Here is a 117,056-nt window from a genome sequence, read left to right as displayed (position 1 = left end):
GCAATCCAGGTGCAGCTCTGGGGACTTGTCAACCCCACAACTGTGTGTACCCTATGGCCCATTTTTCTTTGTATACACCCCAATAAACATTCAGAGGAATAATTTTTAGCCGTTGAAAGGAACAAAGCTCTAAAGACCCTACTAAAATGTGGGTAAGTTGTGGGAGGACATCGGGCTCAGTGACAGAAGCCTCACAAGTGACTATTTTTATGAAATGTCCCCAGTAATTAAAGCCACAGAGGCAGAAAACAGAGTGGCCATCCCTGGGGTTGGGGAAATGGGTATGACTGTCTGGTGGCTACAAGTTTGACTTGGCAAGATGGATACCAGCACTGTCTAAGAGGCGGGAGGCTGCGTGGCACGGTGATGGTCCCAGACCCGTCAATGCTAGAATCCCACAATCTGTGAAAAGAAACACAGCATCATGTGAACTTTTAGTTTGTCCCTATGGATGCAACGACAGGTTCTCTTTTATTTTGTGACAGGATCATATGTGAACTTTTAGTTTGTCCCTATGGATACAACGACAGGTTCTCTTTTATTTTGTTGACAGGATCTTATGTGAACTTTTAGTTTGTCCCTATGGATACAGTGACAGGTTCTCTTTTATTTTGTGACAGGATCTTGCTGGGTATCCCAGATTAGCCTCCTGCCTCGGTCTCCCAAGTGTCGGGATTCCAGGCGTGCACCACCCCACTCAACTCAGCCTAGTATTTTTATTTTTATTTTTTTCTTTCTTTCTTTTTTTTTTTAAGATTTATTTATTTATTATGTACACAGTGTTCAGCCTCCATGTATACCTGCAGGCCAGAAGAGGGCACCAGATCTCATTATAGATGGTTGTGAGCCACCATGTGGTTGCTGGGAATTGAACTCAGGACCTCTGGAAGAGCAGTCAGTGCTCTTAACCTCTGAGCCATCTCTCCAGCCCCAGCCTAGTATTTTTAAGGAGCGTTTATCTATGTCTGATGTCATTGGAAGCAAACAAGAAATGTAAAACAATACTATTTAAGGGCTAGGAATGTAGCCCACTACTAGAAAATTTGTTTACTATGCACAGACTCCATCTCCAGGACCAAAGAAATTAATCAATAAATTGACTTGGGAGATAACCGTCAATAAAGTGCTTGTCGTGTAAACCTGGGTTTGAGCCTCTATAAAAAAGCTGGGTGTGGTAAAGGGCTGTAATCTCAGCAGCACCAGTGAGGTGGGGAGGTAGAGGTAGGTGGATTCTTGGGGCTCATTAGATAGCCAGCCTTGCTTAGTCAGTGAGCCCCAGGTCCCAGTGAGGACTGGGGAGACAGCTCAGATGGTAAAAATGCCTGCTGTACTAGAATAAAGGACTGAGTTTGGATCCCGAGTAACCACATAAAAGCTTGGCATGACACACATCTGTGACCCCATGTTGGGGTGGGGAGGAACACAGGATCCTGGAGCTGCATCAGCCTAGCCAATCAGTGGAGCACCTTGTCCTGTGAAAGACCGTGCCTCAAAATAGGGTGGGTCAGGCATTGGAAGCACACGCCTTCAATCCCCGGCATTCAGGAGGCAGAGGCAGGTGGATTTCTGTGACTCTGAGGCCAGCCTGGTCTACAAAGTGAGTTCCAGGACAGCCAGAGCTATACAGTGAAATCCTGTCTCGAAAAACCAAGGCAGGGGAATGAAATAGAATGTGCATAGTGGCATACACTTTTAATCTCAGCATTGGGAGGCAGAAGTTGAATGTGTGTGTTCAAGGCCAGCCTGGTCTACATAGTGAATTCCAGGACAGCCCAGAGCTAATAGTCTCTGTCTCAAAAACAAACTAAAAACCCACATGGAGAATGAGAAAGACACCCTCTGACCTCCACACGCACATATATACACACACATACACACACACAATTTAGGGACTAATTGGGGCACTCAGAAACTATATAGCCCAGAGAGGAAAGGGAGTCTTCCAGCCTTGGTCTTCCTTGTTTAGGAGGAATACAGGACAGTGTCCTGCCATCTCCCAGAAGAAATATCCCAGGACCAAAAGCCAAGCTCTGTGACACAGACACACAGAGGGATGGCCATATACATGGGAGCAGAGGCAACTGCAGGCTGAGAGTGGGCTTGAAGCAACCTGCCCTGTGGCACCTCGTCTAAGACATCTGCCCCCCAGATAAAGTGAATTCCTCTGAGAGCCAACCAGTGTGTGGAGCTGTTACACAACAACCCAGGTAGATGATCCAAGAGTCCAAGGCCCAGGTCGGCTCTTGGATGCCAAAATCTTCCAGGAACATAGGCTAGTGGGTCCCCTAAGAACTATCCTTTTCCCAGGGATCTGTCATCTTACACCGTTCTTGTTTGCTTTTACTTTAGAAGAATAGTTATTACACAGAAACTACAAGAGGGGAGTGGGTGGTCAATAAGTAGAGCAGCCTGAGACGGGGCTCACTATGTCACTCTGGCAGGCATGGAACTTGTCATCCCCCTGCCTCAGCCTCCAGACTGTAGGTATGCTCCACCAGGCTTCGCTCTATAAGTCCCACTTTTCAACATCAAAGTACGTAAGTAGAGCCATACAAGCATAGTAAGCCCAGTGCTCAAGGGCTGAGACAGGAGGATGGCACACGTTCAAGGCTAGCCTGAGTCATATAAACAGCTAGACCCTGTTTCAAAACTAATGAACAATTAGTTATAAATAATCCAGAACATCCGGGTGCATGCCTTTAATTCTAGATCTCAGGAAGCAAAGGATCTCTGTGAGTCTGAGGCCAGCCTAGTCTATAGAGCACGTTCCAGAACAGCCAGGGCTACACTGAGAAGTCTTGTCTCAAAAAAAAAACAAAAAGAAAACACACACACACACAAACCACACACACACACACACACACACACCCCTGCAAGAACTAACCCCTTCTTCCTTCCCTCCCTGAAATGTCCTTCCTTTTCCTGTGTAGTGCTGGGGTATGTGAGGTTCCATTCTTTTGAAGAAGAAGGGCTTCCTTGGCCTCTCAGGGTGATTCAGAGAAGCCCATGCCAACAGAAATGTTACTGAAACTACATAGGTCATTTAAAATCCTTCACAGCCCTTCAAAAAAAAGTACAAAGGAGCAGGTGAATTTATTTTGATAATACATCTTGGCTGGGCAGTGGTGGCAAATGTCTTTAATCCCAGAAATCAGGAGGAAAGGACAGGAGGATCTCTGTGAGTTCGAAGCCAGCCTGGTCTACAGAGTGAGTTCCAGGACAGCCAGGGCTACTAAGAGAAACCCTGTCTCGAAAAATCAGTACATACATATATACATTTTGGTTTAACCAACGAAACCACAGTTACCATTTAACCAACAGTCCACATAAGCAAAGTACTAAAAAGACTGAATTCACATTCTTTTTATCATTATTTATATTTATTTATTTGTATGTGTGTGTGTGTATACTCACACATGGCATACACGTAGAGGTCAGAGGACAACTAGTGTGAGCCAGTTCTCTCCCCCTACCAGTTGAACTTAGTCCAACTTGGGAACAGGCACCCCACTGAACCATCTCACTGGTATTATGATTATTTGCACTGTGTCTGAACCCAGGGTTGGTTGGCCACACTGAAGGTGCTCAGAGGCCACATGTGGCTCAAACTGTCATCCTAGACAGGAAGATTTAGACTTCAAAACCTCTGCCACCATCAGAGATAAACAATCCATGGAGCCAGATGTGGTATTGGGAGCACTTGGGAGACAAAGATAGGATCGGGAATTCAAGGCCAGACCCTGTCGATAAATAAAAAAGGAAATAAGTAAGAGAGGTGAGGAGGAGAGACTGCCACACTGGTGTTCTGTCCCTTGTTGTCAGAGGGGCACCAACTGCGGCTCTGCATTGCTCTGTCCAGTACAAAAAGGGATCCAAGGGTATCAGTGCACAGACCCAGCCAAGGCAGCAGGGCTCCGCCTGCAGCCAAAACCAATGGAGTGCTAGCATCCTCATGCAGCTCCAGGAACCAACTAGCCACGAGTCTTGCCTTGTCCTGAGCCTTACCATCAGGGAAGCTCCATGGGGAGATGATTTTTACCATGTGACTCCAGACCAATCCTCAGCTGCACATGAGGGCCTCTGGTAAAAGTCTCAGCAGAAGTTCTTGGCATAGCATAAGGTAGATTTCTCTTGCAAAGATATTTTGATACAATACTTGAACAATGCTAGTTAGTATGGTATCAAAAAATGCCATCTTGAGAAACTCAGAGTGAGGAGTTAGGGGAAATGGGACTCTTTACTACAGGATCCCCAAGGCTGAATGGGCTGTGGGTACTGTGGATCCTAAAGAGGGGTGTGAGGGAGCTGGAGAGATGGCTCAGTAGTTAAAAGCGATGGTTACTCTTTCAGAGGAACCAGGTTCAATTCCTAGTACCACAAGGAAGCTCACAACTGTCTGTAACTTTATTTCCAGGGGATCCAAGACCTTTATACAAGCAAAACACCAATGCACATAAAATAAAAAATAATAATAATAAAAAGAGAAGTCGTGGAACCTTCCCAAAGAACTTCTTTATCTTGTAGATCAATGACGGGGTTGCTATCTACACATGTACCTTAAAGATAGGGTGGTTCTATACTCTGTATATGCACCTTAAAGATGCTGTGGCTCTACCCTCTGGACCTGAACTTTAAGATGCTGTGGCTCTACCCTCTGGACCTGAACTTTAAGATGCTGTGGCTCTACCCTCTGTACCTGAACTTTAAGATACTGTGGCTCCACCCTGGTTCCCGACCACTCTCCTGGTTGGTGTTTTCATGTTCTACCTGGCAGCTTTAGGATAAAAGATCCCTAGAGTGTGCTCCTATATAAGGTGCTGGCCTCTGAGGCCTGTGTGTGGATGGTTTGGCCATAAACATAGAACCGGCGCTCTGTCTAGAGCACGGTAAGCACCCAGAAACAGCATGGCCACTTTGCCCTCACAGTGGATTTTAGGAGCATCCCTGAGCAGTCAAGCCCAGCATATATAGTCACTGGTCATCATCCTCACGGTGAGATGGTGACACCGGGCTTCCAGTGGCCAGGCGTGTGTGCTGCTGGGCTTTTATGTGCACAGGCCACCCAGGGTGTAGCACAAAGTACATGATTTGATGCCTTCACACAACTTTGACCTCATGGTTGTTTTTGGATCCCACTGCTTGTGAGGTTCAATCTCTACAGCACCATGTAATTTCTATGACTCTACATTTAACACTGTATTGTGTTTCTGATGAGAGTCCTCTGCGGGGGGAGACAAGCAGTAGACATGACTTCTACTGGAGTTGGGATTAAGAAACAAGCCTGACCTAAGCTACTTCTTTACTCCCCACCAACTCAGTCTTCTTAATCTGGGAAAGGGAAGGGGAGAAAAAGGTCACCGACCTTAGCTACAGCAGACTAGGTAGAAGGGATGATACGGAACAAGGTCCTTTACCTTATCTTAACAGCACTGCTACTGGCTCCTGTAAGGTTGAGGGTTGAATCTCCGGCCTCAGCTCTTAGAATTCCATCATCTTCCATGATGCCACTGTGCTCAACTCAGGGAACATTTATGCAGTGCCTGCTGTCTTCAGCAAGCCCACAACCCTCAGGGGATCCATAAATAGAGACTTCCCTCAGAGAGGGCTGCTGAGGGGCGCGGGGGGGGGGGGGGGAGTTTGCAGGGTGTGCAACACCAGAACCTAACTAAAGTGAGGAAGGCTGGAAGGAGCCCTCAATAGCTGGTCAATTTGAAGGTGGTTTTCTGCCGCCCTCTGCTGGCAATGCTCCTCTACTGCTCCTCTGGCCAGCAGGATGTCCTCCAGATGGTATTTGTGCCCATCCCAAGATACTATTATTCATGCTGCAAACAAGGGAACTGAAGCTCAAAGAGGTGTGCGGTTCATTCAAGTTTACTCACTAGAGCCAGGGCCAAGCGACTCCCAGATCCATGAGAGAGGTCATCTCCCGTAGAAAGAATGTAAGGAATCCATCTAGCCAAGTTGCCCATCACAATCACTCCAAAAGCAGAAATGGATGCTCAGAGAGAAAGAGGGGTTTGGCAGGCCACTTTTCCAGGATCTCTGGCCACAGTCAGTTTGGCACCCGACCAAACTCCCTTCCCTGCCCAGACTCCCGGGGAGTTCACCCATGCAATGCAAATCACCACCCATGTTTCAGATTCACGTGCTGTGTTATGTCATGTTGCTGTGGGAACTACAGAAGAAGTTGCAGCTCAATCTCTGTACAAAGGCCTCATCTAAGGTGGGTTCTACATTTGATCCAGAAAGCACACCATTTGCTGAGATGCCCAAGCTGCCTCTGGGGCAGGCCAAACTAAAAAGCCTCCAGGTCCTGCCTTGTTTGATAATATCCCGTGACAAATAGCCTTTGATGAACCTACAGAGCCACATCCCAGGATCCCTTTCCTTGCCATACAGAAGCCTTACCCAGACTGTCCCTTCAACCCTAAGAGCTCCTGCCCCTGCTTTGACGAGTGCCTCACACAGCTCCATGTCTGCAGCTTTCTAATGTCCACACCCCCTCCAGGACAGAGGGCCGGCCTATCTGTCCAATCCCAGTCTGCCATGTCTGGAGTACAGCAGGGGCCGGCATCACCTTTGCGTGTGTGCTGTGTACTGGAAAGAGGTCCCCTACTCTTCTCAGGGACCCCACACAGCTGAGAGATCTTCCTGCTCTATTTGTGGTCCTGGGTTAGTGTGATGTCAACATCCGTCTCGTGCTTTCTACTTCATCCCTGTTACTGGCTCTGTAATCTAAGGCTGCCCGAGACATAGCACAGGCCAAGCCTATCGCAAGATTCTGGAGACATGAATGTGCACCCATAAGCCCAACCAGGAGGCTACCAGCAGTGCAGTTAACATGAACCATACCTGGAAGGAATCAGGGAGTGGCCTACTGTGGATTCTGAGTCCTTGTTACCTACAGAGATGGTTCCAGAAGCCTTCAAGGAAGGAGGTCCAGGACAGGCTGTGATAACCAGCTGTTTTCACAGGTGAGGAAATACAATTGTCTAATACCCTTGACCCTCTGGCTTCTAGAATCTTTTTTTTTTAAACTATTCTTCTTGGCTGATGAGAAGCCAAGGACAATGGCACTAGGTTTCGATCCTAATACATGAACTGGCTTTGTGGGAGCGTAGCCTGTTTGGATGCTCACCTTCCTGGACCTAGATAGAAGTGGGAGGACCTTGGTCTTCATGTAGAGCAGGGAATTTGGACTGCTCTTCAGTATCGAGAGGGAGGGGGAGTGGACTAGGGGGTGGGGATAGGGGGAGGGGAGCGGGGGGAGGGGGCAATATGTGGGAGGAGGGGGAGGGAAATGGGAAACGGGGAGCAGTTGGAAATTTTAAGTAAAAAAGAATAAAAAAAAACAAACAAAAAAAAACTATTCTTCTTTTAATATTTTTCTTAGATTTATTTATTTTATGTATGAGTACTGTGTCTGCATGTACACCTGTAGGCCAGAAGAGGGCATCAGATCTCATTATAGATGCTTGTGGTCTCAAGGTGATGGGGGGGGGGGGATAGAATGAACTCAAGACCTCTGGAAGAGCTGCCAGTGCTCTTAACTGCTAAGTCAACTCTCCAGCCCCCGTGGCTTCTAGAATCTTGCGGTACAGTTGGACATAACAACTACCCAACAATTGCTCAAGCTATTTTATCTACGTTCTACCAGACAGGTGGGCACCCAAAGTGTATCCTTTCCTACGGCGAAGAAAGATGCGGGCCCCATTCTCAGCAACCAAGAATAGGAATGCAGTGGCTAGGGTTTCTTTGGTTGGCACCTTCTGTTCACAGGTCCGCCCTCATTCACGTGCCCAGTGAGTACCCAGAGTGCCTAAGACACTATGGATGGAAAGCAGGGCTGCCGAGGCACGACTGTCTGGGTTTGGAGCCTCATTTACGTGCTAGCCCTGTACTATGGGCACGCGAAAAAGCGAAGCTGGCCTGAAGCTCCTTTCATGCTGCCCACCATTGCCCACAGGGGCCGGGCCTTAACCTTCAAGAAAGAATCTCTCCTCACATTGGGTGCATGGTAGCCGTGGTAGCCCAGATGGCACAATGGTAGCAGCCTGTACATTATAGGGCCTGGGAGCAAATGGCATACAGCTCTAAATCACAGCTGTCTCTGCTTCCCCATCATCCTCAGCCATATTTCCTTTTTGTCCAGGAAGCCCTCCCGGTCAGCTCTTTCTATCCGTGGCCCTCGCATGCTTTTGGCTGGGACTTTTCAGGGAGCCCTGGATCCTGAATAGTGACCCTTTCTCCTCTCCAGGTTCTGTGCCCATTCTATGGGTCGGTCAGGGACTGAGCACAGTGCCACACGGAGCAGGCACAGACCACCAAGCACATCTGATGCTGGAGCTACATCCAGGAGGTGCGCAGGACAGAGGCTGGAGGACAGGAGCTACCCTCTCTTCACCTCTTCCTCTAGCATGCCTCAGAGGCTTGCCCCGGCTCCTCACTGTCAGATAGGAGCCAGCAATGCATGGCCTTCTCAAGGAGTCTATAAGCTCTAGACTAGGGATGGCAAGTACACACCATTTAGGCCAGCACTCCCCTGGACTTTTATATTTCCTAGTTACATGAAAGAAAAAAAAACATAATTTTTAATAGAGGTTTATTCAGTTCAACATACTCAGAACACTGCTGTTTCAACATGCAATAAACACTCAGCAATGAATCACTGTGAATTCTTACTTAGCTGTCTAGCGTCTCTTATGTTTAGAGCCCAGCCCAGAGTGAACCAGCTACATGTAATCATCCAGAGGCCACCACACCAGACAGTATAGCTACTGGGAGAGGCTGACTGGGTGGAGGTACAGAGACTACAACATCACCATCTGTTGGTCATAGGGACAGAAGGGCAGGGAAATTCTGACATGGCCTCCATGCATAAAAGTCCTGTGTGCTCTGCAGTGCAACACAGGCTATAACAATTCTTATCGGATGCTGGCTTCATGGGACTGCAGGGAGCTGGAGACACTGGGCCAAACTTCTAACTAGATGAAGAGTCCCCAGGCAAAGGTATCCATGGTGACGGTGGGAGCACCCCTAGGCACAGGAGTCACCACTTGCCCCGCCTGCCCCAGGCAGTCCCAGTTTGGGCCTGTTGCACCAGCATATACATTAGAAGTAGTCTATTCCAGTCCTCAGCCTGCCCACTGGCTCTCCCGATGCCCAGGGAGGTTACAGTCACCAAAGCAGGACATGTGGGTACAGACAGGGTCTTAAACTATGTCACTAAGTCTGTGTCACTCAGAGGCCAGACTCACTTGGGCTGCAGGACAGCAGCCTAACTACAGACAAATGAGTCCCGTCTTTACCTTAGGACAGGAAGAAGTTAGAACCCAGCTGCCTCTCTAACATCCTTACTTTTGGGAAACTGGGGGTGAACCCTTTGTGTTTTGTTATTTATTATTGGTTTTCTCGAGACAAGACCTTTCTATGATGTAGTTCTAGCCATCCTGGGGCTGGGGGTTGCTGCTTATCCCTAGGGGCCTAGGGCTAAGTTTACCACGTATTCTCCTGTGTTGAAAGAGGCTGGGAACTTGGCTCTCGAAAGACAAATGTTAGCTTTACAAAGTGACCCACACTGCCACGTCAGACAGGCTGAAACTGGCTCTCTGAGCTCGCGGCTCTGCTTGCGTGGCTGAGTGCAGGCCAGCTGCACCACACGCCCTCCTCCTCCTGGGTCCGCCAACACCAGGCGACCTAGCAGACGCACCACCTTCGTGCCCTCTGGAATACAGGTGAGGGGGCCGGGCCTGGTCACTTCCCAGATGACATCACCCACCTTTTCCAGACAGCCTCTGCACCGACAGACGCAAGCCTGACCTGCAGATGTCCCTGGTCTAAGAGGTCCAGCGCCCCACTGGCGTGAGGGAGGTTAGAAGACCGTGGCGTCAGGCTCGGGCTCCTCTCCTCTGGTAGAGACCCGCGGGCGGCATGAGCGCTTCGGACAGCTCCTGGCAAAGACGTAGCCGGGAGAACTGCACCCCGCAGGCTGCAGGTGAAAGCTGTAACCAAGCAACGGATGCGGCCCCGCGCACGCGCTAGTACAACCCCTAGAAGAAGACAGCCCAGCCAAGCGAACGAGCAGGGTGGCGCAGGCGCAGTCACCCCGCCGGCGTCTGGGTTGGGGGGGATCCAACGGAAAAGTGGGGAGGAAGAAGGGGAGATCGGTAGGACCCATTGAGGCTTTGGACTCAGTGGAGTTGCTGGCTTCGGTCTTTCAAGACTGTTTCTCCCTGGGGGTTTCAATTGAAGAACCCTGTCTCGTCAAACCCAGAAACAGGAAGGCTGCGGGACAGAACTGGCGTAACCAGGGCGACGTCGGGAGGCGGGGCCCGCGCTCTGGACCCGGCAGGTGGGTGAGGGGCGTGGCCACGGGGGTGGAGCTGTAAAGGACTGACGCGAAGGGGCGGGGCCTATGGGGTGGGACGAAGAGATGAGGCGGCGAAAGACTGGAGGAGAACGAGGGGCGGAGTCGAAAAGGGCTCGATGAAAAGAGGGCGCTAGAGGGAAGGGGTGGGGGGCCATGGGGCGGGACAAAAGGATGAAGGGGCAAAAAAAAAAAAAAAAAAAAAAAAAAGGGACGAGAGAAGGTACGGAGCCAAAAGGGGGCGTGGCGAGATCGCAGCGCAGACGGACCAGTTCGGAGCAAGGCCAAGGGGGCAGGACTGTGGGGGCGGGGCAAGGGCTGGTGAGGCAGCGAAAGACTGGACGAAGGCGAGAGGCGGGGCGATCCAGGGGCGTGGCGCGCGCTGACGTAGCCGTCGGACACGTCGGCGGCGGCGGCGACCGGAGCCGGATGTGCCAAGATGGCTGCGGCTGCTGCTGGGTACGCGCAAGTTCCCCCTACTGCGGCCGCTGTCTCCGGCTGGGTTTCAGTCCGCGGCGCCTGAGAGGCCAGCCGTAGCTGCGCGGGTGAGGGCCAAGCGTGTGGATCCCGGCGGAGGCCCGTGGGCGGGCGAGGCTGTGGAGGCCGGGTAGGCGCTGTGAGCACCGGGCCTAGCCCGGAGTGGCGAGCGCATCTCAAGAGACGCCGCCAGATCTGGAGAGAACGGCAGTACCGGGTCGCCTGGTGCTGAGACACCGGGAAGGCCACGGGCCGTGTCGCTTTGGTGGGTTGTCCCGGGGGCCCGCGATTGCCGGGCCCGACGGGAGGCCGGTGCCGGGTCTAGGTTGCGGGAACTGGTTGGCCACTGGGGAAGGTGTTAGCCTGGCCAGACCGTGACGTCTCAGAAGAAACCTGCAACTTGTTTAAAACGAAGGAAGGGGCAGGAAATTGTCGAGCGTGACTTTTGCTGGTTTCTGAAGATTTTTGATTCTCGTTGGCTCGAAGGCTTCCTCTGCAGAGCTGGTGATGAGACACATTTTCATATGAACCAGAGAGTAGGAGCATTTATTTGTAATCCCTTGGCCGGCAGAGCAGGATGTCGCAAGGGAGGTCGTGGATTGTTTTCTATCAAGTGTACAAGAATGTCGGCATGACTGTGGAGCGTCCAGACACTAAGTCCTGCAGAATCAACTCTGGCTGCTTTGATGATACACATTTTTAAGTGGCTTGTAGAATGGTTGTGCACCGAGATTTCCTTTCAAATGTGTTAACTCTAGGCATCTTCCATCCTGACTATGGCTGTAAGAAACAGCCGACTCGCAGGTTACTGTCCCTGCGGGTCCTTTTGCAAGTTGCAGCACAGTGCAGCCTCCTTGCACTTTTTCTCCACGTACCCTTTCTTAGGGTCTCATTGCTCGAGTCTTGGAGATAAGAAGCAAAGTAGGGATTGGTTCCTCTTCTTGTGTATACTCCTGGTGACATTTATCTGAGTGAATCTCCAAATTGCCCTTGAATTTGTTTTTGTGAGGTGCCGTGCAGAGTTTGAAATTCCGTCCTGATTTAGTAACCTTTTCTGAATGTCACTGTGTCCTCCTGTGTCTTCCTCACTTAGTGTATAGCCCTTCCTCTTCTGTGGATGCCTCCTTCAACATTGAAAGGGTTCAGGTTCAGATTCTGAGTTAGAAGAGAAGTGTTTATCATGTCTATCTGTTAAATGTATCACTAGCTGTCACCATGGGGGAACTTGTTGACATAGTGGAACTCACAAATGTGGGTGCCTCTGGCTTACAGTTTACAGTTTAAGTCAGTGACAGTGAGAGGAAGGGATGTGTTTTAAATACCTCAGTTACACACAGTCAGACTTTAAATGTCTTGTGTAAATATTATGTAGATAGGAAGCAGCTGAGCTGCGGAACTGGGTTTATGAATAATGCATCTGAAATCAGTAGGTCTCTCTGAAGCAAGGGCTTTTTTGAAAAGTACATAACTGGCTGAACACAATAAAAGTGTCTATAATTCTGAGTTAAATAATAGACAGTTCATCATGTTTCTGTTTGTAAGTAAACAAAAGTAAAAGAATAATGTTCCCTGTCTGTGGTAGCACACACCTTTAATACCAGCTCTCGGGAGGCAGAGACAGGCAGATCTCTGTGAGTTTGAAGCCAGTCTGGTCTACAAAATGAGTTCCAGTATAGGCAGAGCTACAAAGAGAAACCCTGTCTCGACACACACACACCCTTGCCCCATTAATAATGTTCAAGTCACGAGATTATTCTACCTGAAACAAGCATATTGTGAAAAGCTCTGGGCTTGGGAGCTGGGGGTTTTCTTTGTAGATGATAGTGTTAGCTCATAAAACAGCTCTTGGTCTATTACTATTGAGAAAATAACCTCAAGTTTCTACAAACAAGAGTATAAATTTAGGCAATTTAGATTATAGTAGTCACCTATAGGGACTTTAAAGAAGAATCTATGGGTAGAATCTTGTTAAAAGTAAATTTAAAAGAAACTTATTCTCTCATTCTGTAGATGTAGAAACTAGTTGCAGAGAGAGATAATTGCCCTCAGCTGCTCAGGGTATACCCAACCTATTGATAACCTGATGCATCAGCCCTGTACAATGTATTGTATTTTAGTTTAGTTTTTGTTTGTTTTTAATTGTTTGGGGTGTTTGAATTCTTGAGATGAAGGAAGCCTCTGTTGCCTTTTACTCTTGCCAACCAGGTTTTGGGAGGAACATGGAAGAAGTCTTCGTGTCCAGACTGGGTCTAGATCCAGATAAACGGGTGGAGTAGCAGCTCTCTTCTCCTTTTGGTTAGTGTAAAGGGAAACAGCAATGTTCTTTGCTACTTAAAACAAGTTAGAGCCTAACGAACTCCTGCATTGCTTCTAATTGAAGTTCCACTGTAGTCCATGTCATGGTTCTAGTCAGGATAGGGTTCTTTGTTGACATAGGAAGGAGTATATGTGGGCAGTAATGGAACTGAGTTAATAGATTAATAGAACATTTAGATAGGGATTGACGATTTTTTGTAAATGACTTTACTTAAAATACATCAGTTTTTTTTTTTAAATCTGAGTATCAGAAAGATGTTCAAGGACAAAGTGTACATCTGTGAATTAAACTGCCTTTACTTTATTTTTCTGTGGATTAGCTAAACAAACTTTTTCTTGAGGATGGTGCCAGGAAAAAGTTCTGACACAAGGAAAGGGGGTTTCAAGCTGCCATACTTGAGTTGTGCCTTGCTCAAAAACAAAAATCACTAGTGAGAATTTTGCCTCCCCCTCCCGCCCCTTTTTTTGAGGTTTGTTGAGATCTGCCTGTTGGAAATATTAGTCCAGTAAAGCTTCAATAAATTTTCTTGGGATTTTTAGTCTCTGCCTTGTTACAACTTCAGTGGTCAAAAGCAACTTTGTTTCGCTTGTTTGAGAGGACAACCCCAGGCATTTCATTTGGTGCAATAAACATCCTTAGTAACTTTCTAACTGCGTTTTAGGAAGTATAAACTCTTCTTTTAAAATGAACATTCCAAAAAGCATGGTATGCATGTTTCTTTCTTAGTAATGGAGTTGACTCTTTCTGGATGTGGTAGTTGTGGCTTTGAGAAGGGTCAAGGACTAAGGAACATCTGGTAGTGTGTCAGACTAACAATAAGGTTGTTTCTTGTCCCTGACGATGTGGGGTGGGGATGGAAGAAGTGGAGTCCTTGGTAGTTAAATGATTGAACTCACATTTAGGCTTTTTATTTTCATAGCTTTATTGATTGCATCTAGGACTGGGATCTCTAGGTTTTATATTCCTCTTCTGTTTTCTTTTTTAGCACAAATTAAAGAAAAACTCGACCTGCCTCCTATAAGCAGCATCTCCTTGTGTGAAAGACTCCAGCATGCAGCCACCACCTCAGGCAGTCCCATCTGGTGTGACTGGACCACCCCCAGCTGGGAATCCTAGGAGCATGTTCTGGGCCAACAGCCCTTACAGGAGGCCAGCCAGTATTAATGCACCAGTGGCTCCCATAACACGCCCATTACAGCCAGTAACGGATCCGTTTGCTTTTAATAGACAGATTCTTCAAAACACACCACTAGGCAATTCCTCCAAAAGCAACCTGCCCAGTTTGCCTGGCCCAGCCCCCTCTGCTTTTTCTCAGTGGCCTGGTTTGCCTGTGCCTCCCACAAATGCTGGGGATAGCGCCCCAGGACTTCATGAACCTCTCTCACAGCCCAGAGCAGATACCAGTCCATTTCCCCCTGCGTCTGCCCCTTCTTCGCTGCCTGGGCCGGAGATGAACCGGAGTGCTGAAGTTGGTTCCAGCTCAGGACCTGGAGTACAGATGCTGTCACATCCACCTCACTACATTCCAGGAGTGGGTCCTGAGCAGCCTCATGGGGGACATCCGAATGACAGTGGTTCTGGACCCGACCAACCCATGAATAGGCACACCCCATATGATGGTGCTGTGGCCCAAGCAGCATCTCCTTTCTTCCCTCAGCCACAGATGCCAGGTCAGTGGGGGCCAGTCCAGGGAGGTCCTCAGCCCTCCTATCAGCATCAATCACCCTGCCCAGAGGGACCTGTTCAAAACGTGGTTACCAACTTGCCCCATTTCTCCTCTCCATCTAGTCTATATCAGGGGCCTAGCCATGAGCCCCATGTTCCACTGATGTCTACTCCAGCATCCTTGGCCAGTGGCGAAGGAAATGAGGTAGTTCACTCATGGAGTAGCTTTCCCCCTAAAAATACTTTTGAACAGAACTCCAGAGTTGGAAATATGTGGGCAAGCCCAGAGTTCAGGCAGAATCCAGGAGCAAGTAAAGGGCATGTGCTCGACCCTACCCATGTGACTCCCTTCACTCAGGGAACTAGCCCTCCTGAGAACCAGGCGCACCGTCCCTCAGAGGCTTCAACTAACCATGCCCAGCAAGACGCAGCCTCTGGAGCTCTCTCAATGTTTTTTCAAGGGGAGGAGACAGAAAATGAGGAGAATCTCTCCTCTGAAAAGGCAGACCTTGATGACAGATTGGACTTGGATGACTTCTCTTCTACCCTCAGATTAGGCCATCAACCACCACCTGCACATGGACCTGGCAGTGTCTACCAGGCTTTTCCCAAAGGCCCTGGCAGCGAGGCTGCTCAAGAAGGAGATGTACAACCTTATTTTTCTCAGTCTCTGGGCATCCGGCATGACAGACAAACCACTATGACCCCCTCTAGTGATACATGGGGTGATACTTCAGGGGCTGGGACCCACTGTGCTAGTGGGCCACAGTGTGAGAATGTTGAGAACTTAGAATTTGTTCAGAATCAAGAAGTTTTGCCACGTGAAACCCTGAATGTGGATCCCTCTTCCCTGAGTGATCAGTTTCGACATGGGTCCCTTCCTGGGCCAGCTGTCTCCAGGCCTGTTACTGTGGGCCTCCCCAAAGGCGGGGGGCCTAATCTCGAGGCCCCTGACATACCACTGCATCCTACACGACCTGACAGTGTGTCATCCAGCTACAGCAGCCACAGCCATAGCCACAGAAGTCCTCCAGGATCAGCCAGACCCCAAGAATTGGTAGGCACATTCATTCAGCAAGAAGTTGGAAAACTTGAAGATGATACTTCAGGGAGTTTTTTTAAGCAAATTGATTCTTCTCCTGTTGGAGGTGAGACCGATGAGGTTACTGGGAGCCAAAATTACTGTAGCAGCCTGTCCCAGCCCTCAACCCCAAGCCCTCCAAAACCCACAGGAGTGTTCCAGACAAGTGCAAATAGTTCTTTTGAACCGGTAAAGTCCCACTTGGTTGGAGTGAAACCAGTTGAAGCAGATCGTGCCAACATGGTAGCTGAAGTGAGAGGGACCCAGGACCGCCAGAAGAAGCATAGGGCAGCTGCTGTATCATCTGATGCCACCCCAGGGAACCTAGAACAGCCACCAGATAACATGGAGACACTGTGTGCACCTCAGGCCTGCCCTCTGCTTCTTAGCACCACTGGAGAAGCTGGACACCTGGTTTCGCACACAGCAGGTCCACCCTTGGATGCCGTTCGCCCAGTGCCTGAGAAGAGGCCCTTGGCCAGGGCCCAGGGGCCTGTGAAGTGTGAGAGTCCAGCAACAACTCTGTGGGCACAAAATGAGCTGCCAGATTTTGGTGGCAATGTCCTTTTAGCCCCTGCTGCCCCTGCACTTTATGTCCCTGTAAAACCAAAACCTTCAGAAGTTATTCATCATCCAGAAAAGGGAATGTCTGGACAACAGTCCCGGAAACCAGGATCTATGCCACCCTTGCAGAACCAAGACCCTCCTGGTGCTTCTGAAAACCTTGAGAACCCTCCCAAGGTGGGAGAAGAGGAGGCCCTTCCATTGCAGGCAAGTTCTGGTTATGCAAGTTTGCTGTCCTCGCCGCCCACTGAATCTTTGCACAATCAACCTGTCCTGATTGCCCAGCCTGATCAAAGCTATAATTTGGCTCAGCCCATTAATTTTTCTGTGTCCTTACTGAATCCTAATGAGAAGAATCAATCCTGGGGAGATCCTGTGGTGGGGGAGAAATCCATAGTGAGCAGCAATCGGGCTCTCAGTGGTGATCCTGAAGAACATGCTGCTTTGTCTGGAGTTCCAACCAGTGCTGCCATTGGCTTATCTTTGCCTAACAATGTCCCTCGAGGTTCTGGGTCTTCAGAAATGATTGCTAGCCAGCCTGCCAGTTTGTTGGTTCAGCGGCTATCCCCTCCAGTTGCAAAGAACTCATTTCCTAAAAGTCAGAATCCTAATGCAGAGAAGGGTCCTCCTGAGTTTAATAGCCCTGCTGGAAGTACAAGTGTGATGCTAGTGCCACCTGCAAACAGCACCTTGGTACCTAATAGTAATAAGGCAAACCACTCCAGTAATCAGGAAGAAGCTGTTGGTGCCCTAGACTTCACATTAAATAGAACTTTGGAAAATCCTGTGAGAGTATATAGCCCATCTCATTCAGATGGCCCAGCTTCTCGGCAGTCTTTTGCTAATCATCCCAGACAATCTGGGCCTGGACTGCATAACCAGGATCATTTCTACCAGCAGGTAACAAAAGATGCCCAGGACCAGTATAGCCTAGAAAAAGCCCAGAAAGAGCTGGTGCCTCCTCAGCCACAGAATTCTCCCCCACAAGTGCCCCAAGCAGCATGTCCAGAGCCTCCAAATCCAGAAAGCCCACCCACACAAGGACAGTCTGAAAGCTTGACCCAGCCACCAGCAAGTGCAGCTCCAGTCAACATGGGCCAGCAGGTGCCACCTCAGCCACCACAGTCCTCCAGTGCGTCGGTTACATCTACCAGCGCCAGCCAGGCAGCTGTGCGGTCAGATCAGCCGTGGCTACACCCACCACCTCCCAATGCTTTTGGTCCAGCACCTCAAGACTTGGCATCCTACTACTATTATAGGCCTCTGTATGATGCCTACCAGTCTCAGTACCCTTCACCATACCCATCAGATCCTGGAACGGCCTCCCTATACTACCAGGTAAGAACAGTAACATTTAACCATCTTTTTCTCCTCACTCTATCCCCTTTTCCTCCTCTTGTGCTGTTTTTCTCAAGAGTGGCCCATCTTCAGACCCATGTGGTGCCTTGGCCACTAGTGAAGATCTTCTTTCAGAGGGTCCTCAGATGTAGTATGTTGGGTTGCTTGGAATACCAGTGTGGTTTTTGTGTAATCCAATATCTCATTGACAAAAAGAGTGCCATTCATGGCTTGCTACAGTTTCAGAGAATTGCTTTCCCCTTTAGGGAAAAGACTTTGTTAGATTGTATGTTTTATTTTGTTGTTGTTGTTGTACTTTGAGACATTGTTTCACTCACTGTCTTGGCTAAGTTAGCTGTGAATTTAAAATCCTTCTGCTTCAGTATGCCTGGCTTCCCGCCACCCCCCCCCCCTTTGGTTTTTGGAGACAGGGTTTCTCTGTAGCTTTGGAGCCTATCCTGGAACTTGCTCTGTAGACCAGGCTGGCCTCGAACTCACAGAGATCCACCTGCCTCTGCCTCCCAAGTGCTAGGATTAAAGGTGTGCGCCACCATCACCCGGCTTATGCCTGGCTTTTGTATGTGGTGGTTTTGTTTTTGTTTTTGACATGCCTCTTTTAGTCCTATCTAGTCTCATATGTAACTAAGGATGACCTTGAAATTTTGAAGTCCTTATCCTGCCTCCACCTCCTGAATGCTGGAATTACCAGTGTGTGCCACTACATTCAACTCTTTTATGTTTTTTAAAACATGTATTTGTGTGTATGTGTATTTGTATTTGCGTGTGGATATACACATACCACATTACACATAAGATCAGAAGACAACTTTCAGGAGTTAGTTTTCTTCTTCCACTATGTGGGTTCTAGGGATCAAACTCAGGTCAGCCAATTTGCTGGTACCTTTCATACGGTTTTAACAACATAATCAACTCCTGAAACCAATGATGGGAGTAACTTTAGGAGTCTTTTATATCCTTCCTTGAGAATAAAATCGTTGAGAGAAAACGTTAGATTATCCGTGTGCAATAATGAAAAGAGTTTGAGGGATCCTAAACATCTCTGGTACATAGCAGTGACTCTGTAGAATGGGAGCAGAGCAGGAGGTTCCTTGAATTCCTTCCTGCCTCCTTCTGCAGTGGGGCAAGCTTACAGCTGCTGCTTAGGTTCTGCTTAATCCTGCAGTCATTTAAAATGGTGTTGTCTGTGAACACACTTGATCACTGTTAGCTTTTTCTTACCTCTGACTCAGACTCCTCATTACTCAAGGTAGGTGGATTGTGTTACTGAAAGGTGCAAGACCCAAGTCCTCCAGTGTTTGGGGCCAGGTGGTGTTGAATTCTGTGTGTATGGTCTGAGAACAGTTGGCACTGCACTGTACAGGAAGATGGGTCAGAAAGAACTGTAGGAACAGGGTTGTAGCAGCTAAGCCAGAAGCTGCCACTGGCTTATACCTTCTTGTCAGCCTGGTGTGCCATCAGGTATACATGTGTAAACAGTTACATATGTGCCCTAAAGACTACTAAATTCTAGATTCTAGAAGGAGGAGCTGTAACTATTTCTGTATGAGGGAGTTCAGCTTTGTGGCCTGACCTTGGGCTGCAGAGTAGGTGGAACCACAGATAGGTTGCAGGCTCCTTGGGAACCCCAATCTTCACAGCTCTTCTGTGCATCCATGTCCCCTTATTGCTGTGGTCCTCAGTAGTCAGAAGAACCATTTCCCATGATGTCATGTTACTTGTCAGCTGATGGCAGAGCTAAGGTTTTTGCACATGGAGGATGAGCTCTGATTCATGACCCTATCACCTCATCTCTTTTCAGACCTCCACATGTCCTATGGGGCCTTTTTTCAGAGATAGGGCAGGGGCCATGGTTTTTGTTATAATGGGGCTGAAATTCTTATCAGAATAAGGTATGGTAGTTCTTGCCTGTAATTCTGAGACTGGAAAGGCTGATAAAGGTGACTTCCACAAGTTTGAGGCCAGTGTAATTTCAGAACAGCTTAGGCTAAGTATGAGACTCTGTCACAAAACAAAACAAAACAAAACAAAACAAAACAAAACAATGAGATCTCTTGTGAGGCTTTAAAAACCGATAGTTTTAGGGTTCATTCATGTGGACCTCTGGTCCTATTGTTTTACTGAGGTAGTGACTGATGCACATGTATGCTGTTCAGCTCATACTGACTCCATGTTTAAGACTATAGGAGAGCCGGGCTGTGGTGGCACACGCCTTTAATCCCAGCACTTGGGAGGCAGAGGCAGGCGGATCTCTGTGAGTTCGAGACCAGCCTGGTCTACAGAGCTAGTTCCAGGACAGGCTCCAAAGCTACAGAGAAACCCTGTCTCAAAAAACCAAAAAAAAAAAAAAAAAAAGACTATAGGAGAAAGATTGCCCTGGGCCTTAGGGAGAGTCTACTGGCTGCCTGTTGATGTAGATTGCACTGTAGACTTTGTTTTCATGAGAGAATCCTACCCACCATACTGCTCTTGGACAGTGGGCATCTGGAGCACCTAGAGCTAGTTCTGACCATTCGGTGTCTGCTCTTCATTGAGTCTAACAATCCCCAAAACTTCTCTCCACAGGATATCTATGCCCTGTATGAGCCTCGATACAGACCCTATGACAGCTCAGCATCTGCTTATGCCGAAAACCATCGCTATTCGGAGCCTGAGCGGCCCAGCTCCCGAGCAAGTCACTATTCCGACCAGCTCATTCCCAGGTGGGAGCTGCGTCCCATGCGGCTGCTTACTCTCATGCTCAGTTGTTTGTATTGCTGGCTGTGATGGTAACTTAGTGATTAGAATAATTCCTTATCTGTGGAGAATTCTACAAACCCATTTAGTCAGCATGAGCAAACAGGAACTAAGCACACTGCCACATGCAGCCCTAGCAGAGCTGTTAGCATTTGTTCCCCAACCCCTAGCTAGGTTAGACCCTATGCAAGACCATAAAGAAGTAGATGCTAGTAGATGGGTAGTTGTTCCTGTCATAGGCACACCTGGTTCTTTTGGCAATTTGATGGTGCATGGTTAGAGCTCTTAGACTGCAAAGTCTTGAGAACATTGATCACAATGATGGCATAGTCCATAAATTCATCAATATAGGGACTAAAAATACGGGGCCTGTTCTCTAATATAGGAACTACGAGCTGTGTTCTGTGCCTGACTCTGCCTACTTTGCTAGAAGCTCTTCCCCACCACCCCCACCCCCTGTCCCCACCACTGCCTGAGCTTGCTGAAGCTCTTCCCCATCACCCCCACCCCCTGCCCCCACCACTGCCTGAGTTTGCTGAAGCTGATCCTCCCCACCCCCACCCTCTGCCCCCATCACTGCCTGAGCTTGCATATCTCCTATACTGGTTATCCATGCCTCTCTTTTGTAGTCATAGAGAAGAGATTTGAAAAGAACTCTGGCCTTATGCCCTCTGAGTAAGTCTGTGAGCCAGGTCAAAGTTCCATTTGCATTCTCCATTGCCCAGGCCTGCTTTTGATCTTGTGTCCACTCCAGACCATTGCACAAAATAATGAAGTGTGGGCCTTGGCCACTGTGGACTCTGGTACCTCAGTTCTGCAGTTGTCCTGGTTAGTCAAGTCCTAGAGTAGGTGCTCATGGAACTGCCTTTGCTACAAAGGATGTGTCACTCTTTTGCTTAGTAGCTCCCAACTGCTGGGGTTAAATGTGCCCTTGCTTTCAGGATTTTCTGTGGACAAGTTCTTGGAGGTATTTTGTGACTTGTCTGAAGACAGACTGCTTTGCATGTGAACCTTTGTCCATTTAGCTAGCCCTAGTGTACCTCCCTCAAAAGGTGCACTCTAAACTGTGTGCATACATGCATAGCTGAACATTCTGGGTCTTTATGAAACATAGCAATTCTGAAGCTTAGGTGAATTATGGGGTATTGCCTGATAGGTGTAAGGTTCTGTGTTTGATCCCTAATATACTTGAGCAAATGTACATGTATGCATGTATGAACACACACATACACATATGAGAGCAGGGGCAGAGATAGAGAGAAAGACAGACACATGATTGTGAGAAAATTCTTGGGATCTTAGATGGGAAGTAGCATTTGGATTCATACAGCTCAGCTTTCTGATTCAGCATCTGTGAGAAGACAGGAGGCATGTGGATCTGTTTGCTGGAGTGCAGAAGGAAGAGAGCACGGGGCCAGAGCCAGAGTATGTCTTCCCACTGTGTCACTTTGCTTTCCACATGTCTGCCTGCAGTTTCATTTAAGAATTAACTTCCAGTGCTGGGCAGTGGTGGCACATGCCTTTAATCTCACTCAACATTTGGGAGGTAGAGGTTCTCTGAGTTTGAGAACAGCTTGGTCTACAGAGCAAGTTTCAAGACAGCCAAGACTGTACAGAAAAACCCTCTCGGGGGTAAAAAAAAAAAAAGAATTAACTTCCAAGAGTGACTGACTGTATGCCACAGAGCCTCAGACTAGGTCAAGTTCCTACCATTGTGATTTGTCATTATGACTGCAGCTTTGCCTTCAGCTCAGCTTTTGGGGTCCTTGAGTGTCTTCAGCCCTCATTTGTCTCATCCTGCAGAAGAGTCTGTTCTCTTGTCTCCTCTGTTTGTATGTGTGAACACTCAGTATTGATGTGATACTCAGTGTTAGGGAGATAAGGGAACTGTTGGACCTGCTTGAGGGGGAGCACATTTCTCATGTTTGTGACTGTTCTTCCTGAACTGTATGTAGGTAAGTTGTTGAGAGCAGTTGAGGTATTGGCATGCTCTTGATCTTGCTTTATATCAAAATGTTTTTCTAGAGCCACTGCCATTAAGATGAAAGTCTAGAGTGGCCAACCTGAATGAAACTTTTTTTCTTAAATATTTCTTATTGTTTATTTACTTTATTTTATGTGCCCTGGTGTGAAGGTGTCAGATCCCCTGGAACTGGATCTTAAGACAGTTGTGAGCTGCCATGTGGGTACTGGGAATGGAACCCCGGTCCTCTGGAAGAGCAGTCTGTGCTCTTAACTGCTGAGCCATCTCTCCAGCCCCACCTGAATGAAACTTTAAGGACATTCTGGTGATATTTCTGTGGCTGGGCAGCTGGTTGAGCAATTCTTATGCTAACCAAACAGCCAAATTCAGCTGAGCAATGTTTAGTGCTTTTGAGAATCCTAAGAGTTCCAGAAGCACTTACATCTCCATAACGAGTTGGGGGTCATGGGTCAGTCTATTGGGCATAGAAGAGGCTAACTTCTTGCTGATCTACTGGCGCTGGCCCACCTCACAGATCTGTTCCTGCAAGGCCACACTGAACGCACATAGCTAGTGATCCTCCCTAAAGGCTGCTAAAATTGTCATTTCTCACAGCTGTAATCCCATTACTGTGGAGGCATGGGCAGGAGGATTGTCATGAGTTTAAAGCCAGCCTAAGCTACACAGTGAGACCTTGTCTCAAAAACAAAAACAAAAAAGAGTGAGAGAGAGAAAGAAAACAGTAGGAATTTTAGATTGGTTTTGGGCTTAGTGTTTCTTGATGCTGCACAGTATGACATAAAAACTTGTTAGGATGCAGCACTTAAACACAAGGGGAATCAATTCTTTTGCTGACCATGGTCCAGCAGTCATTTTGATGAGCTCAACTTCAGGTAGGTACGTACTGGGGAATTCCATAGTCTTGTCTGTTTTTCTTGTGGTCTGTACGTTTTCCACAACTGAGTGATTTTATGAATGTCTGTATGTGGGTTGGCTAATTTCTCACTACTTTAAGAAACAGAGACTGTATTTAACAGCTTTTTTGTTTGTTTGTTTTTCCAGGCAAGGGTATCCTGAAGGATACTATAATTCTAAAAGTGGATGGAGCAGTCAGAGTGATTACTATGCAAATTATTACTCCGGCCAATATGATTATGGAGGTATGTTTAGAAATTGTAGCCATTACCAGGGGATTGTCCAACCACTTCCTGTGATCATACAGCCATGTACAAGTCATGGTCTGGCAGGTGAATCAAGATCACTTTTTCTCTCACTGGCCTGTGTTTTTATCCCAAGAACCAAAGTAATTGAGAACGCTTAGCATCTGAGAAATATCATTTTTGATAACTTTATTGAAAAGTCACATTATACCCACACCACGGTGTCTGTTGTATTGTCATGAAGAATAGTGACTAGTTCTGCAACTTCCTAGTCCACTTGTGACTGCTCAAGTGTGAACTAATGAGGCTGTGGTGGAATGCGAGACTGGCTCCCCAATCACACTGCCACACTTGAATGCTCAGAAGTCAAATGAAGCTGATGCGTGCTCCTTGGTGACAGGTGTAGCCCACCCACTGTGGCAGTTCCAGTTACTTTGCAAACCTCCATACTTCCTTTCTACAAAACATATCCTGGGAAAAAGTATGAGTTCCCTTAGCAGCCCTGTTGTATGCTATTGTACCATAAGGCCTTGCAGTCTTCTCAAGGGGTGCTTCTCAAGGGGCTCTTTGCCATATGCCTCTAAAATGCTATCTTAATATTTCTTTTCAGAGTTAGGTTTTAATGAAATCATTTCTTTTTTTTTTTTTTTTGGTTTTTCGAGACAGGGTTTCTCTGTGGTTTTGGAGCCTGTCCTGGAATCTTTTTCTTTCTTTTTCTTTTTTTTTTCCAAGACAGGGTTTCTCAGGCTGGAGAGATGGCTCAGTGGTTAGGAGCATTGCCTGCTCTTCCTAAGGTCCTGAGTTCAATTCCCAGCAACCACATGGTGGCTCACAACCATCTGTAATGAGGTCTGGTGCCCTCTTCTGGCCTGCAGGCATACACACAGACAGGACATTGTATACATAATAAATAAATAAATAAATAAATAAATAAATAAATAAATAAATAAATATTAAAAAAGAAAAAAAAAAAAGACAGGGTTTCTCTGTGGCTTTGGAGTCTGTCCTGGAACTAGCTCTTGTAGACCAGGCTGGCCTTGAACTCACAGAGATCTGCCTGCCTCTGCCTCCTGAGTGCTGGGATTAAAGGCGTGTGCCACCTGCTGAAATTTTTTCTTAAAATATCCTGAAACAAACAGGATGGTCAGCTGTTAAGAGCACTGGATGCTCTTGTAGAGGACCTGAGTTCACCTTAAGTACCCACGACATCTGTAACTTCAGTTCCAACCTCACACAGAGATATACACAGGCAAAACACAAGTACACATAGAAAGAAAGAAATCATATATATGTGTGTGTGTGTGTATGTATATATATATATATTTTTTTAATCACGTTAGGAAGATAATTAGTATAATTTGTAGTTGAGATTAAATTAACTATTAAAAAATATTATCAACACTGGGACTGTACCTATGGTACCTAGTTATACACCTGACTGTTCTTGAAGCCTTAAGTTTGATCCCTCACATGGCAAAACAAACTAAAAAAGTGAAGAATATAGAATTTAATATAGAACTCTTGTAGTGGCTTTCCTTTTTTTCATCCAGATATATGTACTGAGAGAACAGCCAGTGACTACCACATCATGAGCAGCAGGCAGCTCCCGGAGCTTTCTCTAGGCCATGCCTGTCCTTTACTCCTGAGCTGTCCGGACGCCTGCTCCAGGGAGCTGGGTGTCTTCAGTGTGTCACTGCCACACTCATCCGTTCATCCTTCACTTACAGACCCAGGCCGCTGGGATCGTTACTATGGGTCTCGCTTCAGGGACCCTCGCACCTGGGACCGGAGATACTGGTATGACTCCGAACATGACCCATACAGGAAGGAAAACTATGCTTACAGTGACAGGTTGGTGAACTGCACATGTGTGAAGGAAGTTGGAGGGTCTTTGTCTTTGGAAGTAATCTGCTATAGTTCTGGGGCTTCTGGGAAGTAATCTCTTAGTGTCTGAAAGAGGTGTTGGTCACCCCTCCCTGTGCCCACCTCCAGCCTATGGGAGAAGAACTGGCTCAAATGTGTTTCTTCCCAGTGACTTTGGGAGGATCTTAACTCTGCCTCCTTTCTACAGTGTCTCTCCTCCACCCTGCCCATAACCCAGGAAAGGAACCACCCTCAAGTTGCACCTGCAGTGTGTTCTCTGAGATCACCTGCATCTGAACCTAGGATTTGGTTTCTGCATGGTTAGGTTTAACTAACATTCTTCAGGATGAAGACAGCCTCAGGATAGAGGGGCAAAGGGAGGGCAGTGAGCACTGAGGGCTAATTGCAGCTTTAGGAGGTTCCTAGGCAGTTATGTGGTGTTCCATAATTGCTCTTCCAATTCCCTGCCTTTGTCCCCTGTTTACTCTAGGCCTGAGAAATGTGATGATCACTGGAGGTACGACCCTCGCTTCACGGGAAGCTTTGATGATGACACTGAGCTCCCCAGGGACCCCTATGGAGAAGAAGTGGATAGGCGCAGCATCCACAGCGAGCACTCAGCACGGAGCCTGCGCAGCACACACAGCCTGCCCAGCCGCCGAAGCAGCCTCAGCTCCCACTCACACCAGGTGAGCTTGGCAGGCTTGGCTGGGGAAGAGCAGGTGTTAAGTCTTGGCCGCAATTTTGTCTCTGCCTGCTTCTAAAAGTGTACCCACAATCTTTCTGACATTCATGGAAACTCACTTTCTCTGCTTGATTTCTTTCTCAAGAGTCAGATTTACAGAAGCCACAATGTGACTGGCGGTTCCTTTGAGGCCCCTCATGCCCCGGGCTCATTTCATAGTGATTATGCCTATGGCACCTATACCAGCAATTTCACCGGTGCCCATGGTTTTCCAGAGTACAGCTACCCTGCAGATACCTCCTGGCCTGCTGTGGAGCAAGGTGCGTCTCGGCAGTTCAGATTGAAGCCATCAGGTTGGGAGAGAACAAGGGAGTCCAATCAGCTCTTCTTTACACGCTGTGCCCACTGTCTCCAGTGTCAGGGTTTGTTGGTACAGGCCAGTGCTGGCCCTTGGGTTGACATTTGGCTCAGGGTCTGAGAGCTATTTACATCCACATATGCATTGTTAATGTGGAACTTTGAGTCCAGTCAAGCCTTGGGTGGCTCTTCTCTGTGTTCCCACACCGGCTATGTGGGTAAGCACTCTTGGAACGCCCAGCTTCCCTTTAGAGACTCTTGTTCTGATTTGTGTCAGTATCCCATTTTGACTCACTCCTGAAAGGTGTAGCTTTAGAAGGAGTTGCTGAGAGCTCTCCTAACTGAAGCACCAGTCAGTGAGAAACTGTTTTTGTGTGTGAGTTGCTCACTTCTTTTGCTCTTGAGTGCCCAGTGATAGCCACTCTGAAGCTTAGCTGGGAGTCTGGTTCAGAAGCTATTAGACATGACCAAATAGCTCACTGTTTTGTTTTGTTTTGTTTTTTGTCGCCCCCCCCCCCCCATTTATTCAAATTCAGTTCCATCAAGACCCACCTCTCCTGAGAAGTTTACGGTGCCTCATGTCTGTGCCAGGTTTTGTCCTGGTGGTCAGCTCCTTAAAGTGATTCCCAACCTGCCTTCAGAAGGACAGCCTGCACTAGTGGAGATCCACAGTTTAGAGGTAAGCTTGAACCCGTGGTGCTCTCTGCCCCCCACAGCCTTGGAAAGCCTGCTTTCCTGGGAAACTCTGGCTTATAGGGCTTTCTTTCTACTTAGAGGCTGGCTCTTCTAGAAGTCAGTACTTAAGCAGGTGTTATGGTTGTTAGGTACGGGTTGCTTGTGTGTGCTCTTCTGCCTTTTGTGTTTTGAGAGGTTTTTTTTTTTAGTAATGGAAAAGACTGGGTACACACTTACTCTATAGCCTCAGAAGCCTTCTCTTGATACATCTGTCAAGACCAAAATAGGTTTTTGCTGTTTAAAAATTGAAAATCTTCATTGTAGTTCCCACTCATATAATTGTAGCAATCACCTTTACCCTCTGCATGGAGGGATGAGTGTGGTCCCAGGATTGGCTTGTGGCTCAGTCTGCTGGTGGTTCTGACTGTACCTGTGAGCCACTTTGTCCCTCTCATTGCAGACGCTGCTGCAGCACACACCTGAGCAGGAAGAGATGCGCTCCTTCCCAGGACCTCTTGGAAAGTAAGGTTCCCTTTGGCACTGTCTCTTGATGTCTGCCCTAATAGCAGCTGCTGAGTTTGACTCACAGTTTTGTGACCACCATTCACTGAATGTTCATTCTTTCTCAGAGATGATACCCACAAAGTAGATGTTATTAACTTTGCACAGAACAAAGCAACAAGATGTTTGCAGAATGAGAGTTTAATTGACAAAGAATCTGCAAGTCTTCTTTGGAATTTCATTATTCTGTTATGCAGACAAAATGGGGTATGTTCCCTTTTACTTTTGAATGTTCTCTCTGTTTGCCTTTAGTCTTGAAATCTGTTTCCTATTCCTGTCCTGAGCTGTGGGCAGTGTCAAGCCTGCCATGCCCTGCTTCCCTTGGGAAGCATGTCATGGCAGCAACCTGGGAAAGTAGGAGGGAAGGGAGGTGTAAGAGTTGTGATGAGCTGACACCTCAGCCTTTATGGGAGTCTGTCCCTGTCTTCATGAAGAATCAGGCTTCCTTCCTGAGGTCTAATATGTGCTACCTATGCAGACCTGGCCAGGCTCTGACAGCATGGGAATTTCTTGTCATCTGGCTAGAAACCCTGTTTCTAATACAATCTTATGCTGCTTTCCATCCGTCCCCACTGGCCCTGTAGACCGTGGTGGGAACAGACATTGCAGAGCTTTTGTTACGAGACCACAGAACAGTATGGCTTCCTGGGAAGTCACCCAATGAGGCAAACTTGATAGATTTCACTAATGAGGCCGTGGAACAAGTGGAAGAGGAGGAGTCAGGGGAGGCCCAGCTCTCGTTTCTCACAGACAGTCAGACAGCAACCACCAGCGTGCTGGAGAAGGAGACTGAGCGGTTCCGAGAGCTCTTGCTGTACGGCCGGAAGAAGGTAGGCAACCCTGCAGATGTTTCTTATAGTCTGTCTGTTGGCCCAGGGAAAAGACCAACTTTCTCCAGGAAGCAGCTGCTGTTTAGGGATGATATCTGACCCTTTGCCTGGCATCTCTGAAGGTATCAGTAGTGTTTTCTCTGAGAAGGACCCATTTAGATCAGCTCAGTTTACAGTCATTTGGAGAGCATGCATGCCCGTCTGTGTGCAGAGTCCTGGGATGAAGTCTTCTTACAGACTGAAACTTCAGGCCAGTCATGTGTATTTTTGTTAAGACAGGGTTCTACATACCTGAAGCTGATAGTGTGCACAAGAGTGTTGAAAGTAGCCGGGCGGTGGTGGCACACACCTTTAATTCCAGCACTCAGGAGGCAGAAGCAGGTGGATCTCTGTGAGTTTGAGGCCAGCCTGGTCTACAGAGTGAGTTCCAGGACAGCCAGGACTACACACAGAGAAACCCTGTCATGAAAAACCAAAAAGTTAAAAAAAAAAAAAAAAAGTGCGTAAAGTGTGCACATTGGGGCAGAGGATTCTCTGAGAGTGGAGGTGCTTCATACTGGCTCGGGTAGAGGTCTCTGTCCGGACATCTAATAGGCCCAGGGTTCTCTGCCCTTCACACTATGATTCACTTAGGAGGTCATGGCTTTAGTCTGCTTTGGATCTGAGAACTGACCCAGGAACATGTGCATTGGTAAACATATACTCTCAAAAATACTACAACTTACAAAGTTTTTTATCTTTAAAATAAGATCTTTTTGGCCCAGGGAAGCATCAAACTCATGATCCTCCTGCCCCAGCCTCTGAAGTTCTGTGATTTCAGGTGTGTGCCACCACACCTGACTAGAAAGCTTATTTTTTGTAACAGTCTCACTATGTTACTCAGGCAGGCCTTGAACTTCTGGGCTCAAATGGTGGTCGTCTCTGTTTCCTGGGGAGCTGAGACTATAAGTGTGTGCCCCCGTGCTTAGGAAAAACTCATATGTAGTCCTTGGGATTTTAATGTGGATGTTTCACAGCTGGTGGAAATCATAGACCCCATTGACTTTTGTGAATATTTACTTCTATTGCTAAAGTTTTGCCTCCTAGCCAAAAGTGCTCAGTTGTACCACAGATTATTTGGGGTGAAGGGAGATTATGTTGAGGATGCTGTTGTTTGGGGAGAGTATTTGAGGCAGCAACATGTCACCTGTATGGGGAACCCATACTGATACTGCATTCTTCACATTGTGGTGCTGCCACTTGTTTCTAGCGGGTGTGCTGGTTCTTTATAGCATGCATCTACAGATGCTCACTAGAGGGCAAGGGCAGAAGGACAAGACTTTAGTGTCATCTATAAACCATGTTTACCTTTTGACCTGCCACGTTCGTTCTATTTTTCTGTGTGCTTGACGGCATGTGGTTCTGCCTGATCCAACAGTAAGCATTCTGATTGTTCTCATGAGCCCTGAAATGCGTTGCAGGATGCTCTGGAATCTGCTATGAAAAATGGCTTATGGGGTCATGCTCTGCTACTTGCAAGTAAGATGGACAGCCGGACACATGCCCGTGTCATGACCAGGTGAGTTGGCTTATAGTGCACCCCCATGCATTTACATAACCTGACTTTGGTTCTCAAGTACCTTGCCTCTACTTTGGGACTTTCAGCTGTGGAATCATAGGCTTCCTTGACCCTTCTTGGGTTATACTGTTAAGGGAGTTTTGAATTCTTTATTGTTTTTTAAAAAATATTTTCTGTAAAACTTCAGGGACCTCTTCATTCTGACAGTTGATAAAGGGCTGAAAATGGGTTGTGGTTTCTACTAGCTAAGCCAGAGAAAGATCTGACTGTTCTCTTTACACATAGGTTTGCCAACAGTCTTCCAATCAATGACCCCCTACAGACTGTCTACCAGCTCATGTCTGGGCGGATGCCTGCTGCGTCCACGGTGAGTGTACAGGTCCCCAGGACACTAGTCGAGACCCGTAGTCCAGTGGAATTTGCATGCTAAAGACTTTGATCATCGAGTCTCTGAAACCTGTTTCTTGTCTTGCTTTCTCATTGGGCTTGGCCATCAGGAAATTAAAAGTGACAGTCTCTGAAGGATAAAGATTTGTTTGGTGTTCTCTTTGTAGTGTTGTGGAGATGAGAAATGGGGAGATTGGAGGCCGCATCTTGCAATGGTTTTATCCAACCTGAACAACAACATGGACGTTGAGTCTAGGACCATGGCTACAATGGGCGATACCCTAGGTGAGTTAGGTGTGAGGTAGGCCTTTAGCTGTCATGTGATAGACTCCAGAGTCTGACTGTGTGAACTGTGCCAGGACCTGTAAGAGACATGGTACATCTTAATAAGACATGGTACATCTTAATAAGACATGGTACATCTTATGGCACCATCCCTGGAATGGTTCCAGGGACTGATGAGTCGTGGTTGTTCTTTCTCTTCAGCATCAAAAGGCCTCCTGGATGCTGCACACTTCTGCTACCTGATGGCCCAGGTTGGATTTGGGGTTTATACAAAGAAAACCACGAAACTTGTCTTGATAGGCTCAAATCATAGGTAAGGACTCAAATCAATACAGCAGTATCCTTTTTCTCTAAGAAGCAAAAGACCCCTGTCCTTCATTTAATTTGAAAATGGCCAGCCTTGCATCTTTGTCACATAATGAGACATGCTTGGGATGACCTCCTCGGAGGTTGATGATACCATAATTGGCCACTTTTCAAAAGGAATAATTCGCTTCTTCCACAGTTTGCCGTTTTTAAAGTTTGCCACCAATGAAGCTATTCAAAGGACGGAGGCTTATGAGTATGCTCAGTCTCTTGGGGTGCACACCTGCTCCTTACCTAATTTCCAGGTGAGCAGGGGCTGTGTGGGGTGGCCAGTGCTCACCAGTGCTTGCTTGGTTAGGTTTTTGAATTCTCACAGAAGTAATGATGAGGCATTTTGTTTTCTGGGAGTTTTTTTGTTTGTTTGTTTTTTGATACCTTGAATATACCGTTAGCTCGTCAAAATGCTATATTTGTTTCTATTTTTGTTTTTAATATTTCAGACTAGGTTTCAAGAGCTTTTTTATATATAAGGTATTTTTTAATGAGATTGTGTGATCTGACCCATTATGGGCATGTGTGTGTATTAATAGGAAATGTTTACAGTTCGCCCACGGTGCTGGGCTGTGGTAGCACACGCCTTTAATCCTAGCACTCGGGATGCAGAGGCTGGCGGATCTCTGTGACTTCAAGGCCAGCCTGGTCTAACGAGTACCAGGACAGCCAAGGCTACACAGTGATATCCTGTCTTTGAAAACAAACAACAAAAACAAAAAGATTAAATAAATAAAAATAGACAAAGGTAGTTGTCTGAATGTCTGGAAGCAGCAGAACATCAAATCTTGAGCCTCTGATTGTATCAGAGGTGTTATGAGGAGTGCAGGTGTCAACTTTGACCCTGCACTAATCACAGAGGCTGCTGTGGTGCACAGCATCTAAGAGCTGAGGAGTGATGGAAAACTCAAGGATTGTGACAGTGGGTAGCCTCAGAACTGCGATGGTGCACTTGTCATTTCAGGTGTTTAAATTCATCTACTTGTGCCGCCTGGCTGAAATGGGACTAGCCACACAGGCCTTCCACTACTGTGAAGTGATAGCCAAGAACATCCTGGCACAGCCTGGTGCATATTCTCCAGTGCTGATCACCCAGCTGATTCAGGTAGGACCGTCTCATACCTTTCTGTAGGCATTGTGCCAACTCTGGGAAGACACAGGCTTCATCTTGCTGGGCTTGGGGATGGGGTTGTAGTAAGTAGTACTCAACAGAGTGACACCCTGAACCTACTTTAGATACTTCAGTGCTCTTGATTGGCTGTTTTGGCTTTGCAGCATTAATATAGGAAATCTACAGGTACTCTGTGCCCATGCAGAAATTCAGCCATAAGCTTCAAGGTGGAAAGATCCATCTGTGTCAGGGAACCTGCATTTAAAGTGCTTTCACTTAGTTAAAAGCACATGCTTGTGAGTCAGCAACTAGGTCTGAGTCCTAGTTGTACCTCTGCCAGCCATTTCTTTTCTTGTTAGTTTGATCAGCCCCCAGTACAGGTGCAGGAAGCCCACAGCCACTCTAAGCAGGTCCCAGTACATGGCATGTCAAGGTATCCTTTCCCTAACAGCTCCATTCCTAAAAATATGTCCATGAAATAAGTAAAAAATTTGTTATTGTGGAAATATTCAGATAAAGGAGGCTCATGCTCTGCCCCATCTTTAACATTCACAGCTTATGTCTAAATTTGGTTCATCTGGAGCCGCTCAAATCCTTCCAAGGCCCTATCAAAGAACTGCATCTTCCCTGGTCAGCTGAGCACTGGGACAGGCCTGCTGTTCCATACAAGTGTGAACTCCACTCTGGGCTCACTCTGATCACTCAGCTTTGTACAGCCCACACATGACCTCCTTCCACTCTAACCACTGTGTTGCACTTGGGGACAGTTTCGTTGGTGCCATCCAGCAGTATCAAGGACCTCTGTTCTCTTTGGTTTAGATGGCTTCCCAGTTATGCTTCTTCGATCCTCAGCTGAAGGAGAAGCCAGAGGAGGAGTCCTCTGTGGAGCCTTCCTGGTTGGTGCAGCTGCGGGATGTGGAGAAGCAGATCCAGGTACGCCTTTTGACAGCATAGCCTTGTCCTAAAGCTTGTCCTGGAGGCATTTGATGAGAGGGTTTGTGTCTCACAACCCCTGCTGTTTTCACACTGAAGCATTTGATGGTGACACTGTGACACTTCAGAAGTGTATGTGCTGCGGGAGTTTCCGTGTTGCCAGGAGGGCATTGGAGAATGCTCTTGGGTCCACATGGACTGTTGAGCATGGGCTGCAGTTTGACTCTCTTTCTCTAGGAGGGCACTGTGCTGTGGAGCCCGGATGGAACTGACCCCCAGCAGTGTCACAACACACCAGGCTCTGAGGTAGAGCAGTTGGATGGTCCAGGACTCAGCCAGCAGGCAGGGTTGAGGACCGAAAACCCTTTACTGATACCAAGCACTGAGCCCTTGATGCACAGCGTGCAGCTGCTGCCCACAGGTGGGACCCACAGTACCACAGACCCAGCTCACTGATGTCTGCTTTGGACTAGAGAGTGTTTTGCTGCCAGAGTTGAGGCAGTATGCCACCATGGTGGTTGGTGATGTTTGGGCTTCCTCCTCCTTTCTCTCTATACTTCCTCCTGTGGTGAGCATATGGAGTTGCAGAGCTTTAGGTGCTCTTCTGCCCATATCACTGATGCTTATGCACCCCTGGCCTTGCTCCCCTGGCCCTGGCCTTTGACTGCCTCCAGCTGCTGTTTAGCCACTTGCTTCCTGTGGAGCCTCATAGCTCAGTCAGAACAAGTGCCGCTGCTATTTCTCCCCATCTTTCTCATCTTGGGATGGATTAGTTACCCCATTCCTCCAGAAGGTGGGGCCCAGACTTCTCACTCGTTTCAAGAACCTCTTTCCTTGTCAGGCAGGCACCTTTTCTGCCCACCTGTCTCTCATTCTGCCCCTGCTCTGCAGGTGTCTCCAACTGGCCTGAGAACAGGCAGGTCTTCCCAGCAGGTCTGCCCTGATACCCTCTATTCCAAAGCTCCCCTCCCACCTGGCCTTCTAGCCATTCCTGACTCAGACTGCTGCTGGCCTCCACCCTGTGGCCTCTAGCCACTCCCTACTCCTGCAAGTTTCCTGTCACCATCCTGGAATTACTACCCTCAGTGCCTGGTTTCCTTCTTCCCAGTTCATTCCCTGCATCAGGATTACTGTTTTGTATTGGGTGATAGGAATCTCACTCTGTTGTACAGACTGGTCTAGAACTTGTAGTTCACAAATTCCCATCTAAACTAAGAAATTGGGACCATAGGCATGTGCCTTTGTGTCCAGTGTTGAGCTGGTAGAGAGGACTTGCTCAAAAGTTGAACTGTGTGGATACATGTATGCACAATTAGTCCATTTGACCCCTGGCAATGGGGAGAGTGCATTGCCAAAGCACCACTGTTGTTAGGTGCCACTCGATATAGGTTGTAGCCTATGACCCACATCACATCTACTGATAGGCACTAGTGCACCCATCCTGCCCTTGGGTGCCTAGGACATGAATGTTCTGCTTTTTCTAGACCACTGGTGGGTGCTGTTTTCAACTACCTCATTATAAAAGAAGTATGACTGCAGAACAGCTTGTAGGAAAAGTGTTCATGATGTGCCAGTCAGTGCCTGCCTGGGAGCAGTCAGCCTCAGTGACCTTAGACTTCCTCTTCTCCACTGTGCCCTGCAGCTCCGCAGACATTCCCTGATGGCCAGTCAGCTCACCTTGCCAGGGTGCCGATGTTCCCAGTGCCAATATCCCGGGGCCCCCTAGAACTGAGTCCTACCTATGGACCCCCAGGGTCTGCGCTTGGCTTCCCAGAGTCCTCCAGATCTGATCCTGCAATATTACACCCTGGGTCGGCCCTGCCATCCACTACACCATGTCTCCAGGAAAGTGGACCTCCTCTCCAGGAGTCCAGAAGTCCTGACCCAGGTATGTTTGCGGAGGGATAGATGCTGTCCTGAGAGCAGAGCGAGTTGGTCTTGGTGTTGAAGTAGCTGACAGAAGAAATTATGTGGACCAAAAGTACTAGAATTCCAAACAGAGTGGATTAAGAGTCTCAGTGCAGTGAAGCAGTATTGCTAATTTCTGTTGTGGCTTGGCCATGTACTACCATCTGAAGCCCAACTGCCCACTTAGGGTATAATGGAATGGCTGCAGGGCATTTGCAGGGTCTGTCTTGGTGCTGTACTACATCCCTTGAGCTACACAGGTATAGGTGGAGAATGTTTCTCTGGAAGTCAAATTTGGTGGATCCTGTGCCTGTCTGTGCCTGTCTGACTATCTGAACAAAACAAAACATAGGCTTGCTTCTAAAGAGCAAAACAGATGCCAAACATTTGGGAAAACCTTCCTTTTGGGTATTGGAAAAGAACACTGTTGGCCAAGTCTGGTACTAAGTTTGTTCTCAGTCTGAGCCCTTCCAGTGCCTCGCTTCCCTCCTGTCACATGGCAGCAGCTCCAGGACCCAGTCATTCTCTTTTGTTTTTGACAGAAATGGTGCCACGGGGCTCACCTGTCAGACACTCACCTCCAGAGTTCAATGAAGAGGAGTTTGGTGGGAACTTTTCTGACCCGGTACTTCCCATATCTTGTTGTAACTGTTTTCTGTGAGTTTGTTGAGTAGATACCTTGGCTCCTTGTTCTTAGCCTGAAATAGGAAAGTGATAAAGGTAAGGAGATTACGTTTAAATTCGATTCTTAAAGAGAAAGTATTTCTAAAATCATTGGCTGGGGCCACGGAGATGGCTCAGTTGGTAAGGGTGCTTGTCACCGAGCCTGATGACCTGAGCTCATTCTCACATGGAGACAGAGAGAACCAACTCCTACAAGTTACCCTCTGTCCTCCCCACAAGTTATGTAACACGCATGCCCCACACACATACAAAGAGCTAATTTTAAAAGTTGCATTAACTCTTCAAATGTGAAAGTTGTGAAAACGTGGGAAAGAGATGAGAGAGAGAACCAGGTGGTGTGGAAACAGAAACGCACACCTGCAGTGCAGTGAGACTCCAGATTTCGTTTCCAAAGGTGATCTCTCCCCTTTGTACAACAGAACCTGACTGACATTTTGATGTCCCTAAAATTGCAGTTATTGCAGCACACAAAGTTTGGTACAGATATTCTTATGTGTGCTCTCAACTAAGATGGACAGATGGCACATTCTGGAAGTTCTTTACAGATACCCTGTCCTTGATGGATATTCCTTCAATAGGTGCTTCCTCTTATTATTTCAGATAGCTTGTTCCTGAAAAGTAATGCGGGGAGGTGGGGCGCTTCACTGTGTGGTGATCATGCCTTCACCTGGGCAGGGTTTCTCTCTGTATATATAGCCCTGACTGTTCTGGAACTCACTCTGTAGACCAGGCTGGCCTTGAACTCACAGAGATCTGCCTGTCTCTGCCTCCCAAATGCTGGGATTAAAGACAAGTACCACCACTGCCCGACCATTTTTTCTGTAAACTTTTATTTTTATTTGTGTGTGTCTATGCATGGGTTCCTGTGGAGGGTAGAGGAGGGCATTGGACCCCTGGAGCTGGAGTTACAGGTATTGGTGAGCTGCTGGATGTGAGTGCTGAGAACTGAACTCTAGTCCTCTACAAGAGCAGTAGCACTCAACTGAGTCAGCTCTTCAGTCCCTTTATTTTATCTCTTAACATTAGTGTATGTGTGTATGGGAGTGTTTATATGGGTGGCGTGCATGTGACATGCATGAAGGTCAGGGGAAGCTTTGTGGAGTTGGTTCTCTCCTACCTTCACATGGGTTCTGGGGCTTAAACTCAGGTTGTCAAACTTGATTGTTTTTTTGTTTGTTTGTTTGTTTTTGTTTTTCGAGACAGGGTTTCTCTGTGGTTTTGGAGCCTGTCCTAGAACTAGCTCTTGTAGACCAGGCTGGCCTCGAACTCACAGAGATCTGCCTGCCTCTGCCTCCCAAGTGCTGGGATTAAAGGCGTGCGCCACTACCGCCCGGCAGGTTGTCAAACTTGAGCTGCAAGTACCTTAATACTAGTGGGGCGGTGGTGGCGCACGCCTTTAATCCCAGCACTCGGGAGGCAGAGACAGGCGGATCTCTGTGAGTTCGAGGCCAGCCTGGTCTACAAGAGCTAGTTCCAGGCCAGGCTCTGTAGCTACAGAGAAACCCTGTCTCGAAAAACCAAAAAAAAAAAAAAAAAAAAAAAAAAAGTACCTTAACACTAAGCTGTTCATTGCCTCATGGAGAGGATATTTTAGGTTGTGATGTTTTCCAAAGGTACCTTTCCCAGCTCTGACTGCCTCTACCCTCAGGGCATACATATATTCCGTCTCTTGGAGTACTGTGATGCTCCCTGTTAAGTGCTTGTGACGTGTAGCTGGCATTTCTCCAGCAGACGGAGAATGTTTCGAAAGCCCAGCTAGAATGCTGTCATATCACTCTTCTCTGTTCCCACTGGTTCTCTGGGTAGATACTAGTGAGGTCTACTCCCTTGCCCCCCTTCAGTTCCTCACAAGGAGCTCCAGGAGAGCTGGTTTTCATCTTGCCTTGTGACAGGGCTCCTCCAGAACAGCACAGGACTTGGAGACACCCCCAGTGTGGGATCGTGGCAGCTCCAACCTGACACCTGCTCCATCTCTGACACCTGCTTCGGAAGGCAAGAAACCTGCACAAGCTGTCAAAAAGGAGGCCAAGGAGCCCAAGAAGGTATAATCCAGTCCTGCCAACTTTTCTAGTGGACGGAGAGGTGGGGCAAGTGGTGGAGGGAAGCTCAATACCCTGGAACAGCTTTCTTTGGAAACTGGAGCCAAAGAAAAGACATTCATTTATAAATTCTTTTCCCAAGATGAAGCATATATGAACTTGAGTGTGTAAAGCATATAACAGCTAGAAAAGTCTCTCTCTGAATGTGTATGTGTATGTGCATGTGTGTGTGTGTAAGCACAGCCAGGTTGGTGAGGACACACCCAGGCTCCCTAGAGATTCATTCATAGCCAGTTCATAATAGACAAACCCTAGTGCAACCAGAGGACAACATGTGACTCTTGACGTCACCAGCGAAGCTGAGTACCTTTGCACAAGTTTAGCCCCAAGTGCTCCTTTGTCTTGTACTTGTTCTAAGTGTTCTTCATTCTGAACTGTTGTTTCAGTGACTAGTGGGAGACCCTGCATGGTGGGTATAGATTCTTTGTTGAATGACTGTGTGGTGCACAATCCCTACCAAGCCATAGACCACCTCTTTGTTCTTGAGGATGTCTTAATAAAGAATACAGTTCTTCAATTTTAGAAAAGATTTTATATAATGTTTAAGTTAAATGTGAATAGCTGTAGTACAGAACCCACATTCTATTTCTCCTGGAATCCACAGGGGAAATAATCTGTCCTAGGAGGTAGGCAATTGCCTCTTTTTCCATGGCTCAGGGACAGTGTTTACCCAGTATCCCTGAGAATGTGGGTTCTGTTCTATAGCTATTCTCTTCTCCTTTTAAATAAAATGGCCCAGAACAGTAAAGACATAAAATTCTGATCACCAAGATTCTCTTTGTGCAGGAAGAGGGTCTTTGTGTGGAGGCCATCCTGACTGCTCAACTTCCTTGTATTCCTGGGGTGGGAAGAGCCTGATCTGATGCTCACTCTGTTTTCCAGAGCTTGAATATGGAGTGTTTCTATGGAATGAGTGTAGGTGGCATATTGTCATCCTGTTAAAGATAACATTTGTCAGCCCGGGGTGGTGCGTGTCTTTAATCCCAGCACTCAGGAGGCAGAGGCAGGTAGATCTCTGTGAGTTCCAGGACAACTAGATCTACATAGTGAGCTACTGTCTCACAAAAAGATATGCTTAGGGTTATAGGGTGTTTGTTGCGCAGTAGTAGAATGCTTCCCTGGCATTTGAGGGGTCCTGAGTCTCCTCCCCAGCACTATGAAAGTGTACAGATCATTGCACAGCAGAACCTCTTTGATTTGCATGGTCAGAGCATCCCAGACGGGCTCATCATCCTCATTGTCCACACTGACCCTCTGTCTCCATGATCACTGACTTCTCAGCCCTGTCCTCTGTTGACGTTTCATCTCTGTGGATGTGGTTTCGCAGGCACTGTTGTAGATGGCATCACATAATGCTCTCCTTACTGTGCTGAACTCCTCTCACTGTGAAGTATCCTCACGCTCTTCCAATGATTTTATTTAGAGTGAGTCCTGGTTCTCTCGCTGGCTGCCTGGGAAGAAAAGGACAGAGGCTTATCTACCAGATGATAAGAACAAATCAGTGAGTATTGTCCAGGTGTGGCAGTTGCTTAGTGGGAGTGGGTAGTAGGTAGTGATGGCCTGTCACTGGCTGATAGTATAATGTCTTGGAGTGGGTAGTAGGTAGTGATGGCCTGTCACTGGCTGATAGTATAATGTCTTGGAGTGGGTAGTAGGTAGTGATGGCCTGTCACTGGCTGATAGTATAATGTCTTGGGAGTTAGGACAGACCTGAGAGATGACATTTTCTGAAGTTGTAAAATATCTAAATCAGGTTCTAATTCCTTTTAGTTTCATTCTACTGATTTTTTTTCTTTTAAAATTTTTGGCAGATTGTTTGGGATGAAAAGAAAAACCGGTGGGTGAATTTGAATGAACCAGAGGAGGAGGTAAGTAGTGCCTCTAGGTCCCTGTGTGAGGGGAGGGGTGTTTGCTTTACTCCTTGTCACCTTTCTGCCTCCCTTTGGAAAGTCCTCACTGATCTCCATCGTGTTAAAGGCATTGCTGAGCTCTCTCTCCCTCTGCAGAAGAAGGCTCCACCCCCACCTCCAACATCGTTCCCCAGGGTTCCCCAGGTGACTCCCGCTGGACCTACAGGACCACCCACGGCCTCCGTGAACATGTTTTCTAGAAAAGCAGGTAATAGCTACAGCAGAAATCAGAGGTGTCTGGGGAGAACATTGTTCTATGGCATTCAGAGCACAGACAGCTGTCACAGTTATCTAGTACATGATGCCTTGGGATCTGAGTGGATGGCCCACAGATTCCCAATAGACAGTTCTGCTGAGACCTCTTCTCTGGTGGACCTCGTTGTTCTTCTGACTCAGTGGGAACAGAGTATATTGGATGTTGTAGGTTGCTTGTGCGCAACTGGATTTGACTCCTCTTCTCATTGGTAGGCGGGTCCAGAGCTCGCTATGTGGATGTTCTAAACCCAAGTGGGACACAGCGGAGTGAGCCAGCTCTTGCTCCTTCGGATTTCTTTGCTCCACTTGCTCCGCTCCCAATCCCTTCTAACTTGTTCGTACCAAACCCAGGTAGGCAGCCCATGTGCTAGCTGATCCCTGTCTACCCTGCTTCTTCCTGTTCAGTCTCTGTCTATGAGTCTCTGGCCTGTCCTCCTTAGAAAAATGAATGACTGGGCCAAGGTACAAAGGACCAGAGGCTTGCATGTACTTCTTTGGCAATTGACCTTTCCTCTCTGAGGGTCCAGGGACGAACCCTTTCATGTAGCTTGCTATACAGAATGTCCCAGAGATTGGGATGCTGACGACTTCGTGCCTCCTCATTCACAGATGCAGAGGAGTCACATCCTGCAGAAGGAGCTCAATCTAAGGCAGAGCCCACCCTGGAACCCAAGGTATGCACAGTCAGTGGGAAGAAGGTGAGGGGACCTCCCTGTGTCCTTCAGGATTCCTTCCCCCCTGCAGGTCAGTGTCTGGTACGCCTAGGTGATGACTCTGGTCACACTGTCTACATTTGTTTGGTAGAAAGACTAGAAGGCCTGAGGAAGGCGGTCAAGCTTCAGTTTGGAAAGGTGGAAAACTATAAAGGCCGATGGGGGTGATGGCTGTACAGAAGTGCAGTGCATTAATGCTTCTTGCTTTGACGTGGTGTAGATAATTGACTTTTGCATTAAATATATTTTACCAAAATTTTAAAAATAAGAAAAAAGTTAGAGCCGGGCGGTGGTGGCGCACACCTTTAATCCCAGCACGCGGGAGGCAGAGGCAGGCGGATCTCTGTGAGTTCGAGACCAGCCTGGTCTACAAGAGCTAGTTCCAGGACAGGCTCCAAAACCACAGAGAAACCCTGTCTCGAAAAAAACCAAAAAAAAAAAAAAAAAGAGAAAAAAAAAGAAAAAAGTTAGAAAACAAAGAATTAGCTAGCAGTACTAAAAGTAAAAAAAAAAAAAAAAAAAAGAGAGCATCCCTTTGTGATTAGGGAAGCCTGCCCTGGTCTGGACCCCATGGCTTCTCACTGCCTCCATAAAGTTGGAGGGCAATAATGTGGAGCACATATAGGCATGTGGTCTATGCCTAGCATGATTTAGTGGCTGTTGCATCAAGAACTACTCCAAGCAGAACAGTGGGGTCCTGGTGAAAACACCTGTGTGACCCCTCGTGGAGACTCCTGGGAATGTCAGAACAGTCTCTAGGCTGTGCTACAGGAGCAGGCAGTTTTTCTTTTGCCTGGTGTAAAATCTTTGACTCTTTGGAATTTCAGAGTTACCACATTTCATATTTCCTCAACAGATGATAAGCTCTGCAGCATCACCCCCGGGACCTGAACTCTCACCCTCCAAACTAGATGGCTCCCAGGGAGGAGAGGTAGGGAACACCACACCATATGAGTACAGTGTGTGTGTGTGTGTGTGTGTGTGTGTGTGTGTGTGTGTTGTGCATTTGTGTCTTAAGTGTATGCATGGGTGAAAGGGGGGGGGCATGTGTATGCATGTGCATGGGTGTGTGCATGTGCATGTATGTGTGGTCTTGTGTGGGTGCGGTGGGGTATTATGGCCTGGAATGGAAGCTTAGCCAGCTTAGTGTATTGCTTAGTGGCTTCTCTCTTTAGAAATGTGTGTGAGTCTGCAGAAAAGGGAAATGCAAGGCTGAAGCACTTAATGTATTTTATTCACAGAAAGACATTAACTTGTGTGATCACTTTGGCTCAGGAGCTCTGAGCTCCTGACATCATCATCCTCTAGCCAGGTCTCCCTCAGAGTAGTCTGGCATTGCTGAGCGCTATACAGATTTTTCCCCTCCCCAAGAGTAATGATGGTTTCTTACCAAAACTGTGGAGGGCATTTGAAGCTACCTCTGACTGTCTTCATTTGAGTGACATTGATTCTAATGGCATCATAAAGCTTTTGAACCCAGCTGGCAGCTTGGAGCAGTGGCGCATGCTGATCTTCATGTCTGTATCTGTGTGTGTTCTTGCTGTTCCGTAGCTCTCGCGCTGTAGCTCTCTGAGCTCGCTCTCACAGGAAGTGAGCCGACATTTCCATCAGGTACCTGTGGCTGGTGGCTCCCTCCTTCCACGGGGCTGGCTGTGTAGCCCTATGTCCCTTAGAGAGTCTGTTGTCCTCTTCTCTTGTCACTAACCCCTTGACTTACTCAAGCATCATGTGGGCAAAGATGCAGTTTTCCTCCATTAGAGGACCTGGGTTTAGGATACTGCCTGGACATGATGATGGTGGACTTGCCTCACAGGGTTTTTAATGCCCAGGTGAGCTATAACTCTGCTCCTTGTGAAGTAGGCCTGATCCCAGCCATACTGTCAGCATTGCCTGAGTTAGAACACCACTTGGGAAGAAATCTTTCTTCTTGCTGATGAGGCTTGAGGAAGTCTGTTTGCAGCCAGTGAGAGTATGGCTGTGATGGTCATCATGCGACTAGTCTAAAGGAGCCAAGGATGCTTCACTTTCTGTTCTGGAGCCAGGCTGTGTCAGTAGCTTTCAACGAAAAGTCTTTTTTTTTTTTTTTTTTTAAGATTTATTTATTTATTATGTATACAACATTCCTTCCATGCGTGCTTGCATGCCAGAAGAGGGCATCAGATCTCATTATAGATGGCTGTGAGCCACTATGTGGTTGCTGGGAATTGAACTCAGGACCTCTGGAAGAGCAGTCAGTGCTCTTAACCTCTAGGCCATCTCTCCAGCCCTCAACGGAAAGTCTTTTTTTTTTTTTTTTTTTTTTTTTAAGTTTTTTTTAAAGATTTATTTATTATGTATACAACATTCTGCCTCCATGTATGCCCGCACGCCAGAAGAGGGCGCCAGATCTCATTACAGATGGTTGTGAGCCACCATGTGGTTGCTGGGAATTGAACTCAGGACCTCTGGAAGAGCAGCCCAGTGCTCTTAACCTCTGAGCCATCTCTCCAGCCCCCTCAACGGAAAGTCTTAAGGGAGCATTTCTGGTTGCCTGTGGCTGTAGAGCAAGCACCCTGTCCAGGTCTCCTAACTGCTTGATCAGCACTAATGAAATATCAGTGTTCTGTGTTCATTGTCTGCATGTTTCTGTTCGGATTATTTTGCTGCATGGTGCTTTGACTTTGGCTATTCTGTGAACCATCCAGTAATGAAAACCAGTGTTGCCAGGCTGTCTCTCTCTGGGGCCTGTTTGGTGCAGTAATGGTCCTTTCTGAGGTGTGGCTTTTGTCTGCTGCTGGGTCAGCAACTGCTGTGTAACACTGGCTTGCTGAGCTCCTTCTCTGTGCTTCACAGGCTCCTGGAGACCACTGTCCTGCAGGAGCCACTCCAGGCGGGTCTGTGCCCTTTTACAACCCTGCTCAGTTGGTGCAGGTGAGTGACCCTTGCCTATGTTCCCCACAGCCCTAGCTTGCCTGTTCAGTGAGTTGGGTTTTTTTTTTCTCTGACTCTTCTTTTTGTTTTTTTGAGGTGTGGTTTCTCTGTGTAGGTGCCTGGCTGTTCTTTCATGCTGTAATTTGCCTTCTTACTTAACCTGCATCCTCTGCTTGCCTCCTGTTCCTCCCACTGCTTTGGGCTCTTCAGATTTAGGACTTTTCTTTCTGTTCCTTGCCATGGGCTGAAGGCAGCATCCCATATTGCCAGTCTCCCATTGCTGCATAGGATGTATGGCTTTAGCCACAGCCTCCCAGCCCCAGTCATCAGCTCTCCCTCTGCCCTCCTTTTTTCCTTGAGAGGAGCTCTAGCAAGGAGACCCCTAGTTTGGAATCTTTTATTGTTTTCATTCCTGATTAATCCCTCTGTCTGGGTAACACACTGTCCAGCAGCTTCAGGCCTCAGCAGCTGACACTGGAAAGATCCTTTGGCTCTGCCCTAAGTGCTGGGTTGGGAGTTTACTGGGTACGGTTTTCAGATGGGAATTTTCACCAAATCAAAAGAAGTAGTGCCATTTTCTGGTACCCATTGTGAGAGTACAGGCCCTCATTCTCTGTTTCTGAAGACTGAAATGGCATCTTTCCTCTGGGGTCAGTCATTGCCTGCCAGGAAGAGTCAGGAATGCACTGTGTGGTTTCTCTCTTTCTCTACCAATATTTTGGGAAAGTGTAGTCTGGCCACTGTTAGGGGGAGCTGTGGAAGGGACAAGCTCTTGGCAGGCAATTTTATTTTGGGAGCAGGGGACTTGAATCAGGCACTCATACATGCTAAACAAGTACTCTACAAACTGAGTTACATCCCCAGTCCTGCGGTATACATCTTGTATGTGTGTGGGTTGTTTGTTTGTTTTTAATAGAAGAATAAACAATCAAAGTTTATTATTTAAATTTTTATTTTATGTGTATGTGTTTTGCTGCATATGCCATGTGCATGCCTGGTACCTACAGAGACCAGAAGAAAGCAACAGATCTCCAGGAACTGGAGTTACAGACAGTAGCTTAAATTTGAATGTGCTATTCTCAGCTCACGCTCACAGGGACCCTGCCCTCAGCTGTGCTAGACCCAGTCTGTATAGTCCTCTTGGGGTGCTGGCCCTGTGCTGATGAGGTTACTGTACCCCTCGTCACCATTGTCCATATTTTCAACTACAAAATCTCATTTTTCTTTTGACCTTGTAGTTGAGTAGTTCTGCCAGATTCCTTGGCTTTGATCCCAGTGCAGTCTTGTGAGGGAGGAAGAATGTGTGCCAGTGTTCTCTCCTGGCATGGAGCATCCCTGTGCTTTGCAGCAACGGAAGACCATAGGCCACATCCTCTCTTGGACTCACTGAACCCTTAGCTGGCCCAGCTCTGTAGAGCTAGCCTCAGCCCTCTGGCCTTGACAGAACTGTGACCGAATGAAAACAAAGCATGTCTGCAGTGCTGTGGGCAGGAAGTGCTGAGCAGCAGAAACATGGCACCTACAGAAGGTCTCATGCTTGGCACTAACACAGAGCTTGCCTGTTTTCAGTTCTCCCTGTGCTTACCCTGTAGACTCATCCTGCTGCACAGTCCCTGGGCATGGACACATGTAGATCACTGCTGTTCCTTTTGTTCCAGGCTTCTGTCACCCCGGGGAACTCAAGGCCAGGGAGGATTGGCCAAAGAAAATACGCGGCATTGAACTAGGAATGCTGCTGGATTGTACTTGGAACCCTGAAATGACTAGATAACTGTTCTCCACCAAGAACCAAACTAGCTGCCTCAGGCCTCATGGATCGCAGATGGACTTGGCAGTAACCCAGAGCCGATCATACTGTGTGTCTCCCTCCTTACAGCCCATGTATATGAATTACTGAAAAATTGATTCCATGCTTCCTTTCTGATGCTGGATAGAATGAATCTAATTCAAAGTCTTTTATGTAAAAGAACTATGTTTCTTTCCTAGTCACTTTAGACAAATTAAGGATATAATAGTTTGAGTCTTTTGAGAGTACTCCTGAAGTGAGGCTAGACAGGGCTTCCCCACAGGAGAGCACAGTTCCTTGGAAACCAGGCCTTACTCACCTGAGAAATGGTGCAAACCGACCAGGATTCCTTAGGCTGCTGAGAGAAGAGTGAGTGCTTGACTGGAGATGAACTGCCTCTGTTGGGCTGCCTGGCCTAAGGAAGAGCCACTAACTTGGGCTGCTCTGCCCTGTCCTGTGAACCAGGTCTTCTGGGGCCACCAGATGGCGGTGGCTCACAGGCTGGGAGGAAAGCTATTACCAGGGCATGTCCCCAAGAAATTCCCAGCCTCACTCCATTTTCTGTGGCCTGATTAGGGCTGGGTGAATTTTACTGCTCAGAGCTTTCCCTTGTGGCCCAGTCACTGGGGAGAGCCCCAGGGAGCTGATGTTCTGAAGCTGCTGATCTGATTAGCCAACCAGGTCAAAACCTGGCTGCATGCTGCAAAATACTGCCCTCCTAGTGAGGGGTCTGTATGGGCTATGTGGGGCCCTCCAGCTGACTCACCTGCACAGACATCTTTCAAGGACTTGGTGGTGTCCTAGCAGACACTCTGGAACCTGACATCTCTACCCCAGAGCCCATCAGGGACCTCAGCAGCTGCCCACTGACTCAGCCACATCACTCTTCAAGGAGCTGCTGCTGCCTCAGACTCAGAGCTTTAAGGCTTCACTGACTGTTCCTAAAACTATCCTTTTACTCTAAAGAGGAGGGGACAGAGATTTTTAAATATTTATAAAAATCAGCAGGTAATTTGGGTAGAAAACATAAATGGTTTGGTTTGGTATTAAATTTAGAAATTGTAGACTGTGGAATTAGTACAGCCCTTCCTGGTTTTCTGGTTCCCTACATCATCTAGAAAGACTCACAGAATGGTTTCCAGAATGTTCCATAGGTGAGTGCGCCCAGACCCTCCTGTATGGTCACTAAGAAAGGCTTGTCCCTGAGGGTCAGTAGCAACTTGTGTCCTTACTGGGACCAGGCAGGATCCTTGCCTCTGGTGCAACCCTGCCCAGGCTCTGTGTTGACTGCCAACCACTTTTGATTCAAGAAGCTTCCTTCCTGGGAGCTGCTATTTTTCCTAAATTCAAATTGTTAAATAAAATATTTTGGGCTCTCAAGTAACCTCATTTATGACTTTCTTTGTGTTTTGAGGGGCTGACCAGTGAGAGCTTAAGTGTGACCACAGCCTTGGGCAACTGTCGGGTTGGGCATGGTTTGTCTGGAGTGGGTACCGCCTCTGTCGGACAGGGCGTGACCTCGTGTGGGGGTGTGGCTTCCAGGCACGGGGTGTAGTCCTCCAGCCGCCAGGGGCCGCTGTGGGCGGCTTTGTGATATTGAGCCGGGCACTTCGTAAGGCAACCACAGAGCGGGGCCTGGGCCAGGGTGACCACTAGGCTGAGCTGTGGCGAACCCTGGGCGGGGGCCGGGGCACGGGGCAGTAGTCGTTGTTCCAGCCGCCACCGTGACTGGCCTAGCCCCGCCTCCCAGCACCGGGCCCTGCTGAATCAGAACAGGCGGCGGGTCGGCGGGTCTGCGGGTCTGCGACCGAACGGTGGGCACAGGTGAGCCTAGGACGGCGAGCGCGCTGCCCTACTCTGCCAGGGTCGGGTGGAGTGGTCACCCAGGGTGTGGGATAGATTTCTACAGCTCTGAAGAGGAAGTGCAGCCCTGACCCCCTGGTGCCTATTCCTACGAAGTCGCTTTAAGAGCAGCAAGCTGGTTTCAGGGAGGTAAGAGAAACTCGGGGAGATTTTCCGGATCTCCTTAGGCATCTATGAGAACTCAGGACTCCAGCCATGCAGCCACAGGCCCTGCTCCAAAAGGACCGCCCCATGCCTCAAAGGGAACCACCCGAATTTTCTTGGCATCCAACTGGTGACCTCTGACGTGCATCCTTGACAACACGAGTTGCTTACTAACCTCCGAGAGAGGATCCCTTTCCTTAGGAGGGCCAGGCTAAGTGGGTGAGGTCTGGCCTGGTCCTGACTATGCCGTCCAAGTCAGCTTGCCTGCGTAGTCACACGGAGGTACCTGGGCAGCTGGAGAGCAGAATGCTCCAGGGACAGCTTCCAAACACAGACAAGAACCTCACCTCAACACCGGGCTCCCTACCAGCCACTGACCCTCACACTCCAGAGATAAACCCCATGCCTCCTCTCAGCATTCCAGCAAAACCAAGCAACCAGAACCCACAAGCTAAAGCAAACCCCGTCACCCCACAGCTGCCCTTGAGACCCAAGTTGGAGCGAACCCTGTCCCTGGATGACAAGGGCTGGAGAAGGAGGCGTTTCCAGGATAGTCAGGAGGATCTGACTGTCCAGAATGGGACCAGTCCCTGCAGGGGCTCCATGCAGGACTCTGTTGCCCAGTCTCCTGCCTGCAGCCGGCCCCTACCCTGCCTCAGCGCATCTTTACAGGAGATTCCTAAGCCCCGAAGGGCCACAGGCAGTGAGGGCGGGAGCCCATCCTTGTGGAGTGACTGTCTCCCTGGAATGATCAGCACCTCCTTGGACCTCCTGCACAGAGAGGCCTCCCCAAGTGGGGGCTCCCCCAGGTTGGCAAGTTTGCATGCCGCACACACACCACCCGCCATGGACCTCAACATAGCCTCCAGCTCTCTGAGAACAGCCAACAAGGTTGACCCCGAGCATGCCGACTACAAGCTCCGCATGCAGACCAGACTGGTCAGGACCCACAGTAGCCTGGGCCCTAGCAGGCCCCGGAGCCCCCTGGCTGGTGACGACCACTCCATTCACTCAGCTAGATCTTCCTTCAGCCTTCTGGCTCCCATCCGCACCAAGGACATCAGAAGCAGGTAGGCTTCTTGGAGGGAGTGGTGGGGAACTCGGGGGCTATCAGCTAGAGGCCTCTGTCTAATCAGGCCAAGGGCACACTGAGCCAGGCATGGTGGCTCGTGCTTGTAGTCCCGGCGCTTGAAAGGCAGAGGTAGGATCATTACAAGTTCAAAGCCAGCCTGAGCTACATAGTGAGCCACTATCTATATAACTAGGTAAGTGAGGAAGACTAGCTGCACAGGGGCCATTGAACAGGTTTGCATAAAGAATGCCAAAGACTTGGAAGATAAGGCAGGACTCCCATCCTCTCTCAGACATCGTGCCTTTCTCCTTTTGTCTGTCTCATTCCAGAACCTTTTCTTTGTGGCTCAGTGTCATCCACAGACACTGCTATCCTGTAAACGTAGGTCATTCTACCTCTACCGTATGTAGGCAGATGAGGACACACCCATCTTGCTATCATTGCTCCTGTAGTTGGTACTTCCTCGCATCCTGGCGGGAAGTTTTCTCCGTGTCTGAATTGGCCCCTTTGTTTTTTCTGTGTGGAGGGTCGCAGGTTTCTTTAGCTATGCCTTTATTGAACCACTGCCCGTGAGGAGGACTCAGCGACCCTCAGTGACACCTGAAGAAGGGTTGAGTACTGTCCCATCACAGTGGGCCACGGGTCAGAATTTTACCAGGACGTTTAGACACCAGTTAAACTACTGTGACATCCCGGAGCCACAGGCTTGACTAGTTTATCGTATGCCCTTGGGAGAGCTTCCACACTGTCTTGAGCCACAGGGTCCCAGTGTCTGTGGTGGGGATTTGCTGATGTCCACGGAGGCCTCTAACCTGCCTTAACATCCCAAGAATGTACAGGACCTCTGTTTCTTATGCTGGGTCTTTCCGACTCCAGTAACTAACTTGTGTGGACTTACAGAAAAGAGCCTGGGTGTAGCCAAGATGAGCCCCTTCTGCCTATGACGTCTCAGTGCTGACTCCTCTCCTGAATCCACGAGCCACATCCACCACTGGGGGCACAGGCCCAGTGCATGGCCTGTCCAAATCTAGAGCCTCATTTTCCAAGCTGACCACCTTCTGGGGTCTTGTTCTTGGCCTGCAAGGTGCATCCTGCCTCTCTCCCCCACAACCATGTTGTGGGACATAGGTGGGTGGGGAAGTGAGAGCAGGGAGAATCTGGAGATGGCTCCTGCAGCTGTTTCCAGGAGCTGCCCAGACGGGTGACTATGGGTTAGAAGGTTTCATACAAAGAGACCTCGCAGCAGAATATGGAATGGATTGTCAGCAGGGTTTCCTCGATCTAGAGAGCCAAAAGAACCTACCTTTCCTCTGAGAGTGGTGTGATCTCTGGCCGTGTACTTTGTGCCTGCATCTCCAGGTGGTCACTTCTAAGTTTCCCAGTCAATGGCTCCAGCCATGCTATCTGCAGGGCCCTCTTCTGGAGATGCTGCAGTGCTTGTATCTGCACAGACTGTTTATAAAGAGGGTCGCATTCTGAGGGGTCAGGAGGTGGGGAGCGCCATTCAGTCTCCTTTAGCTGCTGAAGATAGGCCTTACTTCCTGCACGCGTAGGCAGGCCTGCAGGTAGGGCCCTCTATCCTCTATGCCACATCTCTTCACCAAGCCTGGCTCCTCTTTGACATGCCCTGGTACCTTTCTAGCAGTCTATCAGTAGGCCAGCAATCCTTTTATATATATATATATATATATGCATTGATATTTGACCTGCATGTCTTTGTGAGGGAGTCAGGTCCACTGAAACTTGAGTTCCAGACAGTTGTGAGCTGCCATGTGGGTGCTGGGAGTTGAACCTGGGTCCTCTGGAAGAGAGCAGTCACTGCTCTTAACCGCTGAGCCATCTCTTCCAGCCCCCCAGCAATTCTTTTAAATATTTAAAATATTTAAATATTTTTATTATTATTATTATTTTTTTTTTTGGTTTTTCGAGACAGGGTTTCTCTGTGGTTTTGGAGCCTGTCCTGGAACTAGCTCTTGTAGACCAGGCTGGTCTCGAACTCACAGAGATCCGCCTGCCTCTGCCTCCCAAGTGCTGGGATTAAAGGCGTGCGCCACCACCGCCCGGCTTTTTTATTATTTTTAATTAGGTGTAGTGTGTGTGTGCACGCGTACATGTGCACACCCACGGGCATGTAGGTATGTCCATGTGAGTTCAGGTGTCTGCAAAGGTCAAAAGTGTTGGATTCCCCAGAGCTGGAGTTATAGGCAGTTGTGAGCTGTCTGATGTGAGTGCTGGGTACCAAATTTGGATGCTCTGAAAGAGTGGCAAGCACTCTTAACCACTGAGCCATTTCTCCAGTCCCACAGGGGTCTTTTAAAGAGTACTGTATCTACCACATTCAAAGCATTATTACTTGCAATCCATGGGAAGTAAAAATAAGTCCAAGTGATGTCCGTGGGCCCCTATTGCATCCCTGGGAAGTAATGGAGGAGGGGCTGTAGTAGTTGGACCACCAACCTCCAAATCATAATACACTTATTATTAATTATAAAAGCTTGGCATTAGCTTAGACTTGTTTCTAACTAGCTCTTATAACTTAAATTAACCTATTTCTATAAATCTGTGTGCTAACACATGGCTCATGGCTTTTACGTCTCCCCTTGCATGTCCTGCTTCCTCTCCATCTTCCTGGCATCCCTCCTAAGCCTAGATTCAATTCATCCCTTCTTTCTCTCTGCCCAGAAGTCCCGCCTAACCTCTTCCTGCTTAGCTATTGGCCATTCAGCTCTTTATTAAACCAATCAAAAGGCGCCTTGGCAAAGACACATCTTCATAGTGTACAAAAAAAGATTATTCTGCAGCAAGGGGCTTTGTCCAGTTCTGCCTCACACCTCACAACCGCAGTTTGTGGGGGTTGGTTCTTTCCTACCGTGTGGATCCTGGGAATCAAACTTACGCCATCAGGTTAGTGGGAAGCACCTTTACCTACTGAGTCATTTCACCAGCCTAACCTGCCACTTTGTGTGCATGCGACAAGGTCTCACTATATAGACCAGGCTGGCCTTGAATTCACAAATATCTGCCCTCCTGGATTAAAGACTTCAATGCCACTTTTCACCAGAAGATCTGGGGTACCCTCCCCTAAATGGGTTGGGAAGAAGCTGTGCCCCCTAAGGCTGGGCACAGCAGTGAGCTTCTACCCTGCCGCTGTCCAGTCACTTTCTGTAGCCATCTGGACAAACTGTAGCTCCCTAGGTTGGAGGAAGCAGGGTCAGCCTATAAGGAGGGACACAAGCTTAGGGGCTGGTGACTGAAGACTAGCCTGGGCCTGCCTTTGGTCAGTGTTCCTTTCCTAATGGTATGTGACTCGGAAATTTGCTTCATCCCAACCGGTGTCTGAACCCAGCTAGCACATTAGTAACTGGTTCATCTACTTGGAGGTGAGATCCAAAAGGTCCCTCACTGTGACAGCCCAGTTTCCCTCCTGAAAGTGTACAGAGCTGTACCATCAGATGTTCTGTCCAGTGGGGTTCAGGAGCATGGTTCTGGCTTCAGTCGGCCATTGATCTTTGGGACTTGGTTATAATCGGATCTTCAGAGGAACATGGTTTTGTCCATGCATTCTTAGCAAGTTTGGCAAAACCAGTAAGGTAGGCTAAGCATTGTGGAGCATACCTTCATCCCAGCTACTGGGAGACAGAGGCAGGAAGATCCCAGTTGAAGGTCAGCCTGGGCACAGCAACACATCGTCTCAAAACAAAACAAAAGAAACAAATCGAAAAAGGCCCAGAATGCAGCTCAGGGGAGAGGTAGCTCATGTAGCATGCATGAAGACACGGGTTCCATCTCTAGCATCACTAAAAATAGGGTGAGGGGTAGTTGAAGAGATGGCTCAGTGGCTGAGAGCACTGGCTGTTTTGCAGAGGACTTGGGTTTGGTTCCCAGAACCCACATGGTGGCTCATAATCATAAGTCCAGTTCCAGAGGGGTCTGATGCCACCTTCTGACCAAAAGCACTAGGCATGCACATGGTGCACATACACACACGCAGGCAAAATACTCATACAAATAAAATAATTTTTTTTTCTTGTTTGTTTTTAGAAAGATAGCCCAGGGGCTGGAGAGATAGCCCAGAGGTTAAGAGCACTGACTGCTCTTCCAGAGGTCCTGAGTTCAATTCCCAGCAACCACATGGTGGCTCACAGCCATCTGTAATGAGATCTGGTGCCCTCTTCTGGCCTGCAACCAAGGAAGGAAGGAAGGAAGGAAGGAGGGAGGGAGGGAGGGAGGGAGGGAGGGAGGGAGGGAGGGAGGGAGGAAGGAAGGAAGGAAGGAAGGAAGGAAGGAAGGAAGGAAGGAAGGAAGGAAAGAAAGAGAAAGAAAGAAAGGCCGGGCGGTGGTGGCGCACGCCTTTAATCCCAGCACTTGGGAGGCAGAGGCAGGCGGATCTCTGTGAGTTCGAGACCAGCCTGGTCTACAAGAGCTAGTTCCAGGACAGGCTCCAAAACCACAGAGAAACCCTGTCTCAAAAAACCAAAAAAAAAAAAAAAAAAAAAAAGAAAAAAGAAAGAGAAAGAAAGAAAAAGAAAGACAGTCCAGACCATCTTGGTACTTACTTTGTAGACCAGGCTGGCTCAAACTCATAGAAATCTGTCTGCCTCTGCCTCCTGAGCGCTGGGACTAAAGGAGGTTGCCACCACTACCCAGCAGGACTTCATTTTTTAAAGGTTTGGAGAATAATGCAAACAAATCTAATATTTCTCAGTGCATGAAAAATTATGTGATATTCGGATTTTTTAATGGTCTATTTATTTATATTTCATGTGCATTAGGGTTTTGCCTGTATGTTGTGTGTGTGAAGGTGTCAAACCCCTTGGAGCTAGAGTTATAGACAGCTGTGAGCTGCCACATGGGTGCTGAGAATTGAACCCAGATCCTCAGGAAGAACAGCCTGTGCTCTTAACTATCCATCTCTGTCCATGATTTAGCCTGTCCATCCCTCCGACCCTGAGATTCAGATTTCATTGCCCTTATAAGCACATCTTTCTGGGCACATAGACACATCATTTCTAAGGGTTTTTGTGCTTTTGTGCTGTGGCAATGAAGTTGAGTGATAGCGCAGAGACCCAGTCACCCACAGGACTGTGTATGTCCAGTGTCTCTGTCCAGGATGCTTGGGCAGGCCCTCTAGTTCATGGCGCATGCACACATGTGTGCTGGGTAGGTCAAGAGATTCATCACACTGTTAGGACTGTATCTCAGCTTGACAGGCCTGGCTTCATTCCACTGAAATCTGGAGATGGGCTGAAGTCGGGGAGATGGATGTCACAGTGGCTTGCTATGAAAGTGGTCCTGCACTGGAATTCCCAGCTCCAGAGGTGACACTGATGCCTGGCATGTCAGTGTTGTCCTCAAGGTTCACATTGATGCTTTGGAGAGAGTGGCTCCAGAGGCACCTGTCACTGAGGCTAGCTGCTCACTTGTCTCTTTTTGCAGGAGCTATCTGGAGGGAAGCCTTATGGCCAGTGGAGCCCTGCTAGGAGCAGATGAACTAGCCAGGTACTTCCCAGACCGGAACATGGCTCTCTTCGTGGCCACCTGGAACATGCAGGGCCAGAAGGTGAGAGGGGTCACAGTGAGGTAAGGCAGAGGCAACTGGGTTCCATGTCCTTGGGGAGCCTATTCCCAGAGACCCCAGCACAGTCCACTGGTCACAACACGGGCATAAAGATAAGCAAGCGGGCTGCCTCCATTTCTGTGAGCCCTTGTGAAGGACCAGGGTCGGACAAGCACCTGGGAAGATAATCAGACCTGGTCCATGCTACACAATCTAGGGTACCTGGTAAGGTGGGACCCAGGCTGGAAGGTAGTAAGTGAACAAATCTGGGCTCAAAGAGGGAAACTGAGGTATCTGACATGTCACGGTTCCCTGGGAGAGCAAACCCACAGCCGTGCACAACTTCTCTTTGAAAAGAGGCTGTTCTGTGACCACCTCAAGATGACTGTGCAGGGGCTTGCTCTTCAGCTTCTGCCCCCAGACCGGAGGGAGCCTCGTGGTCTTGACTGTTCTGTGGCTCTTCACTGCAGGAGCTCCCAGCGAGCCTGGATGAGTTTCTGCTCCCCACGGAGGCCGACTATACTCAGGACTTGTATGTCATTGGCGTTCAGGAGGGCTGCTCTGACAGGTGAGGCACCGTGCAGCCTCCACTGTTGGGGCCTCCACCATCCTGTGTGGACAGTTCACTGAGATAGGCCTGAAAGCCTGAAGGGTGGGACCTGAGGCCCTCCTATGGGGCTAGATAGCAGCCCCCATGCCTCACTGAAATGAATGTACCTATAATCAGTGGTGTTTCAGGTTTTGTCTGCAGTTGGCTAAGGGAGCACAGAAGCAACCAAGATGCCTGGTTCATACACAGGTTCTGGGCTGCTGCAGTTCTGGCCACATATCCTGTGGCACCCTGACTGCTGTCCCTGGGAAGTGATCCCATAGCTATGTGCTCCTAACTGCAGTTCGTGGGGTTTCCTGGCCTGTGAGGAGAGCAGCAGGCCTGCTGCTTGCTCTGGGTTAGAAAACCTGTCCTCAGAGGTCCCAAATAGTGATGGGGCCCACTCCTGCCAGCCTGCAGAACTCTGACAGCTCTTCTGGTCTTAGGTGGGATTGAAGTCTGCAGATACCATCAGAGGGAGGTTCGGGCCTGCAGCCAGCCTGAAGGGTCTCACAGCGCACAAAGATACCATTAGCCTTGTCATTATCATCAGTATGAGGCCCAATTTGAGGGGCCCCTAGGAATGCTTCCAGGGGCTCTCTGGGCAGCAGATGGGAGAAGGTGGCGCTAAAAGGCCACCGTTCATATAAAGGCCATGCCTTATAACCTGCTTCCTCCTCACAGGCGAGAGTGGGAGACACGCTTGCAGGAGACACTGGGCCCTCAGTATGTGTTGCTGTCGTCAGCAGCACATGGGGTCCTGTACATGTCCCTGTTTATCCGCAGGGACCTCATCTGGTTCTGTTCAGGTAGGTGCCGCCACAGGGCTTCTTCACCACCACTCCTCTTTCCGTTTCTCCCTCTCTCTCGCTCCCGTGTGTGCCTGCACCACAGAGCACATGTGGAGGTCAGAAGACAGCCTGAGTCAGTTCTTCCACCGCAGATGAGTTCAGGTCTTCAGGGTTGACGTCTTGCTGGCCTGTGCCATAGCTTTTGTATCTACCACTCCCAGGGATCTAGGTACCTCCGCATACAGGCTCTAATAACATGTAGCTCCTGTCCACATTCGGGTCCCCTGACAGCAAACTGCAGCCTCTCTCATGCCCGGGATCCAGCCTCTGAGGTTCCCGTGTCTGAATACACAAGCACACCTACTGCAGCTGTGCTCGTGAAGGCCCTGACCCCGTTCCTTGCCCTGCAGAGGTCGAGTACTCCACGGTAACTACGCGCATCGTGTCTCAGATCAAGACCAAGGGGGCCCTGGGCGTCAGCTTCACCTTTTTCGGCACCTCCTTCCTCTTCATCACCTCTCACTTCACCTGTAAGTGTTTGCAAGGCAGTCATGTGGTCCTGATGCTGGCTTCGGAGCAGCTTCCCCTCCTCACAGGCTGCTGTGGGTGGGTCATGGTGGGCTCTGCCTCAGTAGGGACCAACACTCAACACTCAGGACATTCACTTCTGTCAACCACAGTCCTCCGAGGCAGAGCACCGCCACAAGCCACTGGGTGGTAGTGAGGGACAGTCTGGGTGTGGGGCAGTCTTCGGGGCGGGTTTTTCACAGAAGCTCAAGTGTCTACTCTGTTGGCCTCATAGCTGGAGATGGGAAGGTAGCCGAGCGGCTGCTGGACTACAGCAGAACCATCCAAGCCCTAGCCCTGCCCCGGAATGTGCCAGACACGAACCCCTACCGCTCCAGTGCAGGTGAGGGTTGTAGCTGCACAAGGCCCTCTGCACATGACTGTTTCTGTCCCTTGGCCCCTGGCAGCTTAGCCGAAACCACTGGAGGACTTTTGAGAATTATGAAGTCCTCACTACTGAAACAGCTACTAGGTTTGCACCTGGACAGATGGGAGCCCGCAAGGTCCAGTGGCTTGCCCAGGGCCATCACTGTCCACAAGTCCTCACCGCTGAGCACTTCCTGGCCCTCGCTGAGCTGTGAGCTGATATAGGCTGTGGCTAGCCTGCTGCATGCATCAAGGCTGTCCTTTGCATCTGGACTACACAGATGTCTTCCCAGTCCTCTGCAGCTGTTGACCTTGGCTGTTCCCCTCACTAGTCTCTTCCTGGGGGAGCTGTGGGGAAGGGGACCCACACAAAGGAGGACTTCCCACTTGGCCTACAGCTCATCCACCTGTATGCAGGCCATAGTAGGTGAGGGGAGGCCAGAACCAATGTATTCTCCCACATGTGCCCAGGGGATGTCACTACCCGCTTTGACGAGGTGTTCTGGTTTGGGGACTTCAACTTCCGCCTGAGTGGTGGGCGAGTGGCTGTGGAGGCCTTCCTGAAGCAGGAACCAGAGGTGGATGTGCCGGCACTCCTGCAACATGACCAGCTCACTCGGGAGATGAAGAAAGGTGAGTGGGCTGGGGAGCAGCTCCTTGGGTGTGGTGGGCCCTCCCTGAACTCTCCCGTGTTACAGGGTCCATCTTCAGGGGCTTCGAGGAGGCGGAAATTCACTTCCTCCCATCCTACAAGTTTGACATTGGGAAGGACACCTACGACAGCACCTCTAAGCAGAGGACACCTTCCTACACGGTATGAACTTCAGCCTCAGGATTCCTCAGCCGTAGTTCATGTCAAACGGTGTGGGACTAGCAGCCAGCCAGCTTAGCCAGCCGAAAACTCAGCTCCGGGCCTGAGGCCAGTGACCGCATGCTCACAGCTTACTGGGGGTGGAGGAGAGTTTCTGAGTGTATTACAGGGCTAAGCAAGCCATCCCTGATTCACACCTGGGTTCATCTGCCTGGTACTAGGAAGAGACAAGGGAGACACATGCACCCTGCCTGACTTTTCCACCAGACCATGATAGCACCTGGTGGGAACTTGGGACATCCTTGAGGCAAGGCAGGTCCCAACTGCTCTCAGAGGGCTAGAAGGGAACAGATGCCATCCACACAAGTCTTTAGATTCTTAACAGTAAGAGGTCCAGGTTCAGTGGGGAGGGCTGCAGGCCTCTTGCTGCAGAGTCGTCTGCAGCAGAATGGCACAGTCTCTGCTCCTGCTTTGCCATCTCTTCTGAAGGACCGGGTCTTATACAAAAGCCGCCACAAGGGTGACATCTGTCCCATGAAATATTCCTCTTGCCCTGGGATCAAGACTTCAGACCATCGTCCTGTGTATGGCCTGTTCCGGGTGAAAGTGAGGCCAGGGAGAGACAAGTAAGTCCCTGCTCACCCTCAGAGCTGGCTGGGCTCTGGGAGCACTTACCAGTTTTGATGGGGTGACTTTTTTGGGGAGGGGTGACAGGCTTAGATGTAGAAGAGCAGGTCACTGTTTCATTTTGTAACATAGCGGACAGGGTGCCAACAAACCCCTAGGTTAACATGAAGTTGCTTTCATCTGAGCCTAGGTCCTAGCAGTTCTCCAACCTTTGAGGTTCCATGAACCAGCATCTTGTTCTATGACCTCAGGTCCCCAAGGTTGAGCAAGCTCCTGGAGCAGTATCCCACACACAGGATTGTGGTTGGGGCTAGGGCAGCCTAGATGGGATGGATGAACCATAACCTTATAAGCATATAGTAGTCCACCTATATGGGGCTCAGCAGGTGTGCAGCTGGGTGCAGTTTAAGCCAGTTCTAACGTGTCTTTCTTCCACAGCATCCCGTTAGCCGCTGGCAAGTTTGACCGAGAACTATACTTGATAGGAATTAAAAGACGGATTTCAAAAGAACTTCAGAAACAGCAGACAATGAAAAATCAGAGCTCTAGTGCTGTCTGCACTGTGTCTTGAAGTCACAAGTACTGGCCACCGCAGCTCGGGGACCAAGGCCACTGGAGAGAGATTGGGCTTGTGCTTGGGTGTCTCTTGCCACGTTGGGGTCGGTCTAATAAACCATGGCTAGGGGCTCTCCTGCTCTCACTACAGACCCCACTCCTCAGGACAGCAGTGGGCTGGCCAGGCCGTGCTTATGTTGGGGCAGGCCTACTATTGACACCATGTTCCTACAGGCACATGGCAAGGATTTGTTCTGAGCAGGGCTTATACCACCAAGCAGCAGCCACACACGAAAGCTATAGACAGTGAGGCTTGCCCTAAGCAGCCCTCCACCCTCCCCACAGGAACGGCCAACTTCCTGCCATGGGGCACTGCAGCCTCTTAACCCCTTTGTTCCTGTTCTCACGCCAGCCCCTTCCTCTTCTGGGGAGGGATCAGGCAACCTCTGACAGCTTAGGTAACCAATGGTCCTAAAACCTGCCAAGGCCTAGAATTCAGAGACCAAAGCCAGTCACTTCTGGAACATACCCAGCAGACATTTTGGCAGGCTTTGGGTTTTACATCCTGGCTCCATGCTCCCGACCTCCAGTTGAAAGGGGCCTCTCCTCTCCACAGCTGTTATCAGCTCATGGTGTTAGAAGCTTCAAACTATCGCTTTTGTGCTGCTAGCCAGGACGGCATTACAAGTGGTGCCACAGGCAGCGCCTTGGTGGGCTCCACTCCTTGAAGGCGGCTTAGAACTCATCGTAGCTCTCAGTCTCGCCCCATCCGAGACACAGCCTTGAATGTACAGACACCTAGGGGCATCCACTCTAGTCTTCTAAATAATTTATTTTTCCATATTTATATTTTTAAATAAATGCATATATTTAATCGTGAGTTCTTTTTGGCCAAAGACTGAACCTTCGAAGAAGCAGTCTGCAGGCATCCCAGGGCCTCAGGACAACCCTGGGTTTTTAAAGGGCAATAGAAGTCAAAAAGCAGCATTTTTTTCTCTTTTTTTTAAATTAAAAAACAGGGTTTCTGTTTAATAGCTCTGGCTGTCCTGGGACTCACTTTGTAGACCAGGCTGGTCTCAAACTTGGAGATCTGCCTGCCTCAGAATCTCGAGTGCTGGGGTTAAATGTGTGTGCTATGACCTCCCAGCAAAGGCAACAATTTTAGTCTTACCTGTCACCCGCTACTCAGCCCCATCCCAGGGCCTTCTGCTAGGTGTTGTCCCTGCTCATGGCCAGAAGTGGCAACGGCTTGGAAAAGTGACCACTTGGGACTCCAGTGAATCACAGTAAAACATGCTAACAAATGAGATAAAACTTGCCAACATCAGCTTCTAGAATGTGGGATGTCAGCAAAGCCAGGCCTTTTTGCTTCAATAAACCACTCAAATGTATGTGGAAAGTGTCAGAATGTCAAATCAGCGAGCTGCAAATTCCCATTGAGATTTGTGGTAATGAAGCTCAGAATGTTCCCATGTCCGTCTGTCCCCGACCTCCCACAGGCTAGCTTTCTGCCTCAGCTGCTTCCACTACTGCTGATTTGAATAAGGTTTGGTGCTTTTTTTTTTCTTTTTTTGGGGGGGAGGGGGCGGGCAGCATTCAAGGCAAAGCTTCTCTGGGTACACTTGAGTGTCCTGGAACTCACTCTGTAGACCAGGTTGACTCTAACTCACAGAGATCTCTCTGCCTCCTGCTAGGATTAAAGGTGTGCACCACCACTGCCTTTGGTGCTTTTTTGTGGACATTCTCTGGCCCTTTAAAAGGACTGAAGTAATCCTGAACATCCCAGGTTTGACCCGAGATGAACAACATCAAGTCTTGGGATGGGGGCAAAGTGCAGTGATGACCATTTACATTTAGACAGCCATTAGTTTACCCAGGGAATGTCAGTTAAACATTGAAGCCAGTGCGGATGACGTGGGAAACTAGAAATGGGGCTTTGTAAATAACTGAGAGGCTCAACTGGCATGGTGACTCCTATTTGGAATCCCAGTATAATGGAGGCCAGCTTGGTGTCTACATACTGAGGTCCAGGCCAGTCAGGACTCTGCTGTGAGGTCCTAATTAAAGGAAGAAGAGTGAGTATGGCAGCACCCGTGATCCTAATTCATGGGAGACCCTGTACGCTTTAGGTTGCAATGTTTTATCTCTGATCCGACCTCAAGCCTGTGCCCTACTCCCCAACCTTCCTGTTTTTAGAATCTCTAGTGGCCAGACGGACACTCCTTAGTAAAGAACACTTGTTAGATGACGGAGAAGCCACTTGTGCTAGAGACACAGGCGCAGTGGCAACAGTAACTTTCATTCAGGCTTCCAAGTCTCACTGTTGGCAGTGCTCACAGAGCCAGCCGTCCTTACACAGCGTCCACACCAACAATGACATGCACAGAAGCACTCCGCAGCCTGCCCTCAAGGGCCCCACAGGGACTCTACCGGAAGAGTCGGTATGTCCTGGGCAGGCGCCCATCTCTGCTGGACAGCGCTGCCTGGATGTGCTCATAGGTGGGTAGGTCAGTCAAATCACCCAGGGCAGCCACAGCAGGCTTCCCACGGAGCATCTTGGAAGCAACTCTCTTGATATCTTCTGGCTTCACATTGCCTAAAACAGAGAGCAAGAGGCAGTGAAGAAAAGAGCAGAGTCTCCATCTTTATCCCGGGCTATGTGTGCATTCCACTCACAAAGGCAGGCCGAGGAGCCCTGACCTACACCATCTCCACAACTGGGGGTGGAAGTGGGCACTGCCGAGGGATCCAGAAACTCAGCTACAGCTGGACCGACCAGGAGTGAGTCAGAGCAAAGTCAGAATAAATTTCCTTTAGGTGGGGAACTACAGTGGCTTAAAACTATTTTCTAGCTGAGTGCTGTGCACCTGTCATCCCAGCACACAGAAGGGAGAGGCAAGAGGGTCAGGACTGGCATCAGCCTGGGCTTCATTAAGACCCTGTCTCAAATCCTCTGTGCAGCAGAAGAAACACTACTTCAAACACACAAAGGTGGCCAGGCAGGGTAAGGCATGCTCAGGCCAAGCTGAATGACCCAGAGTTTGAGGTCAATCTGAGATGTGAGTCTGTAAGACTTAAAAAACAATCCAACAAGGGAGGGCATAGCCACCCCAAGAGGAGTCTCATATTTAGACAGAATGGGTTGTCCTAAGTCCACTTTATTTTCCAGACCACATCCTCAAGTGCTACGTCGTCAGCAGACATGCACACACAGTCTGGCCTTCAAAGGGGTCCCAGCAATCCATCCTCTAGAACCATAACCAGGTCAGCTCACTTTTTAAGAGAAGATGAGGCCCCTCATGAGGGCAGGACAGGCACCTGTCCCACACCATGAGGACTCCAAGCCCAGGCAGATTGTTTGAGGTGTCTTCGGGACAGGTGCCCCTACCTACAGTTCTGTACCAAGCTTCACACCCAATTCCAGAAGACTGCAGACATGAGACACACTGCCCAGGACACTGCTCCACCACAAGCACCACCTAGTTCCCAGGGCTGAAGAGCCTAGCTGGTCCAGGATGGAGCTCAGAACAGAATCTGAGTTCTACCCAGGTCTTTCCTGCCACATTGCTGGGGAAGGCAGAGCTTGTGCTGTAGCAGACAGTGAACCCATCTGTCTATCTGCTCCAGGGCAGTCTTAAATAGCCCAACCCAGGCTTTTGTGTATACTCACGAATAAGCGTGCATAGTTCATGGGGCAACTTTCTTGAATGTGTAGCCAACACCTGTCTCCCCACATCCTCGAAGATCACAGGCCTGGACTCCAGGTTCATCATGAGCATGGACATCAGCTGCGTCTTGGCCCGCTCTAGCTCCACCTGAGGGCCAGACACCACCAGTCACCTACAGCTGGTTCATGCTGGCAAAGGGCTTGACCTTAACATGTCCCAGTAAAATGGTTCTATGTACCCAAAGACGGGCAGAGTGGAGATGCTGTTCCCAGTCTGGTTTCCAGTCTGGTACACCTCCTGAGTATTGGAGGAACTGTCCTGGGAAGGCCTTCAGCACATCCGAGACAGACACATGCCCAGTCTCTGGAACCACAGGAAAGCAGCATGCAATGGGGAAGCCACACTCAGCTACACAGGAAACCAGAGGATATCGAGGAAACAGACTCTGGCTGCTCGGAATCCGGAGCACAGGACCCAGGCCACTAGCCCTTAGAGCTACTGAGGAGGCAGTAGAATCAACAGCCGAACCTCTGGCCAAGGGTGTACTTCAAATGTGGCGTCAAAGAATCAGGATCACAAGGGGACAGACCGAGCTGATTATGTCTGCCCTCGCCTCGGGGGTGGAACCTTGGACCTTGAGCACACCTAGCAAGCTCTCTACCACGGAGCCATACCCCCGGACTTTGATTTGTTTTATATATTAGCTTAGGCTGGCCTTGAGCTCATGACCCCCTGCCTCCACTTCCTGAGAGCTGGGGTCGCAGGTATGTATTTGCTTTACCTCACCGTGCCATGCTTTTGATTTTTAAAGACATTTTAATTTTTCAATAATGCTGCCTTTTTTCCTTAAGAAGACAGTATATGGCATGTGATCACTGAAGAAAACGTGCATCATGCAGAAAGGGAAGGCAAAGTACATGCTCCAGCAATCTACTGCACCAGTGCTCTGCAAACCCGTAACACCCGCAAGTGTGCTAAACTCCAAATATCAAGATACCAAAAACCAAAGCCAGGCATGGCTGCCCACATCTTTAAACCCAGCACTCTGGAGACAGAGGCAAGTGGATTTCTAAGTTCGAGGCCAGCCTGGTCTACAGAGCAAGTTCCAGAACAGCCAGGACTACACAGAGAAACCCTGTCTCAAAAGAAAAACCTTGGGTTCCAACATAAAATGGAGCCAAAGAAAGGTCTAGAAAAGGCCCCACGTTATTGCTCATCTTGTATACTGCTGCATTAATTCATGGCCAGACTATAAGAACCACTGAGAGGGGCAGAGTGTTCTTAGGATAGAGCTCAGGAGGCTGACTCCACAGTAGAATGGCCAGCCTGTGGCTCCTGCAGGTATGGGAGTTAAGTGGATCCCAGCGCAAGGGATGCTCCAGGCCTCACCAAATCCACTGTTCTGCCCATCAGGATAAACTCCTTTGTGATGATTTCCACCATTTCTCGAACCTGTAAAGGAGCATGAGACAAGGGTGAGCTGGAGCAGGGCCTGCTGACTTACTCCTGCTGCCACACCTAGAGCTGCGCTACTGCTCTGGAGTGTAGACTGCAGTGGGGCGAGAGCAGAGGGCTGAGAGCTGCACAGGCACGGGTGCTGCCTTTACCTGTCTTGGGTCTGCGCTGGCATGAATGCACAGGAGGCCTGTGTCTTCATAGCTGTGGTGGTAGGAGGTTGCATTGTACATCCAGTGGTGCCTGTGGGGGATATATTGTGTCCGGGTGACGGCGGCAGGATGGCTGCAAGGTGTCAGCACAGACCGTGCATGAGCAGCAGTAGCCCAGCGGTACCTACCGATTGAGCACGTTGAGGTAGAGCCTGGAGAACATGCCTTTGCCAGGCCCTCCAGCAGAGAAGGAACCCCCTCCTCCCATCATCATATTCAGCACAGCAAAGGGGATGAAGTCCTCCTCCTGTGGAATGGAGAGTCACAGCCGTGAGTCACAGTGGCATGGCCCTACTGATGCACCTGGATTATACCTGGACTCACCAAGAAGGAACAGCTCTCTAGTCCCACCATGATGTGTGTGAGCTCAGGAATTGGGGTTGGACCAAGGCTGACATTGGACATGTCTCTCTCCACCTGTAACCAAGCAGACACGTGTCAGCAAGACCAGCAAACCTTCCACTAAGCAAATAGACACCAGGTGACCTCAGCCCTGTCAACTCTGGCCTTGAACAAGGGATGTCCTCATACTGTCAGTGCTAGACAGTACACTAAGGGGAATCACACACACACACACACACACACACACACACACACACACACACACACACACACCCATCAAAGCACATATCCGGAGAATACATGGCACGAGCCCTGCCCGCCTTCCTGTTGAGTTACCTTGACAATCCCCCCAGTGTACTGTGCCACTGATCTGTCAACATCCACAGTTCCAGGAGCTCCCCAGGCAGGCTGAACTCCCAGGAGGTACTTTCTGGCACATTCTACCAGGTGCTCATGCTCCACTCCCACTCCAGCAAGCACCATGCGGTCGGGGGTGTAATAGGTCTTCAGGTAGGAATGCAGCACTTCTCGATCAATCTTCGCTATGTTTTCTGCAGGGCAAAACCGGTGCAGGCCCACTGTGTTCTCCCTAAAAGCAGCCTGCAGTAGGGAAAAGGAGAATAAACAAAAGTGAGAAAGAAAACTTCAGGTCGCCTGAGGCAGGACTCCCCAACATGGTCTACTGCCCCATCTGTGATAAAAAAAAAAAAAGCTGGGCATTATCTATGGTTTGCCCTGTTTTTTGAGAGGTAGCACATGTCTATCTTAGGACTCACTAAACCTGAACAGTATAGCAACTGTCTCAGAATACTAAGGAGCTAAGCCTGTTCTGTAAGCCTCGCCACCTGCAAGGCCAACAGCAGGGAGAGGCACATGCGGACTCCTATTTTACTTCATGAATCATCTCGGTGAGCAGTGGCTCTGGGTCAGGTCTCATGTTCAGGTCCTCAAGTTCAAACTGGACAGCCATCCTCGTCATCTCAATTTCTTCATCTGCAATAATCCAAACAAAGGTTTGGTCTGAACCAACAAGGCAGAAGGCGGCACTAAGCCAGAGCAGCTGAGCCTGGTAGGTGCTATAATCAGCTTTTAGGGGAAGCCTCAGAGCACCTGTGTTTAAAGGGAGCGTTTAGGAGCGTGCAGATGAATAGTAGAGACCCCGGTCTCTTGTTCTGTTCTGCAGTCCCTTGGACTTGCTCCAAGCTCAGCTGCCTCACCTGCTGTCTGTTCCAAAACACACAGCTGGGGTGACACAAGGTGGATGTGATGACACTTAGGAGACAGACACCAGCTGAGTCAGGCTCCATGACATGAGGCCAGGCTGCTGTGAAACTTAGCAAAGGGTAGCTGCTACGGACCAGCAGCTGTTCCCTCTGGGATCCTAGCAGGAATCTTGCAACCATTTGCAAGGCCAGGGAACAATGGAGACCATGCCAGGGAAACTTGTGTAGGCATGGATGACATTAGGTGTTTACACACAGGATGAAAGGCATTCCGAAACAGAATTTCAGCAAACCCTTTAGTATTTTTAGAGAGATGCCCCCTCTAACCACCCAGTCACAAAGCCACACCTGTCAGGCAGGGGTGCAGAACCACGTCAGCCAACAGGCCCACCACAGTGTCCAAGCCTTTGCTGTCTGCAGACACAGCATACATGGTGGTGTCTCTGGAAGGAAATAAGCCACAATGGAAGGTGCTAGGTTTAGATCAGAGGAGCCACCGATGCCCACAGTGAGGCTTTCCAAAGATACAACGAACCAGATCGAGTTGACTCCCCTCTCTCCATAGACGAAGTCTCTCCAGCTAAATAACTACCTGGTAGAGCTAGACTACCTTCAGACAGCTGTCAGGGGCCTGCTTGTCCTAGTTTAGCATCCCTCACAGGTCAAGGCCTGGACAAGTTCCCAGGATGGCAGGGAAGGAAGAAACAAGCACGCTATGCTCTCTGTCCCCCGCACTCCATCAGGCCAGCTAATCTCTGCAGCCTCTCTGATTCAAGGGGCTCCCAGAGTATGGCCAAGGATGAAGAGGACAGCTCCACGTGGACGCACAATACCTTGAGGTCTGGCAGTCACAGATACCACCATGTTTTTCCAGGGTAAGCAGAATTTCATCTTTGCTGTCAAATCGAGCAGTAGACTATAAAAATAAGAAAAGCTTAAGTAAGCAATCCAAAACCCAAGAAATACTAAGGAAAGTTTACTTTTGCTTTCAAACACACAAAACAATTTAGCATCAATAGAACCATTAACTAATACAAGTTCTAAATAGAGAAAAAATTAAAAGTCATAAAAATTACAATTAGAAACTGACCGAAAATGCCAATTTTTCCAAAAAATGGGCAATTCCACTAAGATACTTTGCTTCATATCGTGATCCTGAATTAATAAGAACTGGTAATAAGAAGAAAATTGAAAGGTTATGTCACATAGTCAAAACATATTTAACCAACAGAAAGCTTTCAAAACCATGGTTGTAACTTGACCAGTCATTACTACATGGAGGCAATGAACACATCTGCTATCCTAGGTGATGGTCTTACACACACACACGTTAATGTATATCTATACATGATAGAAACTTCTAAAATTACAGAAAAGTAAAATGGGGGGAGAGGAATACCCTACACACCACCTCCAAACATGCCATCATTCACATCTTGGATAAGTTTTCAAGATTAACAAGATTCCCCTGTGAGTAGTCCATGATGGACATGCTAATTGCAGCTGTCAAACCGAGAGCCCACCTTGAACAGGCCAACAGAACTTACTTCCTACGGTACAGAATTGTCCAAACTTATTTTGAGATGCCACACGAAGCCCATTGTCCAGCGTGGTAATTTTGGTTTCAAACTTTTCCTGTCCATCAACTGTAGCAAAGACAGGCTTGGGCACTCCAGGTAAGGGAGAAGAGAGGGGGATGTTGGGGTATGGGGCGCCACTGCTGAACTGTCTGTGTGCAGGAGGTCCAAACCTACAACAGAGCAAGCAGCCAGTTACATGCACTAATGGTGACCACTCATGTGCACCACATGTGTGTGCATGCGAAGTCTTCAGTGGAATTTATTCCATGGGCCTCAACAGAATGTGTAAAGCGATAGAGATACAGGTTCTGCCATAGGATCTCAGGTACGCTGGTTCAAGCCTTTGGATCCTTTTTAACAGAAAAATAATTATTCTTATTTCATGTGTTTGAGTGTTTGCCTGCACGTATGTATGTGCATCACGTGCATGCCTGGTATCCAAGGAGGTCAGAAGAGAGCGCTGGGTCCCCTGAAGTGGCTATATGAATGCTGTTAGCCACCATGTGGGTGCCGGGAACCAAACCCGGAGGAAGCAATCAGTGATTAGCGGCTGAGCAGCCTCTCCAGCCCCAGATCTTTGAGTCTTCATTGCCCATTCTGGACAGCAGGCTGTGTGAGAAACCATTTGCCGCATATAAGGCCCAGGGCGAGCCCTGCCCTTCGGAGCTCTGTCTTGGGGTCTGGAAGACCACAGCCGGCAGACTACCAACCCCTCCAAACAGCTTCCAGTCCCGGGCTCATTCTTCAGGCCCAACGCTCAGAGCTCTGCTCCAGGGCCCATACTCCTTTTCAGTTCTCTAGGGTGCCTGACTCCCCGAGTTCCCACTTCTTCGTGCCGGGTCACGCCTCGGCTTACCTGGGCCGCGCGCACCGAGCCGCAGAACCCCGAAGCAGCCGCGCAGCCGCCCATACAGCCGTCGCCATCGCGCCGCCGCGCTTCTGCGGTCACTTCCGCTTCCTGCCCCGCCCAGCGGCGTTCGGCGCTGGCTTCCGGCCGGCCGTGCCGGGTCGGGCATAAGCTGGCAGCGGCGCGGTGGGCCATGGGGTCGCGGCCGGGTTAGGGCGCGGCGATGTCGGGCTACGCGCGGCGGCCGGGCGCGCCCCCACTATCGAGGACGCGGAGCCTCGTGGTTCCTGACGGTGAGCGGCGCGCGACTGGGTCCGGGCCGGGGGGCGCGGGCGGAGGCGGCCCGCGGTGAAGCCGCTCTCGTTGTCGCTTACAGCTCCTGCGTTCTATGAGCGCCGGTCTTGTCTCCCCCAGCTAAACTGTGAGCGCCCCCATGGCGGGGACCTGCACCCCCACCTCTTCGGCTTTCGGCCGACGTTTATGTGCTATGTGCCCAGCCCGGTGCTGGCTCCGGTAGGAGACACAGGTGAGAGTCGGGGCGCCGACCGCAGTGCGGAGCCGGGCAGCGCGGGGAGCCCTCCCCACAGCCCGCCCCAAGGCAGGAAGGTCAGTGTCCGGTGGAGTTCGGAGACCACTTCAGCCCACCGGACTGGGAGAGGCCAGGGGCTGGACCTAGTGAGCGCGCAGGAGTGTGTAGTGTACTGCGCCCAGCTTTAGGAGACGTCCTCCTATTCCCAGACAAGTCAGTGGGAATCAGGCGGTCTGCGGTCTTCACCTCCCTGGACAAATGCTGCAGTCATAAGGCTTGCTGTGATTACGGTGAGCTGACAATGTCTCTTTGCAGATTTTGGCTATGGAAAGGGGAAATGTACTAAACAAAGTCCGACGGGAGCCCATGAGACGCGCTTTGGAGGTAGAGTAGTTCAGTGATTCTTCTTGTCCTCTTCCTCAGACACGATGCCAGGCAGTGCTCTGGCCGTGAACAGTCAGAATGACAGGGTTTAGTGGGTGTGCCTGGAGCCCAGAAGAGCAGTGAAGATAGAAACCGAAGGATTGGAGACTAGGTGTGAGGGCAAAATAACATAAGATGTCAAGAGGTGCCTGGGAGGTGGAGAGGATCATCAAAGGGACACAAGTCACAGGAGCCCACTTTACAGGGGCTGGCACCTGGAAGAGATAGACCCGCATAAGTAACTGGAGTGTGGTAGGTGTGGAAGGAGGTAGAGGCTGGTCAACTAGGTGATCCGGAGAAAAGGTCAGAAGAAGGGATGATATGGAGCAGTTCTGGGCACTGTGGCATCGCGGGAGCACGGCTCCTACAGGAGTACCCTTTAGCCCAAACTGAGTGTGTGGAGTCAAGTCAGCCTTAACCAACTGGAAGATTCACTGGGCAGCTTCAGTGTTAGACCAGTTGCCTGAATGTGTGTGGGACCCTGGATTTGATCTTTGGCACAGCATTTTTTTTTTTAAGGTAACAAGGGATATCTGGGGGAGACCCAAGTTCTCCACTCGCTTTGGGCCTCTTTTTTGTTCTGTAGCATTCTTTGAATCCCAGTTGAAATACGATGGTAACATAAGATGTGGTTGGATCCTTTAACAGTCATTGTGGTGTCCATTATTTCAGGTGACAAACTTGAAGAACTTGAAGAAGCCAATCCGTTTTCCTTTAAAGAGTTTCTGAAAACCAAGAACCTCAGCTTGTCAAAAGAAGACACAACCAACAGTCGAGTTTACCCAAAGGTACATCTGGGAAGCTGTCGGTGGCTGCCTTAGACAGCATCTCTTCTAACGCACAGCTTTGGAGACAAACGTTTGAGTGTGGGGAGCAAAGCAGGACAGCTGACGGAGAAGCTGGGGGGAGCAGCTGCTTGGCCCCTTTGGTAGATGAACTAGGCCTTCTTTGTGCAAGCTGAGCAGAAAGAAGGCCGAGCATCGGGTCGCAGTGTTTGTCTCCACTGTTTTTAGGAAGCCTCGAGGCACCCCCTGGGACTAGACCACACCTCCCCTGCCTCCCAGCCCGTGGGGTATGGCCTGGAATATCAGCAGCCGTTTTTTCAAGACCCAACGAGAGCCAGCAACCTGGAGGAGGATGAGGAAGAAGATGGATGGAATGGCACCTACTTGCCGTCCGCTGTGGAGCAGACTCATTCCTCTAGGGCCACAGAGAATTCCTCACCCTGTGGCACCTACCTGTCCTTTTTTTCCAACGCATCAGAGCTGGCAGGTCCTGACTCTTTGCCCCCATGGACACTGAGTGACACCGACTCAAGGATCTCTCCAATATCTCCAGCTGGGAGTCCTAATGCAGACTTTACAGCTCTCGGAGAGACCCTGGGAGACAGACACCTGCGGACGCTGCAGATAAGCTATGAAGCGGTGAGTGAGGGCTGGGCGGCACCAGACATAGCTGGGCAGTATTCTAGAAAAGAGCCGCAGTCCACCGCTTCTTGGGCAGCCTGGGTTTAATGGTCATGTAGTATCTTGCTGTAGAATTTCTCCTAGAGAGGGGCCTAGAGATATAGTTCAGTAGTGGCATTTTTTTTCCAACACTTGAGAGGTCCTGGGTCCTGAAAACTAAGAGAGAAAATGGGAGTTCTCCGTGGAGCACTCTCTCCTTAGTTGGCTCTGACTGTGCTGTTAGTGTAGCAGACTGAGAAGTACTGTGGTGAGTGGAGTCGGGCAAGCATGAGCTAGAATAAAGGAATGGAAATGTTGGCCTGGGGACATCCTGCTGAGTGTCCTACATAAAGGAAGGTTTTAAATTCATCACCTGGAGACATTCAAGTCTGTTGCCACGGTCATCTAAGGGCCGGAAGGTGGTTCCATTGACCTAGGGTATTTAAGTTCTGGAGCTGGGTGTGGTAGTGTACAGCTGTCCTCCCAGCACTTGGAAGGTGAGGGCAGAAGGAACAAGAGTTCACGGCCATCCTGGGTCATGTGGGAACATATTAGAGCAGAGCGCAACCTGTTTACGGGAGATGCTGCCTCAAAAAGATACTTCATGAGAAGTGAGATGTGTCTCCACACTCAGCCCTGCCTCGAATGCTTAAGGCTCTGGGTTCCACCTGCAGACTGCCCAAAGAAAATGTTCTAGAACAGAAGTATGCTCCACAGTAGTAGGGTGTCTAATGAGGATTTTTTTTCTCTCTACAGCTGAAAGATGAAAATTCTAAGCTCAGAAGAAAGCTAAGTGAGGTTCAGAGCTTCTCTGAAACTCAAACAGACATGTATGTAAACTTGTAGTTAGGCATCACTTTACAAACCTCCTCTATCATTCACAGAACTTGGTTCCAAGGGATGAGGTGCCCAGCCGCTTGTCTTCCGTATCCCTTAAAGCAGCAAACACACGTCTCATGTTCTGTTTTTTAGTCTTTTTAAACACCAGACACAAGTCAGCTGAACTTTGCCTTGGTTGGCAGAGCTTGAGGAAATGGTATTTGTGCCTTCCACTGGGAGTATGAAACAGCAGTGGCTGGAGGTCCTTACCGCCTTGTGGCTGCCTGAGGCAGCTGCTCCGTCCATGGGGCTAGTGGGTTTCTCCAGTTAATCAGTCTAAAGTGCTATTGGAAGCATCCTTGACAGTGGCCTGGAGAACTCAATTCAGTGTTTCCTTTACTGAGGGTGAGGACGCTTGAACGAAAGTTGGAAGCGAAGATGATCAAGGAGGAGAGTGACTTCCATGACCTGGAGTCAGTGGTCCAGCAAGTCGAACAGAACCTCGAACTGATGACCGTACGGAGGGGGCTCTACTCTGGGGTAGTGGGCAGGGGACAAGAAGCTGCTGAAACGGCACTTGCTGCTGTTGCCAGAGTCCACAGCTGGACCCTGAGTCTCTCACCATGCTGAGTATGTGTTCTGTGGTAGGCCAGCATTCCCTGATACTATAAACAGGCTGTGTCTTTGAGTAGGTGGCCCCCAATGCTGTTGGTGAGCCGAGGTAGAGCCCAGGTCCTAAGGGATGGGTATCCATGGGCAGAGTGGCCAGGAAGGGAGGTTCTAGCTCACTGCTGTCTGTTGCTCTAAGTGTCCTATACTGATACAGCCTTAGTGATGTGTGTTGTGTTTATTTTGGGGGTCCACAGAAACGAGCTGTAAAAGCAGAAAATCATGTCTTGAAGCTGAAACAGGAAGTAAGTTTGCTCCAGGTAAGTGAAAAGAAGGATTTAACTGTTTGCTCCTTCCTTTGTAAACTCCCAGAGATGTGAGTTCAGGGAAGAAACAAAATGTGCCCCAGGCATGGTGCTGTTTGCTTATAATCCCAGCATTCAGGAGGCTGAGGCAAAAGAATAGTCAAACGTTTATGACCAGCATGGGCTACAGGGCAAGAAGCACCGGTTGTGAGTAGATCAGGGCCAGGCTCAGCACCATGTGCAAGTCTGTGCCTCTTGGGTGTGATGCAGTTTGCCACTGGGTTGCTTGTGACACTAATTCCTCACCCTCTTTGTAGACACAGCTCTCCAACTTCAAGCGAGAGAATGAAGCCCTGCGGTCAGGCCAGGGTTCCAGCTTGGCAGTGGTGAAGCAGAACACCGATGTGGCCTTGCAGAACCTCCACGTTGTCATGAACAGTGCACATGCATCCATAAAGTGAGTCCCTGGATAGCCTGGCTCCACAGTCTGACTAAACCAGGAAAGGAAATGTGCTGAGTGATCTGGCTAGCCTTCTAGCTCACACTATACGCAGTCAAGCACGGTTATTTTCTTCTTTTTGAGACAGGGTCTCAACCACGTAGCTCTGACTGTTCTGGAACTATGTAGATGAGGCTGGCTTTGAACTCACAGAGATCCGCCTGCCTCTACCCTGGCGTGCTAGGACAGGATTAAAGGCGTGCACCACCATGCCTGGCTTGTTTTTTGAGACAAAGTCTCACTATATAGCCCTGTCTGCTCTGGAACTATGTATAGACCGGGCTGGCCTCAGATTCACAGAGATCCCCTGCTTCTATCTTTCTTTTTTTTTTTTTTTTTTTTTTGGTTTTTCGAGACAGGGTTTCTCTGTAGCTTTGGAGCCTGTCCTGGAACTAGCTCTTGTAGACCAGGCTGGTCTCGAACTCACAGAGATCCGCCTGCCTCTGCCTCCCAAGTGCTGGGATTAAAGGCGTGCGCCACCACCGCCCGGCCTGCTTCTATCTTTCAAGTTATAGGATTAAAGGTGTACATTATCATGCCTGGTTTAGGATTTTGTTTTGTTTTGTTTTGCTTTTTCGAACCAGAGTTTCTCTGTGTAGCCCTGACTGGCCTGGAACTCTGAAGACTAGGCTGACCCTCGAACTCAGATTCTCCTGTCTCTGCCTCCCAAGTGCTAAGATTAAAGGCATGGGCCACCACCTGCCAGGCAGGATTTTTTTTTAAATTTCATTTAAAAATTATTTGTTTGTTTGTTTTGGTCTTTCAAGATAGGGTTTTCCCTGTGTAGCTTTGGAGCCTGTCCTGGACTTGCTTTGTAGACCAGGCTGGTCTTGAACTCACAGAGATTCGCCTGCCTCTGCCTACCAAGTGCTGGATTAAAGGTGTATGCCACCACCACCCGGCCAAAATTTATTTTTATTTCATGTACATTTGTGTTTTGCCTGCATGCATGTCTCTGTAAAGGTGTCCCTGAAACTGGAGTTACTGTCATGTCGGTATTAGGAATTGAACATTGATCCTCTGAAGAGCAGCCAGTGCTCCTAACCACTGAGCCGTCTCTCCAGCCCCCAATTTTTATTTCTAATCTGTCCCAGAGAACCTCCTCACCTGGAAGATGTGGGTAGATGATACCACAGCTTGAATCCAGCTCTTTTCCCTACAGAGCCTGCAGCTCTGAATAAAGGGGATGATGTAACTTCCCCCTTGTCCAGAAGACTGCCACAGTGAACATACTGTGCACCGGTCAGTTGTTGGTGAGGCTGCAGCCTGCCAAGCCTGTCGAAATGTATTTCATTATCTGACGTCCTTCACACGAGAGCAGAGCAGTCCTGCTTGTGGTTCCCCTCATGACTAGGAATGTAGCTCCCAGTGATGCTGTCCACGTCATTGAGAGCACTGCATCACCACCTTGGCCTAGACAAAGACCAAAACTCAGAATCAGTTTCTACTGAACTGTCTGGCCTCCAGCCTGCCATCTGTACCTGTCGTCTTCCCTGAGCTTTGCTGCTAGACCCAGGGTCGCTGGCCAGTGCACAAGCATGTAGGCCTGAGGACAAGCATACAAAGTCCAGTGTGCCAAACCTTGGTTGAGTGGAGGAACTTTCTCTCTGGGCTGGGACCCTTGCCTTTCTATCTGTTGCTGGCTGCTTATGCACAGCTGGAATAATGGCCCTGGTATCCGTCTGTTTCAGGCAGCTGGTGTCTGGAGCAGAGACACTGAACCTTGTTGCTGAAATCCTTAAGTCCATCGACAGAATTACTGAAGTTAAAGATGAGGCAGACTCTTGAGAACCACTAGCTGCCACCAGCTCGCACCACCTCTGCACCTGTGCCACCACGTCTTCCAAACGTGCCCCTAACTATGCAGTCTTCCGCAAAGCATTTCCTGGCCTAAGCAGTGTTGCTGGCCCCCTGCAGTGTGGGCTCCTCTCCAGCAGTTGCACTGATGGTTTACCTGCAGTCCTTTGGGGAAAGTCCCACTGTCGATAGACTCACAGATTTACTGGAAGGCATTTTTATAAAATCCAGCAGTTTTTAGAAACCACTAAAGCTGAAATCAGCACTTTCATAAGAAGCCTCTTCCACTATCCTCTTGAATTTACCTGTAGGATAAACTTGGGCTCAACTTTGTTAAGCCGAACACTAAGTGAGCCCATGTGGAAGTGAGCAGCCTATACAGGGACTCATGCCCTTTTTCTGTCACTTAGTACCTCACTAGCTGATGGTCGACGTTGTGACCTCCACAGGGTGGCTCCTGCAGTCAACCTCAGTAAGGCAGCACCAATTGATACTGCCCTCCCATCAGGACCATAGGACCAACCAAGGTCACAGATACTCCACATTGCAAATCTTCATAAACTCACCGCCGGTGAGCCTTCGCCCTTAGAAAGCCATCTGGGGCTGTCAGTTCTGATTCATGTTATGTGTCAATGAGCCTTTTGCATAATGCAGTTCAGACTGAAACTTAAAGAACCCACACACATCCTGGGGAGTCAGCACCAGGTCTCGGGGCTCTCTGATTGTTCAAGGACAAGCAAGGCATGATCGGCACCCTGTGCTGTACTGAGGGGTGGGGGCTTGGGGACCATTTTCCTATAGATTTTTTTAAAATTTTCTTTTCCCCTCTTGTTGAGATCGACAGCTTTCTTGTCCTAAATAAATCCTGAAGCTCATTTGTACTGTCTTGTCATTCTGGCTTTGTCAGGGATTCATGCTTGAGAGCTACCCTGCTCTTTTAACCTCAATGTCTGCATCTTTAGAGGACGTTTTTGTTTGCCTGCCCACTGTCAAGATCCCCAGGCTCTTGACCCTTGGAGTCAGGGCACATAGCAAAAATCACTACATTGTCAGTATGATGGGTGAGCCACATCCTTGTTGCAATTTTGAGGCTGGGTGAATGGAAGCCTAACATCAGATCTTCAGATATCTTGAAACTACTGGGCCCTTTAACTCAGCTACAAAGAACCCCCACTGTTGTCAGTGACTCAGAGCAGACCCGAAGTGGAGGAACACATAGGGAGACTGGGCTAGTGCTCCCTTTGCCCCCTTTGCCTGCAGAGTTGCCATCTAGAGCATTACTTCAGCATGCCCCCACCACTGTGAGATGGGGCTGCACAGCTCTTTGTGCGCTTCCCTTGGTTTATGCGCCAAGTGTCCGTGGAGCAAAGGCAAACGGCTCTAAAGTTGCAAGTACAATATTTGCCTGACAGTTTATAACAGACTTGCCCCACACCAACAGGTCCTTGTACAGGCAAGATTAAATAACAGGCACCTGCAGGACTGCTTCAGAGCCCCAGACTCACCCTGACCAATCCCAACTCTGGGCCAGACTTTTTTTAGTTGAGACAGGATCTATATAGTCCGGGAATTTGTTGCGTAGACCAGGCTGGACTTGAACTCACAGAGATTTGCCTCCTAAGTGCTGACCATCTCGTGCCCTTGCCACTCACAGGCATTATTTGACACGAGGAAGACCCCCAACTCCTCTATCCAGCCCTGTAGATTTGCTGGCGTCTAAGACAGGTCAGGCAAAATGTTCCTCAGTGAATGAATGTTCACTTCAGGCGGTCCCGGGTTGTGAACTCCAAAGTCGCCAAATGTGGAACAGTACTTAGCTACCGCCTCACTGACCATTCATCCAAACCCACGACACCAAGGGACGAGCCATGGAACTCCCAGGAAACTCCGAAGAAGCTGAGCTTCTCGCTAGGATCCCGTCCCAGCATGCTCTGCGCCCTGCCCGGGGCGGGACTTCCGGTACGAGCCTGCTGAATTTCGGGGCCGCCAGAAGCTTGATGTGCGTGTGGTCGCCTGGGCGACGGAACAGGCTGTGGAGTGTGTTGAGCGGCCTAACAGGTGAGGACGGGCGGGCTGCAGCTAGCAGGCGTTGTGTCCTGGAGGGGCGGAGCAAGCACCGTGGGGAATCCGAGGCCCAGTGTGGCCACTACCTTGCCGGATCGGAAAGCCCGCATCCCGAGCCCAGCCGAGGTCCAGCAGCTGGTGAGACGCAGCAGGCTTGCACAGTGCTGCGCTTCGAGCCGCTGCTCTTCCCGGTTATGCGCTGCAGCCCCAGGGATCAAGCGTGGCTAATCGAATCCAGCCACGAAGGGTGCCTGGGCCTTCAACTGCCTAGCTCGAAATCGGGTTATGCCCTTAGAAGGGACAGGCAGAAAGGCGCCTCTGATGTCAGTGAAGGCTTGAACATGTGACCTTTTCTTCCTTCACGTGGGCAGCGCGATGGGGGTGGGAGATGGAATTTCTGTCGCCTCAAAACACACTTTGCCTATTCTTTGGAGGTCAGGGGTCCAATGGCAATGGTAATTGCTAGGTCTGCAGATCTGGCTGCTTCTAACCAAACTTGGTTAAAGTAAGGAGTTTGGTTCAAGTAAGGCATCTAGTTCAGGAATGACATCGCTGAAGGGATTGCTTTGTTTTGATGCAATCAGGCAAAGCTGCTGCCAACACCTCAGGTAGTAAAAGGTCAAGCCAGGAGCAGAATGTTTCTCTTCATTTCTGAATCTGAGTGTGAACTTGTGTTTGATTTTTTTGTTTCTGACAGGATTTCACTAATGGCCTGAAACTCAGAGATCCATCTGCCTGTTCTCCCAAAGGCTAGGATTAAAAATGTGTGCAGCAGGGTGGTTGGTGGTACAAGCCTTTAATCCCAGCACGTGGGAGACAGAGGCAGGCGAATCTCTGAGGTCGAGGCCAGCGAGGGTTGCACAGGGAAACCCTGTCTCGAAAAACAGAGAGAGAGAGAGAGAGAGAGAGAGAGAGAGAGAGAGAGAGAGAAGGGGGGGCACTACCTTTTTTGGTGTTTTGGTTGGTTTTTTCTTTTTTTTTAAATATTTATTTATTTATTAAGTATACAATATTCTGTCTGTATGCCTGAAGGCCAGAAGAGGGCGCCTGACCTCTTTACAGATGGTTGTGAGCCACCATGTGGTTGCTGGGAATTGAACTCAGGACCTTTGGAAGAACAGGCAATGCTCTTAACCACTGAGCCATCTCTCCAGCCCTGGTTGGTTTTTTCAAACAAGGTTTCTTTGTCTTGCCCTGACTTGAAACTCACTCTGTAAATCAAACTGGTCTCGAACTCAGAGATCTGCCTGCCTTTGCCTCCAGAGTGCTGGAACTTAAGGCCTGGGCCATTATGATTATACCCAACTTTCACACCCAGCTTTATCGTATTTGTTTATTTACTTATATGTATGGTGAGGTTGTCAGTGGAAAACCTAGAGTGGGATCTCTCCATTTTGTTGTTCCTGGGATTGAACTCAGGTCATTAGGCTTTAGTGGCAAGAACCTTTACCTGGAGAGCCATCTCACCCACCACAATTTTTTTTTTTTTAAGATTTATTTATTATATATACCGTGTTCTGCCTGCATATATGCCTGCGGGCCAGAAGAGGGCACCAGATCTCATTATGGATGATTGTGGGCCACCATGTGGTTGCCCGGTATTGAACTGGGGACCTTTGGAAGAGTAACAAGTACTCTTAACCACTGAGCCATCTCTCCAGCCCAAGCTTGTGTTTTCTGTAATAGTCTTTCACCCTTCCCTTCCCACTTTCCTCCTCTCTCAGACTTTGCTTAGTGTTCCCATGAGAACGCCTCCTTTGTGCTCAGTGTCAGGCGGCACTGTGAGCCAGGTGCTGCTCTGATAAGCTAGGTCACAACCCAAGCAAAGCCTTGCTCTGGAAGCTCGTCATTCAGCACTGTGTCACGCAGGGCCACCTGCAGCTGTGGTCATGGTACTCTTAGATCACAGCAACTGAACATCTTTTGCTTTGCACTTCCTGCATTTGGTAACCAGCTCCCTCTGATTGGACACAAGGGCACAGGGGCCAACAGGTGGACTGTGTTTTTACCTATGCTGATGGTAGCCACGAGAAAGGCAGGGTCAGTGTCGGGTGTTGATGACAGGTGATGAATCAAGAACAGGAGTTCCTGGGTATGAAAGTGTCACCTTGTAGGAACTTCACCTCGGGGCAGCCCCAAGCTGATCTTGAGCCTAGGTCTCCATGTGGGTAGCCCATTGCCTGCTTCTGAACAGGCTCTTGCCATCTCCAGCAAGTTTGTGTCTGAAGGAGGGTGAGATCCAGGCACACTCAATTCTCATGTCTCATAATACTGTGAAGGCAGGCTGAAGCCATGGACATCGACGCGGAGAGAGAGAAAATAACGCAGGAGATCCAAGAACTCGAAAGGATTTTGTATCCTGGATCCTCCAGCACCCATTTGGAGATCTCTGAATCCAGTCTCAGTTCAGACTCTGAAGCAGGTATGCCCATGTGTCTGGCATAGCATGGCATGGCCGGAGCACCTGTATATATACCCTTTAACTGTGTTAGGCTATGAATTGCTCTGTGGCCAGACTCTTGTTTCTTCCCAAACTGTCCTCTGCTTTTACCTCAGAAAGTTCTTTCTATTCCATCAGTCTTTAGCTCTTGGGTCTGCATGTGTATCTGACCTGGAGCCTCCAGACAACAGTGGCATCCAGGAGCGAAAGGAGGGCCCAGAGTCTAGCCTGTCAGCTTGAATAATCTCCATGGCCCAGACACCCAGGATTTCTTTCCTAAGCTTAGTGGCTAACGCCCCCGTGCGACCCTGTTGTAAGGGCTCGTCTGTCTGCAGCATGCCCCTGCTACCTAGGCTCCCACTCTAACATGGTGTGTTTGTGTTCCTTATAGATTTCCTGCCCAATGAGGACTTGGGAACTGCTGCTGTCCCCGTCCTGGTAATTGTTGCTTACTCGGCTGGGCTGCTGGGGCTTACCTACTGCTGACTGCCTTCCAGACCAACCCGGAGGACTTGTTTGCACTCCTGCTGGCTTTCCTACAACTAACGCCCATTCATTGTGAAAATAAGGCATCACAGAGTGCTTGCTTCTTGTGCTAGTGATGGAATCCAGGGACTCATTCACACTAAGCTCACACCGTACCATGGAGCTCATCCCTGAACACAAGCTATTAGCAAACTAAAGTTATCAGCAGAATTGAGCCCTCTAACAGGCTGCTAACTATAACTGCTGGCTTTTGCTGCACTCACACTAAAAACATCAGATGTGGGAGGCAGCAGCCCATGTGTCTGGCCCATTTCACAGCTTAGCCGCTGTACCTTTTTCCATCCAGACAGTGGTCACCATAGAAGACTTAGAAAAACACCTGGCAGAGATCGATTCATACGAGAATAACCATGTTTTGCTAACAATATTTTGATCGTTTTAGGAATTTTGTTTGGAGAGTTTTTTTTTTAAAGATTGATTTATTTATTATGTATACAACATTCTGCCTCCATGTATGCCCGCACGCCAGAGGAGGGCGCCAGATCTCAGTACAGATGGTTGTGAGCCACCATGTGGTTGCTGGGAATTGAACTCAGGACCTCTAGAAGAGCAGCCAGTGCTCTTAATCTCTGAGCCATCTCTCCAGCCCCCTGGAGAGTTTTTTTGACAGTTTTCTTATTTCTTTACCAAACAAGCAAGAATAGGGTCCCGGGCTGGAGAGATGGCTCAGCGGTTAAGAGCATTGCCCGCTCTTCCAAAGGTCCTGAGTTCAATTCCCAGCAACCACATGGTGGCTCACAACCATCTGGAATGAGGTCTGGTGCCCTCTTCTGGCCTGTAGACATACACACAGACAGAATATTGTACACAAAATAAATAAATAAATAAATAAATAAATGAAAAGTTCTTTTTAAAAAAAAAAAAAAGAATAGGGTCCCTTAGTATTTAAGGACTATGTGTCTGCTCACTAGATTGACACAGCCCTGTAGTCATTAGACATTTTGGCATTCCCAGGTTTTGACCCCCATGGCTATTCAGGGAGTTTCTTTGCTGATATCTGACACTTGAGGTCCTGGGGATGGGAGTACAACAAACTTGCTGTGAAGTTCGGGCTACACAGAGATGTCTTTTGCAAAAATGGAAGCTGCTTGCTATGGTACACCAGCCCCCAGCCCCAGCATGTGCTTCACAAGCAGAGCTCATGTTGATTTGAAAAGATACACACACTCCGGCTTGAGGGTGATGGGCTCTGTTTCCAAATAGAACTCCTCCCTCACCTTGGTAGGATCAGCTCATGGTTCCGTATTCAGGGGCTCATACCAGAGCTGCCTCAGTATTACTTGTGGGTGTGGGCCTGAGCATGGCAACAAGAAAGGGGGTTGCTGTCTCTTCATTTGCCTTTTCTGGCTCCTAACCAGGGAGAAGAAAGGTGGAGTGAGGCCAGCAATGATGAGGAGGACCCCAAGGAAAAAGCTCTTCCTGAAGACCCCGAGACCTGTCTGCAACTAAATATGGTCTACCAGGAGGTGATCCAGGAGAAGCTGGCAGAGGTTAGCCAGCTGCTAGCTCAGAACCAGGAACAGCAGGTAAGATTGCCTACTCAAGGACGGTCTAAGCCCTCCTGACCCTCAGTGTCCCACAGGATCAGATTTCCCAGGACAGTCCTCACAGTGTATCTGTTTGTAGACGGAGACTGCTCTTTTGTTTCCCGGCTGCCCTGACCTGAATAATCGCACAGAAACTGTATCAATTACCACACGGTTTGGCCAGTGGCTCAGGCATGTTTCTAGCTAGCTCTATATCTTGAATTAACCCATTTCTATTAATCTACATATCATCACAAGGCTGTGGCTTACTGGTAAGGATCTAGTGTCTGTCTCCTTTGTCAGCTACATGGTGTCTCCTTGGCTCCGCCAACTCTATATATCTCTCTTCGGATTTCCTACCAGGCTTTGCTCTGCTAAGTCATTGGCCAAAACAGCTTCTTTATTAACCAGTGGAAATAAACATATTCACAGCATACAGAGGGGAACCCACATATCTGTTCATCCTCTACCTGCCCTCTTCCTCTTCTTGGCTCACTGATGGCCTTGCTTTTGTTCCAGGAAGAGATTCTGTTTGATCTGGCTGGGACCAAATGTCCCAAGGTGAAGGATGGCAAAAGCCTGCCTTCATACATGTACATAGGCCACTTTATGAAGCCATACTTCAAGGACAAGGTCACTGGAGTGGTGAGTAATAAAGACCCCTCTCTCAGCAGCTGGTTGAGTGTCCTAGGAGGAAGGGGCTCTCTTCTTTTCCACACTTGTGAGTTCCCTTGGGTCTTTTGGGTTAACATTTTCTGTCCCCCCAAAACCACCTCATCCTTTGATGAAAGTCAAGGCCTCCAGCTAACATTGCCCTTTGGGGTGTGTTCCTTTGAAATAGAATCACAGCCTTTAGCAAGTCAGTGTAGACCTGAAACTGCTCATGGCCTTCTGTGCCTGTCAGCCTCATGGAGTCTCTGGCCACTCCCTTGTGCTGGGGGGGCGGGGTCATGAGTGTTTCGCTCAGCAGTAGCTTGTAGAACAGATGTCTTGGGCCTGGCCCTGCATGTGGACAGCATATGAGGAGGCAAGAGTGAAGATTCTGCGTCTCCGTGGGGGCCTGGAAGGGTGAGTGTGGTTAGTGTGCCATGTCCTGACAATACTCTCTGACAGGGGCCTCCTGCCAATGAAGACACACGGGAGAAGGCTGCCCAGGGAATCAAGCCCTTTGAACAGCTCTTGGTGACCAAGTGTAAGTCCAGATAGGCTTCTGGGTGGCATCCACCGACCCTGGAAAACACAGAGGGCATCCCTACAGCATTCCCACAGCCTGGCCTCTCCTAGACATGTGCAATAGTTCTCAGGCCCTCCCTCCCATGGCCTCATGGGCTCCTTCAGGCCTTGATCGCTGGGACTGGCCCCTTGACCCTTGGCCTCGTGCTGAGTTGGGTGCAGGCTGGTCCACACACAGCCCTTCCCAACTCTAGCTATTCTTAGAACACCTAGCCCTGAAAGAATACTCTGAGCTAGGCTTGGGTGGAGGGTGGAATCATGGGCCAGAAGGTGTTCTGGCTGGCCACTTACTGGCATGCAGAGGATAGGCTAGAACTGCAGAGCGGATTCAGTGGACGTGTGTGTCTGTGGGGTAGGCCAGGCCTCGTGACATCACATCACTATTTTCCTCCTCCTCAGGGAAGCACTGGGAGAAAGCCTTGCTCAGGAAGTCTGTTGTGAGTGATCGCCTACAGCGCCTGCTTCAGCCCAAGTTGCTAAAGTAAGTCTGGAAATAGGTCGCCATAGCCTTCCCCACGCTTGACGGCCGGGCCACGCTGGGCCTGGTGAGGGTCAGTATGGCATGTACTCTTTTCATTCTCCTGCTGCCCCTTCAGCACTGTGACGTCGACGTCCGTTCTTTACTCTTTTCTGAAGAGGGTGGCCGGGCAATGTGGCCCAGTATGGAACATGGAGTTCAGAAGGAGCACCCATGTTTAGCTGCATGCTGCAATCAGTTTCTCAGATTCTCTTCTCTGGGTTTCTGGGCCTGTCTGTGAAACCAGCTTTATGAGTTCATTGATGGGTACATATCACATGACCAAAGGGCATCATGCAGTGCCCGGTGTAAGTACACAATGAAGGGCATTGTTGTTTTGATAAGTTGCTGAAAACAGATGCCCTTGGGGCATGGTGTGAGCTGTGCCAAAAGAGCCACACCTTCTGTGCCTGTGTCATTTAAAAGGGGCGAAGTGGCCACATGATGCTGACAATGTTAAGAACAGAGTAACCAAGCCGGGCGATGGTGGCGCACGCCTTTAATCCCAGCACTCAGGAGGCAGAGGCAGGCGGATCTCTGTGAGTTCGAGACCAGCCTGGTCTATAAGAGTTAGTTCCAGGACAGGCTCCAAAACCACAGAGAAACCCTGTCTCGAAAAACAAAAAAAAAAAAAAAAAAACAAAAAAACAGAGTAACCAGATCAGAGGTGTCTCTTAGAGCTGGACCACAGGGTACCAGTCCTCTCTGGGCTTGTGTGCTCAATACTGATGATTTTCCTGAAGTGTGAGCGAGCCAGCTCTTTCCAAACAAGGTCTGTTTGCTATTTGCTGTAGCAGTAGCTGCAGAGCTAAGTCAGCCTTGCCTGAGATGTTTGTGTCCTGGAAGCCAAGACTGCAAACAACCTGGCAACTCCTACCCTGGGTGATGGTATTCTGGTGGTAGGGGTGCCCCAGAGGTGGTGCCAGGGCTTTCTTTGTGCTAAGGGACCAAGGCAAGAGAGAAAGCACATTCCTGTGCAGGTTTTCCAACTTTGATCCTTGAGACTTGCACAAGCGCAGTTCAGAGGACAGAGCTTCGGTATCCCTAGGACATCTCATCCACAACTCCTCCACTCTGCCTGCCTTGCAGACTTGAGTACTTACATGAGAAACAGAGCCGAGTCTCTAGCGAGTTGGACAGGCAGGCCCTGGAGAAGCAGATTAAAGAAACAGAGAAGGAGATTCAGGACATCAAGTAAGCTGGGGCCTTCTGGGTCCAGGGGAGAGCTGCAAGCCTTGCATGATACCAGCTCCTTATTCTTTCCTGTAGCCAGCTCCCAGAGGAAACTTTGCTGGGGAACCGGCTGGACAACCACGACTGGGAAAAGATTTCCAACATCAATGTAAGTCGGGCAGCCCTGAGTGCCCACAGCTGCAGCAGTGCTTCTAAGCCAAGTGTGGGTGGGGACTAGGTGGTAAAGTCTCGCCTCCCCTTGTGCCGTATCCCACTGTAAACTATACAAACAAGCATGCCTAGCACTGCCAGAAGTGGCAAAGGACTTCATGGGCCCCTCCGTGACAAGGTGTGCTTCCTGAGAAATACAGTCTTCAGTGCCTTTGGCTACACAAATGAGTCAGCTCACTTAATGGCCACAAAAGCCACTGGCTGGCACACAGTGACAACCCGCAGTGGGTCTGTGTCTTTGATATGCTTGGCATCAGTAACACTCTAAAGGCTGTGTTCTCGTGGGCGCAGTTTGAAGGAGGCCGTAGTGCAGAGGAGATCCGGAAGTTCTGGCAGAGTTCTGAGCATCCAAGCATCAACAAGCAAGAATGGACTGCAGAGGAGGTGGAGCGACTAAAAGCCATTGCTGCCACGCACGGCCACTTGGAGTGGCATTTGGTTGCAGAGGAGCTAGGGGTAAGGACCAGAACCTGCAAACCTTGGAAGTCTGGGAGGACATGGACTTCTGGGCTTGGGATGGAACTCAGTTTCATGCTGTATAGTGTGGTACACACAATCTTAGGAATTAATTTGCTTGGTAAATTGTGCTTTAAAGCAAGTGATTTGTCCCTTTGTCTTTTTAACTTTAATTTCCATCTTGTCTGGTTAAATGTAACCATTTACTGCATTTCTTTGCCTTTTATTTGTTACGGGAAAATGCCTAGAAGCAAACCATAGCTGAGCACCTACCACATCCCACCCCTAAGTCCCGTGGCTGGTGAGCTGGCTCAGATAGTGAGTCTCCTGGAAAAGCCTATCCATAAGGGGATGAGTGATGGGCAGGTGCAGACGCAGTGTCGTGTGGCTGTCTTATCTGTCGTGTGTCCCTCATCCCTGCCTATCTAAGGTTCTAAATAGCCTGCCTCAGAGCTTGAGAGCCAGAGCATTCCTGTGAGAGGCTTTGAGAGGCATTCCCACAGCATCTCCTCCCATCCCTCTAGGAATTGGCAGTGTCGTCTAGACATCTGAGTTAGCTGTCACAAGGATTTTTCTTGTTTGTTTTTAATACAGGGTCTCACTCTGTAGTTTAGGCTGACTTAAGACTCATGGCACTCTCCTGCTTCAGGCTCCCAAATGCTGGGATTTGCAACACAGTTGTCTATGGCCAGGTTTTCTTTTACAAGCCATAGAACCCTCTCTGAACTGCTCCTATTCTGGGCCCCTCATGGTCTAGCAAACTATCACTCCCCAGGAGCCTGAAGAGGAGAACTCTGCTGTACAGAGTGCTGCCTGTAGTTCAGGCCCCCTTCTCCTGGAAGCCCTTGGAGGGCTGTTTCTGGGCATCTCTGCATGTGCAGGGTGAAGCCCAGTGATGATCATTCATTTCTGTTTGGCCTTGGGAAGACAAGCCGCAGCGCCTTCCAGTGCCTGCAGAAATTCCAGCAGTACAACAAAGCCTTGAAACGCAAGGAGTGGACAGAAGAGGAAGACCACATGCTCACCCAGCTGGTCCAGGAGATGCGTGTTGGGAACCATATTCCATACCGCAAGAGTAAGCCCACCACAACAAAAGGCATCTTCTCATCCCTTGAGCTGCTCCAAGCCCTAGTGGCCTGAGGCCTAGGTCCCTGGAAGCAGAGATTTGTAGAAGAGTTCACAGCTGTACTAGGGAGTGTGGGCGGGGGAGTGAGGGGCCTGGTGACCAAAGTGACTCCTCTCTGTAGCTTCTGGGAGACCCCTCTCTTCCTGCTTATTGCCTGCATAAGATGGGTGAGCCCCCGTCTTCTCTGTCCCCAGTTGTCTACTTTATGGAAGGAAGAGACTCCATGCAGCTGATCTACCGTTGGACCAAGAGCTTGGATCCTAGCCTGAAAAGAGGGTTCTGGACCCCAGAGGAAGATGCTGTAAGTCTGTCACCCAGAGAAAACTACTCAGGAAGTTTGCCTGGCTACCCTAAGTACAATTGTGTGCCCTTTTTAAGCTCAGGGTGGAGGCATTGTCTATTCTCTTCTTTCCTGCAGAAGTTGCTTCAAGCTGTTGCCAAGTATGGGGCGCACGACTGGTTTAAAATCCGGGAAGAGGTGCCAGGTAGGAGCGATGCCCAATGCAGAGACCGGTGAGTTGCCCACACTGACTGAAGGAGCGACTTGCTTGAGTCACACTTCTGTAGGCAGCGGCCCAAAAGTGATTTGTCCACAAGCGCTTTGCATACTGGGGGTGGCACTGCTGGGAAGCAGAACTTTCCTATTTCTGTTGTCCACAAGGAGTCAAATGCTAGTGGCAACTCTTGCAGATGTCCTCCCACATTGCTGGTGAGACGGTCCCTATCAGGTCCTCCCACATTGCTGGTGAGACAGTCCCTATCAGGTCCTCCTACATTGCTGGTGAGACGGTCCCCATAAGGCTACTAGGGTTCTCTCCTTTTCTTTCAGTGGTTTGTTCAGACATGTTTTACTTTACCTTGTTAATGTAAATCACCTACAGTCCACACTCTAACCACACAGAACCCCATTCAAACAGGCAATGGTCAGTAGACTTATCTCCAGAGATGCACAAGTAGCCAGAAGGCCCATGAAAAGATGCTCAGTCACTAATTTCAGGAATGCAAATCAGAACCACAGTGAAATATTTCACACAGATATGGGTAGGGACAGCTGTCAAAACAGACAAAAGAGCACAGTAACAAGTGCTCCCGGGGAGCAGAGCACGGCATTTGGAGAATCCAGAGCATGAGGCAGCATTATGTGAGATGTTGCAGTCTCTACCTGCAAAACTCAAGTGCCCCAGGCAGAAACTCTTGTACCGGACAAGAATGTTTATAGAACGTTGTTTATCACTGTTGATAGGAACATGTGGGATACAAATTTGGAGTCCTGGCATTTGCAAGGAAGGGCATTCTGATAGATGCTGTGTTTCCATTCATTTGGTTCAAAGGTCCATGAGCCTTGAACATTTGACCATTTGGACAAGTATTTCTCAAGACATGCTTATTTCAGGAATGTTCCTGAGTCAGTGACTCTTGTGTTTGGCTTTTTTGGGAGCTGCTAGACTTTGTGCAAAGTGTCCCTATTATTGTGTGCTCCCAGCAGCATGTGAGTGTTGGGGCACTCTGCCTTCACTCCAGCATGTGTTCCTGTTGTCCCTGTTTCTGCTTGGAATTGCACCTTCTAAGTGCCCATGACGTAGCCTCCCGCAGTAGCTTCTCGCAGCAGCCCCTGTGGCTCACTGCTGAGCCTCTCTGCTGTGCCTGCTGGTTTCTTACATGTGTGCATCTCTTTGGAGAAACATCTGTCAAGTGCCTTGCCTGGTTTAAGTTACTTGTCTTTGCATTACTGGCTTGTGAGGGTTATGTGCATCTTTATGCATTCTGGATGCAAGTCCCTGTCAGGTGCAGGATTTGCATGGTATGCCAGTCAATGGCTCATCTCTCCTTTCTTCTCCAGAGCCCTCAAAGCAGTGGTTCTCAACCTGTGGGTCAAGACCCCTTTGGGATTTGAATCACCCTTTCACAGGATTTACATAACAATTCATAACAGTAGCAAAATTACAGTTATGATGTAGCAACAAAAATAATTTTATGGTTGGGGGTCACCACATCATGAAGAAGTCTAATATTAAAGAGGCACAGCATTAGGAAGGTTGAGAACCACTGCCTTAAAGCGTAAAAATTTTTAAATGTTTGATTAAGTCCAGCTTGTCTTTATTTTTATTTATTTATTTGCTTGTGGTGTTGGTCTAAGAAATTATTGGAGAAGACAGAGGATCAGTGGTGGGGTCTTAAACTACCCTCTGTTTCCACACCATTTTCAGCTACATCAGAAGATTACATTTCAGCCTGAAGAAGGGACGGTGGAATGCAAAAGAAGAGCAGCAGCTGATCCAATTAATAGAAAAATATGGTGTCGGTGAGTTGTTGGGCACTTGTCTTTCCTGTCGCTGCTGGCTCTGAGCATGCTGGGAATCCCCACAGCCATCTGGAGACCTGCGTCTTTTCGGATCTTAGGCTGCTCTCCTGATGTCAGCTTCTGCCTCAGGCTCAGTCTTAACATGCGGCAGTGTGTCTCCCCATTGCAAATGCTCTTTTGGTTTTTTTTTTTGGTTTTTCAAGACAGGGTTTCTCTGTGGTTTTGGAGCCTGTCCTGGAACTAGCTCTTATAGACCAGGCTGGTCTCGAACTCACAGAGATCCGCCTGCCTCTGCCTCCCAAGTGCTGGGATTAAAGGCGTGCGCCACCACCGCCCGGCCTGCTCTTTTGTTTTAGTGCTGGTGCTGGGGATGGAATCCAGGACCTTAGCTGGCTAGACAGGCTTGCCTCCAGGCTCCAGCCCCATGCTCTCCATTACAAAGGAGTGATAGTCACTACAGGAAATTGGGAAGCAGACGAAGTGATACACACCTTTTATCCTGGCACAAACACACAACACACACAAATAACTATAAAGCACCAGGTAGAGACCATTCATGAGCATTACCCAAGATTTACCTGTGGCCTCCATGTTCGTGTGCACACACGCACCTGCAGTCATTATGTAGCCTAATACTGAACATTGTCACAGCTGTGCTACCCTTTGGGAGTCTTCTGGTCTTGCTCCCGTGTCTTCGGTGGGTGCTCTGGTGCTCTGTGCGGAGGAGCCTCTGGGATGTCAGTCACATCTTTCGTGACTGGTGTTTGCAGTATTTCCTAACTTTTTACTGCAGGGCAGGAGTGGGTGTTTGTAGCTAAATCTTTTTTTTTTTTTTTTTGGTTTTTCGAGACAGGTTTTCTCGGTAGCTTTGGTGCCTGTCCCGGAACTAGCTCTTGTAGACCAGGCTGGCCTCGAACTCCCAGAGATCCACCTGCCTCTGCCTCCTGAGTGCTGGGATTAAAGGTGTGCGCCACCACCGCCCGGCTTGTAGCTAAGTCTTGCTGATACTGGTGATACCACCTCAGAAAAACGCTAACTATCGTTCTGGGACATGGCAAAATACAAAGGATTTTGTCACCTGTTGTCACACTTCCCCATAAGTGCGACCTCCAGGTGTCCCTCTGCAGCACTAGGAACAAAGCTTTGACATTGTCTCTTCAGAGCCTTGGTACAGCAGATGCACCAGGGCCTGGAGTGACTTCGCCTTCCTACCTGTGTGTGCCAGAACTTCCTCAAGGGGTTGGTCAGCCCTGAAATACAGATCCTGCCAAATACAGGTGCTCTGGCTTCAGTAGGAACTGCCTCTGGCCAAGCACATGGGGGATGACCATCTTGATAACTTAGCCTCAATGGAGTGTGGTTGCTTTTGCAGGTCATTGGGCACGAATAGCTTCTGAACTGCCCCATCGGTCAGGCTCCCAGTGTCTGAGCAAGTGGAAAATAATGACCAGGGTGAGACATTTGTTTGCTAGCTTTGCTCGGGTGGAAGGCCCATGACCTGCGGGAGTGCTTTGGCAAGGGCGGAGGGGTAGGGAGGGCGGGGAGCACGCAGGTTCTGGCCCTTCCATATCCTTTTCAGGAGACCATGCCTCAGCAACAGTGTGCTCTGACCCTGGAGGTCCCGGGCATGTCATAGCACACCTGGGCAGCTGAGACCTGAAGCACTCCTTTCCTCCCCTCAGAAGAAGCAGCATCTCCAGAGGAGGAGGGGGCGGAGGCCCCATCACAGTAGCCAGTGGAGCTCGAGCAGCAGCAGCAACAGCAGCGACAGTGAGAGTTACGGTGGCAGCAGCAGCAGCAGCAGCAGTAGTGAAGACTCGGGATCAGAAATGGAGCTGGAAGAGTCTCTGGAGAACGGCAGAGCACTGGTTCCTCCACAGCACAGAGTGCCAGACATTGACCTGTGGGTTCCTACCAGGCAGACCACCAGCCAGTCCCAGAGAGAAGGGGCAGGACCCTACCTAGAACACCGTGCTGTGTCCTACACACTTGATGCCACTCAGAGTCACCACAAGGAAGATTCCACCACCATCTCCACTCCTGAGGTAAGCCAGGTGCAGATGTCCTGTGAGCCCCACAGCATTGTTCCAAGAGGGTTCAGTACTAGCAAACATGGAAGCCCCAGCCAGCAAGGTGGGCCTCAGTGCACCCTAAACGTGAGAAAGGGGAGTAGTGAGTGCTCTGTGCTCTTAGTGGTCACTAACGCTGGCACTCTGGACAGTTTGGTTTCTGACCTGGCCACAGCCATGTCCTCTTGTTCACTAAAATGTGTTGCTTAGGACTGGTTTCAGAGTTGTGCAGTAGTAGTGGCCTTCACAATGCAGCCTCCATTGTCCCCAAGTCATGACATCCGCTTTAGGGCGCATTTGAGAGGGCGGTTTCCACCTCCAGCTGCTGAGTTCAGAAGGTGTTCTTGGGCAGTGTCTTTCTAACTTGGCTGCTCCTGTGCATCCACCTGTCTCTCTCTGGCCTCAGAGCTGGGGCCTGGAGCCGGATGCAGCTCTGGCAGTGACTAGAGCAGCCTTGTGGGCTGCATAGGCTGCTCTGCCCAGAGCATTGCTGGAAGGATGGCGCAGCTAGCTCAGCCATGGCACTGCCTGCCATGTGGACCAGAGCATCTCGTAGAGAAGGAGCTGAGCCAGACCCTACCTGAAGACCACGTACTTGTCTTACTACAGAGCACTTTCCCAATAGCAAGTGGTGTTCATGATCTATGCTATGGGGTCTCACAAGGAGGTGTTACACCTGCACCAGGTTCTGCTGCAGCCAACCTTACATGGTCTCTTTTAATATACAGCTTGCGTTGAAAGTGCCCCTAGAGAAAATGCTGAAGTTGATCAGGACCCGCCCAACCACCCAGAGCCACACACTGGTGAAGAAAAGACCAATGCAGCCACCCCTGCCTAATTCATGCTCGGGGTCTGACCCTGGTGACGGTGTGGCTGGGCCCCATCTGCGGCGGCTGTGGCGTGGAACTTTACAGCATAAGCTGAGGCGCAAGAGACAGGCTTTGCACCGCAGGCTTCTTAAACACAGGCTTCTGCTGGCTGTGATTCCCTGGGTGGGTGACATCAGCCTGTCCTGCACACAAGCTCCTAGGAGGCCTGCTGCAGTGCAAACTCAAGGTACGATCCAGGGCTCCTGGGACCTTTCTGGAGCTGGGGCGGGAACAAGCCCTGGAAGTGCTTCTTCTCCTGGCAGAGGGAACCACAGGGGAGGGACCTGATGGGGACCTGTGGAGAGGCAGATCCATGAAGGACAGATAGGACTGTCACTGAAGGGTTTGAAGATGAACAGTTGGGCCACCCTTTTCTCCCTGCCCTTGTGAAACAAGGTTCAGCTAGATCTGGGGTAGTAGTGAGAGGCTTAGGGGGGGCCCCCCTTCTGCTCTCGGAGGCAATGTGGAACACTAAGGCTGCTCTGCCCCAGACTCTTGGGGAGCTTCAAAACTGGGGCTACTTTGTGCTTTGCCCTTGTCCTCTAGCTGACGGCATCAGGATGCAGTTAGAGAGTGCCCGCCTGACCAGCACTCCGGTGTTCACATTGCTTATTCAGGTAAGCGCCTAGCAGATTGCTGTCTGCTTTCTTCTTCTTTTTCTCCTTCTTCCTCTTCCTCCTCCTCTTCCCCCTCCTCTTCTTCTTCCTCCTCCTTTTCTTCCTTTTTTTTTGGTTTTTTGAGACAGGGTTTCTCTGTAGCTTTGGAGGCTGCCCTGGAGCTCGCTCTGGAGACCAGGCCAACCTCGAACTCTCTGCCTCTCAAGTGGTGAGATTAGAGGTGTGCGCCACCACTGCCCAGTATCTGCTTTCTTTTATACTGATGAAGAAGCATGCATGGAGCCTAGGTCCGAGCTAGAGGCTGTGAAATTGTCATGACCTCCCTGGGCAGTCAGAGGCTTTAGGAGTTTGGATCTACTCCTGGGGCAGCCATGGTTAGGACCGCCTTCCATCTCCTCGACCATTGTTGCGGGGAGGTTCTTATTCTCGGGTCTCTCAGCTATTGCAGATTGATACTGCGGGCTGCATGGAGGTAGTTCGAGAGAGGAAGACCCAGCCACCTGCACTGCTCCAGCCTGGCGCCCAGAACCCCCAACCACATCTTCTGCAGGTAACAGACACTGGGAACAAGAACGTCACGCTGGGTACAGTGGCATACTCCTTTAATCCAAGCACGCGGAAGGCAGAAACAGGCGGATCTCTGTGAATTCAAAGCCAACCTGGTCTACATAATGAGTTTCAGGCCAACTAGAGCTACATAATGAGACCTAACCTCAAAAAAAAAAAAAAAAAAAAAAAGAGCAAGCCAGGCAGTGGTGGCTTACACCTCTAATCCCAGCACTCAGGAGGCAGAGAGGCAGAGATAGATGATGGACAGATCTCTGCGTTCAAGACCAGCCTGATCTACAGAGCAAGTTCCAGGCTCCAAAGCTAAAGAGAACCCCTGACTGAAAATGAAAAAAGAAAAAAAAGGAGTGAGAACAAGTATACTTCCAACCCCTGCCCCACGTGGCCCAGATTCGGTGTCTCAGCCCTGCCTTGGAGGAACAATTTCCAGGCATTTCCTTAGAAAAGTTGGCTCTCCCTCAGAACATCCCTTACCATTGCTTCTCAGGGAGGCATCTGTGTGAGCTGCCCCACAGGAGGCCTGAATAGAGTCTGAGGGAGGTAGCTTACCAGCTGCAGGTCTCTGCAAGTCACTAGTACCCTCTGTTCTAGGAACCAAACTCATGAGTTCAGTTTGGGGGAGGCTTTAGCTTGGAGCCCTGTCACCTGGGGAAGCAGTAACCAAAAGAGCACTCTGGTGCCCGTTGCCCGTAGCCCCTAAGCCCCACACTGTCCAGTGATGATTTGATGAGCTCTGGCCAGTAGCCTTTAGTGGAGCTGTACTGAAAGCCTCCAGCAGCGACTGTCCTTTCCCGGGCCCCCTGAGCTCAGTGCAGATAGGAAAGCACCAGAGCTGCAGTGGGTGGTGAGCGGGAAGAACTAATGGGATCGGCAAAGATTCTACAGACCGACTTTCCTGTCTTCACAGGCATCCTCCAATGCCAAGAACAGCACAGGTACCATCTGCTACATCTTTCTCTCTTCTGGTGGGAAATGCTCTGCATCTGAGCCACGGCCTCTAGCAGCACAGCCAGTGGCCCAGAGAATAGCCTAGAAGGGCCTGGAAGTGCATGGGCTTTCAACTCTAGGCAGCTACTGAGGGCTCGAGGCACCATGTTGTGTCACATGATGGGAGAGCCAGCAGTCCTGGTTTTGAGCATCTTTGAGGTTTACAAGCCATTCTCTCACAGCTTGTTAGACATAGACTGCGTGGAGGCTGGGGAGATGGCTCAGAAGTTAAGAGCATTGACTGCTCTTCCAGAGGACCCAGGTTCAATTCCCAGCACCCATATGGCAGCTCACAACTGTCTGGAACTGCTGTTCCAGGGAATGTAGCGTCCTCACACAGACATACATGCAGGCAAAACATCAGTACACAAAAAATAAAAAATATTTTAAAAGAATGTAGACCAGACTGTCTCTGGCATCTGCTGCCCTCTGTGAACAGAATGCCTTGGGTTGGAGCCCATGAGGTGAGCTAAAATTCCACACATGGGCTTGCTGGTGTTCCTGGGCACATTGCCTGAAGTTCTCATCAAGATAGTTGTCTCTTCCTCTAGGCTGCCTCCTCCCAAGCATCCCAGGTCAGCAAACTGCAAAGAGAGATGGCCACAAAGGGCGTCCACAGCTGGGATCCTGCGGTGCTGTGGCTGCCTCCTCCCAAGTTCCTGTAGCAGCCCCACGTGGCCTCCGACCAAAACCCAAGACTGTATCTGAGCTGCTTCGTGAAAAACGGCTCCGTGAGTCCCGTGCCAAGAAGGCCACTCAGGCCCTCACTGCCATCAATAGCCAGTTGCTGATCTCCTCACCTGTGATCCTCCAGCCCCCTCTGCTGCCAGCCCCTCAGGGTTCCCCTGTAGCAGGCCCTGCAACATCCAGTGTAGAACTCGCTGTTCCTGTGGCCCCAGTGATGGTCAGTTCAAGTCCTTCTGGCTCCTGGCAGGTGGCTGGGATCTCAGCCACAGACAAGCAGCCCCCCACCCTGCAAACTGTTCCCCTAAATCCTTCCCACAAAGGGACCCAGATTGCAGCCCCTGCTGCTTTTAGGAGCCTGGCCCCAGCTCCCATGCAGGTCCCCACAAGCTGCCCCCCAAGTACTCTTGGACAGTCTCAGGCCCCTGCCACATCCCAGAAACAGGGCCCGCCCCTTCTCCCAGCAGCCCCCAGCCCCACACAGCTACCTGTGCAGCCCCTCAGTCTACCACCAGTTCTTGGCCCACAGGCAAGTGGGCAGCCCCTGGCAGCCAAGGCCAGCCTGCCTGTCAACTGGGTACTCACAACTCAGAAGCTGCTCTCTGTCCCAGTACCAGCTGTGGTGGGCCTCCCCCAGTCAGTGATGGCCCCTGAGACTGTAGGACCACCAACAAAACAGCTACCTTCCCCTGCCATGACTCCTGCTTGCCAGGGACAGCTTCCAGTCAGTGCAGACACAGAACCCAAAGGTCCTCAGGGCCACGAAACACCACCCACAACTGGGCACGAAAAGAAGACCCTGAACCTAAGTCTGCTTTCCCAGGAAAGTGAGGCAGCCACACTGACGTGGCTGAAAGGCTGCCAAGGTGCTTGTGTGCCCCCACTGGGGAGCAGGATGCCCTATCAGCCCCCTTCACTGTGCAGCTTGCGAGCATTGTCCAGCCTCCTCCTCCATAAAAAGGACTTGGAGCAGAAGGCTTCTTCTCTGGTGGCCAGCCAGGAAGCTGGGTCCCAAATTGAGCCCAAACCTGGAGCCCTACAGACTTCCTTGGAACTGGTACAGAGGCAATTCCGGGACAACCCAGCCTACCTCCTGCTGAAGACACGTTTCCTGGCTATCTTCTCCCTTCCCGCTCTCCTGGCCACTCTGCCTCCCAACAGTGTCCCTACCACACTGTCAGCAGCCATGGCTGTTGGTTCTGAAAGTGACAGTGAAGACCCTGGTGACCTGGAACTCAAGGACAGGGCCTCGCAGTTGGACTGCCCCACCTGTAGAGTACAAGCGGACCCAGCAGCCACAGCCGCCATACAGGTAAGGATGCTGGGGCAGGCAGACGGGTCCTGCAGTACCTTGCCCGCCTGTGTGTGTCTGGCTTGCTGGGAGTGTTAGGCTGGGCAGGTGGAAGTTGTGCAAGGGAGCATTCTGTGGGTTTCTGAAGGAGGAGGAAGCTCGTCCAGTCTGCCTGGTTGGGAACGGGCTTAGCAGAAGCTGCCTCTCCTGGGCTGGCTATAGCAGAAGAGGGAGACAGCCTTCTACTGTGACAGCCCCACCCCATGCACATACCATACACCCAAACTCAAGGTAGAGAGGCAGGCCTGACACGTGACACATGGGGTGGGCTGTGGGTACAGTGGAAATGAGAGTTGCCCTTGTGTGTGCTCTCGTGGGTACAGAGTTCCTCCCAGGCATCTCTTGCTCACAGAGCTGGGCCTGGCAAGACAGTCTGTTTCCCATAGGACCCATTTCCTGCCCTTCCTGGCTACTCCCAGGGAGCCCTACCCAGCCTCTTTCCCGCAAGGCTTAGACATGTAGAACCTTCATGCAGCTGGCGCTCCACACCTGCTCGTGCTACCTTAGTTCCAAGGGGACCTGGGAATCTGTCTCCCTTGGTCAGCACCTCAGAGCAGGAGAGTGGTTACCATGGGATTGCCTAATGGTTGGAGACCCTACCCGAGGGGCAGAACTGCAGAAAGCTAGGACCTAGCTGCTCCCATGTAGCTGTCCTGGGGAAGCATATGCTAGCAACTGCCTGTCCCTGATGTTCAGGCTGGTGGCAGTGGGGGTTGTCCTCCCTTCCCCATTCCCTGCCTGTTCTGGCTGTCATCACTCTTGTCTTCCCTGGCCTGGCTTTTTATTATTTCAGAGAGCTCCAGGTTCTGGTGAGGACTCTGCCCCCTCCCACCTGAGTGCTTCTGATGACCTTGACGTGCTTAGGACACGGCATGCTTGCCATTCACGGACGCGGAGGCTTCTGTGAGCCACAAGGTGAGTCCCTATGGAGCCTGCCACACTGCCACCAGGAAGACGCAGAATCCAGAGTATGGACTCCCTCGGCCTCCCGCTGAGCTGAGGCATGGATAGCACTATCAGGTCTGAAGGCTGGACTTATGCAGGCAGGGCAAGGCTTCTACCTGAAGCCCATGTTGGTCAGTGTGCCGCAAGGCCTTGGCACTACTCCCTCTGCCTGGGTTTTGTCCCCTCCCTGGGGTGTCAGCTCCTCAGAGCATCCTCTCTGACAGCTTTGTTTCGGCCTGAGTCTCAGCTGCTCCCCACATGCAGCCCGTCAGCATGGTCACCTGCTTGTGCTCTCTGATCACAGACTCCAGGCTGTACCTTGCTTTCATTGCTGAGTCCCTGGGTTCAGGCCAGGGTAAGCAAGGAAGGCGTTGGAACTGTGAGGGGTGGGTGTCTAGGATGTTCTCGTTGACTTGTGAAGCCACCATAAGTTGTGCTGCTTGTCCTCAGTGCAGTGCCAGCTTATGCCCTCAGCAGTACCACCTGTGGGCCTGTCCCGGAGCCTGGGGCCTGCTGCGGTGAGAACACTGTCAAGAAACCAGAAACCCACTCTTACACCAGGCAAGAGGCAGGGCCTAGGCCTGACCAGAAGTCCACAACCGTCTGCGAGAGGAAGCGGAGGCCAGGAAGCTGCAGGCCTGCAGAGTAACCTGTCTGCAGCCAGCAACAGGGACTCTGACAACAGTGACCGTATGGTCACAGGCTTAACTGCTAACAAATGCAAATCCATGTATTTGAAGAAATAAAGTAAATGTCTATTTTTTTACTTTAAAGCAACGCATAGCCTTTTTGTGGTTTTTGTCATCTAGGACTGGGTACCCACCAGCATCTAGGGGTGTGGGCACCTGCCAGTTCTGAGACTCCAACACCCGTGGCTGCCCATGCAGTTCCTGCATCCAGTACTTTTCTAGAGAGCAGGGAGAATGTGTCAGCCGGCCTATACCTCCCGAGGTGGGGTTCCTAGAACCAGCATCCGCCACAACAGCAGCTCCCCCTCATGATGGTAGGCATGTCTTTGGCATGGACCCAAGACCCAATTGGGTCTAGCCTCTTGCTTTTCTTAGTCACTGTTATATCCCAACTCTCCGAGTCCCGAGCCCCTTGGCTCTCCAGGAGTGGTTCTTACGTGTGCTTCATCCTCTGTTGTGGGAAATTTCCAACTCAGAGTGAAAGGGTAAGTGTGACTAACCTGGTCCTGGTGCTTGTACCAGCTGACAACAGGTGTCACTCTTGGAGCCAGCAGATGGCTCATCATGCACACTGCACCAGCTCTGGCTTCCCCCCACCCCCGTTTCAAGGACACCAATACATCCAGGAACTGTCTTTTTAGTCTCTCTAGCTTCTACCTTAGATGTCTTCATTTCGAGCCAGGCGGTGGTGGCGCACGCCTTTGCACTCGGGAGGCAGAGGCAGGCGGATCTCTGTGAGTTCGAGGCCAGCCTGGTCTACAAAGGGAGTTCCAGGACAGGCTCCAAAGCTACAGAGAAACCCTGTCTCGAAAAAACGAAAAAAAAAAAACCAAAAATAAAAAATGTCTAGCCGGGCGGTGGTGGTGCACGCCTTTAATCCCAGCACTTGGGAGGCAGAGGCAGGCGGATCTCTGTGAGTTCGAGACCAGCATGGTCTACAAGAGCTAGTTCCAGGACAGGCTCCAAAACCACAGAGAAACCCTGTCTTGAAAAACCAAGGGGAAAAAAAAAAAAAAAGATGTCTTCATTTCGGAGTGCTTGGGAGTTTTTCGGGTGTCTTTGTACTATTGATTTCCTTCTCGGTCTTATGGCCGAGAGCTTGGCATTTTTACTAACACTTTAAGACACTATGATGTGTGTTTTTGCTATTTGGGGACACAGAGCTGTGAAGGCCTGGTGCTGGCTTTTCTGGGGTGACTGCAAAACCGTGAACCCCTCTTTGCCATCCTGGAAACCCAGGCAAGGCCCAGTCCCTAGCAGTGTGGCTCCCAAAGGCCGAAGAGGGTAGAAAGAAGAGCCAGCAGAAGGGTTGAAAGCCGCAAAGGAAGGGACCAGTTGGGGGCTCACGACAGCACTGTGAGTTTTACCTTAACTCAATCCAGCAAGCCAGGCAGCAGCACCTGTCAAACAGCCACACTGGCTGAGCAGGGTGGCAGGTCCCCACACCCATCTCAAGCAGACTCTTGAAGGGCCACCCTGAAGTAGAGGCTGTGACACAGTCCATAAAGGACTCTAGCTGCCTTTAGCCTGTGGATTTGGACCAAGCTTTGTCCTGGTGCCTGGTTGGCTCTGCAACTCCCTGGATTGGCTCTGAGTTGACCACAGGGTGGAAATGCTCCAATGATGGAGATGAAGGTTATTGGGACGTCACACCTCTACTAAATGCCATATTGTGGACTGCCGGCTCTGGTGTGGCCGGAGCTTGTGAGCTCAGGGTTGTGGGTAAACCCTTTACCCTGTAGTCATGACCATGTCCTGCCACACCTACCCTGTACCACTGTCCCTAGATGCTAGGGAGGGTCTGAGACACGGTGCCATACTGGAAAATAGCTTTAGAAGCCCGGATGGAGGAGGGCCTGAGACCACCCATCCACACACAATGCCAGACAGATGTTCAGCTTCTCTGTCGCTCCAGGCCCCTCATCCTAGGCGTGTGGCAGGCAGGGAGGGCTCCTTTGCTCCCTAAGCACTTCTACTTCCCTCTGTTCTCTTCCTTGATGGGCCAATCAGAAGGTAGACCAGAAGGGGCTGTCCTCCTGTGGGAGGACTGGCTCGCCTGTGGCGTCAGCCAGAACTCATCAGGAAGTGCACAGCCTTCTCCAGTCCGGGAGCATCCCCACACTCCCAGAGACCCAGACTTCTGGTGTGCTCATAGCCCAGGCAGCATCCCGCTGGCAGGCGGCTCCCACAAGACCCTGAGGTAAGTTCACCTAGTACCCACTTCTAGAAAGTGGGTGGAGCCTATGGCGACTCTACTGGGACTTATACCCAGCAGTCAGTGCCTACCGTCAGGGGGCCTCCTTTCTCCTCCAGTGCTAGGACTGTGTGGCCAGGCGTGGGGCTGGAATGGCAGGCGATTGGCCCAAGGTTCCGAGGAATGTCCCCTGGGTCAGCAAGAAGGTGCCACAGGGTGCTGAGAAGTGCTTCTGAAGGTGGCCACGGCTAGAGCTAGGGAGCCAGCTTCTCTGGGCAGAATCGCAGTGTTTTCCAAGGGCTGGAGACTGGGCTGCCTTCACTCAGCCCTGGAGTCATTGAAGCCACTCACTAAGACGTCACCTGTCCACGTGGAAGCAGTGGGTAGTCCCACATGAGTGCTCCCCCTATGAACAACTGACCTGGTTGATCCCCAACATGTGGCCAGAGGCCAGAGGTCATCTGGAACAGAAAAGCACAGGGTTTGCTGGTGCCCAGCTCCCGAAAACCTGGAGGGGAGTCATAGCAGATGTCTGGAGACTGGATGGCATTGCCTGCCCTTCCTGTGTACCCAGCCTGGCAGGGAGAGAGAGATATTCCTACGACCAACCCTCACTTGTCCTCCCGGAATAGCTCCCTGTCACAGGCAGCTGCCAGGGGGCTGTTGCATCACTGGCTGGGTACAACGGAAGGCTTGAAGGACACGGGGCCTGTCAGAGAATGAGGAAGTCACACACAGGCCTGGCTCCTTGGCTGAGTGAGAAAGCCTCCAACCAACCTGCCTCTCAGCCCCAATCTGGACACTAGCCAGCCAGAGTCCATGCCACCCATGTAGGATGGCTAGAAGGGGCAAAAACTCCTCCGTACACTCATCTACCTTCAGGGAGTGCCAGAGAACTTTAGGGTAGAGGGCAGAAGCTAGTGACAGCCATCGCACAAGGAGTTTTCTCTTAGATCCAACCTGTCCCTTCCCTGACATAGCCAGGTGACTCAGGAAGAAAGCTTGGGGTGACAGGGGCAGAACAGCTACTTGGGGAAGGTGAGCTTGACAGGGTGGCCTGAGAAGGGGCTGTCTGTGCACCTCGGCTATCCCTCAGAAACCGTGGAACAAGGATGAGGCTGAGCCCTCAAATTTTCCTAGCATGAGTGGCTATGTCCCTGCCCAAAGTCGTGGCCTGGCACTCACAGGCCTGGGTCTATTGTAGGCTGACTGCTGCAGACCCAGCAGGGAACAGAAGGTGGGCACTTCCTCTGCTGCTCTTCCTCAGCTGTCAGCATTGCCCACAGAGGACATGTCAGACTACGAGAATGACGACGAATGCTGGAGCGCCCTGGAGAGCTTCCGGGTGAAGCTCATCTCTGTAATCGACCCCTCACGGATCACACCCTACCTGCGCCAGTGCAAAGTCCTGAACCCTGATGACGAGGAGCAGGTGCTCAGTGACCCCAACCTGGTCATCCGCAAGCGGAAAGTGGGTGAGGGCTACTCTCATGCCAGCAGGCCCAGCCCGAGTCCCTCATGATCCCCACAAGAGGCTGCCCTGACCTTGTCCCCACCCAGCTCCATCTCCACGTACGTAGGATGTATGAGCGATAGAGCGTCCACTCCCCTCGTCATTCATGCTTATCTGGGGCCACCCAGAGGGAAAAGGACTTCTTACCATTGTTCAGGCCCTGAGAGGACCACAAGAGTGAAGGCAGCGCCCTGCCCTGCCCTGTCTAAACTGAGTCCCACAGGGTGCCTTATGTGATGGCCCAGAAGTGAGGGGTGGGGGTTACACAGCTTGGGATCTCTACCCAGAGCAGTCCTCCACCATCCCACCTGGACCCCAGAGCATCTACCTACCCGGACCTTGGCCTTGACCCCGTCTCTTCCACCTGTAGGCGTGCTCCTGGACATCCTGCAGCGGACAGGGCACAAGGGCTATGTAGCCTTCCTTGAGAGTCTGGAACTCTACTACCCGCAGTTATACAGGAAAGTCACTGGCAAGGAGCCAGCACGTGTCTTCTCCATGATCATTGGTGAGAGGCACAAGCTGTGGGTTGGTGCTGTGGGCGGAGTCAGGTGCCACTGGGTCCCGGCTTCTGTGGTTGCATCAGAGTGAATGAGTCTGATACAAACCCTACGGTGTATATGAGGGTAGTGGTACCAAGTGACTGCTCTCGGCTGCTCAGGGTCAGGGCTCCCTGGCTTGTTGAGGTCCTGCTGGTCTCCAGAAAGAGAACCTTTCTTTGCTTTTCCCATCCTAAGAATAGTCACTGAGAAGCGGTGACCCCTCAAAAGTGCCATTTCCACCAGACCCAGTTATCACCTATGGGCAGAATTCTAGAGTTTCTAGAGGGGACAGAAGTATCGTCTCCTGATGGGGTAGCCACATCCCTATCAGTCCTCGTTCATCTCATAAAGACCATTATAGAAGTAGGGAGCCAGGCATGGTGGCACACACCTTTAATCCCAGCACTCTGGAGGGAGAGGCACACAGATCTCTGAGTTAGAGGCCAGCCTGGACTACATAGTGAGACCTTGACTCAGGAAGAGAGAGAGAGAGAGAGAGAGAGAGAGAGAGAGAGAGAGAGAGAGAGAGAGAGAGAGAGAGAGAGAGGGAGAGTGCAACTGGCACATGAATGGTCCCAGTCAGGTCATCTGTGAGGGGCGGCAAGGCAGACTGGGCCTAATGAACACACTCATCCTGAGGGAGCTTTCCCGCCAGCTTTCTCTCTGCGGGTGACCAGCACTGCTCCCTCTGCCCCCACACTGCTGGTCTTCAAGCACACACTCCTGGAGGACAAGCACAGGGTCTGCAGGTCTGCAGGTGACAGCCACAGGCTCCATCTGACACTGCGTGGTCCCCAGATGCATCAGGGGAGTCGGGCCTGACGCAGCTGCTGATGACAGAGGTCATGAAGCTGCAGAAGAAGGTTCAGGACCTGACGGCACTTCTGAACTCCAAGGACGACTTCATCAAGGAGCTGCGGCTGAAGGACAGCCTTCTGCGGAAACACCAGGAGCGCGTCCAGCGGCTCAAGGAAGAGTGTGAGCTAAGCAGCCGAGAGCTGAAGCGTTGCAAGGAAGAAAACTACGACCTGGCCAAGCGCCTAGCTCATCTTAGTGAGGAGAAGGGCTCCGCGCTCATGCGCAACCGCGACCTGCAGCTTGAGGTGATCGCTGGCCCCATCTGCGGCAGGGTGGGGTCTGGTGGAGCCTGCCACTGACCGACTGGACCTCCCACAGGTGGACCGGCTCAGGCACAGCCTCATGAAGGCGGAGGATGACTGCAAGGTGGAGCGGAAACACACGCTGAAGCTCAGGCACGCCATGGAGCAGCGGCCTAGCCAGGAGCTGCTGTGGGAGCTGCAGCAGGAAAAGGACCTGTTGCAGGCCCGGGTGCAAGAGTTAGAGGTCTCTGTACAGGTAGGGCTACCAGCAGTGCACACCAGGCTTCATTTCTGCGGGGGTTTCAAGCTGGGCATACCAGGTGGTACAACTGCAGTGGCCAGGCTTGTTGCCCTCTGCCACCTCCAGGAGGGGAAGCTGGACAGGAACAGCCCCTACATTCAAGTGCTGGAGGAGGACTGGCGCCAGGCTCTGAAGGAGCACCAGGAGCAGGCCAACACCATCTTCTTCCTACGCAAGGACCTACGCCAGGCTGAGGCCCTCCGGATCCGGGTGAGAGACCAGGGCAGGCAAGCAATGCCCACTGGGTACGCGGAAGGTGGGGTCTGGGATCTACTTCACTATCTCCCCTTAACCAATTCCTGGTGCACGGTCATGTCGTGTCCACAGCTAGGGTCACCCTTTGGGTTACAATGTGACCAGTGGTGGCTGAGTCCATGGTCTCAGACCAAGCTGGCCGGCTGTGGCCTGGACTCCAGCGCCCTTCCCATCATCCCAGCTAGCCTGATCTTGTGTACTCTGGAGCTGTTGTCCTGAGTCCTGCCCAGGGGTCGGGTGGGCAGTGGAGAGTGGGTGAGGCTGAGTGGTGCTCCCCGTAGTGCATGGAGGAAAGGGAGCTGTTCGAGCTGCAGTGCCAGGCCTTGCGCAAGGATGCCAAGATGTACAAGGACCGGATCGAGGCTATCCTGCAGCAGATGGAAGAGGTCTCCATTGAGCGGGACCAGGTAGGTGCCACGTTTGTGTTCAGAAGATGAGAGGGTGTTAGGGTGCTGGTATAGCAGCTTTTGGGGCTGTGGTCAAAGCAGTTTTTGCTTGTTTACACTTGAGGTAACTTTATTGAAAGGTAGGACCTGGGGCCTCTCGTACAAACACAGGAAAGTCTGTCTTTCTCACAGAAAGAACTTATGAAACAGGGGAGTCCCAGTGCCCCTTGTCCCTGGTTAGGGTAAGGATGAAGCTGGAGACTTCAGTAGGGGAGAGGAAGTTGCTAGCTGCACAAGCGGGGGGTGGAGGGCAGGGCATTGGGTAGGAAGAGCTGGTGGTAGCTCCCTGGCATAGGCGGTAATAGTAGTAGATGAAATCTGCAATTCTAGCACTTAGAAGTTGAGACAAAATAATTACTGTGAGTTTAAGGCCAGCCTGGACTACACAGTGAGTTCCGAGCCAGTTTGGGCTACAATGGGAGACCTTGTCTCAAAAAGCCAAAAACAACAAAAAGTAGTAGCAACTGAGCCAGGTTTGGTGGCACATGCCTGTAATCCCAGGCTTTGTAGAGGCAAGAGGATCAGAAATTCAAGGCCATCCTCAGCTATGTAGTAAATTTTAGGCCAGCTTGGGATAATGAAACTTTCTCCCAGGAAACAAAAGAAAAAAACATGGTGTTCGTTTTAAGAAGCGTTCAATCAGCCGGGCGGAGGCAGAGGCAGGTGGATCTCTGTGAGTTCGAGGCCAGCCTGGTCTACAAAGGGGGTTCCAGGACAGGCTCTAAAGATACAGAGAAACCCTGTCTCGAAAAAACAAAACAAAACAAAAAAAAGAAGCATTCAATCGTGTTCTTTTTTATTTTTCTTTCTTTCTTTTCTCTCTTTTTTTCTTCTTTTCTTTTTCAAGACAAGGTTTCTCTGTATAGTCCTGTCTGTCCTGGAGCTCACTCTGTAGTACAGGCTGGTCTTGAACTCACGGAACTCTGTCTGCCTCCTTAGTGCTGGGATTAAAGGTGTGCGCTGCCACCACCAAGCATTGATCATGTTCTTGATGTCAAGCTGCATCCAGGACTTACAAAAAAAATGTCACATGGGTGGGACAGAGACACATGCTATCTACTAGGGACGTGTGACGCCTCAGTTGGACTTCCCTAGGGACTGCCTTGAGCATTGTTCACAGAAAGTTTTACTTGTTTGTTTTGAGACAGGGTTTCTTTGTAGTTTTGGAGCCTGTCCTGGAACTAGCTCTTGTAGACCAGGCTGGCCTTGTACTCACGGAGATCCGCCTGCCTCTGCCTCCCGCGTGCTGGGATTAAAGGCGTGCGCCACCACCGTCACCCGGCTTACTTTTAAAATTAATTTTAGAGCCGGGCGGTGGTGGCGCACGCCTTTAATCCCAGCACGCGGGAGGCAGAGGCAGGCAGATCTCTGTGAGTTCGAGGCCTGCCTGGTCTACAAGAGCTAGTTCCAGGACAGAAACCAAAAGCTACGGAGAAACCCCACCTTGAAAATCCAAAAAAAAAAAAAAAAAAAAGAAAAAAAGAAAAAAAAAGAAAAGAAAATTAATTTTATTTATTTTTGATTGTTTTGAGACAGTGTCTTATGTAGTCTTGCCTCAAACTCAAACTATGTCCAAAGAGGACCTTGAACTACTCCCCAACGCAAGGATGCTGGGCATGTGTTACCCCACCCAGTGTCTGTTCCTTTGTACTGAGAGCCCTGGCCACTTTGAGAATCCCTCCAGTTCAGCAACTCCGACTGCTCTCAACAGGATGGCTGACATCCAGCCGGGGACCTTTGGTAGAGGCTGGTGTCTCTACTGCCAAATAAAAGCCAAGAGCCTCACTGGTCAGGTCTCTTGCTCCTCTTATCCCTACAGGCTATGACCTCGAGGGAAGAACTGCATGCACAGTGTGCCCAGAGCTTTCAGGAGAAGGACGAGCTGCGAAAGCAGGTTCGAGAACTGGGCGAGAAGGCGGACGAGCTGCAGCTGCAGCTGTTCCAGAGCGAGGGCCGGTTACTGGCCGCTGAGGGCAGGCTCAAACAGCAACAGCTGGACATGCTCATCCTGGTAGGTCCTGCGTCTGCTCTACCTGGGGAGGACCCGGGCTCAGGGCAAGACTCCAAGAGGGATCATCAGCCTAGGGGCATCCCCAATCCTAGCTTGGCATGGCTGGTGCCCTGCTTGTGGCTTCCAAGAATGCCTGGGCCTTCCTGAGTCCCTTTTCCTCTTTGGAGCTCATGCTGGAATGACAGATATAGATGTAACTCAAGGTCCAGTCAGCACACAGGGGCTTTTGGACAATGGCCTTGACCAAGGCGTAACCTTCACGTGGCTTGGCGGGGTGGCATTAAAGAAAGGCAGATGGGCCGGGCGGTGGTGGCGCACGCCTTTAATCCCAGCACGCGGGAGGCAGAGGCAGGCGGATCTCTGTGAGTTCGAGACCAGCCTGGTCTACAGAGCTAGTTCCAGGACAGGCTCCAAAACCACAGAGAAACCCTGTCTTGAAAAAAAGAAAAAAGAAAAAAAAAAAAAAAAAGACAGCTGTCTGAAGAGGTTGCTGGCATGACTCAGATACATTCAGGGTTGGGGTGGGGCCCTCCCTATGCCCTGCACACCCCATGTCCAGGTGTTTAGAACCCCTGTTGCCCACTGACCCATTCCCTTTTCTGTGGCCAGAGCTCTGACTTGGAGGATACGTCACCCAGGAACTCCCAGGAAGTGAGTGCAATCCAACGGGTGGGCACAGAGTGGGCCTCTCCCTGGCCTCCAACCTCCCTCCGACCCTACACTCATCTCCCACATGGTCCTGTCCACCCGAACTGGACTGTCCCTTCTCTCCCACTTTGGGCTGGTTACAGGGAAGACAGCTGGCCAAACTCTAGGGCCTTTGTGAGCAAAGTGAGGCGCAGTCCAATGCCCACACCCTGGCCTCTTAGGACAGGAACTTCATGCTTCCCTTTACCCGTTGGCCCGACTGGGACTGAGCCCCAAAGACCTCTGTGCAGATCAAGTGGGCAGTGGGGGAGGCCACATCTAGTCCTGGAAGAGCAATGGTGGCTTGTAGCATGGATGGCCTAACTGGGTGGCATGTCTCTGTCTGGAAGCTCTCACTGCCTCAGGACCTGGAGGAGGATACCCAGCTCTCAGACAAAGGTGAGCAGGTGGGGGTACCAGGCACCGCCAGACCCTCCCCCAGCCCAGAGGCACCTGGGCTAGAGTCTTCTGGACCTCCCAGAACCCTGGCCCATCCTCAGCACACAAAGCTGTCTGACTTACTCTGTCTCAGTAGTCACACCACTCCAAGGACAGAGAAACTGAGGCAGGGAGTGGCAGTGGTGAAGGACTAAATGTTTAGGCTCACACACCCCAAGAATAAGGAATCTGATTTGAACATGGGGCTTAGGTCTCAGGGTCTGTGGTTCAGACGGCAGTGAGTGTGGAGCCCCCATCCTGCCTAGGCCCATCTTTCCCTACCAGCCATCCCCCTGCAGAGGGATTGAATAGCCAGCATCCAGGTGTTCTCAATGAGGAAGTAAGGGATGGCGCTATAGATAGGGCAGCAAGCAAGGAGATGGGGTGTATGCTACCACAGTAGCAGGCTGCTAGACAGGACCCTCCTCTGGTCTGATGGTTGGCTCATTAGTCCTGGGGATGGTAGTGGGGGAGCTGACGAGAACAGAGTGTCCTGAAGTAGCTGGAGATGGGCAGTGGCGGGGGGGGGGGGATGTCTGGTGCAGGAAGGAGCCCTGAGAGCTTTCTTGAGAAGTCAAATAGACTTCCTCAGCTCAGCCTCGGCCCAGGCTCTCACCAGAGGCAAAAGGGGAACAAGTGGTGAGGATGGAGAAGTGTGGAGGTGGGTCACCCACTGCAGCCCCCAAGACCCAACTTTAGGCCACTGAGCTCCGTGTGGGCACAAAAGGAGGAGAACCCAAGAACAGCCTGCTCCCTGCAAGGCTGTTAGGCACCATGAACGTGAGAGGGGAAGGAGGTGGGTCTGCTGGTTGCTCTCACATCCTGAGTCCTCCTTGGATATAACTGTTTCTTGATGTTCATAGCCCTCCCTGGACATCTGCCTGGAAGTTTGAGCCTTGCTCTGTCCAGGACCTTGGGCATGCTGGGTCTGGCCACCTAGTCTGGTCTATCTAATATAGTGTACTTGCTCTCACCTCCAGAAGTCCTGAGCTCTCCACTGAGGCTGCTCCCACCCCACCCATGGGAACCACTAAGCACATAAATGTTGCCAAGCCAACAGGGACATGGCCTAGGACATGCATGAGCAAACTGTTCTGGGGACCAGGAGTCTTTCCTACCCATCCATCCTTGTATGTTTGGTGACAGTCAGCTTGGAAGGTTGGGTGGGTGATGTTGAGAGCTCCTGGCAGCCTCGGGCTGGCTCAGCCTGTCCCTGTCTGGAAAATGCAGTCTCCACTGGCCTGGGCTAGTGCTAGCTGGATTGTTAGCAGAGGGAGGTAGTGGCCATGCCGCATGGGCACCCCACAAGCACAGCTCTTCCTTTCAGGTGTCCTGGCAGACAGAGAGAGCCCAGAGCAGCCCTTTGTGGCTCAGAGCAAGGAGCTGCTTTCACAAACCCATGTAAGGCTGACTGGGGCCCCCAGAGTCCTGGTGACTCGATGGGTGATCTTGGGGAAGAAGGTGACTCTACCTGTACCCCCCGAACAGCTGCGGATCACAAGGTCTTTGCAGTGCATGCATGGGGTGTAACATTTGGGTAGTGTTTGGTACATGAAGTGGAGTGTTTGGTACATGAAGTGGAGTCCCTCTTTGTGAACAGAAACCTAGATGATGTAGGGTGCTTGGATGGGGTGGGGCAACAATGAAATGACACCCCTATAGCTGTCCACGGAGAGAAAGTGTAACAGGCTTTCTCCAGGTTGCCAACCAGCTCCCAAATGACACGGAAACTTATTATTATTTAGGAATGCTCAGCCTTATGTTTGTCCCACTAGCTCTTATAATTTAATTTAACCTGTTTCTCTTCATCTACGTTTTGCCTCGGGGCTTTTAACCTTTCTTTCATTCTATATGCCCTATTTTTTCCTGCTTCCTCTGTGTCTGTCTGTCTGGCAGCTGCCTGGCTGTCTGTCTTTTTCCCTCACTCTCTTCTCTCTCAAGTCTAGATTCCTCCTCCTACTTATTCCCTCTCCCTGCCAGCCCCACCTATCCCTCTAATGTCTAGCTATTGGCTGTTCAGCTTTTTATTACATCAATTAGGTAGGTGCCTTAGGGAGACAAGGTAAAGCATCAACACATCTTTACATAACTAGACAAATTCAGCATAAACAAAAGCAACACACCTTTACATAGTTAAAGTAATATTCCACAACAAAGAAGTCATCTAGTCAGTCAGGCTAAAGGGGTAGTTCCCCCATGCTCGCTCATCTTGGAGTCCATCAGGCCCCGCAGCCAGCTGGCTCAGCTTCACACTTGCTAGAGTCCCAGGGCGGCCCTGGGAAGGCCACAGTGTCTAGCTGCCGGCCCTGTTCCTTCTGCAGGGCATGGGGCCCAGCAGCAGCGAACCCCCGGAGAAGGAGCGGCGGCGCCTCAAGGAGAGCTTCGAGAACTACCGCAGGTGTGGGGCGGCGGGCAGGACGACCTGGAAGGGTGGGACACTGGCGTGTACCTGCTCACACTGAGGGTCCCATAGGAAACGGGCGCTCCGCAAGATGCAGAACAGCTGGCGACAGGACGAGGGGGACCGCGAGAACACCACTGGCAGCGACAATACCGACACCGAGGGCTCCTAGCGGGCCGCACCGAGGCCGAGCATCTGTGTAATTGTGAAGGGATGCTGCATTTTTTACTGTATGCTACACATGTGTTGTACAAGTGTTGGAAAATACAGCTAAATAAAATGACCACCAAGCCGAACCTGTTGGGTGGATGTGCACTCGGAGGGACACCAGGGGGCGACAGAGGGCAGCGCGCCGGGCGGCTACGGAAGCCGAAGAGGGTCGCTTCCGGCCGCGGCGCCTATTTCCAACCCTGTCGCACGGGGCGGCTAGAAGGATCGGCCGAGGACCGCAGACGGGATGTTGCGGACAGCACTGAGTCGCGTGCCTACACTACTGCGTAGTGTGCGGACCCGGAATCCCGGGCCGGGGCGACTTTGGGATGCGGGGACTCGCCTGACGACTGCGGAGAGACGGTGGGGCTGGCGGAGTTCGAGCTCCGCGCCAGAACCCGAGCCTGTGGCCGCGCTAGGGCGCGTCGAGCCGAGCCACTACCAGCTCGACTACACCTGCAAGGTAGGCGCGGCCGAGAGAACCTGGCGCTGGTTCACTTCCTGAAGGAGCGTGGTTCTCAGAGAAGGGACTGGAAGTAACCTTCGGGCCGGGGAGGGGACGGGGTCTTCCGCGGGAGGGCTGGAAAGAGATAGAGCCATCTTTGAGGGACAGAGGCTTCCAGGGATGGGTAAGGTTACCTGGAGACAGGCGTTCTGGGTAGGAAGTAACTGGGATCTCTCCTAGGTGGGACCATCTGGGACAGAGTTGGGGCTGTCCCTCAGGGTGGTTAGCCCTCGGGAGGGGGCTTTCTTGTGTGTACCTGGCCTGACCACCTCTCTAATCCAACTAGGTCTGTGGGACTCGGTCATCACAGCGCATCTCAAAGTCAGCCTATCACAAAACTGTCGTCATCGTTAAGTGCCCTGGTTGCCAGAACAACCACGTCATCGCCGACAACCTAGGCTGGTTCTCTGACTTGCAGGGGAAGAGGTAAGGCCAGCTGGGAGGGATAGGAGTGCATAGGATTGTGTTATGGATTAAGTAAAATGCGGATCCCTGGCGGCTGCAGGACCCCAGCAGCCAGGGGAGGGAGGGACGGAGGGGGAAAGGGGAGAAGTGGGAAAAAGTGGGGGAGAGACAGAAGCTGCCTCTTTGAGAGGGAGACAGAAAAAGGAAGAGACTCAGGCTGCAAGCAAGAAGGAAGATCTGCCTGCCTCAGCCGACTGGAGAGGGAGTGGGCATGGCTTGTCTCTTAAAGGGACAGGATAGATCATTACATTGTGGCCCTTCAGGAGGAGCCTTGCCTGGCTTCACTGGACAGCCCAGATTCCATGTGGATCTAGAAACTTGAATTTGAACTTCAGATAAACCATGAATAACCCCCAAATGTGGCAAACTATATCTCTAGTTCCGTGGCTTTACCTCTGCCACTGCCTGACCTCTGATCTCTCCAATGGCCTTTTCACTTTCTTTCTTTAAAGATTTATTTATTTTAAATATGAGTGCTCTATCTGTATGTACAACTTTATGCCAAAAGAGGGCATCAGATCCCACTATAAGACAGTTGTGAGCTACCCTGTGGTTGTTGGGAATTGAACTTAAGGACCTCTGGAAGAGCAGTCAGTGCACCTAACCATTGAGCCATCTGTCCAGCCTGCCTTTTCACTTTTTTTTTCTTTTCATTTTTACTTTCTTTTTTTGGGGGGTGAGGGTTTCAAGACAGGGTTTCTCTGTAGCTTTGGAGCCTGTCCTGGAACTAGCTCTTATAGGCCAAGATGGCCTCAAACTCACAGAGATCCACCTGCTTCTGCCTCCTGAGTACTGGGATTAAAGTGTGTGCCACTACTGACTGCATTTTTACTTTCTTTTTTTTTAAATTGATATTTATTGAGCTCTACATTTTTCTCTGCTCCCCTCTCTACCTTTCCCCTTCCTCCTTCAACCCTCCCCCAAGGTCCCCATGCTCCCAATGTACTCAGGAGATCTTGTCATTTTCTACTTTCTACTTCCCATATAGATTAGATCTATGTAAGTCTCTCTTAGTGTCCACATTTTGTCTAAGTTCTCTGGGATTGTGGTTGGTAGGCTGGCTTTCTTTGCTTTATGTTTAAAAACCACCTATGAGTGAGTACATGTGATAATTGTCTTTCTGTGTCTGGGTTATCTCACTCAAAATAATGTTTTCTAGCTCCATCCATTTTCCTGCAAAATTCAAGCTGTCGTTATTTTTTCTGCTGTGTAGTACTCCATTGTGTAAATGCACCACATTTTCCTTATCCATTCTTTGGTTGAGGGGCATTTAGGTTGTTTCCAGGTTCTGGCTATGACAAACAAAGCTGCTATGAACATAGTTGAGCACATGTCCTTGTGGCACGATTGAGCATCCTTTGGATATATACCCCAAAGTGGTATTACTGGGTCTTGAGGAAGGTTGTTTCCTAATTTTCTGAGAAATCACCACACTGACATCTAAAGGGGTTGTATCAGCTTGCATTCCCACCAGCAATGCAGAAGTGTTCCCTTTTCCCCACAACCTCTCCAGCATAAGTTGTCATCAGTGTTTTTGATCTTGGCCATTCTTACAGGTGTAAGATGGAATCTCAGAGTTGTTTTGATTTGCCTTTTTCTGATGACTAAGAATGTTGAATGTTTCCTTAAGTGTCTTTCAGCCATTTTAGATTCCTCTGTTGAGAGTTCTCTGTTTAGGTCTGTACTCCATTTTTTTTATTGGATTATGTGATCTTTTGGTGTCCACTTTCTTGAGTTCTTTGTATATTTTGGAGAGCAGACCTCTGTCTGATGTGGGGTTAGTGAAGATCTTTTCCCATTCTGTAGGCTGTTGTTTTGTCTTGTTGACTGTGTCCTTTGCTTTGAGTTTCAAGAGGTCCCATTTATTTATTGTTTCTCTCAGTGTCTTTGCTGCTAGGATTATATTTAGGAAGTGGTTCCCTGTGCCAATGCATTCAAGTGTACTTCCCATTTTCTCTTCTTTAAGGTTCAGTGTGGCTGGCTTTATGTTGAGGTCTTTGATCCATTTGGACTGAGTTTTGTGCATGGTGATAGATATGGGTCTATTTTCATTCTTCTACATGTTGATATCCAGTTATGCCAGCACCACTTGTTAAATATGCTTTCTTTTTTTTTCCATTTGATATTTTTTGTTTCTTTATCAAAGATCAGGTGTTAGAAGATGTGTGGATTGATATCTGGGTCTTCTATTTGGTTCCATTGGTCCTCCTGTCTGTTCTTATGCCAATACTAGGCTGTTTTCAGTACTGTAGCTCTGTGGTAGAGTTTGAAGTCAGGGATTGTGATGCCTCCAGAAGTTCTTTTATTGTACAGGATTGTTCTGGCTATCCTGGGTTTTTTGTTTTTCCAAATGAAGTTGAGTACCATTCTTTCGAGGTCTTTGAAGAATTTTGCTGGGGTATTTTTACTTTCTAATGGAGACCTTTTATCCTCTGCCAGCTCAGGGCAAATGGGTGTGTGTCAGACTGTGGAGTGGGTGCTGTGAAGAAAGGAGCGGCGGGCCGCTTCCCGCCATCCGGCTCCCCCACGGCTAGCTTTACCCAAAATAATTACATGGAAACTGTATTCTTTTAAACACTGCTTGGCCCATTAGCTCTATCCTCTTACTGGCTAACTCTCATATCTATATCAACCCATTTCTATTAATGAGTGTAGCACCATGAGGTGGTGGCTTACTGGGAAGGATCTTAACCTGCGTCCATCTTGGAGAGGAGAGCTATAGCATCTGCCCCACTGCCTTCTTTCTCTCAGCATTCTGTTCTGTTTATTCCGCCTACCTAATTTTCTGTCCTATCAGAGGGCCAAGGCAGTTTCTTTATTAACCAATGAAAGTAACACATAGACAGATGACCCTCCTCCATCAGTGCTGGACTTCAGTTGGTGCTTCCACTTTTGGGAGGGCAATGTGGAGGGCTAGGAGCCAGGGTGGAGGATGAGTCTATGACTGCCTGATGGTTTTTTAGTGTCCTCCTGTGAGGAGGGATTAGTGGCAGGAGTGTGGGCAGAGCCACAGAGGAGAGAACGTGAGATAAGCATGCAGACCTTTGGTCTCTGGGTTCGCTTGTTGGACCTGTGCTGCAGAGATATCTCAGGTCTGATTCGCAGGAACAGGACAGAACTGCAGGGATGGCTAGCTGGTGAGCGGCATGGCCGAGGCCCCTGAGGGTACGCTGTGTGTGTGTGTGGGGGGGGGGGATGACATCCTGTTTGCTGACTTGTGAGGTGGCACTTCCTGACACACAGATTTGGTGAAGGTGCATTAGGTACCTGTGAGGTGTCACTTGGGTTCTGGGACAAGTGTTCCTGGACCAAACTGACCATGGGATGCCCTTAGGGAGCCCAGTACAGAACTAAGGCCTCCTTCCTGTCTCACAGGAACATTGAAGAAATCCTAGCAGCCCGAGGAGAGGAGGTTCGCCGCGTGCCTGAAGGATGCCCTGGTACTGATCCAGAGGCTGCTGAACCACCTGCCACCCTCCCTGGCAAGACTGAACAGAGCTGACTATGGGGGCCAGCCTTAATAAGCTAAATACAGACAGATCACCCAAAGGAAGCTATTTGCCAGAGTAGAACTTGGCCATTGATAATTTAATAAGAGGCCAGAATCTCAGTAGTTTACCCTGAGTCAATGCCTGGCTGTAGGAGGAACCCCAAGCTGAGATTACCCTAGGGCAATGCTAGCTCTTAGATGCCCTCCTGTTCCCATTTCACCTTGGGACCTGTTCCTTGCCTTTGCGGGAGACAAGCATTAACAGCTAGATATACACTTGTTCTGTGCTTACCTTAGAAATGACTAATTTGGTTTATTTATTAGCTTTACAGAGTATGGAGTTCTAGTCTTGTAAAAGCTGCTAACTTATTATAGATTGTTAAAAAACCAAGTTAGTCATCTTTAAAGTGCTGATATGGTAGGTTACAGGAATGGACCTCATTTAGTTCCCTGCATATGTTTTCAAGGTCAAACTTAAAGCAGGTAATAAAAAGCACGATTTGTCTAATCAACGTGCTTAGGCAGCCCTCATATTTCAGAGATCTGCAGAATATGGCATTTAAAATAATGATTAAAAAACTTACTGCAGGGGCTGGAGAGATGGCTCTTCCAGAGGGCCCAAGTTCAATTCCCAGCAACCACATGGTAGTTTACAACCATCTATAGTGGGATCTGATGCCCTCTTCTGGCATAAAGGAGTACTTGCGATAGAGCACTCATATACATAAAATAAATAGATATTTAAAGAGAGAGAAGGTGGGGCAGTGGTGGCACATGCCTTTAGTCAAATAAAAAAACAAACAAACAAACAAAGCTTATTGTATTAGACAGTGACTCCGAGATCCTAACAGTAACCCAAGGTCTCCAAAGAAGATTATGAATGAGATGCCTGAGGTCTCCACCTGGATAACGACGATGCTGACCACTGGACGAGATGACCCCCGGTGCAACACCGGCTGCCAGGGACAAGCAGAACCCAAGATTGGGTCCTGTCTAGCTGCTTGTGAAGGGGGAAATGTGGGGGCCAGCCTTAATAAGCTAAATATGGACAGGTCACCCAAAGGAAGCTATTTGCCAGAGTAGAACTTGGCCATTGATAATTTAATAAGAGGTCGGAGTCTCAGTAGTTTACCCTGAGTCAATGCCTGGCTGTATGAGGAACCACAAGCTGAGATTACCCGACCCCCACCCAAGAACAGACCATTCAAAGGAAATGCCTGGCATTCCAACCGTTGTAGATAGGTCCACCTGCCAAAGCACATTCACCAGGACACCCTAGACAGATGTCAGCCAATCAGAGGTCCTGAACCTCAGAAACCCCCTCACCCCCACCTTAACTACTATAAAAACCCAATCCTAGGGCTGGAGAGATGGCTCAGAGGTTAAGAGCACTGGCTGCTCTTCCAGAGGTCCTGAGTTCAATTCCCAGCACCCACATGGTGGCTCACAACCATCTATGAGATCTGGTGCCCTCTTCTGGCCAGCAGGTGTACGTCCCCCCTCAGAGCCGAGAGACTCACTCAAGTCTCAGAATAACACGACCGCCCAGGAACTCACGAGAGACCTTGCTGCAACCACAGGTTTATTGACAGGACAGGGACCAGTGCACTGGGGCCAAAACTCATTTCCCATGCAGGGGTGGAGTTCGACCCCAGCAGTGGGAGAAGGAGTGTTTAAGGGAAGAAACCATAACACAATAATCCAAAGGGGGTAGGGAGGGCGTCATTGGAAAATACCAGTGATCATTGAAAAATGCCAGTGATAATCACAAGGGGGCAACTCCCTGTTTCTCAAGATTATTCTCAAGATTATAATCTAACTTTATCTTCAGCTAGTTCCTGAAATAGTCACTAGATTTTTGATTCCTCTCTCCCTGCTTAGATTTTTGGCTCTATTTTTTCTGCTAGAGGGGTCTGGATTTATCTGGGTCTTTCAGCAGAACATTGTATACATTTAAAAAAAAACCAAAAACCCAATTCTAATTGAGCTCAAGGGTCTCCGGATATTCCAGTATGTTGGACTTGCAGAGAGACCAAGTTTGCAAACTTGATTAAAATAAAGGCTCTTTGCTTTTACATATGGAACTCGGTCGCCTTTGTTGGCTTTTGTGGAGACTCCGCAGATTTGGGCATAACACTGACTTGTACACTCCTGCAGCTGTGGACTCTGGTCTCCCAGAAGTTACCCCATCCACCTGGAACCCCAAGTCTGGCCTGCTCCTTGCCAGCAAACAGCCGTCACTTCCAGGTGCTGGGCCATGGCTCCTGTTTTCCTTTCTGGATTCAGAACAACTCTGTGGCTCTGGGACCCCAGCCTCAGGAGCTTCCTTCCTCTTCAGTCACCTCATCCCTTGTGGCCCTGGGCAGTTTCTGTTCCTCAGAGCTCCACTACTTCCTCCTCTGTTGCCCACTCTCCTGCCTAGCACTGGTGGCTTCCATCGTGTGAGCTAGTCTCAAGTCAAGCTCTGAGGCATGGCTTCTGTAGCAGAACTGGCTGCCCAGTGCAGCCGGTAGACCTGTGGGGTTCTGCTCAGAGGCTGGGAAGAAAGAAGAGGCCCCCCTGAGCTGCCTGCACCTCTTAATGTTCCTTCCTGTGTTGGGGCCTACGAGGACTTGTGTGGCAGTGATGAGGGCCATATCATGCTTGTCTTGGTGTGTGGTTCATCTCCCAACTTTGTTTGACACGCCTTCAGGATGTTCTTGTGTTAAGGAAAACAAGCAGATGCGAGACCAGGACAGGCTTTTAGCAGGAGTCTCTGGGCCCCATGATGTTCAACATTAATCAGCAGCCCATCTGGCAGGGAGAGACCTGGGACAGGAAGGTGGGGTGTGACAGTGACACAATGCTGCCCTGTCTCCTGGGACCCAGCTAGTGATTAGCAGTTCACTCTAGGCCGTGGGAGGCCGGGTGCACTTGCAGGCTGTGCCCCCACTCGATTACCCCCTGTCCTTCCCTTGGCAAACACCCTGCTATTATCCCCACCCAGAGCCTCCTGTGTCATTTGTGCAAACTGTCGGAGTCCTAGAGGCAGAACCAGCCCCCAGCTCCAGCCTGCTCCCTGTGGAGGACACAGAGGTCAGAGGGGGCTGACTGTTGCTTGTGGGCCTTCAAGTGCAGGAGGCCAGTGGAGGCTTTTTTGTTGCCTTCAAGTGTCTGGACCAGAGTTTGAGGATGCCCAGAGGTGGCTAGACCTGATGGTGCAGAACTGGATGGAGGGGACCTGCTCTGGATGGGAAGGCAAAACCCACTGTGGACTTATCTTTGTGTGTGCTTTCTGCATGCTGCTACTCCTCATCTGGAGCCTTGCTGCTCCAGAGCCCTCTCCTTCCAGGGAGCCTCTCTGGACATCGGGGTCTCACTTGAAGCCTCACCTTCCACACAGACCATTATTGCATGGTCCATACGCTCACCCTGTCCTGCAGACTCACCTTGGGCCACTGTTGCCAATCATGGCAGCTTGGAGTTGTTCTGACTAGCTAGTCGAGCTGTCTCCTCCTTCCTACCACCCCAGCATCCTGGTACCTCTTGGCCAGCCCAGCAACTTTCAGCATGACTCCCGTGGAGTGGCTCAACCCTCTGATCACATGCCCTTCCCAGGGCAGCTCCTTCCAAAGTTGCCCTCCCAGCACCTAAGCAGTTCCGGCATGCCTGGAAGAATCTGGCTACCTCTAGAGCCACCACAGTGCTCCAGACTCCAGCGACTTCTCTAGGTTATTTTATTGGTCTTAACTTACGTTCTGCCTCCCTTGGCCTAGGTCAGGCCTCTCCCCAAAGGGCCCTATCAGGATAGACTTGAGCTCCATGGGGTACTGCTCACCACATGAATGCCGAGGACAAGCCAGTCCCTCTCCAAGTTTCT

General features: G+C 50.0%; 7 protein-coding genes across 19 annotated transcripts; 6 read left to right on the top strand and 1 right to left on the bottom strand.

Annotated features, from left to right (window-relative positions):
• Positions 1-10,212: 10,212 nt before the first annotated feature.
• Sec16a (SEC16 homolog A, endoplasmic reticulum export factor) lies at positions 10,213-46,930 on the top strand. Of its 7 annotated transcripts, XM_057754659.1 has the most exons (32): positions 10,767-10,911; positions 14,146-16,677; positions 17,371-17,808; positions 20,392-20,528; positions 23,588-23,685; positions 25,413-25,536; positions 26,039-26,237; positions 26,379-26,553; positions 27,127-27,269; positions 27,726-27,787; positions 27,895-28,033; positions 28,411-28,656; positions 30,117-30,214; positions 30,500-30,581; positions 30,769-30,886; positions 31,088-31,199; positions 31,392-31,497; positions 32,208-32,348; positions 33,174-33,287; positions 33,525-33,708; positions 34,930-35,175; positions 35,738-35,820; positions 37,772-37,921; positions 39,402-39,479; positions 39,790-39,846; positions 39,985-40,096; positions 40,357-40,494; positions 40,753-40,817; positions 41,713-41,787; positions 42,408-42,467; positions 43,689-43,766; positions 45,425-46,930. In XM_057754659.1, the coding sequence occupies exons 2-32, from the start codon at positions 14,212-14,214 to the stop codon at positions 45,491-45,493; spliced, it is 6,393 nt and encodes a 2,130-aa protein (XP_057610642.1). In that variant the 5' UTR covers positions 10,767-10,911; positions 14,146-14,211; the 3' UTR covers positions 45,494-46,930. The 7 variants fall into 7 exon arrangements, with proteins under 7 accessions (XP_057610638.1, XP_057610636.1, XP_057610635.1 ...); XM_057754655.1 differs by lacking the exon at positions 10,767-10,911 and adding an exon at positions 10,213-10,351 and having other exon boundaries at positions 14,146-17,808; XM_057754653.1 differs by having other exon boundaries at positions 10,686-10,825; positions 14,146-17,808.
• A 239-nt stretch (positions 46,931-47,169) lies between these two features.
• On the top strand, positions 47,170-59,988 carry Inpp5e (inositol polyphosphate-5-phosphatase E). The gene is made up of 10 exons (XM_057755778.1): positions 47,170-48,629; positions 54,068-54,191; positions 54,659-54,756; positions 55,462-55,586; positions 55,979-56,098; positions 56,371-56,478; positions 56,973-57,134; positions 57,200-57,315; positions 57,802-57,938; positions 58,378-59,988. The coding sequence occupies exons 1-10, from the start codon at positions 47,803-47,805 to the stop codon at positions 58,508-58,510; spliced, it is 1,950 nt and encodes a 649-aa protein (XP_057611761.1). The 5' UTR covers positions 47,170-47,802; the 3' UTR covers positions 58,511-59,988.
• A 49-nt stretch (positions 59,989-60,037) lies between these two features.
• On the bottom strand, positions 60,038-67,986 carry Pmpca (peptidase, mitochondrial processing subunit alpha). 2 transcript variants are annotated; one of them, XM_057755779.1, is made up of 13 exons: positions 67,831-67,986; positions 66,942-67,144; positions 66,485-66,564; positions 66,228-66,310; positions 65,743-65,837; positions 65,064-65,164; positions 64,508-64,771; positions 64,154-64,246; positions 63,958-64,076; positions 63,770-63,860; positions 63,552-63,614; positions 62,165-62,309; positions 60,038-61,090 (listed from the first exon to the last, which is right to left on the bottom strand). In XM_057755779.1, exons 1-13 carry the CDS (start codon positions 67,896-67,898, stop codon positions 60,921-60,923), a joined length of 1,575 nt encoding a protein of 524 aa, XP_057611762.1. In that variant the 5' UTR covers positions 67,899-67,986; the 3' UTR covers positions 60,038-60,920. The 2 variants fall into 2 exon arrangements, with proteins under 2 accessions (XP_057611762.1, XP_057611763.1); XM_057755780.1 differs by lacking the exons at positions 66,942-67,144; positions 67,831-67,986 and having other exon boundaries at positions 65,743-65,835; positions 66,485-66,540.
• Positions 67,934-75,116, top strand: Entr1 (endosome associated trafficking regulator 1). Of its 3 annotated transcripts, XM_057755781.1 has the most exons (10): positions 67,934-68,114; positions 68,198-68,347; positions 68,666-68,734; positions 69,446-69,561; positions 69,787-70,197; positions 70,975-71,048; positions 71,442-71,553; positions 71,904-71,966; positions 72,269-72,408; positions 74,142-75,116. In XM_057755781.1, the coding sequence occupies exons 1-10, from the start codon at positions 68,045-68,047 to the stop codon at positions 74,236-74,238; spliced, it is 1,302 nt and encodes a 433-aa protein (XP_057611764.1). In that variant the 5' UTR covers positions 67,934-68,044; the 3' UTR covers positions 74,239-75,116. The 3 variants fall into 3 exon arrangements, with proteins under 3 accessions (XP_057611764.1, XP_057611765.1, XP_057611766.1); XM_057755782.1 differs by lacking the exon at positions 68,198-68,347 and having other exon boundaries at positions 67,936-68,114; XM_057755783.1 differs by lacking the exons at positions 68,198-68,347; positions 68,666-68,734 and having other exon boundaries at positions 67,936-68,114.
• Positions 75,117-76,233: 1,117 nt separating this feature from the next.
• On the top strand, positions 76,234-96,727 carry Snapc4 (small nuclear RNA activating complex polypeptide 4). 3 transcript variants are annotated; one of them, XM_057755328.1, is made up of 23 exons: positions 76,234-76,305; positions 78,595-78,733; positions 79,143-79,189; positions 80,656-80,823; positions 81,343-81,468; positions 81,937-82,015; positions 82,456-82,537; positions 83,663-83,767; positions 83,843-83,915; positions 84,269-84,433; positions 85,361-85,508; positions 85,754-85,860; positions 85,978-86,072; positions 87,767-87,861; positions 89,234-89,313; positions 89,544-89,906; positions 90,659-90,986; positions 91,346-91,416; positions 91,856-91,966; positions 92,891-92,918; positions 93,522-94,966; positions 95,799-95,920; positions 96,401-96,727. In XM_057755328.1, exons 2-22 carry the CDS (start codon positions 78,604-78,606, stop codon positions 95,910-95,912), a joined length of 3,960 nt encoding a protein of 1,319 aa, XP_057611311.1. In that variant the 5' UTR covers positions 76,234-76,305; positions 78,595-78,603; the 3' UTR covers positions 95,913-95,920; positions 96,401-96,727. The 3 variants fall into 3 exon arrangements, with proteins under 3 accessions (XP_057611311.1, XP_057611312.1, XP_057611313.1); XM_057755329.1 differs by having other exon boundaries at positions 76,243-76,305; positions 78,591-78,733; XM_057755330.1 differs by lacking the exons at positions 76,234-76,305; positions 79,143-79,189 and having other exon boundaries at positions 78,637-78,733.
• Positions 96,728-100,061: 3,334 nt separating this feature from the next.
• On the top strand, positions 100,062-108,776 carry Card9 (caspase recruitment domain family member 9). The gene is made up of 12 exons (XM_057755388.1): positions 100,062-100,308; positions 100,717-100,854; positions 101,687-101,991; positions 102,065-102,244; positions 102,356-102,499; positions 102,826-102,951; positions 104,810-105,001; positions 105,611-105,652; positions 106,039-106,087; positions 107,454-107,527; positions 108,448-108,524; positions 108,600-108,776. Exons 1-12 carry the CDS (start codon positions 100,125-100,127, stop codon positions 108,697-108,699), a joined length of 1,611 nt encoding a protein of 536 aa, XP_057611371.1. The 5' UTR covers positions 100,062-100,124; the 3' UTR covers positions 108,700-108,776.
• Positions 108,777-108,915: 139 nt separating this feature from the next.
• On the top strand, positions 108,916-115,271 carry Dnlz (DNL-type zinc finger). 2 transcript variants are annotated; one of them, XM_057754453.1, is made up of 3 exons: positions 108,916-109,200; positions 109,529-109,668; positions 114,025-115,271. In XM_057754453.1, exons 1-3 carry the CDS (start codon positions 108,985-108,987, stop codon positions 114,029-114,031), a joined length of 363 nt encoding a protein of 120 aa, XP_057610436.1. In that variant the 5' UTR covers positions 108,916-108,984; the 3' UTR covers positions 114,032-115,271. The 2 variants fall into 2 exon arrangements, with proteins under 2 accessions (XP_057610436.1, XP_057610435.1); XM_057754452.1 differs by having other exon boundaries at positions 113,083-115,271.
• Positions 115,272-117,056: the final 1,785 nt, after the last annotated feature.

The sequence above is a fragment of the Chionomys nivalis genome, chromosome 22 (assembly GCF_950005125.1).
Source record: "Chionomys nivalis chromosome 22, mChiNiv1.1, whole genome shotgun sequence".
NCBI lineage: Eukaryota > Metazoa > Chordata > Mammalia > Rodentia > Cricetidae > Chionomys > Chionomys nivalis.
The sequence above is the reverse complement of the archived record's forward strand: the minus strand, read 5'-3'. Positions and strand labels throughout refer to the sequence as shown.

What these genes read in the sequence shown, in the direction of transcription:
- Pmpca (XM_057755779.1), bottom strand. Translation starts at nt 67,898, where the DNA reads ATGGCGACGGCTGTATGGGCGGCTGCGCGGCTGCTTCGGGGTTCTGCG. An exon ending in ACACTGGGGGGATTGTCAAG is followed by an intron (nt 64,247 to 64,507) that starts GTAACTCAACAG and finishes GCTTGGTTACAG; the next exon opens with GTGGAGAGAGACATGTCCAA. An exon ending in TAGAGAGCTGTTCCTTCTTG is followed by an intron (nt 64,077 to 64,153) that starts GTGAGTCCAGGT and finishes TCCATTCCACAG; the next exon opens with GAGGAGGACTTCATCCCCTT.
- Snapc4 (XM_057755328.1), top strand. Translation starts at nt 78,604, where the DNA reads ATGGACATCGACGCGGAGAGAGAGAAAATAACGCAGGAGATCCAAGAA. An exon ending in CCATATTCCATACCGCAAGA is followed by an intron (nt 85,509 to 85,753) that starts GTAAGCCCACCA and finishes CTCTGTCCCCAG; the next exon opens with TTGTCTACTTTATGGAAGGA. An exon ending in AATAGAAAAATATGGTGTCG is followed by an intron (nt 87,862 to 89,233) that starts GTGAGTTGTTGG and finishes TTGCTTTTGCAG; the next exon opens with GTCATTGGGCACGAATAGCT.
- Inpp5e (XM_057755778.1), top strand. Translation starts at nt 47,803, where the DNA reads ATGCCGTCCAAGTCAGCTTGCCTGCGTAGTCACACGGAGGTACCTGGG. An exon ending in CAGGAGGGCTGCTCTGACAG is followed by an intron (nt 54,757 to 55,461) that starts GTGAGGCACCGT and finishes TCCTCCTCACAG; the next exon opens with GCGAGAGTGGGAGACACGCT. An exon ending in AGAGGACACCTTCCTACACG is followed by an intron (nt 57,316 to 57,801) that starts GTATGAACTTCA and finishes TCTCTTCTGAAG; the next exon opens with GACCGGGTCTTATACAAAAG.
- Dnlz (XM_057754452.1), top strand. Translation starts at nt 108,985, where the DNA reads ATGTTGCGGACAGCACTGAGTCGCGTGCCTACACTACTGCGTAGTGTG. An exon ending in AGCTCGACTACACCTGCAAG is followed by an intron (nt 109,201 to 109,528) that starts GTAGGCGCGGCC and finishes TAATCCAACTAG; the next exon opens with GTCTGTGGGACTCGGTCATC. An exon ending in TCTGACTTGCAGGGGAAGAG is followed by an intron (nt 109,669 to 113,082) that starts GTAAGGCCAGCT and finishes CCTGTCTCACAG; the next exon opens with GAACATTGAAGAAATCCTAG.
- Sec16a (XM_057754655.1), top strand. Translation starts at nt 14,212, where the DNA reads ATGCAGCCACCACCTCAGGCAGTCCCATCTGGTGTGACTGGACCACCC. An exon ending in TCAGCTCCCACTCACACCAG is followed by an intron (nt 26,238 to 26,378) that starts GTGAGCTTGGCA and finishes TTCTTTCTCAAG; the next exon opens with AGTCAGATTTACAGAAGCCA. An exon ending in CGTGCAGCTGCTGCCCACAG is followed by an intron (nt 33,709 to 34,929) that starts GTGGGACCCACA and finishes TGTGCCCTGCAG; the next exon opens with CTCCGCAGACATTCCCTGAT.
- Card9 (XM_057755388.1), top strand. Translation starts at nt 100,125, where the DNA reads ATGTCAGACTACGAGAATGACGACGAATGCTGGAGCGCCCTGGAGAGC. An exon ending in TGTCTTCTCCATGATCATTG is followed by an intron (nt 100,855 to 101,686) that starts GTGAGAGGCACA and finishes CGTGGTCCCCAG; the next exon opens with ATGCATCAGGGGAGTCGGGC. An exon ending in AGCTGCTTTCACAAACCCAT is followed by an intron (nt 107,528 to 108,447) that starts GTAAGGCTGACT and finishes TTCCTTCTGCAG; the next exon opens with GGCATGGGGCCCAGCAGCAG.
- Entr1 (XM_057755781.1), top strand. Translation starts at nt 68,045, where the DNA reads ATGTCGGGCTACGCGCGGCGGCCGGGCGCGCCCCCACTATCGAGGACG. An exon ending in ACAGTCGAGTTTACCCAAAG is followed by an intron (nt 69,562 to 69,786) that starts GTACATCTGGGA and finishes CACTGTTTTTAG; the next exon opens with GAAGCCTCGAGGCACCCCCT. An exon ending in AGAACCTCGAACTGATGACC is followed by an intron (nt 71,554 to 71,903) that starts GTACGGAGGGGG and finishes GGGGGTCCACAG; the next exon opens with AAACGAGCTGTAAAAGCAGA.